General features: G+C 36.8%; 8 protein-coding genes, 1 long non-coding RNA gene and 1 pseudogene across 14 annotated transcripts; 7 read left to right on the top strand and 3 right to left on the bottom strand.

Annotated features, from left to right (window-relative positions):
• Positions 1-823: 823 nt before the first annotated feature.
• Positions 824-4,221, top strand: LOC137943677 (cytochrome b5-like). Its single transcript, XM_068789121.1, has 3 exons — positions 824-1,327; positions 3,359-3,425; positions 3,697-4,221. Exons 1-3 carry the CDS (start codon positions 1,241-1,243, stop codon positions 3,948-3,950), a joined length of 408 nt encoding a protein of 135 aa, XP_068645222.1. The 5' UTR covers positions 824-1,240; the 3' UTR covers positions 3,951-4,221.
• Positions 4,222-6,633: 2,412 nt separating this feature from the next.
• Positions 6,634-9,055, top strand: LOC137945098 (B3 domain-containing transcription factor ABI3-like). Its single transcript, XM_068790937.1, has 6 exons — positions 6,634-8,091; positions 8,185-8,277; positions 8,392-8,492; positions 8,614-8,660; positions 8,762-8,838; positions 8,930-9,055. The coding sequence occupies exons 1-6, from the start codon at positions 6,634-6,636 to the stop codon at positions 9,053-9,055; spliced, it is 1,902 nt and encodes a 633-aa protein (XP_068647038.1).
• Positions 9,056-10,551: 1,496 nt separating this feature from the next.
• Positions 10,552-16,266, top strand: LOC137945082 (uncharacterized). The gene is made up of 5 exons (XM_068790936.1): positions 10,552-10,744; positions 10,837-10,952; positions 11,560-11,657; positions 15,740-15,934; positions 16,041-16,266. The coding sequence occupies exons 1-4, from the start codon at positions 10,552-10,554 to the stop codon at positions 15,876-15,878; spliced, it is 546 nt and encodes a 181-aa protein (XP_068647037.1). The 3' UTR covers positions 15,879-15,934; positions 16,041-16,266.
• Positions 16,267-17,301: 1,035 nt separating this feature from the next.
• LOC137945066 (cytochrome b561 and DOMON domain-containing protein At3g25290-like) lies at positions 17,302-18,027 on the top strand. The gene has a single exon (XM_068790934.1). It carries the CDS (start codon positions 17,302-17,304, stop codon positions 18,025-18,027), a length of 726 nt encoding a protein of 241 aa, XP_068647035.1.
• Positions 18,028-21,938: 3,911 nt separating this feature from the next.
• Positions 21,939-24,054, top strand: LOC137943669 (cytochrome b561 and DOMON domain-containing protein At3g25290-like). The gene is made up of 2 exons (XM_068789114.1): positions 21,939-22,567; positions 23,197-24,054. Exons 1-2 carry the CDS (start codon positions 21,947-21,949, stop codon positions 23,743-23,745), a joined length of 1,170 nt encoding a protein of 389 aa, XP_068645215.1. The 5' UTR covers positions 21,939-21,946; the 3' UTR covers positions 23,746-24,054.
• Positions 24,055-25,547: 1,493 nt separating this feature from the next.
• On the bottom strand, positions 25,548-30,433 carry LOC137956993 (uncharacterized). The gene is made up of 6 exons (XM_068804688.1): positions 30,100-30,433; positions 28,300-28,495; positions 27,793-27,865; positions 27,419-27,468; positions 26,150-26,263; positions 25,548-25,804 (listed from the first exon to the last, which is right to left on the bottom strand). The coding sequence occupies exons 1-6, from the start codon at positions 30,368-30,370 to the stop codon at positions 25,678-25,680; spliced, it is 831 nt and encodes a 276-aa protein (XP_068660789.1). The 5' UTR covers positions 30,371-30,433; the 3' UTR covers positions 25,548-25,677.
• Positions 30,434-31,576: 1,143 nt separating this feature from the next.
• LOC137956986 (uncharacterized protein At4g29660) lies at positions 31,577-37,142 on the bottom strand. Its single transcript, XM_068804676.1, has 3 exons — positions 36,659-37,142; positions 32,922-33,111; positions 31,577-32,089 (listed from the first exon to the last, which is right to left on the bottom strand). Exons 2-3 carry the CDS (start codon positions 33,102-33,104, stop codon positions 31,979-31,981), a joined length of 294 nt encoding a protein of 97 aa, XP_068660777.1. The 5' UTR covers positions 33,105-33,111; positions 36,659-37,142; the 3' UTR covers positions 31,577-31,978.
• Positions 37,143-37,827: 685 nt separating this feature from the next.
• LOC137943656 (cyclin-T1-3-like) lies at positions 37,828-51,477 on the bottom strand. Of its 4 annotated transcripts, XM_068789105.1 has the most exons (9): positions 51,392-51,477; positions 51,143-51,236; positions 50,926-50,993; positions 47,051-47,382; positions 42,082-42,163; positions 40,106-40,240; positions 39,660-39,835; positions 39,404-39,555; positions 37,828-39,306 (listed from the first exon to the last, which is right to left on the bottom strand). In XM_068789105.1, exons 4-9 carry the CDS (start codon positions 47,287-47,289, stop codon positions 38,312-38,314), a joined length of 1,779 nt encoding a protein of 592 aa, XP_068645206.1. In that variant the 5' UTR covers positions 47,290-47,382; positions 50,926-50,993; positions 51,143-51,236; positions 51,392-51,477; the 3' UTR covers positions 37,828-38,311. The 4 variants fall into 4 exon arrangements, with proteins under 4 accessions (XP_068645206.1, XP_068645198.1, XP_068645201.1 ...); XM_068789097.1 differs by lacking the exon at positions 50,926-50,993; XM_068789100.1 differs by lacking the exons at positions 50,926-50,993; positions 51,392-51,477 and having other exon boundaries at positions 51,143-51,343.
• A 14,844-nt stretch (positions 51,478-66,321) lies between these two features.
• Positions 66,322-68,065, top strand: LOC137959251 (uncharacterized). Of its 3 annotated transcripts, XR_011114062.1 has the most exons (5): positions 66,322-66,376; positions 66,461-66,797; positions 67,224-67,630; positions 67,719-67,757; positions 67,849-68,065. It is a non-coding gene; the product is annotated as an uncharacterized lncRNA (long non-coding RNA). The 3 variants fall into 3 exon arrangements; XR_011114061.1 differs by having other exon boundaries at positions 66,461-67,487; XR_011114059.1 differs by having other exon boundaries at positions 66,461-67,630.
• A 24,705-nt stretch (positions 68,066-92,770) lies between these two features.
• LOC137945054 (preprotein translocase subunit SCY1, chloroplastic-like) lies at positions 92,771-93,183 on the top strand (annotated as a pseudogene).
• Positions 93,184-121,896: the final 28,713 nt, after the last annotated feature.

Below are 121,896 nucleotides of genomic sequence, written 5' to 3'. Positions count from 1 at the left end.
TGGCTAAGTGTTTAACACAATGGAATCTATACGTGTTAACTTAAATATCTGTAAGTGTTTCAAACCCGATGACAAGAAAACCACAATGAGTAGGTTACTAAAGATAAAGGACTAAACCTCAACTACCTTTCATTTTAGTCTCACAAAGGATCCTCTTAATGTTGTTTAATGATTTTAAATTTGGCTTATTCACAAGTAATGCAATCTAATGCTAGTTTTCTTTTTTTACTACAAAAATGATTGGTTATGTACAATATGGTAGAAGGTACATGAAGGTACCTTTTTCACATGACATGGGAAAGAACCATAAGGATATTCTATGACATTCAAAATGTCACTATGATTAGGTTTGATTTCATAAACTCCTGCTTCTATAACCTTCTGGTTGTTGATTTGCTTGTTCAAATATGTAAATCTTGATTATGTTTCATCGTTCCTCTTGGTCTCTGTTGTGAAATCTTGGCTGTGTGAAAGCAATTAAAAAAAATCAACAATCACGTGAAAAAATTAGAGAACAGAGAGAATTAAATCAAGGCCAGCCTCATTCATCTGTCCGGCTGCCCCTGCCATTTCTTTACTCCCATTAATAGCTCAAATAAAGTCATGGCAGCGTTCAACCAATAAAAAAAGTCATGGCAGCCGTCTCAATGAACCACTCAGAAAATGACATAAATTCAACCTATTTGTGCTGCGCTTGGAAAATTCCGTCAGTCTTGCAGCATACGGCACAAGTCTCTGCCGTGCGCCGCCGTTAAGGTAAATAAATTCAGATTTATCATATGGGAGAAAAAGCAGCGTGTGACAGGAGTCAAGGAGTGTGGTCTGCTGTTGCTCGTGGGATCGGTGTTTTGAATCCAATTGAATCGAATGAAACCATGGAAATTTTAGCAAAAGAGTACAGAAGAAACCCTAGGAAGAGGAGGGGCAGTTTCCATTCACCAACCAAAGCAGGCAATCGAAGCCGCCAACAACCCAATACCCCACTACACATAAATCAGCCCTTGGTCTTCACCTAAATACAGAATTTCGTATGATTTTCTATTTTGCTTCATAAGGGAGCTCATTATTTTAACCCTCACGGTCTCTCCCCATTCTGGGTCTCCGGTTGCTATTGCTCTCCCCCACTATCTATTTCCATCTCTTGATTCGATAGCTTGCTACTTTCGTAGCCTCTCGGCATCGACGGTAGATCTGTCAACTTATCTTCGAGTTTTACTCGTTGAGAGGAAGAAAATACGAGATGGGAGCCGACGGTAAGGTGTTCACCTTGGCAGATGTCTCCACTCATAACACAGAAAAGGACTGTTGGCTCATCATCGGTGGAAAGGTATTACAGACCACAGATCCATTCTCTTATTATTCTCATGCTTCTTCCTTTTTTAAAATTTCTTTGTTGATTTTTCTTTCTGTGCTTGCTCGGTGTCACCAAGCGAGATTCGTTGAGGTTCTGCTTTGGAATGTGTATCGATTCGTGTTTATATAGAATTCTGATGCTCATGTTTTGATAAATCCGCGGATCTGGGTTTTGCTTTCGTTGACCTTAAACTATATTGCGTGCGTAATGAACAAAACCGGTCTGATGATTTATCTTGCTTATGGTGTTTAGGGGGTCATAGCAGAAGGGATTTTACTTATTTCTGGTTGGATTCATGTTATATGTCTGGAAGATGCATGCTATTTCGAGGAAAAGACTTAGAGTTTTATACCGATCGACGTTTTGATTAACAAGTGAAAAGTGGAGCACCAGTTGTTCTGTTTATGTTTCAGTTAATTGTACACGAGGAGTCTGGTTGTCTGGTTCACGGTTTTTTCACTCTTTCCAGTACATTTCAGCTTTCACCGACGTTGGCTGATTTTGAGGGAAGGTAAGTTTTGTACCGGAGAGAGCTTGGAAAGGCTGTATCATAGATGTTCACAAAATAGGTTTGCCTCAAAAGACGCATATCAGTTTCATAGAAGTGTTATAACTCCATTTTTACAATTGGAAGCAAGGGGGATGAAGTGTTCTTACCATCTGTCTGCCCTGGTGATTTTGTTCCTATTGGGATTTGGGTTCTAAATTATGGCTCTTCCAATTGCTATGCCTTATCTGTGTTGGTAAGATGAGTTGATATCTGACAATGGTTTCTCTCTCCATGATTGGTAGGGGGCAGAAATCTGAACTCATGGAAGATCATTGAATAGATGCAACGCACTCTCTATTTTTATTTCTTTGATCTGATGAATACCTGAGTTTATTAGGCACGACTTTGCTTTTTTATTGTCTGTATAATTATGGGTGGGAAGATCAAATGAGCTGAACCAGCTTGATTTCATGTTCCATTTATTTCATGACCAGTTGGATGGTAACTGTTTGGAGTGTCAAAACCAGATGCACCTGAAGTTTTCTCTTTTAAGGGAATTAGGTTAAAAAAAATAAAAAGTATATCTTGCTACATGTCATACTTAATCGATATAATGCCATTCGGAACTTTTTAAATGGATAATATCCTATTTCAAGATTCGTAAACTTACTATTTTGTATGTAGTGCATGAACATATACTCTACTTGCAGTGTCATTTGGTTAGGCTAAATAACGATGGTTTGAGTGGGATTGGATGAACTGCACATGATTCTGGTTCCATATTCACAATGGTTTTTAATACATTCAATGTAAGGGGTAAAATGAATCCATTACGGCTGATCTGAATACTCAGATTTTAATGGTAGTTGGATCTGCCGTCTTTATTTACATATTGAGTACAACAAAGGCACAATTAACATACTCCAGAACCTTGAGGTTGAATATAATGTTGCCTATGTCCTAAACAGGAAAAGTATAGTTTTCAAATAAATGGATGTAATGTTCGAGAGAAAGCTGTGGACACTGTGTAGGTGACGGATGAGATGTTCTTTTGTGATACCTGAATCAAAGACACCTGGCTCTTTCTCAAAAAATTTCCCATGTTTTGCTTATCAACTTGATGATTGTAGACATGAAGTAGCCTAATACTGCTCATTGTGATTTAGAAGAGAAAGGATAATATGGAGTGTGGAATTGATTTTTTAAAAGATTCTTGCATGACTTGGTAAGATTTCACTGCTGGGGTTCAATTTTTTGGTCCATTACATTTATATCATCTGAGGTATTTGACAGTCACATTTTGTGGGTTTTGTAAGGTACAAGTATGCAGTTGTCAAGAGAAAAGGAATTGCTTATTGTCATGTATTCCTAGAACAAAAACAACAGCATATTTGTACATTAATGTGTATTTAATTGTCTATTAGATGGAAAATATTTCCTTTAAAACTTCAAGTTTTATATCTTACACTGGTCTCATTATTGTATCCTTCACTGCTATTTCTACGTTTTAACAGGTATATGATGTAACAAAATTCTTAGAGGACCATCCTGGAGGAGATGAGGTTCTATTGTCGGCTACAGGTAATGTACAGTTTACTGAAATGCTATATGAATGCAGGATGTAACCCTGCCCTTAAACATTAAAATTTGTCCTCTTTTCATTTTCAATTTTTTTTTTTTTTTTTGCACTCTTTTGGTTCTGCAAAAACCAGAGAAAGCTTGGGGAGAAGCTATTTTCACCAACAGAAATGAAGAGTGTCCCTGACTTTTTTTATTCTCACATTAAAGATCCTGGGCAATCCAATTTCCTTTATGTGGGTTCTTAGTCACTATTTGCTTAATGGTTTGGCAGGTAAGGATGCTACCGACGACTTTGAAGATGTTGGGCACAGTACAAGCGCAAGAGCCATGATGGATGAGTATTATGTGGGAGAGATTGATGCTTCAACCATACCCACCAAAGCCAAGTATACTCCTCCCAAGCAGCCTCACTATAACCAGGATAAAACCTCAGAGTTCATCATCAAGCTTCTCCAATTCTTAATTCCCTTGGCAATCTTGGGGTTAGCTGTTGGCATCCGCTTCTACACCAAATCAGCAGCTTAAAGAACACCCTTCCAGGGCAGGAGAGTTGAATGCACAGGGCCATCTTCAAAGGAAAAAAAATGCATTCACAATTAAGTGGTTAATTGAGAAAGAGAAGTGTTTAGCAATCTATGTTGTTTGGACTTGGCAACTCATGTCTGTCTGGTGACTCTAGGCTTTTTTGTTTTCGATTGTTGTTGCAATTTACAACTTTTATGGTCATATTTTCATAAATGATCTAGACTTGTGGCTCCTGTCATTCTGAAGCTCTGGGAGGGGTTCGGGTCGCTTATGTTGTCGTTTCTATTATGTCCCATACTCTGGCCTCTTCTTTTATCTTTCATGTGTTTGTCCAGAACGAGCGACTGAGCAGGCACCCGTGGGAATATGAAATGCCATTAGAAAGTGAACAAATGACAAACCTTTAGTTATTGTTTTAGTCTGTAGTGGTCCTTTTCATTTTCATGGGCCATATAGCTGGTCCCCTCCCTGTTATATCATCAGGACAAAAGAGACTATTTTGCCATTTAGGAGGAGTTACTGTTTGTTTGGTGATTGGAACCTATTAGATCCAAAGATAATCCATGACCTGACCTCTATTTTCATATTAATGAACCTTTTAAAACTTCAAATTTTTTTTTTCATCTTGTCTCAGACTCTTTTCACTAGGATGGTGGTACAAGGGTCCGGTGGTCCTGTCTTTCTGAAAACTCCCATGTCTTAAATTGAAAGAAAATGATGGGTACTTGCCATTATCAACTACCATGTGTACTTTTAATAAAACGATGCAATTGGATTCCTTTTCTTTGTTTGCCTTTTGTTTGTGTTTTGAAAAACTAAATCTAGCACTTGTGTGATGGAGGCAAACAATATTCCTTGAAGTTTCTTTCCATCCATCATGGTAGAGACAGAGAACGTAAATGTTGTTACGGTCCTGAGTTAATATTTGACTTTTTTTATTACATATCAGGTTGGTCTTTTGGATAGTATTGGCTATATATTACTTAACATTTGGTATCAGAACTACTACTTACTTATGTTATGAGTTCGAATCCCAAGGTATTAGTTAAGTACTTAATATTTGGTATTAAAACTATTACTTACATTGCAAGTTTGAATCCAAAAGGAGCGATTTAACGGTATCATTAGAGTGGGCCACCGTAGACGTTGGCTTATAAAGGAGGAGTTTGTTTGAATGTCAGCTCGTAAATGTTTGGCTTTCCGTTACCTACATTGCTAGTCTTTTGGATAGTATTTGTTAAGTAATTAACATTAAGATTAGTTAATTTATGACGCAAGGAAACGACTACGACTTGTAGATCCAGACCAACCACACAGGTTCTCCTAAAAAAACCTAGCCAATCTTCGGTTCTGAAAAATCAGAAACAATTGAAATTGATACAATTTCCATTCCCATCGACCACAGATCCAGAGAGAACGCTCGAGACTATCTAAAAAAAATGAAATAGACAAATAGTAGAAACATGCATTTCACCTGCGTTACTGTCGTGCACCAAAGGACAAATTCAGTAACACCGACCACAAGAAATCACCGAATCAGGCCTTACACGACAAACTCGGTTTTCTCCCAGCTCTCTCTTCTGCGATAGCGGATAGAGTCGAGTGACACAGACAAAGAGACGACGCGAAAACTTCTCTGAAACTCTTCCAGCTACGGTCGTGACAAATTTAACCGAGTGCAGAGATCGATAATGGCGAGCGATATAAACTGAAAAGCACGGATCGTTAGAAGCAGTCGAAGTCAATGACTGGAGGCATCGACGAGATCCACGAAACGGACGGGAAGGGTCTCAGCAATAACGAAGACCCGCGCGACTTTTTTTTTTTGCATCGGATGGTAATTTAATGAAAACCTGGGTATAGTTCCGGAAACGAATGGCGACAAAAAAAATTCCGCAAGAGGACAGGCGGCGAAAGCGAAGTTGGCCGAAAATAGGGTAGCGTGACGTAAGCTGGCGTTGACACGTAGCGTTGCCGCCGATTCAGTAGCAAATGGAGACAAACCGTGCAGAGGCGATGGAGTGAGAAACAGAGCGGCTTCAGAGGCGCAGCGGCGGGCTCCATACGAGCCTCTTTCTCCAACGCCATTTTTTTATTCAATTGAACTAGTTCTGTGTCCGACTGAGAAGTAAATGAGAAGCTTAAAGAGTCATCAACCATGAGAAGATTGGCCCAGTCTGGCGTCTAGGATGCTTCTCATGAAAAGGGGTAGTGAGAGTAATGGAGTGACTGAGCAGTTGTTGGCTGTTTCTCTAACTTAGTTCAGCTTTTACGGTTTTGAACTTATCAAAAACAGATAGAGCGAGAAAAAGAGGATCCAAACGAACGTGAAGGAAATGCGATCTTGACGCTTTCTTACTGCAGTTTTCAACCCGATACCAGCGCTTGGCGGTGGCGGTAGCGGTTTTCGTCTCTGTTACCCCCTTTCTTCAACATCGTCGTCTCGCCGCCGGCGATGAGTTTCACAGATTAAAACCCTAATTTGGGATTTTCGTTTTTGTTCTCTGTTATTTTACTAGTTGCTGTGATAGTATTCTAGTAGTAATCACATGCAGGCTTGGTCACGCTGAGAGAAGTCGCTTTCTTTGTAGATACTGCTGTTTTTTTGTTGTAGAAGATACACAAACCCTAGTACTACTGTTCCCCTTTTTTTTTTTTATTAGTTTTGTAAAGATTTTCGGGAATGAAAGACATGCAAGTGCATGAAGTTGGAGATCTTCGTGAAGGAGGAAAGAGGGAGGGAGAGATGGAAGAAGTGAGCAAAGAGAGGAGCAGAGATTCTAACGATCCTTTGGAGGTGGATATCGCGGACGAAGACTCCATTTTTTATAGCGATTTCGCTTCTCTTCCGGATTTTACATGCATCTCATCGTCTTCCTCGTCATCATCGTCGTCTGCTTTGCCCACTCGCTCCACTTCCTCGTCTTCTGCCTCTTCTGCGTGGGCTGTTCATAAGGCCGAGCACGAAGAGGCGGGGGACATGATGGAAGAGTATAACGGAGATGGGTCGCTGGCCCCGCCTCCTCCTGCAAATGGCATGGACGTGTTGGAAGAGATAGCTGACATGGGTATTCTCGATGATACTGATATCTGGGATCCCGCAGCGTTGTTTACGGAAGAAGAAGAAAATAACTATGGAGATGGCCTGCAAGTGGAAGAAGGAAACCCTAATCGTTACCATCAGGACCAGGTTCTGGTTCCAGAAGAGGAAAGGGAAGCCCAGAGGCAGGAGAATCCATCCGAGGATCTTGCCCTGGTTTTCTTAGAGTGGTTGAAGACGAACAAGGAGTCGATATCGCCGGAGGACTTGAGAAGCATCAGGCTTAAGAGGTCGACGATAGAGTGCGCCGCTCGGAGGCTTGGCGGTGGGAAGGAGGGTATGAAGCAACTGCTTATACTGATCCTTGCATGGGTGCAGAGACATCATCTTCAGAAACGAAGAAACCGGGAAGAGGAGATGAATGGCTTCCAGAACCAAAACCAGAGCCAGCCTCAGACGTTTCCAGTGCAGGTTCCGGTTTCAATCTCAAATGGGAACCCTCCAGTGGATTCCTGCTTTTCTCCCTCCTGGATTCACCCTACGCCGTACCTCATCGATCCCGCAAGGGCCCCAGCTGCTACAGGTTACCCTTCCATGATGGGTTACATGGGAGCTGCAACACCTGCAGGGAATTTCCCTCCCTCATCCGAGTACCACATGATCGATCCTAACATCGGCTGGTCGACGCAGTTCTCTCAGTACGGTACTGCTTACGGTACCGATCCTCCTTCTCCTCCGCAGACTTGTGTCGGTTTTGCGAACAATTACGCCTCTGGCCAGATGTTTCCTAGCGAGCCGCCTTCGAAAATGGCGACTTCGGCGACAAAAGAAGCGAGGAAGAAGAGGATGGCGCGGCAGAGACGGTTATTCACCCATCACCACCGCCACCGACATCAAAATCATCACGCCTCAAGGTTAGCCGGGGACACCACTTGCACCAGTACAGGGCAAGCAGGGCAAAGCAACTGGGTTTTGTATCCTCCATCGTCAGCTCCGATGGCTTTCGCCGCCCAGTCCATGATTTCGCCGGACGGAACTGCAGTTCGGCATGCGGACGGAACCGCCATGCAACAACGGCAAATCGCTTCCGACAGGCGTCAGGTCTCAATCAATTACAAGTCTTTTTTGGGTCCATGAAATTAATTTAATAATGGGGATTAGATAACTGATTGAAAGAATTTTAATGACACGCAGGGATGGAAATCTGAGAAGAACCTGAGGTTCCTCCTGCAGAAGGTTTTGAAACAAAGCGACGTGGGTAACCTCGGGAGAATCGTGCTGCCAAAAGTAGGAACCGCTTCTCTCTTTTTGTTACGTGGATGGCGTTACAATGTTTGCGAATAATTAAGTTTTTCTATCATCGTTTTCCTCTAATTTTTCGTTTCTCTAAAAAAATTTCAGAAAGAAGCAGAGATGCATCTGCCGGAGCTGGACGCGAGGGACGGCATTGCCATTCAGATGGAGGACATTGGCACATCTCGAGTCTGGAACATGCGGTACAGGTAAACTATTTAATCACAAAATTTTCATTCCCCTTCTTTAATTCTCTGATATTATTATGCAAAACGAGGTCCGTTTTCTCTCCACTTTCTAAATCTTTTTGTTTTTCTGTAAATCTTTTAGGTACTGGCCAAACAACAAAAGCAGAATGTATCTACTGGAGAACACAGGTAGGTTTAGGGTTTCAGTCTTTCAGAGCATAGTGATATATATCGCAATTACAGTTTGATCTATTATCTTCATTTGTTGATTTTTTTTGATAATATGGCAGGTGATTTCGTTCGATCGAATGGACTCCAAGAAGGGGATTTCATCGTCATATATTCAGACGCTAAATGCAGCAAATATGTAAGTTCTTCGGCTATCGTCATCTCCAATAACGATCAGTTCTCCAGTTTCAGACCTTCTTTGTCATATATATACATAACAAATTCTACAGATGATCAGAGGAGTTAAGGTGAGAAAACCAGAACTAAAACAAGAGACTAAAGGCGCAGTAAAGGCGGCGAAAACCCCGAACTCGACCTCAGAGGGCATTTCTCCGACGTCTCAGCAAACCGGTTGATGGAAACCGTTCGCCGGGATCAATTCCCCAGCAGAAAGAAGAAAAAAGTTAATGTGTATAAATGCTGCTCCACCGTCGCTTCGGATGGTAGTGCATGGCAATTGGCAGATGGCAGCATTTCTCTACAGTGAAACGAAACTTCTGTAGAATTCCGATGTTTCAGGATTTCTAACTTTGTAACTTGATTATGTGGAAGTAGGTTGGAATTGCTGTGAATTTACATTCTCGACTGCTGTGAGTGCATGTGTTTGTAGCTTGAATGTATCGAATGTAGAGTTATTCTGCTACGTGCTTTCCTATGTGTGATGGAGATTATGCATTTACAGAAGAAGAACGTTAATGGTTCTTTGGTACGTGGTAAGAGACACGATTTTAAGATTGGGGGTTTGGTGCTCAATGTAAGCAATAGAAAAGGGAAGGTTGTAGTGCATACGGAATGCAGGGAGAGTCGTTTTTTTTTTGTTTGGATACACGCCGTTGAAGAGAAGATTCTTATATACATAATTCTCACAGTTAGAAGTCTCATAAAGTTATAATTAATATGGTGGATTCTTACAAGAGTTTTACAAGTGGTCTCACAAGAGTATCAGTTTAAATGTGTTTTATTTATGTTAGTCTTCTATTTATGTTGAATTATTTAATGGGAATTTTACCAAAATACCGATTTAAAAAAACTTATTTAAAAAAACTTATTTATGAAAATACCGACGATTCCAACTTATTTGCAAAACTACCGAACTTTGACCGGTCCACTGTACATGTGGACATTCAAAGGCGATACGTAAGCTTTAACTGCTTATGTACAGTGGACCGGTCAAAGTTCGGTAATTTTGCAAATAAGTTGGAATCGTCGGATTCAAAGGCGATACGTAAGCTTTAACTGCTTATGTACAGTGGACCGGTCAAAGTTCGGTAGTTTTGCAAATAAGTTGGAATCGTCGGTATTTTCATAAATAAGTTTTTTTATATCGGTATTTTGGTAAAATTTTTTTATTTAATTATGCTATGATTTATCTTTAAGTATTAGATTTTGGATATAACTGGGACTAATGTATTTTAATTGTAATTGGTCTTTATTACAATAGGCGCTCATGCAATTAAGTTTTTCTCTTTTTCATAAATTTAACATGGTATCAGAGCAGGTTTTGTAAGTTGACTTGGTCAATCCACAAAAATTATGATCATTTTTTTATCTATCATCTCTAATAGTTTAGGTTCATATTTTTTTTCTCTTATTAGTCTCAATACCCATTGATTTCTTGTATTTTATACTTCCATACTGTTTTTCATTATGTAAATTATGTATTAACCGAAATATATTCTAGTTACTTCCCATACTGGGCCTGAATGGGCATTCTTGAAGTTTGCCGGACGTTAGGCCGCATTCGAAGGTGTGGGCCATCGACAAAAGCCTAAAACACGTAATGCGTCACGAGCCGATGCTCGCTGAAGAAATAAAAGCCAAGAGGACGCAAAAAAACCGAAAGTGCTCAGAGATGGAGTCGTCTTCCTGGTTCCTACGGGCCTTCCGGAAGAAATCGAAGTCCACCGGGACCGGAACCGGAACCGGAACCGGAACCAGCGATAAAAATGCGCAGCTCCTTCAGTTCGGAATTACAGAGCAGCTGCAGGATTTTGTTAAGGGCTTCACTTTGGATACGTTCAAGAATTTCCCTCTGCTCCCTTCAGGTAACGACATTATTAATTTTCAGACATTGCTTGTATTCTAGAGAGGTGTTTTCTTTTCAGTGGCTTATTTTGATAAGTATAAAGCTCTGTAGATGACCGACCAACATCTATATCCGATAGTTCTGCTACTACGTCATCTGTTAACGTTCGGAACGATCTCAGTGGATGGCAGGAACAGCATGCCACACTCGTACTGTCAACCGTAAAGGTAGTTTCTTGCTTCCCCCTTTATCTGCTGGACAAAACATAAATTATTGAATTCTTGAGACTTTACCGACTTGAACAAAATTAATGTGAGGAAAATATACAGTTCCCTCTGATGCATCTGTTTCTCAACTTTGTTGATGGTCACAAACTCGACGAAGTTCAACATTGTTTCCAAATGTTGAAGCACTGAAGAGAGCGCATATGATTGATTAGCGCACTATTTGGAAATTTGCAAGACTATAGAATGAATATACAAAAGGATTCAGGATCTATACTTACCAAGCTTTCTGTACTTTGACACCTTTCATGTCTCTATATATTAATGTATCTTATAAATATGTTATAAGGATGCCACTTTGTGACTCTATCTGTTACCTATGAAACGCGACTGGAGGAATTTTTTTAACAATGATTATTTATTGCAGGCACGCATGATATCTGGCTTGCAACTTAGATTCCATGGTTTTGCCAAATATTGTGTTGCCTATTATAAAACTTAACCATGATTGTGAAAGATTTCTAAAGTTCTCTCTTCCCTAGCAGTTTGTGCAATTTCTTTTTTTCCTTCTAATTTTTTAGTCTAAATTCATCATTATATGGCTCTCCAGGAAATATCTCAATTAAGATATGCTTTGTGTCCACGTCATTTGAAGGATGAGCAATTCTGGGGAATATATTTTGCACTTGTGAAGAGCTATTTGGTTCCGTAAGTGGTTATCCTTTCATGTTTAGAGGTCATCAACTAAAGGAAGGAATCAAATGATCTAACCAAATCATTTTTCTCTGGCCATAAACTTCTTTTTTCAGTTAATGCTGTTGCATTTTTTGGTGAACTTCAAACTGCTTTAACTGCCTGTTCGGTCTGTTTTATCTAATGCTGGTGTTATTGTTGAAATTTTTTTAAAATTGTGAACATTAATTTTAAGGTACTTGAATTAAGATATAGAACTTTGATTAGAGAGAAGGATTTATGGATTCTTGGCATGTACACTCTTTGTTACTCATTTATTCTTGTTTGTTTCTGTTATGTATGTGAAACTTAGGGCATAAGCCATGTTGCTTAGCAGAGAAAATAATGTTAAGGAGATACTAGATATGTATACTTCTCCCCATGTATTTCATCAATACCTTTTAATTGATTCAATTATGTGGTATGGATGATTGCTACAGATTGCAGTGTCATCACAGGTGAGGTGAAGAATGTGTTCTGGAATCCCATCAAGTCCACGCCTTTGCTCTACTCTAGCTGACCATTTTGTGACAATCTGCCTCTGTATGGTTACTTTGCCTCCTTTGATTGAGCCATAGTTCTTACATAAAATCTTGTTTGGTTCACTTGACTACCATGACTACCACAGCTAATCACCACCTCATTGATCATTTGTTCCAGTTCTCCTGACTCCTACTGTCAATCAGCACCTCATTGAACATTTGTTCTGGTTCCAACCATATATGAGAATCAATTGTCAAATTACTATTAGGAACACAGGATAAACCTCCTTTTCTTGTTCTATGAGGCGCAGAAGTGTAACTAGAACAATTTGACACAATTCATGAACAACGGCATTTCTTGTGTCCTCTCTGCAATATAGAAGCTAAGTCCACTAGTCACATTCTGCTTCAATGCATCTTCTCATGGAAGGTGTGGACATCTATTCTCAACATGATGGGGATTCAATTCTGTATGGCGGCCGATTTGCTCTCATTTAGTAAATTGCTACTTGGTATGTCCCTTCCTGGTCTCGGAAAGGTGATGCTCTCGGCCTGTGCTAGCTTCATACCGTGGGGTCTATGGAATGAGCGTAACCGTAGAAGATTTGAAGGTAAGATCGAATCAGCGGATTGACTGGTAGGGCATATTTCTTCTTGGCTCCTGACGAAGAAGTCCTTCTCCTCTTTTGTGGGGACTCCTATCCGTGAGAACTGGTTTAATTTGGCTAGGATGCACTTGAGTACAAATGTCTGGACTATGCACGAATGGACCCGTCCTGACCTTGGTTACCTTAAGTTGAACTTTGATGGTTCTTCTCTGGGTAATCTTGGACTCTCAGGATCCGGCGGGGTTATCTCAGACCACCTAGGTAGCCAACTTTACTCATATGCCGACCCTTTAGGAATCATAGACTCTACGTCGGCGGAGCTTCATGGTCTCCTCAATGGGCTCCGCATTTTTCGAGATAAGTGCACAGGTCCCCTTTACATTGAAGGGGACTCAAAGGTGGTCATTGGATGGTGCAAGCGTACATACCCTCCCCCGTCGTGTCATTGTGACATTTTTTGGTAGATTATTGAAATTTGCTCATTATTATCTTGTATTTGGTCTCACATTCCGAGATATGCAAATTCGGCAGCCGATGCGCAGCTAAAAATGGAGCTACCCTACACTCGCTGGTTATCAGGGAGATGCTCCCCCCTTTGTAATTTCTGTATTTTCTTGTTTATATATATACATCTTTTTCAAAAAATGAACAACGACATTTCAGGGTTTATTTATAGGGTATCTAGTTTTAGGTTTTTTATGTATTTATTTATTTGTAATTTTTAAGACTTTCATATTGGTTATATACTTAGAGAAGAAAAAGTAGCTTCTTCTGGCTTGGGTAATTTCTAGCAGATCAGTTTAGTTATTCTACCTACCTAATAGTTCTGGGATTTAACTTGATCCTTGTGGTAGTTCTAGCTAGCCAAACCTTGTGGATTGGTCTTGCCTGGTCTACTGGCTTGTGTGATAGTAAATGGTCTTCCTTTTGAAATTACTTCTGTGGGATCCATTATAATTTCTACTAGAAGGTTATTGGGATTTCAAGGAAATAATAAAAGCGAATCACAAACTCCACACATGCAGATGGCTAATCAGAATGTAGGAGCACATGATTGGCCATTTTATTCTTTCCATCTATCTTCCTACTTTGTGTCTTGCCGCTCGGTATGCTTCTCTTGCCTGGAATTAGCAATTCTTACTGTAAAATGACAAAAGCCAAGAGTTAAACAAAATCCTGGCAACAATCAGAGACTGGCTATAAGAATGTGATGGCCAGGCAAAGATTCTTCAATTCAAAAGCTATCAAGTGACCTGCCCCTTATGTCTTTTTTAAATAGATCCGAATACTCAAAGCTGCCTAATATTCTTGAAAATTGACAAAAATGACCCATGATTTGTTGAGGATTTAAAATATTTCATTGCTATTAAAAAAAATTGTAATGATTCTTTCAGTAATATTCAAATAAGCAGGTACCAGAGGCAAACCCAGAGTTCATTTCCATTGAAAGGATACAAGCATCTTTTCAATTCTTTTAGTTTTCAATGTATAGATGGTTTCATAGTCAGGATGTTATTGTTTGTAGATGGACACTTTAGGAAATGTTGGTGGAGATTGACGTGCCATGATCTTAGACTAGCTGTTGAAGTAACCCAAGGATAATCCTTGAACTGGGCTTTGGACTGCAATTGAGTACTTACCTGGTGAAGGTTGATAAAGTTATGTGATAAGGATTATTTCACTGAATTTGTTGTTTGTTGGACCTCTCTAAAATCTGCTATATAGTGCAATCAACACGAGTAAAACATTCTTAATAGCAAAGGGAGTAAGGAAAAAATATATAATGCTTAGAAGCAACTTGAAATAAAACCAAAATCATTTTAGATATTTTTCAAAATGAGACTAACAAAAGTTTTCTTGTTGAAAAAGATTTTTTTTGGAAATTTAATTTAAAAAAGATAATGAAGGAATACAGAGGGAAGCGATATTCTCAATTCATACACTCCAGGGGGATAGATTCACAAAAAACAAGTGGGGGATGAGATACTCCCTGCTTTGCAAGATCGTCAAAGATGTTGTTTTGCAGCATGGGGAATTTGCTGCCAAGTAATGGACCAAGTCCTGCTTAAGACCGAGTTTTCATAAAAAAAGTGTCTGATTCTCCAGGGAGGCTTGCATTGCTTTGCCACTTGGCCAATGATGAGAACAGAGTCAGGGAATGCGGCATCAACCTGAGGCCAGTGAGGAGAGTTGAACTCTCAGCTTCAATTGAATCAGTTAAATCTGCAAAGATAGGGTGACTGTCACTGTTAATAAGGATTCCTCAAACTCCAGCAAGGCCTGGGTTTCCTTCTGAATTCCCTTCAAAGTTGAGTTTGAGTCAACAAGATGGAGGGGGGTTTGAAAGGGTGCACTGAGGGTGGTCTGGTCCTTGTGGTTTGCAACCAGAAGCCAGTTTCTTCTAACGAAGGAGCTCAGAATTGGGGGCAGAGACCAAAGACATAGCTCCATTGGATAACAGAATGCAGGGAAGCTTCAATAACCCCCCCTTCCCAAGTGTCTCTTCAACCTGTTCAGAAAGCTCTCATAGGGAGTTCATAATTGGCTGCTCTCTCTTGATTAATTCATCAAACATAAGAACTTTTTCAGGAGCAGCAATCCAGGTGAAATGTAGTACTTTTGCTTGCAGCTCGTTTTGAAAAAGAAAATTATCACAAAAAAAACCCAAACAAATAAAAATACTGTTTGTTTGTTTTTTTTTTTTTTCCGTTTGCATAGTGCATGCAGTTACAGAAAAAACAGTATATGTGACAATAGCAGTAATGTTAATCAACGATTAGTTGGATATAGTGGTCATGGAGTACCAAACATATTTCTGTTGTGTGTGCAACACCATGTACATGGTAGGGCCAAGGCCATGTAGGTCATTTAAGCTTTAGTAAAGTTTATCTGCTATCTTTTCTTGGTGTCCTAGCTTGTCTTTATCATTTCAATGATTCTCTATTACCATGTGCTGGTTGTATATTAGGTATGAGATTCGGGCCATACAAGAAGCAAAACTTAAGATGCTCAAGATGGAGGAGGGTAGACAAGTAGCTGCTGAAGGCGAAAATGCTTATGAGGTGGAAATGATTGAACCAAAGGGCAGACACCATAGATCTCCTTAGAATAACTGTTACATAAGCCAGGTATATTCTCCCCAGAGCGATGGGGAGAGCTAGAAGTGCGTATTTTTTCATCTTCTTTAACTGGACCTTGTCTTGTCATTTCACTTCATGTTTAGGATCTGATTTTGATAACACTTTCCCTGATTCTCTCTTATCTAGTAGACTGGATGGCAACTGGTGGATCTGACTCAAAACTATTATGGCAAGAACTTGACGGAGCATGGGTTTTTATCTCAGATGCATAGACTTCACAGAAGTCTTCCTTCATCCTTCTATCTAGAAGAAAGCTTGAAGTCATTATTATGATCAGATGTATCAGGGTAGATGATGGATAGATGGATGGTTATTAATCATGAATAAGGATGAATAGCTGATCTTGATTTATTAATTAAAAAATAAATATATAGTATTATTAGATTAAAAGATACAAAAATCTAAAAAGACACTCCGTCCGGTTCGGGTGGGTGGGTGTGAAAAGGGTGATTTCCGTGCTTTTCCAAGTAAAATCGGCAAGGAAAGGAAACAAACAGACACGACCGCTGTCCAAGACATTGACCCGAACCGGTCTCCACGCCGCGTCTTCGGATTCACACACACTCGCAACGCTAGCATTACGTCAGCCCTACGCAAAACAAGTTGGCCTGGGCCTTGCTGCGTTAAACCACGATTATTGGTTTTACGGCACGTTGTTATCTTCGTTGGAGACAAAAAATGGTCCGCGTGTCGTCCAATCTAGTGGACAAAGCAATCTTGTGGTCTGTGGCCTCCCTCGTAAAACGCGACAAGCTCAGATAGGGCCCACTAGATTGTCTTTGAAATTTTATAAAAAATCAACAAGGAGAGAAAATTCAGGCATATTCGAAAATGAATTCTTAATTAAAAAAATAAAAAAAATTGAACCGGTGAAGTTTAATAATTAATCGAAAGGCCGATGCTCCTGCTAGGAAAAACATGTCCACCACTAACATTAATTAGCCTTCATTAAAGCATTACTTTAATGAACCCGGTCTTTCCATTGAAGTGTTTAAATTACCGAGTCACTGAACCCATACATCACACTTCGAGCTTGTGACCATGAGACAGCTACCTTCCGTCCCTTTCCTAGGGATGGCTCGAGGTCAAGTCTATTTATTTAACCGTAAAACGCGAATAGGAACAACGTGTCTACACGATCGGGCCCGCAGCGGTGATCGTATCCGTCAAAAGTTTCCGATAGGAAAGCGGGAGTGAACGTTGACATTTGCACCCAAGGATTAGGCCCAAATCCAAAGAAGAAACATTCCAAATTATGGAATATTTTGTGAGCGATCGGAACTCTTTAAAAACCCACACCCATTCTCCTGTGAAGAAATCAAACTCTCCTCCTCTTCTCTGGCATAATCGTCTCGTCAAGTCATATCTGAAATTTCTTTCTCTCGCAATAATGGAGTCGTCCCCGTTTTTTTCTTCAGCCATTTTCATCTGCATATTCTCTCTGCTTCTGCTTTCTGTGCCTACCGACTCCGCTAACTGCAGTTCCCAGACGGTCCCCGGTAACAAGGTTTTCAAACTCTGCTCGGATCTCCCCACGCTGAGCTCTTTCCTCCACTGGACCTACGACGCCTCCAACTCGTCGCTCTCCATAGCCTTCGTCGCCCCGCCGGCGAAGCCGGAAGGCTGGGTCGCCTGGGGAATCAACCCCATCTCGCTCGGCATGATTGGCACCCAGGCACTCATCGCTCACCGCTCCTCCAACGGCTCCCTCGTCGTCCAACCGTTCAACATCAGCAGCTATAACGTTCAAACCTCGAAGATCTCCTACCGGGTTTCCGGCCTTTCCGCGGTGTCTGCTAACGGCAACTTGGTCATCTTCGCGACGTGGGAGCTTCCCAAGGGGACGGCCACCATCAACCAGGTTTGGCAAGTCGGATCCGCCGTCAACGGCAGCATCCCGGAGAAGCACGCCATGACTTCGGCCAATCTCAAAGCCGTGGGGAAACTGAACCTGCTAAGCACTCCTAGCGGACCGTCCGCCGAGGCCCCGGGGCCGTCCTCTTCTTCTCCCAATTCCAGCCCGCCGTCCCCCTCCGCCGCCAGCCCCGCGTCCTCGTTGTCGTTGCTGGGCTTCGTGGCCACCATCGGATTAACCCTCTTCAATCTCTTCCACTAGTGTAAGTCGTGAAATTCTTCCATCGGAGATCGGAGATCGGAGAAATTTGAATATCTTTATATATATTTTCTTCTTCCGCGTGTTGGATTAAATTTGTGACAATAACTATTGGAGGTTTGTAGTTGATTAATTATTGGGATCTGAAATTAGGTCAATGGAAATTATGATTCGCAGAAGAGGGAAAATGGGAGTCTGATTACCACGTGGAAAGGCGATTCCCAGATCCGAACGTTTCTACGTTTCCGGAAATTTCGAAAAATGAGTGAGCGCGGAGAAGCTGTATAGTAGGGCCGTTTTATCTGGATCACGTAAAAGACGGTATCTGCTTTTCTCAAAAAGTCCTTGCCCAAGTCTCTAAATGCCCTTCGTATCCCGACGCCATGGTGTGAGTCCGTGGCCGTCTTTCCGGTTACCGTCTCCATGGAATTGGACCAAAAGTTAGCCGGTGGCTATGCAGGGTTCAACGGAGGTGGTCCACTAGTGGCCGGCTAACTAACCACGTACAGAAAGTAGAAACATAAATAAATGTTTGCTTGCGTACACTCGTAGGTCCACACTTGAGAGTGTCAAAAGGTGCATTGGGTGTGTCACCTCTTTATTTGAAACTTTTTTAAAATTCAGACATTGTGTTTGACCCGTTATTTGAACCGATTAGGAGCCCACGGCTGAGGTTCATTGAAATCGGTGCAGATAAGCCTGCATTTAAGAGCCTCTTCTTCCACACAACCGTTTGTTCACAAATAGTTCGAGTTCGGCTCTTTTAACTAAAATGATGGGGGGAGGGGTAGCTCCTCTACTATCGTAAGAACTCTCTCTAGTAGTAGTTTGAGGTCAGGGGTGGCGTTGAACTGAGACTGTTCACAAATAGTTCGAGTTGGGCTCGTACAATCTCGATCTTGAATCAAATTCGAGATCTGAAGTTTGTTCGCTTAGTGACACACGAGAAGAGTTCGACCGAGCCTCGGTACGGTTCACAAGCTCGCATGCCAACTTGGTAACTTAAATGTTTTAGGGCCTTCAGGTAGTCTTCATAAATCAAGTTAGAGGTTCGAGTTTGGGATAGACTTTCCAAATTTCAGAGACTTCAGGACGGAAAAATCGCCCTTGCCCTCTTGCCCTATTTGATAATTAACCAAAACCTTTTATGAAAAAATCGCTTGAATTGTTAACCTCTAACCATGTAGGCCTAAGGTGTAAGAGGTCATGCATGTCGAATCTCATCATATTGGCCATTTGAACAAGAATTGCCATGTGGATCGAGCCTTTGGCTCAATGGCTATGTGGGGAGTTTCTAGTGAGATTTTTAGTTCCAAAGTCACCAAAATTTGAGGTGTGTGTTTGTCATTAAAATTCAAAAAAATAAAATAAAATAGAAAGACCTTGGAGAGACTAAAATAAAAGTTGTACACAATGAATGTTGTTATCAAGCAAGACACATAATAATTTGAGACAAATTATCATCTTTAAGAGAACACCAACTTATTAAATGCCATCGTATTTTAGGGTTGGAATCAACTGTTCTAGCTCTTCCTATGGGGCAAGAGCACCAAAATAGCAGACATGAATGTCTTCCCTCTAACCTCCTCATTCGTCACATTCAAATGGTAGATAACGACAAGTCAACTACTAGTTTTTATACATGGATCATCTCTCCCACCAGGATTTAGGAACATTCAATTGGTCACCGTTATGTTGGAGCATGCTACCCCAACCATGAAATTAATGCCTAATAATAGGACATGAAATGACCCCTTTACACAAAGAGGTTCAAACAAGGCTTCGAAGTTACTATTTGAGTAAAGATTTTTAGTTCATACCCTTTACTCTAATTGCTCTTGTCCATTCCCGTTTTTGTTGTTGACAATTGCTCTTGTTTACTTTAAACATAAAAGACGATCAATCGTTTAACCCTTTTGGGTCTATTTATATATAATATTATTATTTGTTAATGGAATAAATACTATTAATGAAACCTTTTTTTTTTTTTTTTAGGTCTATGAACTTCAACTCTTTTATGATAACTTGCAGTTCAATGAAACTAAAGTTCATCATAATATTTTTTTTTAAATTTAAAATAGAGATTAAAACTCGAACTCAACTCAAACTCGATTCCAAATTTTAGGAGTCTAACACTCGTTTCCAACTCAGATCCAATACGAGTTCGAAGAGGTAAATGTTGCTCCACCTGCTTCGGCAAAGAATGCAGATGGCCAAAAAGGATCTTTTATTTATTTTAAATTTTAAATTTTTGAATGGAGAAAGAAGGAGATGAGGGATTACTGAAGCCATTCCTCCTCCGATCTCGCTGCTGCGGTCGTCTTGTTTCGATGTCTTTCCCCCAGAAAATACTGGAGAGACTGTCAGTGAATTTGACTGTCGTGATAACTAACTGTCGATGACAAAGCAGTTCTTAATAGTTAATATTAATGGGTGAAGGCTGACATCTGTTAATCATCATCGTGGCGTCCGCAGCATGACGAAAGAATCCTCCTGGAGTGAAGGAGAGACCAGCCAGGCACTTGTCCTGCTATCTTCGATAGTGAAAACGCCGAAATGGACGCTTCAACGGCCACTGCAACTCCACCCTCCAATTTCTAACTTTACAAAAAAAAAAACAAAACAAAACAAAATCCACCATTCAATTGCTAACCGACACCTTCACTCGGCCTCAGCCGTGATAAAGAAAGCAGCGTTAAGATTTTGAAAAACGCGAATCGCCATCGACAGCATCAAACTGGTTATGATTTATTTAAATAAGAGAAGAGAACAAAACACCTCTCGAATCTTTCGTTTGATTCCCCGACAATTCAGTTTTTGAAAGAATTATTCAGGCGAATATGGGTCTTCCCGCCTCAATCAAATGCACGGGTTCCGCCATTGCTATCTGCTTTCATCGTCTTTTTCGCGAGATGGGTCCAGAACTGTCAATGGTATCTCTACGAGATCGCAACTACATCGCTTGAATTTTGCTATGAACTCGTCAAACATTAGGGGAAACTTATTTTTAACTAATTAATTCAAAATCTCTATACTCATTAATCTTTATAAGCCCACGTCCACGATGACCAACTCTAGTTATACTGGCCGGACCGGGACTAACACATGCAGCCTACCAATAATTGTAATTTGGCCTTTAGGTACACTGGCCGGACTGGAATTAACATACACAGTCTACTAGTAATTTTAATTTGGCCTCTAGATCGCCCCTTTTGCTAGGTTTACTCACGTCGGGATTCGAACTCACGATATGAGAGCCCGCTCTGATATTAAATATTAAATACCTAGTTAATACTACCCAAAAAACCGATCTGTTATGAACGGAAAACATAAGTAATTAACTCATGACCATAAGACTATTTTTAACCATAAGAAGTTGGGTCCAAGGCTTATCCCGAAATAACTTAAAAAATTTCAAGATTTTTTTACTCACTAATCCATGTAAAACTATTCTATGTGAGAGACGTCTGTCCTTGAAATTTATCGAGGAGGAGGAGATTGTTTAAAAGGAAGTGAGTTCAATGGAATTTATCGAGGAGGAGGAGATTGTTTAAAAGGAAGTGAGTTCAATGGCTAAAATGCAGCTGTACGAAGAGTTAATGTAGATTTAAGTATCATAAATTCTTCTTCTTATCATTTAAGTATCATAAATGTTGTGATTAAATTAGAAGTAAAATCGATAAATGATTGGAAAGAAGAACAAAGAGGGGTAAAAGGGAGATATAAAAATGAGATGGCAGAGGGGGGCCCACTCGTGATCTGTAAATTGAGATCCGAGTTGGCAGTAGGGAGTAGGGACAGCTGATGATTTCTCGGGAAAGAAGAAGAGTGTAGTGTAATTACGATTGACTGCAACTTTCTTCTTTATATTCATTCTGTGTTCGCCTCTGCAGTGATCCATTTTTACTGATTTTCCTCTTCCATGGCTTCCTCGTCTCGCCTCTGCCTTCTCTTTCTCCTGCTTCTTCTCCTCTGTTCTTCCCCTCTTCTGGTCACCTCCGCCTGCACCTCCCAGACCTTCTCCCGGAACAGGGTTTACAGCCTCTGCAGCGACCTCCCCACTCTCAGCTCTTCTCTCCACTGGACTTTCGACGCCGCCAGGTCCTTCCTCTCCCTCGCCTTCGTCGCTCCTCCCGCCCACCCCAAGGGATGGATAGCTTGGGCCGTCAACCCCTCCGGTCCCTCCATGATCGGTTCCCAGGCATTGATTGCCTTCAAGCAGCCCAACGGCTCCATGGCCGTCAAGACCTTCAACGTCAGCAGCTACGGCCCGATTACTCCCTCCCCCATTGACTATCGCGTGTCCGACATGCAGGCTGAATTCGTTGGGGGTATGATGATGATTTTCGCCACTCTGGCGCTGCCTAAGGGGACGATTCATATTAATCAGGTGTGGCAGGTCGGGAGCGCCGTCGACGGTTCCGTCCCGCAGAAACATGATCTTTCGCCTGCTAATTTGGCTGCTAAGGGGACTCTGGATTTGATGAAGGGGCAGACCATAGGAGGGACGACTGCTGGTGACTCCAGGCTGAAAAAAAAGAATGTGAGTACTTTTTTTCTGTTTCAAGTTCTGCCGTTCTTGGACTTCAGTTTTTGTGGTGAAGGCGAAGACTGTTCTTTTCTTTAATTTGGTGTCTGTTTTTTGTCTGAATTTTTTCTTTTTATTTAATATAAGGATTCCTGATGTTAATTTTTGACCTGAGTGAAGCGTGAAATTTGGTCTAGGAGCTTCATTCTCTCTGCTCTGTTTTCTTTTATCTATGGCCAGTTCCAGCTTCTGTTTTGCATGTTATAGAGTTTTTTTGCCTATTATGGAAACTGTAAACATCTGAAAATCGACGTCGAAGGATAAATAAGTTTTCTTTTTTTTAATTGTTTTAGAAGACTGATCCACCCTTCTCTTCAACTCTTTAAATTCCTCTCTCAAAAGAATTTATGAGCATGATCCTTTTCTTTCCTCTGCTTTTTCTTTTCTTTTTGTTGGTTGGTAGGGGATGACAGGTGGTAACAGAAAGTCGGTTAAAATTGAGAAGAATTTCGTTTCAATGCGCATGAATTTTAGTTTATCCAAAACTTCAAATCCAGCAAATTTTGTAGCCCTGCATTATTCTTCTCCACTGTCCTGATGAACACTGGGAATGTAATCTCAACCTTTCTCTTCTTCTTCCTTAGATTCACGGGATCCTAAATACCGTCAGTTGGGGAATTTTAATGCCGATTGGAGCAATCATAGCTAGGCATTTAAGAACATTCAAGTTTGCCGACCCTGCATGGTTCTACCTCCATGTCTCCTGCCAGTTTTCCGGTTATGTCGTCGGAGTTGCCGGATGGGCTACCGGTCTCAAACTCGGCCACGAATCAAAGGGAGTGCGGTACGATACCCATCGCAACCTCGGCATTGCTCTCTTCTGCTTCTCAACCTTGCAGGTTTTTGCTCTGCTTCTGAGGCCCAAAAAGGATCACAAATGGAGGGTATACTGGAACATCTACCATCATTCGGTCGGCTACTCGGTCATCGTGATGAGCATCATCAACGTTTTCAAGGGTCTGGCCATACTGGAACCAGGCAACAAATGGAGAATTGCTTACATAATCGTGCTTGTCGTCTTAGGCGCCATTGCTGCGATACTAGAAGTTCTTACATGGGTAGTGCTTCTGAAGAGGAGGAAGTCTGATACCACTACCAAGCTCCACAATGGTTCGAATGGCGCCCGTGTCTGATACAGGATGGATTTTGGCTCTGTTTCCATTCGTTTTCTCTCTCTCCTATTTGTTCTGACAATTGGGTTTTCCTCCATTTTTATGTATAAAGTCAGAATACCTATTCTGTTCTTCTGTTTTTCCTCCTTCCTCTTCTTTACTGCTTACAGTTGTTCAGCTTTAACTTAACCTGGTTCGGCGTTTTAAATCTGTACTGTTTATAGTTTTCATTTATGGTCTGTGACCTTGTAGAGAGCTGTTACAGTTGGAACAGATTTACATTTTCTTCAGTTTCCAATTCTTACATGTTCGTAGACAATTTACATTTAAGTTTGGTTCCTGTTCATCCTGAGAGGATTAAGTTGCAGGTAGAGAAACCTTTATGCAGGACAAATCTATGTGAGACTGTTGTTAACATTTTGAATGAGACTGTTGTTAACATTTTGAACCATAAAATTTTGAGGAAAATTTTCCCCTCTTTCATCAATGTAAACGGAAACGTGAACGGTTGCTTACCACCTGATCAAATCCCGAAAAAACGAAGATAATCGTGTCTATTCAGAGGCTGCCTTCAGCTAAAGTGGAAAAGATGGTAGACATGGGTGCTTTAGTAACAAAGTGACATCTTGCAAAAAGGATATCGTTTCTGTTCTGAAAGAGGATTCCCCACAATCCACTATCTTTCTCTAGTGGAAACCAGTCTTATTCAATTTGAGTCGATAAAGCGAAATCGCCTCCATCGGAACAACGCAAGCTCTAAAGCAGATTTCTTCCCCCCATTCGAACTTTAAAAAGGGAAAACCTCCTTTTTCCCTGCATCGAGAAGGAACCGCTAATAAAGTAAATTTGCGAGAGTATTCAAGTAATGGTTTTTTTTTTTTTTAAATTTCTAAACTTCCCATCATGGCATTACTCAATACCCATCATTCTTCTGCTTTATCTTTCTGCATCGTTGAGCTTCAAAAAAAATCTGGTTCTAGTTAAAGCCCAGAAAGCAGATCGATGCTTGTTTCGTCACCGAGCAGAGGAATCTTAAAATCTGATATGATGAAGCTAGAGCCAACGAGAAACTCAAGAAATATCTTGTTTTCTTTATGGAAAAGAACAATTTATTCTCTTGATTTAGAGAATACCTCGACATGGATTTCACGAAGGCCGAGTTGGCTCCAAATGGGAGCAGCAATTCCATGATTTAGAGGCACCAAAGGTTAGGGACCATTTTTGGGGAAACTGCCTGGTCGTTTCTTCAACCTGCCCAAAAGATAAAGTTTCTTTCATGTAGCCTCTAAAATCAAAAAGTGCAGAAACGAGAAATCAATTCAGCGAACAAAAGCCACTTTCAGTCGCCATAAGATTCCATCTCCAAGCTTGAAGGAGCTTTCAGAGCATCTCTTTTGCAAAAAAAAGCTACAGTTTAAAGCACGATGCCCTTCTGTAGAGCTGGAATTGCTGCAGGTATTGTTTTTGAACTCATGGCTTCATGATGGCTTAATGCTTGAGGGGGGGCTCCGAAAGCAATCATTTATGCCGGCATGCTCTGCTCGGTTCATTGCAATCTCTCTGAGCCATTGATTTGGCCTGGTTCATGAGGAGAGAGAATTGCAATTATTTTTATTGAATTGTAAATGAATGGCATATAATACAAATATATTGATTTAATTTAGTTTAGTTTTTATCAAATTAGAGCATGCCTTTATTATCCGAATTTTTTATCAAAACGTTCCTAAAGTTTGGTTTATTCCTAAATTATCTCTCTTTTAGTTCTTAAGTTACAACAAACAAAAATAAAATTGCACATCATGCTTGTGTAGAAGAAAAAATGGGGTCTCAGAAAAGGATCCTTATATATATGTATTGGATAACAAAATTTCCATCCAAGGATACAGATGATGAAAGCAATGAGCAATCCTTTTGATTCAACATGTGCACTGAAGGAAAAACAAAAGCTCATAATTACTCATCAACTGGCTCTGCGTTCTTAGCATCACTGGTTGAAATTTGTCCATACAGGCAAATCCTTAGATCACCCTTGAGAAATCTCAGATGAAAGTGAGTTTTGTACAAGTCCCAAAATTCGCCACTGCAACCATTTAAGGAAAAAGAAAAAAAATTTAGAGACCAGTGCAGTAATCAGAAACACAGGCTTTGGATTTTGTATTCCAAAACTGGAAACCTATTATTAAGTGTTGTGCAACTGCATGGTTTGGAAGTCTGAACTGAACAGGGTTAGAGGTTGGTGTATACGAATTCTAGATGCAGGTAAAGTAACCAGACAAGTTTCAATAAAATTTTAAGGTAACGTAGCCAACCGGAGTAAAATAAGCAATCCTACAGGGAAGCTGGGCAATCAAGAAATCACCAAGTTCTGGCTACACGATATCTTTCACCATTTTCAATTCAACTTTTAAAAGTGAGCAAATCTTACCTGACTTGAGGAAGAGTAAACAAGGAATAGCCCTTAGCATCTGTGTGCATATCAAGTACAAGCACGGCTAAGCGTGAAAGCCCCAATACGTCCATGTCAATTAACTTCTTGATCCTGCCAAATGAGTTGAAGCCAAAACAGAGGTTTCAGACGATAAATTTACAAACTGGAAAGCTATCTAGGATGCAAAACTTATTAAGGATGACTAAACCCGATAACTCTAAACAACAATTGGAATGAAGACCATATGAGGGATAATCAACATTGCTCCAGAAAATTTCAACAGTAAGACATAATTGAGTGTAAACATCACTCACATTAGGGGGTAAGGAAGAATAGGGGATTGACGAATTTACACCGTTAGATTGAATTAGATTGCAATACAATATTGTTGTCTGTTAAATATCAAGTAGGGGTAATTTGGTCTTTTTACATTCTTTGTATAAGTCTGAAATGGTGTCAGCAAGGGTTTACACCTTTAGATTGCAATACAATATTGTTGTCTGTTAAATATCAAGTAGGGGTAATTTGGTCTTTTTACATTTTTTTGTATAAGTCTGAAATGGTGTCGGCAAGGGTAGTTAGGTGTGAGAAAAATATAGATCAGATTTCATTTTATTTGGACATGTGGTTAGTGAGTTATAGAGATTTATGTCTCAAGGGGTATTTATGTAACTAGATATCAATTAATTTAAATGAATAAAAGGGAAGAGGAGGTCCACCTCAACCCTATCAAGTGTCATTCAGACACACTCTTCTCCTCTATTCTTCTCTCGCTTTTCTCTTTCTCTCTCCTTTCTTTTCTTAGTTTACACCTTACTACAACAAAATATAAACATTCATTTTTTTTTTCTTTCCTCTTTTCTTGTGAAAATACAAACATTCATCTGATACATACTGGCATGACCAATACACTCCCACACATAACCATCAAATCAGGAGCCTTATGATGCATCCATCAATGTGAAAGGATAATTGTGCCAAGTTAAAATTGCAATCTATCTAGTTAGATATTGGTAACTCTTTAACATGAGTAAGATGGATTTGTTGTCAATATAGCTCAATTATTTCCAGGTATGTCCAATGGGAAATGAAAAGACTACTTTGTTCTCCCTCCATAGTTGCAATTTCTTGATATTATATTAAGACATACAAGAACATGAAGGGTCATGCAAATAACATAGGGCAGTAAACACAAGAGAAGAAGAACACATTATTAACACACAAACTAGCTGAGGGTCTATAATACAAACAATGAGATCAACTAACCTGTTTGGGGTTCCACAAGCAAGATTCACACGGTCCTTTAACGACAATACCTACCTCACATAGAAATATAGTAATCAGCCAGAATTCCATATTATGGAAAGAAAAACAAGTTTGCCAACAGTTCTGGCAACCATTTTGCTATTAAACAAGTAAATGCGAAAAAGACAGTCTTGCAGTCCCTTCCTCCTCCCTGCCACTTCCAAAAGATAGAATTGACATTTTTTTATTACCATAGATAGGCACAACTTACATCAGCACTGCTTTAAAATAAAGTGAACTCTTTTTTTTTATAATACTAAGAAAAATCAATTATGTCTTCCAATTATAAAGTCAAATAAGAAATGGAGAAAATAAGTACATGATATGAAAAATACCTGATCCTCGACTTTCAAATGTTTTGCAAATAGTTTTGCTGCCCGACATTCACGTGTTAATGGTTTTAAACCTCTGATAAAACAATTATGAAATGCAAATAATCAGTTTTGACTGGAAGAAGCAACATAAAGAACAGTCATTGCATCTAAGAAGAAAATTTCTTTAAATTGCCACATTGATCTCCCTCCCTCCCTCCCTCCTCTCCCAACATCAAATAGCACAAGTGAAGGTCATTAAATGAGGGTTCAGCCCAAAGTGGATAAGATCTTTCACAACATAAAAACCACTCCAATCTAATTCTAGCCTCTAAAGATCCCCTCCCAAAGTTCTTTTATATTGTAAGCTCTGCATCACTAGCAGTCATACTATTCGGAACCAATGAGAAAATGATTTTATTACAGAGAAGAAAAAATCATGAAGTAAAAGATGATTGATACTATAAACCCAAGTATCAAAATGAAAAATTCTGCACATCTACGGAAAAATAATGAAGATCAAACAAGCACCTGAGAAGCTCCAAAGCCCTAAGGGCAGATGAACAAATAATAAGAACAGCAGGATTTCCATTCTCAATCTGTCCCTCTACTGGCAGTCCTTCACAAAGCACTTCTTTCCATGAAGTTCCAAAAATGGGTTTCAAGTGCTTGCTTAAATTTGCAGCATCCTGATTTAGGCTTTGGGAATTCTCTACCATGCATGTATCTGCAAAACAGAAGGACTTAGTCATTGGTGATAGGACAATATGAATTGGAAAAGAATTGCTAAGCTCCCTCTTTTCTGGTATATTCTCTTTTGGGTACTTACACAGAGAAGTTTCTTTAGAATGGCAGCCTTAATTTCTAACTTATCATAAAAAAAGTCAATGGAAGCTGTTGGGCTATTTGGCTCTTCTGTATGATCATACAATCTGAGCTGCTGAAGCCAACCATTTGCAAGATTACAAAAAATTTGCAGTCTTCTGACAATGAAAATAGATTTAAAGAGAACATAACATCTTGTTACGAATAAAAAAAAAAGGACCGCTGAAAAGAATAAAATAGGTGCAAGACTTCACAAACCCACTAAAATTCCAGGGCCAAATTTAATGAATTTGGAATCCTTTGAAAATGCAAAGGTTCTGAATGGTTTTTGTCATCATAAAATGAGGTTTCTGGTATGAGGTTTTGTGTCCAAGTCTCACTAAGGGCATATAGTGGTATGCATTTGTCATCAACCTTTAAAAGAAAATAGAAATTTAAATTAGCAGAATAAACCGAGAGTTATAAAAGATACCCATGTTTTAATGTTCGTAAAAATGAGAACTATGTGTTTATCTGGTTGAAATCTATATCTCTCTTTTAAATTCTACAAGATTTTCGGATTTGAGACTGCTTTAGAAAAGCTCCATATTTGATCATAGCAAAAAAATCATGTGAGAAAAACGAACGGTTTTTTCTCTATGTTGAATCAAATAAAGAGAAACTTGAAGACCCAGATATAGAATTTAGGAAAGATGAATAATATTGCCGTGATTATTATTGATAAGGTATAAACTATTTATAGAATTATACAGAGAGATTATAGGTGATTAAGAATCTACAATTTGAGTCAATCTCTAATTTAATCACTAATTATCTTTATCTCTATCATTATCTTTATATCTATCACTATATTTATCTCTATCTCTATCACCAGAGACCACTTTCGTTGATGCAAAATTAGCCACAAGGGACCATGTTTTTAACAAGACTTGCAACCGTCCCGTCATCACTAGAAAACCTTTCAACTAGCAAAGAGAAAATAGAAGAGCAATCGAACTCTAAATTCACTGGCAATATTTCGGGTTGTCCAGATTGCAGCCAAAAGAAAACTCTTTAATGGTCTTTCGGGCGTACTTTTCTTTTCTGAAGCTGACTTGAAAATTACTAAAATAGGAAAACAAAATCTTTCTTTTTTATAAATATTTTTTATGATACTGCAAAGTTTAGCGGAATAAGCACATTCTCAGTTTACGCGTCTTCTCCATTCCCTCACCGAATAAGCTTTTACGGAAAAAAAAAAAACAGAAATAGCAGACGTGACTATGAAACAGTGCACCGTATATGAATCAGAGAAGTGAAGAAGAGCACGTGTTTCAACTTAGGAGTGTCTTGGTGTTTCCAAAGAAAACTAAGGAATATTTTCGAGAGATATCAGGAAGTGCAAATAGAAGTCTCCTCAACCGGAAAACAGAAAAGAAACTGAATAAGAGAAGCAACTCCCAGTTCAAGAGTAAACGTAAATACTCAGTTAGCTAACAAAAGAAAGAGTAATAAAGAGTAATCTACCTTTGAGTTCTTCCAACTCGAGAGACGAGAGCTTAACTCCATTCGCTGACTCAAATCGATCAATAAAAAAACTAAGCTGCTGAGAAGCCGTTGCACTTGTGAAACTACCGACGTCAATGTTTGATTTTCCGATATTTTGTTTATTATCCTTCTTCGTCTTTGCTCTGTTCTTTCCGAGTGGGATTCGATTAGGGTTTTTGAATTTAGACCTCTTGCCTTCTGGTCGGAGCGGGCGATTCTGTTTCAGACTTCTCGGCTTTCCGGTCGCCATGGTTGGACACCTCTTACCAGATGTGAATTGAATAGCCCTAACTTCTTTAGTCACTCTTTGCGAGTCGGCCGTCGCAAGCTGTCAGATTGTTTAGGATTAATTTTTTTTTATCGGAATATAATATATGAGATTTTAGAATCAATAATAATTAGAATAATACAAAGTATAATATTAATATAACTAATTATATGTATATTAATTGATAAATAATAATTAATATAGTTTTATCATATTACTAAATATTTTATAATAGAACTATAAATTTATTAAGATTAAACTTACAAATAATAGTTAAAATAAAATTATGTTAAATTAAAATTAAAATTATTATATCAATTATTTTATTATTTAAAATTTTAGGTTTTCTATTTTGTCCAAAGTATTATTTCAGTTCTCAAGAACTGGAATTAGGAAATCTATCATTATAGAAAAATTCTTGAATCATTAATTAAAGTTAAAATTTCTAAAAAACTTGCGAAACCCTAAACCCTAAACTTGCAAAATTACACGAGCTAAAAGCCCAAAAATAAAAACATATTCGATTGATAGAAACCTACCATTTCGATCATCTTAACGACATCCTGTTATCACTTTTCCTCTTTCAATGCAACTAAAATGACATTTTTTGTGTGTTGGGTTGGCTGCATATCAAATCGAGGCGATGGCCAGGGAAAAAAGTCACAGAAGGTAGATGTTACACTGGGATGAAATGAGGGCTCAAAATTTGACATGAACACCTCGACCACAAGCTGCAAATGGGTGAGCTTCATTTCATCTTGCCAGTCTCTGAAAGCACAAGACATTCCAAGGATCCTGGTTCTCATTAAAATGTCATCTTTTATCCTAATGTTACAAAAATCAAACTCAGAAGGCTTGTGATTCAAAGTAATTCTTAATAAACATATGAACCCCAAATTGTCTTTCTGAGTCGACTCATCAATCATCTCCACAATGGAAACAAGTACCATGTGAAGTAAAAAAAAGGAAAGTATGACTCTTACCAACCAATAGAGCCAGTGAGCCAATAATGAACCATATCAGTATGTCTGATCCCAATAACAGCAAAACAATAGAAGTATGGTTCAACTCCCAGTAGGGTCATCGATAACAAGTCTTACCTCTGGGCAGGCTCATTAGATAATACGGTTAACAGCTGGGCTCATCATAATACAGTACAGTGATCCATAAAGAAGTAAAGTCACTCAATAGGCCTGGCAAAGAGTAAATTATTTTGAAAATAATCTTTCAATTACACTGTTTAGACAGAATTTTGACAAACTGTGACGGAGATACAGATGGTAGTCTCTCCAATTCCATTTCCAGCATCCCTGAGTGAAGCCTCAGTCCCATGGCCTACGCATGCTTATATGTAAGATACCAATAGAATTATATAATCACCTATATAAGACACAGTAGGGCATAAATAAATGGAGAACTCCAGGTGATTGCTCCTCCTCATGCAGCCTACATTTGCATGGAGGATCAATGACACGCAAAGCTTTATTCACTCCAACCAGTCTAAAGCATGAGTATAGTGATCATCAGGTCAGTTGAACTCTTCACGCCTCAAACAGAAACAGGATGATCCGTTTAATTTGGTTTATATTCTCACTGGTTGGGTGGCAGGAGACCTCCCTTGAAGATCTTCCAAGGGCCAAAATAAAACTTTGGCCTCATTAGTGGCACAGCTTCTCCAGGGTGTTCTTCCCAGTACTTCTCCTGGTCAATATCACCAGCCAAAATGTCATTGCACATCAAGTTACATCTCAAACACTGATAACAGCCAAATATAGTTTGTATCTGATAAACCAATTCAATCATTAGTTCTTCTAAAAGGAAGTCCCACTGACATGAAAATTCTAGCTGTGTGAGTACAGCATGCATACTCACAGACGTGTCAATGTAGAGCAGAAGAGAGAGAAGTGAAGATAGAAGAAGAAAAATGTAACTATACTATGATGCTGTCATGCCACCAAGTAGCAGCAACAATAACAAACAGCTCCACACATCTGGAATGTGCATTTCCAACCATCTGCCAAGGCTATCAAGCAAAAATACCTACTCCACTTTTTTTTTGTTTGGACAATACAAGAAAAAGACATATATATACATGTAAATGAAAATTGGATTCAAATTATATGTAAGATGTGGCCACATTTGCATAATTCCAAGAGCAAAATGGATGTAGTATATGTCCAAAATGGGGACATCCACAATGACAAGCATAGCAGTTCAATGGGTGGTACACAGTTAATTACTAGAAAAATAATGTCCTGCACTATCTTTCTAATCAACCTGCAGATTAACTCTTTAGACCAAAGCTACAGAGAAGCACTCTAGACCAAGAACCAAATAGACCAATATACTTATGACAGGCATGCTTCAAGTCAAGAATAATACAAAAACAGCATCATCAACAATGTTATATTCTTCAAACAACAACATCACTTTCAATAGGAAAATGCATTAAACAAAATGAAGCTGCAAAAAACAAAGAGTTTACCCTAAAACTATCAGGGAGATAACAACTAACTCAATAAAAGGGATTCACCTTATAAAGTTGCTCTGAAAGAGCCGCTCCTATAACACCTGTATAAAATGCGGCTACATATACTGAGACAATGGGCGTGAAAGACTTTGGACGTCGATAAGGCTCAATCATATCCCAGAGAAATGTTTTCTCCCACTGTGTATGAAATCGATTTGCATACATTGCCCATAATTTGCTCGTCATCTCTGACCTACACAACACACACAAAAACAAAGATCCTTTAAAAGATAATCTAACATCATATGGCCACACACGGGACGTTGGGGGGTATTAGATCATGCACTGACAAGATGTCCCATCTCTAGCACATAAAATGGAGACTACTTGATTGGTTAATCAGGCTTGAGCATGTGAGCCCAATCGACTTCGTATGTCACTTTTGATCTTAAGAATTGGCCTAATATATAATAATTTTGGAGTAGGAAAGATAACATAAATTGATTAATTAAAGCGCACTTCAGAGAATTCATATTGTTAAAATACCAGTCCAAGGGTATTTTGGTCATTTCTCATATACTTTTTATCTTAGCATAGTTTTGTTAGATAGATAATGTCATTAAGCTCTTATATTTCAGATTTCATTCAAATCAGAGTTGTATTTTATGCATGTTATAGGAGTTTTTATAACTTAGGGCATTTTTATCCATTCTTTTAATTACAACTTAAGTGATTAATAAAAGGGGGGAGCTCATGCTTTCCAGGCACGAACTCCATCACAGCCTTGGCTGCTGCTTCTTCCTCTCCACTCTCAAACTTCTCCTCCTCTTTCTCTCTCAAATCTTCTTCTTTACACATATTTTTTACAGAGTTAAGAGAGCCCCCCCCCCTACCTATCAATCCATCTATCTATCCTCTACAGAGGTTTCCAGAAGATGAGGTCATTCTCTCAATCATAAAGATTCAGAAGAAACAATGGAACTGTCTTTATCATACATACTCTTTTAGGATAAACCAAGCTACAACTATCAGTCCTTACAAGAAAACTAAGGTGAACACGAAAAGGAGATTTATCAATATTCCAAGCCCCTAGACAACTAAATAACTCACAGCTGCAGTTAATTTCCGGACCTCCAATAAATCTACTTTAATTCCAGCAAGTACAAGAAAACCCTTAACAACAAGGAATTCACAAACAGGAATACAGACTGGGAATGTACCCAAATAGGCTGCCACAAGAAAATTAAAATAAAGCATGTCACAGCAGACAAGGGGCAGGAATACATGCCAAAATCCTAGCACAAACTAGATCTAAAGCTAATGAAGCATTTTTTTCTTGACCAGCAAAAACATAAAAGCAGATTAAGGAAATCTTAGCAAAGACAAGAAATATAAAAATTACTGATCAATTTTTTTTGAATATGAACATCTACAAACATGAAAGAGACATGCAGCAACAAGAAATAAGTGAAAAACAAAAATGTCAAAAAAACAATCCCAGAAAAAGTCCTGCAATCATAATATGAGATGTTCATTTTTCACGTTCTCCACTCTGGAATATTAGACAACCATCAGCAAATTAGCAATTGACCAATTTATACTATTGTCAGTAAAAGCTGTTAAGAGAACACTCATAAGATTAATAAAAGTACTTGATATGAAGCTGCTGAAATATGAAAGATTTCATTCAAAACAAAAAAAAGAAAATTTCTGTTTATTTTTTTAGCAAAGTTATTTTTCAGATCAAGCTGAATTAGTGCCAGTGTTCTGAAGTTGAAATACACATCAATGAAATCCATAACAATAGAACAGAGACAGTCAAGTCTCCATGCAAAAGCTATCCATGCATCAGTTATTGACACAGTGGGCCACTTCTAGTATAAGAACGTTGAAAGCTTTATGATTCTTATGACAATGAATAACACTATCAAGAGGGCATAAGTACCATTAATAACTATAACAGCACTTAATTGGCAGTCAATGGACTTCTGAAAGAATGGCAGACTACCATCTCACGAGAAACAGTCTCTTACATTTGCTCATTATTTAAATATAGAAAAGAAAGAAAAGAAAAAATCTTGACAATCTTTTCACATATTGGAATAATTGGATCATCTCGTCCTCTTTTTTTTTGACAGACTCTTCTTTAATGATTAATCAAAAGAAAGAGGAACTCTACCAAGCCTACAACTCTGGATAATGGAACGGTGACTTCTAGCACAGAAATTCATTCAATAGTATCTATTTTACAATAGTCTTATTTGCAAAAGGTTTGACCCCTTTTTTTGAAAGCAGGTTTTGACATTTGAATGACAAATTAAATGTGGTAGGTGCATATGCTACCTTTTCTTTTTGAATGGTGAAAAGCTTCATTAAAAACAGAAAACATTGCAACAGCTAATAGAGGGCAGTACCATTGACAATTTTTTATGCAACTATTGAAAATTTCAAGAGAGGGCAGTATAGGTTGTATTTTCAATTCTTCCATATGAAACTAACTTTATATGCACGAAACTATGAATTATTAACATGTGCAAAACATAAAAGCCATCAACATTTGATGGAGAGATCTTAGAGGAATATTTTAAAACATCTAACAGGAGACCACTTCAGATAGGATTAGGCTGTTTCTCTTCTTCACCACCATGAGCGAAAATGTAAACATTAAAAAGGGTTTCACAAGAAATTCTTGAAGAAGTCAAATAATTTTCTTGAAACTAGTGTTTGCTCATAAAAGTAAAGCTACACCAAATCCATTAGAGACATAAGTCAAGTCACCCGTAAATGCTACTAAGATTTTTTCGAGTAAAGTAAACAATATACAATTATAAATTAAAAAGCATTTATATGAGCAAATACGAATTCAATAAACCATGTTTACAATCCACAAGACTCCACTCAGTGGTATTTAGAAGTTTTCTTTCCCTAAAGCTAACCACACAAATCAATTGGACTATCATTAGCGTCAACGATATAAGAACATCTCTTGCAATTAATCACTAAAAGCAAAACCCGCAAATTCAAACTTCAGAAAAAAACCATTTTATAAAGTTAGCACAAAAGCATATCATTATGCATCCAACATAAAAAGGAGATAGAAATACAACATATATCATCATAGATTTTATCTGGTATAACTATATCTTCTCCAAAGAAAACTAAAAAAACACAAAGAATGAGAATCAATTCTAGTGGTCTGGGTTCCAAGGATGGTTTTATTTCTCGAAGGGGAGAGAGAGAGTAGAGATTATTTACGTATCTATCCGAAATCAATGGGAGAGACGACAAGGAGATTGTTGGAGGAGACAAGGAATCTGCGACGATGGGGCCATAAAGAAACACGTTTCCCGCTTCCCTTGCTAGTCCCTAGTCGCTTGTAAATCACTACATTCTCTGGCATATGTTTCCAAGAAAATACAAGGGCACTACAGGGCCTGGATCCAGGTAATCATGTACGGACTCAAACCATAAACCCTAAACCCTAGACCCTAGACCCCCTAAACCCTAATTCCAGAACTTAAACAAAAAACCCAAAAAGCCCCAAACCCTAAACCCTATCACCCAATAAACCTAAACTGAAAAAAAATTTGAAAAAAACCTAAACCCTAACAATACCATAAATCCTTAACCCTAAACACTTAACCCTTAAATACAGAGCACCAAACCCTAAAAACACTAAACTCTATCCCTAATAAAAAATTTAGTCCCTAAACCGTAACCCCAAATTAGGCACTGAAACTAAAATTAAATCAAATACAACACTCATTTAATCGGAAAAAAAAATTAAGGTTTAGTCATACCTTCTGAAATTTGGGGAAAAACCGAAGCCGGAGGGTGAAATCGATGCCGAGTCGAAGTAGAAATTAAGAAATCGAAGCCCAAATGTCAAAATCGAAAACCGAAATAGGGGAAATCGAACGAAATCGGAAGGTATTTTGGGGGAAAAGAGAATAGCGAGAGGGAGAAGGGAGTGAGAGGCCGAAAGGGAGAAGAGAGGGAGAAGAGAGAGAGAGAGAGAGAAGAGAGGAAGAAGCGAACGGGAGGTTTAGAGGGAGAGCGAGTCCGAGACGGAGAGAAGGACGCCGAAAGGACGTTCGCAGCGAGAGATGGAGGCCGTAGAGAGGGAGACCGGAAAGAGACGGTGGAGACGAGAGAGGAGCAGAGAGCTCGGGGGGCGCAGGGAGACGAGAGGGGGAAAAAAACATAAAATCGTCGAGCGTTCGAACTCCGGCGATCACTTCATCCGGATGAAGGGTGGGCGGAAACCAAATTCCGTCACTTACGCCTTGGGGACGATTAATTTATTAGGAAAATTTTATGGCCAAAGACTTATGTCAGGATGTTGATCAAAGAAATGCGCTCAAAACTTTTTATTACAATTGATTATTTAATTTTATACAAAAACTTTAGTTAATGCTAAAAATAATTTAAACATATATATATTTTTTAAAAATGTACATAATTTAGACCCTTTATTGCCCCTTGTTGGAAATTTATATCCCAAGGAAAACTAGAAAAGACATTTGCGGATAAAAATTACTTTTTTTCGGAAAAATAAATAAAAAGTTAATAATCAATCTTAGCGTATTTATCCGATAAATTTTCAGTAAAATAAAATATCAAATACAAAATTTAAAAACTTTTTTTACCTAATAACAAATAGGTCACAAAACGAATTAGGATGAGGCATCAAACAGATCGGAGCCCGATGTTTTGCAGATAGACATACATTTCCCGGAAAAGTGGGGCACTAATGAATCTAAGAAACTCATTTCTAACAGGAAAGGTTTTTCTTATTTTTCCTGAAAGGGAACTAATAGGGTTGTTATCTTAAGAGGTTTTTTTGTTTTTTAGAAATGATTAAATTGTGCCTTGAACTCTTGAATGCATCTAAATGAATTACAAAACAGAGAAAAACTCTTGAGGAACCGAATAAATAAGGGAATCAAAATGGATAATATAGCTCGTACACATTCCAATTGATTCACCCAGCTATATTAATACGCCCAATAATTAACTCAAACAACTGATTTAGCTCACCAACTCTCTCATTAGGGAATACTGCGTATAAATTCCAACTCTCTCTAATTAGAGAAAAGTAGGGGAGAGCGACTTCTCTATAGTATACAAGACGTGGACACCAACACTTCTCTATCTCCAGAGATCTCTTATCCAACCCCAAAAACAGAACATCTCCGATGAGCATCCAACAACAGGACCAAAGCTTCTTCTCATTGCAGAAAAATATATATATATATATTTCATGCAAAGCCAGAAAAATTGAGACAACAAGGTAAAGAATGTGCTGGATCACGCTAGTGGAAAAATGTTCTTGCTGCACTTCGACTTTTTTCCCTTTAGTTTTTTTCCTTCGTAAATTAATTTTTTGAATGACACTTTTTACACCACTCTCTAAACTAACAGGAGCAGAGTACGGTCAGACGACACAGGCTTCAAACATGGTGAGCCTCCTGTCTGTAACTTCTATGATGGTCCCTTTCTACTCCATAATAATCATGTCTGCCTTCTTTATCAGGAGGACTAATCTCTGCTGCTTTTCTCTTGCGACTGATGGATCTAGGAGAATGGTGTCCCCGAGATACATCAAATGAAGACAACTCCCCCTCCTCGGTGTTATTCTCTGTATCCACTGGTTCACACTGCTGATTATCCGCATAGTCAAAGGACTCGGATCTCCCCTTACTAATTCCGGTCTCACCGAAGTCGGTGCCAAATTTCACCTGGTTGCTAGTCTCTGATCTGTATGACAACGATGGCATCATAGACAAGGAGCTCTTCTGCTCTGTCCTCCCACGCTTAATTTTCTCATCTTCAGCCACAGCCAATTCAACCCCATTTTCCAGTTCCCTCTCAATGAGATCATAGTCATCCATCACATCTGGCTTCCGAGCCATAACCCCACCACGTGATTTCTTCCGCTTCTCAAGTGCTGCCTTCACCTTTTCCTTGTTAATCTTTCGTATGGCATCTGAAGGTCCCCCATTACACCCTTTTGTGCCCCCACCTTCATTTTGAACAGCTTTACTACTGCTGGGCTTCTCCCTGGCTTCAGCAATTTCACCTGTCTCAATCCTCTCCCCATCTTCCAGTGGTTGCTGCTTTCGCAGCTCAGCCTTATTTGCACCATCAGCCTCCTTGTGACTCCATCCCCTGGTGCTCACGTCTGTATTTACAAAAATGTCAATGTTGTTTTGGCTACTAGCCTGAGAACCACGTTCATTGTCAACTCGTGTCGCCAAAGCTCCACCATGTCTGAGAGTTCCTTGTGGATACCCGTTCACAGTTGAAGCTGGCTCGGGAGTCTTAGCTGAAGCACAGTTGTTATAATTAGCCCCATCACCACTCCCATCAACTTCACTCCCATGAGAATGTGATGGTGGGGTCGCACGGTTTTGCTCATACAGTTCCAACATCTGATTGCTAACCTCTGTAATGTTTGGAATTTAATAAACGTCAGTATGCAGCATAGACTTCCTTCCAACCATGTTTGCCAATAAGTATAGGCAAAACGGAATCTAACATACCTTCCAATTGTCGTGGGTTTACATCAAATTCTTGCCACCAGACCTTCTCACCATCAGATGGAAGCTTCACTTTGAGAAATTTGGCAGCAAGGAATATGGCCCCTGCTGCAATATGGTGAGGTTTGAATTGCAGGCAGAGTGATGTTCGTAGCCTACATTACACACTTACAACTTGATAAAGCAAACAAAGAAAGAAAGGCAGAAAAAAGGAATAGTGTAGCACCAAAAATAGCTGGAGAAGCACGTTGTCACATACCCATCATTGACAAAATTCCATGCAACTTGTGCAAGGGCATTCTGAGCAACCTTAAATTTCTTTATTGCTTCAACAAGCGGTTTGTATGGATGGTGCACATTAAGATCAAATCCAAGAGTTGCCAGTACAAGTCTTTCACCCAGCAAAATAAGCTCCTTTTGTTGTTCATACACTTCCTGCAAATGGGGATGCCGAATAAGAGCCTCAGCAGCTCAAGGAAGATTTTAATTGAAATGACCTTGACACTAATCTGAATAAAAGAGAATAAATAGCACAAAATTTCAGGAAAAGTAACAAAATTCTTGAAAAAAATTGAAACTAAAGCAGCATTGATCATAGAAAATCCACTCCTACAAATTGAGCTCCTTAAAAGACAAGAAAAGTGAATTCAGGTTAAGGTAAATACAAGTAAACTTGAGAAATAAAGGAAAAGTAAAAACAAATACCTTCTGTTTTATTCTCTGCAAGGCAGCAGGATCCTTTTTGTGGATGATCTCATATGAAACAAGAATAACATCCTTAAGAGGGTGAGGTGTTTCTTCAACTTTACCAGCAAGGAACATGCACACCGTCGCAATGGTCTGCAGTGTAAATGTTGACATAAAATTATTGACAAGGATCTGGCAAGAAAAAAAAAAAAACACAATTTTTCCATAGAAGAAAACAATCTGACTTAGCTAACCCAACTGAATTTATATAGCAGCTTTTATTTTTTTGAATGTTATAACAGCAGTTACTTGGAAAAATAAATAGCATAATTGATTTAAAAGAATTTTTTAACATGCACCAACTCTTTAATCTGGGCATCTATAAGATGTTTATTATCATCATGTTGAACCCCACTAAAATGGAAAGTCCCAGCAAAAATACCAAATCATTACATACATCAACCAACTCTTCTGCTGGTCTCTCTAATAAAGTGGCCAAGTCAACAACTATTTTTATACCAAAAGGTGGATTAATTTTGTTAGAAAGAAAAAATGAACACACAGAAAATCTCCCCTGAAAGGAGGCAAAGCATAAAAACAGAAAAAGGAAAAAGAACAAAGAAAATACACAGGAACAACAAAAGAGACTCTCAAACATACGACTAATCCAGGAGGAGATTGTTCACAACAAGGCATTCACCAAGAACCCTTCTCTAGAAAGAGGAATCCAGAACCAAGTTCACTCATGAGTTACACATACCCAAGATATAGATGCAAGGGAAAAGTATCCATAATTTCCATTAGGCATGGATCAAAGAACTGAGGAGTCATCTCCCTTAAGCAAACCATAATATGAAGTCTCCCTTCATGATTAGAGGATCCAATAACTAGTCCTTCCTCGACAATCAAAAGACTTAAATTCTTTTCCAATTAAGAATTTGAGGAATCTTACCTGTCTATACACACACTGTGTTTAGATTGTTATGAGGAATAATGAAGTTCAACCCCAAATAAGTTTTGGCATGAGTTGAAAGCAAAGGCACAAGAAGTTTCAATTTTCCAACTTCACCACAAAGTTTCTTAGTTTGGACAGTTTCTAAAGAAATGGCTATAATTATCTCATTATCCAGTCAGGCGAAACTTTTTCTGTTAGTAAACTTACTTAATTTAGCATCAATAATGTGCAAGGGCATAGAACTTTGGCCAACCCACGTGGCCTTAGCAGTGTCAATTAACGTCCAATTTAACTTTCCTGTTTTACGAGCTTTAAACTGGACAAGTTCAAATTAAGGTTGGACTTGTTTCTTTTGCAATGTAGTTCTATACAAACTCAATTAAACCATGGAGAAGACAGATATTTCCTTAGTTTGAGTTGAGAAAAAAAGTTTTCAAGAATTTCTTCTCATCCTTGAAGAAGCTTTCCATTGTCAGCTTGTCAAGTATTCACGGTTCCAATTTTTCAACACTTAGTCCAACTAAAACCAAATTGATGCTGCTGGCTTTTTTTCTTTTGATATAAGGATCCATTAGGGTTGAATCATCCTCTTGATCCATCCCACCTTTATCTTTTCTCTCACACAAAGCATGCCCTTGCTAAGATATTTTCTTATTTAGTTTTATTTCAACAGCAATCAAGCAATATGACTTGACTGTTTTCTTTCCTTTTCACCTTGCAAACCCTTGTTTGCATTACAGCACTAGCAAGACCAGGGTTTCCTCTTGAGTTCCCAACAAATTTTAGCTTGACAAGACCAAGAGGAGGTAGAATCCAAGCAGTAGGATGCTATGATCAAAGAGGATAGCAACTAGAAATGTTTTACAGTTCCCACTGGTGAAAGCATCCCTATAAGCATCAAAATCGTCCATAAGGTTCATCAAGAAAACAAGTGTGCTGTCATAGTAAATCCTAAAGAGCAAGATTTGCATACCATAATAAATAAATAAACGGCTTGTTCAAATTTGACCGAACATAGAAGTTAAAGGGAAACACTCACCCTTCTATCATTCTTGGCAAGAGATTGATAAAGAAAAAACCGATGACAAAATACAATAGCTGTAGCAATTGTTACCTGGGGCCTGCAATTAAAACCAAAGGTCATCATGTTGATGCATAAAGAAGAAATAAAAGAATAGGAAGCATTTTAGGAACAATCACACATAAAAGAGAAACAAAGAAATAAAAAACATAATAAAATATAATAAAAATATTTAGAAATGGAAAAATATAAAAATATAAATAGCAATTTTAATGCAGATCATTTTTTTTTCTCACAAACAGTGCAAAGGTAGACAAGACCATTTTACAATTACTTGGAACGGGACAGTTTTTTATTTTTGTGATCAGTAGACTAGTACATTGTTCGCTCCCTTCACTGTGCAACTTTTTACCCCTGTTTACTGATTATTGGGTGCAATATATGTGCCATTTGGAATCAACTTTCTGCAATATGAATTAAAGACCAATGGCTTGAGCTGATCAACGCAACAGCTCCTTCTATTGACGTCTTCATATTTTATTTTCCTCCATTCTTCTTCTCTTTTCTTCTCCTTCCTCCTTCAGATGTGAAGCCTCCAGGTACACAATGAAAATATCACACATTTTACATTCAAAGGACTATAATAATAATAACAATAATTTCTTTAGAGGACTAAATAATTGCCAAAAAAAAAAAAGAAGTGAGCTCAAGACGAAGCTATAAAACACTAAACACCACATAAAAACATATATGCACCAAGGTAGCAGCAAAAATCATATTACTTCCCATCCATGTGAAGTATGAAGCTTAAATGTGAAACCTACAAGAAGCAAGAAAGACACCACCTGAAACTGACAACAGTCATAGAATGTAAAGGTCAACCACTAACCAATCCTTATGGAAATTGTCAAACCTTTTTTATTGTTTTTGGTCTCACATCCCGAGATCAGCTAATTCCGTGGCCGATGTTCTGGCCAAGCAGGGAGCCTCCTTGTAATCCCTTGTTGTTAGGGGTTAGCTCCCCTATGTTTGTTTCTCTTTGTTCGCTCTCTTAATAAAATCGCCTTTCGTAAAAAAAAAAAAAAAAAAAAAAAAAAAAACACTAACCAATCCATGCACTACTACAACCCTAAACTAATTCATGCATCCTACAACTAAAAAAGGTAATTAAACTAGACCAAAAATCACTGTTTAATATACAATATGAACACTGATTTCTGATCAACAGAATACATGGTATAAATATTTAAGAGAGAGAGAGAGAGAGAGAGAGAGAGAAACGAAGGGGGAAAAAGGATACTTGTCTGGCTGCTGAGCCTCTAAAACTATGATGTACTTCAAGACAAGTAAGGTTAGTGCATTATGCCAGCTCATTGTTTGCAACTCACGTTCAATAAAACTTGCATTTGAAAAACACGGTTGTGAAAATGAAAAAATTGAGAAAAATCAGACCAAGACAAGGATCTTGATTGCAGCCTCATGGTTCCTCAAAAAATAAAAATATAATAAAATAAAGTAACAAAATAATAAAATATAATAAAATCTTTATTGCAACCAGATAATTGAAGGAAGAAAAAGTAACCTCACTTTTGCCGAAAAGATACAACAAGATGGATAAGGTCATCAACCAATACAAGCATCTCTAAATCAAAGAAAATACAGCTGTCATATCTAGATTTGGACTAGAACTCAGAAAATTTTATAACCTTAGAAAAGAAAACAGAACTATGACATCAAATGACCTCTTCAAGGCCAAAATACAACTCAAGTTCTAGTTTTGAAGTAAATAAGCAAAAAATGTAGAACGTCATGCCAATGGTGTGTATATATAACCACACTACAAAAGTGTTTAAACTTACAATTTTTAAAAAACTTCTATTGCTTGGAAAAGAGCCATGAAAGGGCTTCATGAGACAAGAGGGCAGGTGTCCCCAACAATAAGAGATTGATGAGAGGTACTACCCTCAACAACAGAATCCAATACATGACTGGCAGATCTAGGAATTTTCTAGTCAAGAGACTTCAAATTTCTGACAAAGATCAAAGATCTCATTGAAAAATATGAGCAGTCTCCAGAGAAGTGGAGTTCTGACACATCCAACTTATCCCATTTTCAGATTGCTGATCCCCGTTTCATAACAATAGGAGAGCTGAAATCTGACCGAAGATTTTTAAACATTGAAGAAGAGCATGAAAGACAACTCTAATTTGGATTGTGTTATTCAAAATAAAGACCTATAACAGTTAACAAAAGAACTGTTGTAATATTGTGACGTAGCTCAAGAAAAAGGGAATTTGATGTACTTTTCCTTTTATATTAGTCAAATAACTGTAGGGGCACAACCAGGCAGGTTAAACAGGGAACCAGCCCTGCTACGTGTGGGACAAGGACAGTTGGATATAAAGATCTACACAGGAACAAGTTTTCCCAACCCCAACCTGCAGCCACTTATTCCATAAAGCCCTTTAACTTTTTATAAGAACATATGAAATTTTATTAAAAAAATAAAATAAAAAATAAATCTTTTGCATGAGGGTAGTTTAGAAAACAAGAATTTTAGCCAGAAAATTGAATTTCCTTAAGCTTTTAATGAAAAACACTGAACTAACAAAAATAGAGAAATTATACGTTATTTAAAAGGGTGTCTTGGGAAAGAAAAAATATGAGTCATCATATGGATGGCCAGAGAATGGAAGAATGGGGCAAGGTCAATGTGGAAGGGTTCGGGGATACAGTGGGCATAGGTTTGGAAATCAACTCGTATATTTGATCTCCAATCAACTACCTTTCATACCTTTGGGTTTTGAGTCTTGCCAACAGGTTAAGAATTTTCACAAATCCAGGAATACGATAAGGTTTTTACCTAACTAGTAAAATCCCAACCTTGCAGATTGTTAGGAACCCTGCAACCCCAATTGGAGCTTCAATTCCGAGAAGTCAAACTTTGAAAAAACCCACAGGATTTTTGAACCCTATCATTGGATTTTGGTGCAGCTCTACTCTATAGGTCAACCTTTTGTCCCCTCTCGGCAGCAAAGTGGTGGGAAAAAGGAAGTGGAGAAGGACAGCTGCGACTACTTCCATAACAAAGAGTGAGGCCCTCCCCACCAGCCACTCCCTTTTCCAATTGCTTTTCTAGTGTTTTATGTAAATTCATATCTAACTCGAAACAGTTTTTTTTATTTTTTTGGGACTTAACTGATTGTAACACACCATAAGAATCCATGCAACTTACAAAACTCCATAAAATCCATATGAATCTACAAAAATAGAATTTCAGTAACACCCGAGTGCAAAATGAGAAAGGTCTAAAGTTTATAAAAGAACAGGAGTTCAACATGTCCAATGGTATCATTCCCTCTCCTAATACCCAACTACTGAACATCTCTATCAACTCTATATATCCCCAAACCTTTAGACCACATGTAAACCATCCCCCCCTCTTCTTCCCCCCTCTAGTTCTCTTGGAGCTCACACGACCAAATTTATTATTGATTCAAGGAGTTGTGACAATATTATCTCTCAAAGTGTGGTAACCAAGCTGAATTTGAAAACAGAAATTCGTCCTCGACCTAACAAGATTACACGGTTGAATACATTTAATGAGGTATCAGTATCAAAAAGCAGTATGATAGAAATGTAATACATAATGGTAAGAGAAACACTTATTCCTTCCTTGCCAACGGGGAGAAACTCAATTTATTGCCAACTACGGGGCCAAAGGATCATGAAAAGTCTATAAACTTATTTTTGCCTCTCAGACAGGCTTTGAGAAGGAAATCAATGAAGGAAAGAAAAGTTCTAGAATTGCAAAACAATGGACAGCAAGTTCAAATCGAGTTACGAATCAATTATACATTCAAAATTACACATGTATCACCATATTATAGCGAGCATGAAACCAAAACCAAGAACTCAAGGTCAAGTTTTTTTGAAGAGAGGGTGAATGATATATAGTACACAGCTCGATTGTGGAAGAAGAACGTCATCCAACAATTGAAGATATATAAAAGAAGGAAGAAGAAGAAAAGAGGAAGACTAAAATACATGTTTGTATTTTTGGAAAGTTACTATTTTACAAAAATTGCTCTATTTTGGTGAATTCTATACAGGGAAAGTCAACATGTTTCCACTTTAAGTAGCTTCCCAATTCATCCAGTCCCAATTAGGAGAGTTCTCTTTAAGAAAGTCTTTGGTTAGGAACTCTTCTTTACTAATAGTAAATTTAGGAAGGTTCCAAAGTTAGTAAGTCCATGTTGGAAGTTTCTATCTCATATAGTTGCTAGATTTTTTTTCCAGCAAGTGTTTTCAATTTAGTAAGTCACAATTCAATTGTAATTAGGAAGTTTAGTCCTAGGAAAAAATTATTTTGGTGATGTAATTTATTTTGGAAAGTCCATGGTTGGATTAGTTTATAAATAGGAAAATTTTCCTGCAACTTCATATCAGTTTTGAAGATTAATACAACTTTTTTCTTTTTGGTTGTTGGAGAACCACTGTTCTTTCTTTCTTTTGTTGAGAATAATTTCTTAGTGAATTTGTCTCTTATGCTAGTTACTGCTAGATATAAAACAGCACCTAAAAATTCAAGCTCTTCACATATAACAAGATAACTAGGAATTTCCTAGAGATGAAAAGGTACTGGTTGGGTCTTGTATCCCAGCTTTATCCATCAACTATATTTTAGTAGAGGTGGTGTTAGTAGTTAGTCGCATTTTAGCATTTTATCTCTTGTATCCTCTCTCTCTGCTGATTGCTTTCTACCAAAAATGTTCATCATATTCGTTTTCTCTTCTCAACAAATAAGTAGCTTTTTTTTTTAATAAAGAATTTTTTTTTGGGGAGCGTGACGCCCAGGCAGGTGTAACAAATAACTAACTTTTAAAAATAACATCTTGACTGAATTAATCAGGTAACTTCCACAGCCATAAACATTTCTAACTACCCTTCAAATAAATACAGAAAAGAGATCAGCATGGAACTTACACTTTAAGTCGCATGCCTAAGTCTTGCAAGAAAGTGCAATACGATTTGCGAAAATAAGTCTCCTTCTTCAAATCAATGCCATCTCTTCTAGATGGAGAATTTTCTTCAATATACTTCCTGGAAAAGTACCAACTAGAACCAGGTTGGTCATGGATCTCCACCTTGTCATGGAAAACACCAATTGCCCCACAGTCCATCATCCCATGATGTGAAGTGTCCCCAGATAACATTCCAGCCATGTAAATATTTTAGTCTGAACTAAAACAAATTATCCAAAGGGGCCTCGCTAAAACACTGCTTTCTCATCCAAAGAGCCATCAATGCAAGAATTCCTGTCCATTAGACAGAACGAGTAAGAATATAATACAACTTTTTTTTTTTTTTTGAGAAGAGGTGTGAATGTATTACTAAAGCAAAAAAAAAAAAAAAAAGTAAAGAATATAATACAACTTAATATACTAGAACAAGAATTAGCACTTAAAAAAAATATGTTATCAATATAACTATCCATACATCAAGCAGAGGAAAAAATCAGTTTGATACATTTGTTTACAAGCATAGAATGCCATTTCAAAGTATCAACTAGCCTATTGACCAGTTTGTACAGAGATCAGCAAAACCAATATGACCAGATGATATGGTATATCAGTCTATAAGAATTTCAAAAAGTGTTTCAAAAATAAAAAATAAAACTCCAATTGTTGAAGATAGTATCCACAATATGAGTTCATAGTCAGATCATAAATCAAGTAACTAGTAAAAGGTAAGTGGTCAATAGATTGCAATTTGGTGATAGTAAGAAAGTGGAAGACCAAGAGGAGGTCATCAAGAATTGCCTAAAAAAAGTCTTTATCTGCTCTCTGGAAGGAGCTTCCAGCCCCCAATAACCACATTCATATCATTAAGTCCAAACATTCTCTCACCTCACAATCCCCAATTCCGCTAGGAAATTACTAAAAAAACTAAAAACAAGCACATAACAAACTGTTTTTTATCAAATGGTACTGCAGTTAAATCCAGAATGGTCTGAGGTAACAAGTTCCAGAAAGAGACCAAATCAAGGGGAGAACAAAAGAACGTTAAGTGTATATGAGGAGAGCACCTAGTGGTTTGAAGACAGTAACCTGCAACAACAAAAAGATAATGCCAAAGCACTAAAATAGGATTAAAGTAGGTAAGTAGAGGTAATTTACTTCTTGGATTTGCTAGGATTAAAGGAGGAAAATAGGGATTATTTACTTCTCGAAGTTTGTGCTTGAGAAAGAGAGTGACTCATTTCCCAACAGAAAATGAACCTGGATGACCACTTTCAAACAGACATTCTAGATGTTCCCAAAAATTTCCATGTACTAGTGGAAGAGGATTTAGATAAGTGGAAGCTGTAGGACACAAGTGGCAAACTTTGGAATGGATTTGGAAGAAAATCAAGGACCAAGAAGAGGATAGGAGACGGCCAAAATTACAGCATCCAAGAGTGAGGAGAAGCATGGTGCACAGGGTAACGATCTTTGGTAAAAACTCAAGAGTGCCTCTAAGGTACAGAGAAGCGGTAGTAGAGTGGTTAGACATCAACTGTGATGAGTAGCAGGTAGAAAAAAGCACAGTACTCGAGCAAGGTGTTTCATCAAACTCTTCCAAACGGGAGACTTTGAAAAAAGAATAAACTTTTTAATAGTTGGAAAATTAAATTTTAATGCTGGAGACACTATGTGACTGCCACCAAACAAGAAAAGAAAACAAGGGAATAGATGCAAACAGCACAAATGTTGACAAGGCAATTCAAGGATTACGTGTTGGAGCTTATGGCAAAACAAGATGATAAGTTTATAAGACATATGGGCGACTTTCTCAGAAAAAAAAAAAAAAAAGACGGGCGGGCGAGCTATAAGACAAATTTGTGTTTTTTGAAAGGCCAGAAGACGGATATACTAGAAATAAATGAGGAACAAGAGGTCTGTTAGTGCACAAGGCACCGCCAGATTGCAATGGTAGAATTCAAGCAGATGAAATAGCTGGAACCTAGAAACAGCCATGCTGTGCACTGACATAGTTCAGAAAGCCAAGAGTTTCAGGAGAAGAGCAAGGATATGTCTCCTATGACACCTTACCAGAAGCAGACTTTAAAGGAAATGGAGGCCTGATGAACTAGACTACACTACAATTGTGATATACAGTTTGCACTGGATCACCAATTCAAGACAACGAAAGTTTACACCATGCAGGATGTAGCTCCATGTGTGATGGATACCAGAGTCAACCAAAGCAACAAGATGGGGGCCATGAATAATGAGATTATTTAGTACACCCATTCCACGCCATGAATCTAGTCCTTATTTCTTCATTTTTGTGAATCCTTGAAGAAGTGGTAGATAGATGGGGCTTCATATCATTTGATTTTGGATAATATGATAGTTTGTTAGCATTACTCTGGATTATTTCTGTTTATGTTTATGTCAGCAGGAAGGGACAGTTGTAAGAACCTTGAGGCAAGCTTTATGACTAGAAGTGGTGGATGATAGCATCCATTCATACAATAGAGTCTAATTCATAAATCAACTCCTAGTAGTAAATGAGTAAGGTGGCCAAGTGAATAAAATTGTGCATTAATAAGGAAGCAGGAGACAAAGAGGAGGTCATCCAGACATATAGATATGCCAGCAGTTATGTATAACATTTCAATTTTTTCAAGATATGCATCTGATTCCTACTGAGCATAGTACATACAAAAGTGCACCAACATAAAGCAAACGCATCCTGGGAAAATTTTATGTTCATGTCTAATATTTGTTCTGTTAACCAGAAACAGAGAGGCGGTTATAGACAGGACAAAAAAACAGAAAAGAGAGGCTGCGAGATAAGTATTCCGAGTTCAAATTCACTACCTATAAACCCACAGAACATGCTCAATTTACATTGTCCAACTATATGATTAGGAAGTCACACGACTAATGTGAGAGTTGCCAAGAATGACCCAAGCTATTCATGCCTGTACCAGCCCAACGTAAGATACCAAAAAGTATGGTATTTTCTCATTTAACAAACAAACCATGAGTGAAGAATGCATGGTGACAATCTAACTATTGAAAAGTGTTGGTGGGTAAAAAATTCTCAATTCTAAAGTTGTAAGTGCCCCATATGGCAAACGAGTGGTGTAAAGTGCAAACTGCTATACGCAGGCAAACAATCTCACATTAATTTGGGCTCATAGGAGTACTATCTTAATTAGTGAAAAAGACACATTCTAACTTTAGCTACTCATTTTAGAAGGAAACAGCCCAACTTTAATATCATATCAGAGGCAACACAAGCCCGTAATTTGTGTTCCATATGACCACCATGTCTGTTCATATGGGTCAAGTGTATACACCTTCCCACATCTAGAGTCAAGTTATCTGTTTAGGCCAGGACCCCCCCCCCCCCCCCCCCCCCACCAAACCCTAAACCCAGCAGCCAGTTTTTAATAAAAAATAAAAAGAAAATTCAAATTACAAAAAAAAAAAAAAAAAAAAAACTGCACGACCTACCATCAGCATAGTCAAGCATTATTTGAAGTAGCAAAGCAGTGTTTGTCTTGGACTACAAACCTAACAAATATGTTAACCTTTCAAAGAGAAAACACACAACTTCTAGACAAACTAGATCCAGCTCAACCAATATTGACACCGAAATTAAGTCTGCAGTACACGTGAGCATTACTAATAGAAGTGACAGATAAAATTATACATATATAGAGAGAATCAAAACCTTACATAAACCCCTGCCGACAACAACCCAGCAACTTCGGAAAACCTTTAAAATTTTCCAGCACAAATTCCACAGAATTCACGGACTATTCAAACAGAAACCCAGAAAGTTCTCACCCCAAGAGATCATACCTATTGTTATTGCCCAAGCCGAAGATTACAAGACTCACAAAGAAAACACGGTAATTTGTCAAGCTGTGCTGATACCAGTGTGAAGAATAATAGAAAAAAAAAACAAACAAACAAATAATGAGAGCATAAAAAAACCAAAGAACAATTTCTGTTCAACAACAAAGGATAGATAGAGGAAGGCAGAAGAGACAATGAAGAAAATTGAAATATCAGTAACCTGATTTATTCCGAAGACGCCACTTCTGGAAGTTCGTAACCCTAGAGATCACACCTCGGTTTCCTGCCCAAGCTGAACCTAGCAAAACTCGAACCTGAGCCAAACAAACATTGTACCTTGTGAAACTCTATGAAGTTCGTCTTCGAACAAGTTTAGGAACAACAAAGAGAAAAAAGAATAATAGGAACTTCGAGAAACGAAAAAAAAAAACACAAAGAGAAAAGCGGAAATAAAGGAAATTGAACTTACCTGATTTAATCCGTAGGCGCCACTCCTTGATCGCTGTTTCAAGATAGGGACGAGAACGGCTGCGTCTGGCCGAGCTTTGCTTAGAGAAGAAGAGACAGAAAGAAAGCGCGTGGTGTATTTTGAGGGTAATGTAATGTGTTGTAAAACCCTCGGGTTGCACGGGTCTGCCAATCTTTTTTAGGGTCGAGCACTCGGACGCTCGCGTGACCACGTCCCCTCGGGCAAATGTCGCCATTAATCGGAGTTAGAAAATTTTAAGGATAAATCCTAACTTTGTCGAAGAGAGGAACAGAAACACATACATATACACCACCAGCTTGTATAATTACAAAGTTATGCTACGTTTTATTAAATAATTATCCAAAATTACCTTAAATATCCCTACTTGGAAAAAAGTTATCATAAAACAAATATCGGTTCCTAGAGGGTTTGTTGATGCCAATGGGCTGAAATAACCGATTAATTGGTGGACTCTTTTGAAGCAGTTTATGGAAAATAAGGTGGAGCAATCCAATGGAACTTTGAGTATGTTGACAATATGAACCCTATAGTGAATAACTTCCAATTCACCCACTTAAACACCACATGTGGAAGTTGTGCATCAATAGTTTATGTTTCATTAATTCATCTACTTGATACAAGAGAAATTACATGAAAATATACATAAAAATAATTAAAAGTTTTACCATAATGTCGTCCCTTTTTTTGGAAATCTTTCTTCCTAAACTATGTGAACTCATTTTTTTATTTTGCTCCTACAAAAGAAATATCGTGTACGCAAGGGAGACTGTCGTATCCACTTGAGTACTATTTTTGTGTATTTATTTGAGTTTCTATGATAGTTTCATTTTTTTCCAATAAACTACCATTTTCATTTGTCTGATGGGGTTGAACTAAAAAAAAAGTCAGTGGTAGGGGTGGCATCAAGTTGAGCCGAGTTTAAACCTACATATGTTCGAGTTGGGCTTGATTTAAATACTTCGAACTCAAACTCAAGTTGAACCCAGCCTTGAGTCTAAAATTGGAATTGACCTCAACTGAATAAATTTAATCGAGTTCAAGCTTGAGCTCGAGCCGAGTTTGAATTAGGACAAAAGGCATAAAATTTTGCCCGAACGAAGTCCTAAGTTAGATATTTTTCAAACACGCTAAGCACTAGATAGGCCTACAAAATCGAAGGTATGACCCAGACATGGAGAACCTCACCTGTGCATGACGTTTCAAATGCATAACACAAACTAATCTGTCAAATAACATGCAAAAATGTAACACAAACACAAAACTCAAAGGTTATATTCTCAGTCCAGAAAAAAGGTAGTTCAAAATGTGTATAAACTATCCAAAATTCAACTAGAGAGGAAAAAAAAAAGTAAGCAAATAACCTTGAGTGAGGAGGAGCACACGACCCTTCCAAGGCCAAACAAACAAAAATTGTACCCAGAACTGAAACTATTGTGTGTCAAATTAAATTTGAACCCATCACCTAAAAACAAGAAGCAAAAAATTCATTAAATAAAACTTAAAATTGGAGGCCAAATCTTTACAACGGTATCATTGGAATCCCAAACACTATATAAAATAAATGCATATGGAGAGTAAGTTCTAAACCCCAATTGGAATGTCAAAAGTTGATTTTATAGCTTGACAAAATGCAGCCTCAACCAGATATTGAATAAATATAGTAGGCCAACACATTTTGTTTGCCAATCGGAATAACAATCAGGTATTTGTCAAGCCTCCAACATGCAATAGGTGCCTATGAAAATCTGCTCACTGCCTCTACGGTACTCCATGACTCAGATTTTTCAGGCCCTGTCATAATAATCCATGATTTCTCTGCATGCTAACATCAATTTTCAAATGAGACTCTTTAAGGGGGGGGTGGTATTCATGTTCAACTCCAACATGAAGATCATGTCAGTCATCTACATGATCTTCATCTTCGCACTTGCCTAAGGAGGGGTTAATCAACAAAATGAAAATTTGATCTTGATCTTGATCTTCATCTCATGCATCTACTTGATCTTCATCTTCGAAATGGGTGTAAGTGTGGACAAGTTCATCTTTATCTTCGTCTTCGAAATTTAATAACAGTATTTTAATTACTACTATTAAATCACAAATACAATAGAGCAAATAAAAAATAAATATGATTAATGAATAAAAAATTATTATATTAATAACATAAGATAAACTTTTTACATGGTATTAATTAATAATATATTTTCACAAAATTAAAATTAATTAATTAATCAAATTCATACTTTAATTATATTTTATTTACCAGATACTTAAATATGAAGTTTAATATAGTAATAAAATTGAAATGTGACAAATAAAATTTCGATTTTCCATTTCTTTACCAGCATGTCCTCTTCTTTTTTGAAAATAGCTTTTCATGCTTTTAATTTTTGGTTTTGTGACAGAGCAGAACTAGAATACATGCTCCAAAGAGGATTGAAATTTGAGATTGAAGCCTTATCTGTATCGTCCATTTCTTTTTTGTCAGATGTGTACAATCCATCCAAATTCATGATGAAGCTTACATATGAGTTACATCTTTCGTAGATTTATCTCTCCCCCCCCCCCCCCCCTTCCTCTCTCTCTCTCTCTCTCTCTCTCTCTCCATACCTTCTTTCCCCCTATTGATACATAGGTTCAAAAGTAAAGAATTCTGCCTCTGGCTTTTTAGGTAGCTCCAGTCTTGGATTTAGTAGCAATTCAAGAAAAATAGAAATTGTTATTGCCTTCATAAATGTACATATAAAAGCTTTATGGATAAGGAAAAATATATTGTGGGACATCACACCAAAAAAAATTTCCGAGATTGTCTAAACTATGGTTCTACAACTCATTCACTCGATAAGTTCACTTGGTTTTTCAAGAGGTCGGCGCTATAGTGGAGGTGGGGAACTAGTCTTGAGCATGACTTGAGAGAGACTCAGTTTGAATTGGTGTGCTCGAACAATCAAACTCTAGCTAAATGGCAAATGTACAAGGATATCAATAGAGATTGGAGAGTGCTTTTCATCTGTAAGAAGTTGGTCAATGAAAACACAGGTAAATCAACTAGAACTTAGCTTCCTGGTGGAGCGGATTGTGCCAGAAGTAAATCAGATGCTGTTAAAGTTTCAGATTGGTCAACATCTAGCCCATCAAACTCCAATACAGGTGAAATATCTTCTGGACTAATCTTTCCCATATCTTTGAGCTTAAATACAATGAACTCGGCCGCACTGGGGAAATCATAGAAGACATACTGTGATCAGAATTTAGGAAGTGAAATGGTTTTAAACAGTGGAGATGAAGGACCGCTTCATCCCCACATCCAGATGAAATGTCATCTGCACTCCACTAACGTCTTCAAGTGTTGAAGGGCGTCATGCGGTTGAAGATCATCTCGGACTGCAAGTTGATTGACCCCCCCTAAGAGTTCGAACACTGAGAAGAGGATAGTCTCCACTTAAACTATTTTCATCCACCCGTTGTTCTGCTCTCAGGTATGCTCACCTCTCTAAAAGTATTTATTTTTTGTTGTAATTTTTAATACTTATTCTCATTATGAAACAATTAGTGGCATTTGAAAGTTGAAAGCACACATCAAGAGAGAAAATTTAATCAAAATATCACTCAGGATCGTAACCCAACTGGGTCCTTTGGCCTTCCACTATACACAACACATACCAAGCAAGATCTTGCCCGTTCAACATGTTTAAGCATTTAATAACATCTGAAACTGATAAAAAAGAGCATTTGATTTCATCTGTCTCTGACAAAATTATCATTAAAAGTTAAACAAGAACTCATTAGTAACATACTAAAAAGCAAACATGACAAGAAATAACCACAAAAGAGATAACACAGGCCGATTTTTAACAAGCATTGGAAACAAAAACAGAAGATACAAGAAAAAAAAAACACAAAGTCGAACCTTGAGAAGCTCAAAATCATAATAAAAAACTGGACAAACTGATCTTTTAGGTCAAATTTCTTCTGTCAGCAACACCAGAAATCGGTTATAGTTAGTTGAGAGATGAAGATGTTGAGGGATAGGGTAGAACGAGGTTTGTGAGGAAGAAAATCGACATCATTCTCGGTAGCTTGTGTCACCGATTTTGCTGTCGAAAGTTTTAGAAGAAATTTTATTAAACTTTTTCGTTTTGATTTCGAAAACTTCGAAATCAAAATGAAAGTCAAAACGAAGCTCCCCCTCTTGTCCTTGTCGAGTCTCGGAAGGAGAAAGTCGAAAGGGTTTTATTTAGTAATCGAGTGGGCTCGTGAGCTCACGAACAGAACCTCGGCTCACACGAGTTCGGTTCAGTTACTTAAATGAGCACGAACAGCTACTGTTCGGTGCCACCCCTTCCTATTTTTCAGTTTTCAATTATTGGTTTTCAAAAATAAGAAAGACCTCCTCTCTGAAGGAACCAAATTTTTCTGGCGGCATATACCGATTTCCAACTCAGGGAATTCTCTTCTTCTCGATGTCGTTCAATTCCTTTCTGGGGCTGGTTTTGTCTTGCATTTTTCGGGCGAAGCGTTTCCATAAAGATGAAGTTCCTACATAATAAAGTAGAATCGTGGTTCCGTGATCAGGGTGTAAAATTATGCCTCAATTAAAATAGCCATGGCAGAGCGACAGGGAACAGAGGAAGAAACTTCAAGAAAAGTACGAGAGATAGAAGAAACAACTTCAGGATCTCTGCTACAGTATTAAGGCTGACTTTGTTTCTGACTTCCAAGAAGTGAGCCATTATGTCTCATAATTGCTCTTTAGCTTTAACTCTTTGGGAGAAACTATGAACACATTTGGAATTGAATCATCCATATCTGGTATTCATGTGGCATTAAAGAAGCAGTGTTTGAGCATGCCCTTCTCAAGTTCTGGGAGAAGGATTTTGGAAGATTATTTTTGTTACAGTATTATAGAGTCTATGGAGAAAATACAGAATATATTTAAGTCAACAAAATCTCAAGTGGATCATTATGGAAAAGACAAATCCATTAGTCCTTTTCTGGTCAAGGCAAAACATTGAACTTGGAGCCTGGTGAAGCCAATAAATGAACTTGGGAGCCTTTGCATTTAAAAATACCTATACTAAGCTGTTTCAGGCATTGAGGGTATCTTTTAGCTCTAGAAATCCAAGCCTCAGTCCCTGATTTACCTCCTTCATTTGTCTGCTTTAAACTACAATATGATGGCTCCAAGGCAACATGAGGGGGGGAGTTGTGGAGATACATGTTTGGCTCTCTTGGAATTCTCAAAAAATGAAGTTGAGCGTTTAGTCATCCTTCAAGGAATCAATTTCTTTAGGGAAATCTCCTCAAGGCCACTATTTTTTGTTGTTTATGTTATTTTATTAAACAGGGCCACTTCCATTTTTGTGGTCATAAGTTGGTTGGAAGGGAAAGTTCCTCACAAAGTTGTGTTCTGTGAAGAGCCCTTTGATTTTTATTCTACTCTTATTTAACTTGGAGCTGGCTGTCCAATATCACTTCACTTGTGTGAAATAAAAAGGAGAGAAATTTCTCTAGTTCCAGTTTGAGTTTCTTCACATTTAGGTGAACTCAAATATCTCTATATCACTTATGAGCATGACGACATGTGGTGATTTTTTGCCTACTATCTTATCATTCTTTTGATTTCAACATGGAGGAAAAACATACTTTGAATTTATAAGTGAAATAAAATTTTGAAAGAAATATGGTAAGTTAATTTGTAGTCCTAATTTTCGAATTTAATGATTCAGATTTTGGTCCTTCCAATTATCAATCCATTGTTGGGTGAGAGGCTGGTACTCTGTATTGCCTTGATTGCCTCCATTGCTTATGTAAGTATTGGTAACTGACCAAAAACTTGATTACATTAGGCTGAGTCAATACGTTATATTCTAAGGCTTTACATTTTGGAGAAGGAGTTTTCTTACATATGTTTTGCCTGCAGGGGGTATTCTATGGCTTAGCATGGGCACCCTGGGTATGTATCTCTTCCTTTCATCCTAGTTGCTTCCTTCCAATTTTTAGGAACCAAATGAGTACTGTAAAATTAGGGTCCTGTAATGGAGGTTTATAACAATGAACGAAAGAGGAGCAGAACCATGCTCCAATCAGGCTCTAAGAACATATTTCCAAATGTCTATATGACATTCTTGCATTCTATATGTTATCAAATAAGTTCTGTGTATGGTGTACCATTTTGAATGAAGCCATAAAATGTTGAAATCCTTTTATTTATCTGTCCATTCATCCTAGTTGTTTCCTTCCAATTTTTAGGAACCAAATGAGTAGACTGTAAATTATGGAGGGTCCAGTAATGGAGGTTCATAAAAATGAAGGAAAAGGCAACAGAACCATGATCTAATGCAGGCTTCAATAACATATTTCCAAATGTCTGTATGATGTAGATGTGGCCCTTACATTCCTAGTATTATCAAAATAAGTTCTTGACATAGTGTACGATCATGAATGAAGCAATCTAATGTTGAAAGCCTGTTTATTTACACCAACAAAAAAAAGATTCTAAAACCACACTTTGTATAATCAGCGTCTGGATTTCAGTTCTGAAAAAATGATGTGAGTGAGCAGTTGAAGCGGCAGGGTGCTTCAATTCCACTTGTTCGACCTGGCAAGAGCACAGCTGTCTTCATCGAAACCGTAAGTACATTAAGAACCACTTTCTTTAAGACCTAGTTTTTGCTCTGTACTTTGTTGACGTTGCAACAAAGTTTGGAATGCAGGTTCTCAGTCGGATATCGGTTCTGGGTTCGGCCTTTCTGGCAAACCACTGCATTTCGTGGGTTTGCTGGCACATCCGTGCTTATTCTTGTTGGATGTGCCACTGATACTGCAAGAAAAGTTCAAGCAGAGATCATATCCCACAAGTACAAGAACATTGAAATTTGGGGGCTGATGAAAACATGTTTTTCTGTATCCTAAAGAAAGGAAATTTGGAATTTCCTGAAAATTCCTATTGGGATTGATACATCCGCTGTCTTTTTTCCCCTTTAGAAAGAATTAAAACCAGTAATAGAAATAATGAATTTTCTATGATTCAGAACTCGTATAATTTGGAACTTACATAGAACAACAGACCTGAAAGAAAATTACAGTGACTCAGAAAGAAAATTACGCACGCACTGGCTTCTTGAATCTCGTCGTCCTTCTCGTTGAAAAGTTACAGAGGGATTCGTTGAAGGATGAGACCGAGCTGGTTGTTGGGGCCATGACGGTACGCCCAGATGACAATATGGTCTCCTTCCCATAGCTCGTTGACGTCAACGAGCACCTGCCAGCCATGAAGGAGAGTCCATTGCTGCAGACTCGGCCACCGCTTCAACTTCAGCTCCCTTCGCCACCCTAAGGGATCCATCACGGAGACGTAAATGCCCGAACCACCGTGGGGTTCGATCTCACCTCTCTCCCAACACTTCAGGTGAGGCTTCAGCTTTTGGACAACGGAGCGAGGGATGAAGAACCTCTGATGATGGGGACGTATGTCCGTCTTGGTGATCCTCTTCTGGCCCAGCCATACGGGCTCAGTGAAATCGCTGTACAGCTTAGCAAGTGATTCCAGCAACTCCGGTTCCGCTTTCCTCTTCGGCTGCCGCTCTTCCTCTTCTAGCTTCAGCCTCTTCTTCTCAAGAAACGCCAGTAAGTCAGCTTCTTCGTCTGTAACGACCTTGCGGCAACGCTTTCTTTTCCCACTCTCTGCCATCTCAGTCTCACTGCAGTCTCTGGAAGAAGGTAAAACCGAAGAGAATGGGGCGGATGTTATAGGTTTACAACGCGGCAAATTACTTGTAGTTGCATCCTGATTCTGATTCAAATCCAATCAGGAAAGACAGTTGCCTAAATTGGCAACCGTCACTCGTATTCTGCTGATGCCAGTTAGTAATCATAAATGGTGAATCTATTTTGATTTAGTTTGTTGTTAGTAATCATAAATGCTCAATCTATTTTGATTCAGTTAGTTAGGACTGATTCAGTTAGTTAGGACTGATCCTGGTTTCTTCGGAACCGAGAAAAGACAGTTGGAAAGTGTGGAATTCGTCAGTTTCAGACACAGTTACCATACTTTTCTCCTGGTTTCTTCGGAACCGAGAAAAATATTTTGTAACTTTTTAAAGTATAAATCTAATTGTAAAATTGTAAATTAAATAATTAATGAACATTAATTAATAAATGTTATTAATTATTTTAATCAATATAATCCTATTAAGGTAAATAGTCAGTAATTAAAAAGATGTTAAAGGTCTGTTATTCAAATACAGAATCTCAAAATCTTTCGATCACATTCTCAAAATCACTATCTAATTTTTTTAAAATAATAACACAAATAACCAACTTAATTTCACAATACCTAAATTTGACCGATCAACTAAACATGTGTACAAGGTGTCATGTAAGATCGCTTACGTGGCACCATATTATCACACCACATCATCACCCAAAGAGTCTTACTCCATGTCACCCAACACGTCATTGGTAAGCCATGTCATCTGCAATGTCAGTAAATGCCACGTAATCTATCCAGGTTAGTTTGCCTTTTAAAAATATTAATTTAGGTTATTTTGTAATTAATTTTTTTAAAATATTAATTTCTGGTTTAAAAAAATCGTACACATTTCATTTAATTACCTTCACTTTACTATAAGAAAAAAATATAAAATTTGATAAGTAATTATTTTTAAAAAATTAATATAATTAATAGTTTCTTCTACTTAATACCTTACAAGAGAGACAACATATTAGGAGAAAAGCAAGATGAAGAAAGAGGTTTTGGACTTGTGTCCTAACCTTCCCCCTCAAGCTCAATTTATAGGTAAATAAGATTATAATATGACAATAATACCCTTGAAACTTAAACTAATTACATCAATATCATCTTTATGAGATGACTCTTTAGTTACCATCATGCCATCACTCGTGTGCCTATGGGCCTTCTCCTTGGTTTGTGGGCTTGAACCCATCTTCCACCTCTCTTGGATCTGTGAATCTTCCTTGGTCTTATGGGTTTGAGCCAATCTTCTAACACACTTGGTCGCGTGGGCTTGGGCCCATATTCCAACACATGGGAAATCAATCAGGACCGGGAACTGATGTTGTGTGTTATTCCTCAATGCTGGATTCTGGCCTTTGTTTTATCATGTGACTAAATCTGGATGTGGAAATTGTTCATGCTGAATTATATTGTATTGACCTTGTAAAGCGATATTTAAACTTGAAGGTGATATTAATAGAAAATTCACAAACAAGTCACCAAGAATCAAAACAGGTACTTTTAGAAAGCAGAGTAAAAGAGGTGAGTTAGGTGATAACAGGTGTGTCTGATGATATTGCAGGGTTTAGGGATGACTATGTAGGCCTTGAGGTGATAGGTGTATATATAACTAGCAGCCTTTAGCTATATACTAGTTGTAATGTTTTCATTCTATTGAGAATACTCTATGGCCTAATAGTATGGCACCAAGCAACTGGAGATCTGGATTCAAATCCCAATAAAGTCATATTACTTTTATTGTGTATTAAACTCTTTACTTTTCTTGGTTAGTGATTTGTTGATATTGCTTTGAGCTTTTAACCATAGATTTTTTTTCTTTAATTATTGTTCCTTGTATTTCCAATAGTGCTTGGGAATTTTCATCGTGGCTATTCTTGCTCATATAACTATTATGTTTACTTGTTGAACATGTATTTGTCAATATCAAAACTGCATGTGCCAGTGAGATTGTGAGAAGGCACATGCTTTATTTGAAATTCTAGCTTAAGGTAGGGTTATTTAAACATCAAATATAAAAAAAATGACTTCTAAAGCATAATCGTAAACGTGGTTGAGATTTCCAACAATAAAACCTATAGGTGGCATTCTTTATGGATCCAAAATCAGATTGTGTGGTTGAATGTTTAGAATTGTTGCAATGAGAAATCACCTCCAAGGTTCAATATCTATATGTCTTAAAATGCAATACAATTTGAACCCAATCCTTCCTCCTGCGTTTTGTTCATCTATTGGACGGTCCATGAATTTTGTAATGGAAGAGTTAAGAGTCGTTGAAGACTTTGTGGCCTAATGGATAAGGCACCACTTTAACTTGAGAATCTGGGTTCGATTCCCAATAAAATCATTTAGTTTCTTTGCTCTTATGTGGAAACGGCCTCTTGGGGGGGGTGTTAGTCCACAATGAAGTGGAATGAATTCCCCCCGCATTACCTAGGTCATCAAAAATAAGGCGTTAGTGTAAAAAGACTTGAATTGAAGTGAGATTACACCATTTCGTCTGCCCAGACAAAAATGGAGGAAAGTTGATTCCTACCGTTTTTGCGAATCATCCACTTTCCTCGTGCGACGCTATAACATATTGATATCTTCCAACACTCCCCTTAGTTGGGAAGGTATCTTCCAACACTCCCGTTTATACCCTTCACCTTAGTAAGAGTAAAGAAGAGATAAAAACATAAACTAATTACATCAATGACACTATAACATATTGATATCTTCCAACACTCCCCTTCAAGTTGGGAGGCAATGGTAGTGATCCTAGCTTGAAACAAATAACATAATATAGTAAAAATTTCCTCCATCATGGTGTCCCAAGGATAAGTACGAAATCGGGTACAGACTCTCAAAGGGTAGAAATGGGTGATAAAACATAAGTTGACACCAACCTCAAATGATTTCAAACAAATATAGTGATAATAATCACTAAAGTGGGTAATGCCCCTCATTTACAAGACGATGATAAAAAACCCAAAGGTACCAATAAAAAGTCTTAATAGAGTTAAAAGGGTTGGCCAAAGGGGGTAAACAAGAGTCAAATAAAAGATGGTAGGAGAAACACTGCTAAAGGGAAATGGGTAATGAGGAAGATAAGTTGCAGAAGTCGGGTCATCATGTGCTTTATTTTCCTAAGGAATTTAAATTCTTCATCAGATGAACCAATGCTGACAATAGTCAGCAAATAATGAACCTAAGGCAAGCAACTGAGTAATCCTTCAATAATAATGTCTCAACCGATGAGACACAATAGCAGCTGCGGTAATGAGCCAATGTCCAAATAACACAAACCAAATAATGAAAGTTTTTAAGAATAATAAAGACACACGACATAATCCACAGTGAGTCCATCCTTGAATAAGGAAGATATGCACCGAATAATAAGTTAGAACTGAGTAATAAGCTGCCAATAAGTTGAACCATGTGTTGTTAATCTTCTAAAAAAGAATAACTGCACCGAGTGTTGCTGGTTCCGAAGGCAGCCGCAAGGTCATCTAAAAAATAGAGAAGAGTGAATTAAACAATAGTGGATGTTGATTAATTCAGACACCAAACCCAGAGCTAGCCATATTAAACCAACAAATTAGCTGTCGATGACATAAGTGTCCCATTTTTTAATATAGTCCATGCTTAGAGATGTAATTATAGAGTGAAACCGATTCCAAAAGGCAAGATAAAAAATTGAAGGCAAAGCTTGAGGATAGACCATTTATAGCTTGAAAGGATTTGATAGGCTAAGCGAGGTTGCTCACTTCATAAGGGGATAAGTACACTGAGTGTTTCTCCATTGTGATGTTAATATGTTGCAAGGATTTCTAATAACTAGAGAAGAAACAAACGTTTTGAATATGAACCTGGATCAAAATCTTCTTACATAGATACTTTGTAATTTTCAGCATTAAATAACTACTTTTTTTGGAACTTGCCATAATTCACAATATGAACATTTCTTCTCTTTGACAAATACATCAAGGAAAGTTACATAAAATAAGATGATCTTCTAAAGATTCTTTCCTGATATTGTTAGTTAACAAATAAAAACTTTCTAAGGGTAGATCATGGGATACTTTTCTGATATTGTTGATAATTAACAAAAACTAAAAAAATGAAGCAACAAATTCGGATTAAATTTGGATCTTCACATGCAACTGGATACCAATATGATCTTTGATTCTTCCAATGCGAATATCTCCTTAAATATAGATCAGATTGACATAAAAAAATTCTCTTTATAAAACTAGACTTAAATACCTTTCATCTAAAAATAACTCCGCTTCAAAAAATATATTTCTTTTGAGATAAATAATGTGATAAATTTTAGTCTCTGTAATCTGGCCGAACTAAGTACTCTTTCTTCTTTAGCCAGCATGACTATTGACTCTTCCGAGATCGATATATCCATATAATCAGATTAAGAATTGGTTGAATAGGTAAGAAAATAGCCTTATAGATATTTCTTTAGATATATAATTCTCCATATAAAGTTTCGCTCTTGATGGCATAAAATGACTAAAAATTTGAAGCATTCTGCTGCCGTATGAATCTTTTCTTCTGCTTGACCTTTGCTGCTTCAAATGGTGATTTCTCTTTCTATAAAAATCTGATTTCAATAATTCTTTTCAAGTTGGAAACTAGACTCAAATATAATTCCAAAGATATATAATTATATGTATAAAATGTACATAAAGAGAGTTACAAATCCAATGAAATACATGAATTGGGAAAGAAAACTAAAGGAAAAATGAGAAACTCCTTTTTTTTTCTTTTTCTTCCTCCCTTTCTTTTCCATCTCCTTCTCCTTTTCCATGTCAAGTCATTGCATGCTTTGATACCATGTTGAAACTTAGAATTCCATGATGTATAATAAAAGTAGAAGAGGATTATGGGGTGAGAAGAAGAAGAAGAGTAGTGGAGAGAAGGTTTAGGAGGAGGAGAGGAGACGAATTTGGAGCAAAGAGGAGGAAGAATAGGGTAATGGACTTATTCCAAACCCTCCCCTTTAAGACCTATTTGTATACCAATATTATTATTATACTCTTCATCCTAGTAAGAGTAAAGAAGCGACAAAAACATAAACTAATTACATTAATGACACTCCAGCATATTCATATCTTCCAATAATAGCTAACTTTTTTTTTCTAGCTAAACTTGTCTTACAAGTCATTTGTGTCAAAATCCTTGCAAATAATTGCTCTTAGGAGGTTGAACAATAGAAATACAAGAAAAAATATGTTAAGTAAAAATTTATGGTTGAAGGCTCAAACCAATATCTCTAAATAGTTGGCTAAGAAAATAAAAAATGTTTAGTACACAATAAGAGTAATATGACTTTGCTGGGATTTGAACTCAGATGTCTAGTTGCCTTGTGCCATACCGTTAGGCCACAAAGTCTTCTCAATAAAATGGAAACAATACAACTCAAAGTAGCTAGTTATATATACACTTAACACCTCAAGGCACTTGTAAAGAAAATAGTCGTCTATAGGCTCTGTAATAGCATCAAACATTTGTGAAAAAAATAAGTACTGCAAAATATTACATTGATATGAAAATCCATCAATCATGTTTATTACCCTAACAAAAACATAGACATAGCAAGAATATCAACAAAGGCAAAAAAGCATAAAGCAATTTTAGAAGTATTCATAAATATATGATGAAAAAGTTTGCTTTCTCAAACTTATGCAATATGCTCCCATATCTCAGGGGCTTGCACTGGCCTCAAACCTGCACATAAAATTGAACTCTACTAAATGAAGGCACTAGACAAAAAGAGAGAGATAAAGGGGGACAGAGATAGACTGCATTAGGGTAGTCCTATGATCTGAAGTCAAGTGCAAAGAAAGATTTCAGACTCAATCTCAATCTCAATATAAAATCTTAGATAAACTAAAATTTTAAATTGAGTTAAAAAATAGAGAAAATCTCACCCAATGTCTCTAATCCAACCGATGGCGCCTCAAACAGAAATGTCCCCAGTTTCACAGATACAAGACTCACATGAGGGAAGTAGCATAAAAGCCTATTTTGAGGCTTCGTAAATATATCTTGCCATGGATATCCATTACTTTATATTTTTTATGCTCATGCTTATTTTTTGAATGTTCTTCTTGTTCATACCTTGCAATATAATGGTAACCAGATAGCTACAGCATCACCGGTGGAGACGGGGAGAAGCTTTAGTGAAAGAGGAAAAATGGAATGAAAGAAGAAAGAAAGGACCAGGCGCCACTGGGAATGAGTGGTGACAACTTCTTTTGGAGGCAAGTTAGAAGTCCTTGCTCCTCCTGATAGGATTATACAGATCAAATTATATCTAGGGAGCAAAATTAAATACACAGATTTAACGTGGTTCACCCAAATCGGGCTACGTCCACAGCTGCTGATGATAATTCTTTAATAGGGAATACCGTTCAATGTTTACAATTTCCTATCCATACAATCCATACATTAATTTACCACTGCAGATAAATAAATACAGATCTGTAAATGAAGGAACAATGTAACCTGTATGAAGACCTGAGACTCGCCGACGCCCAAATAGCACCGGTCAGAAACAACACGAAACAAACAACACACGGTCAGTAATAAAACAAACCAGTCAACGCCTCTACGGAGGCGTTCCTTCTTCTTCTCCTTCGCTCTCTTCCTCTACACTGAGGATACAACGCCCTTCTTCCTTCTCTGGTCTCTCTCACTCTACACTAAGGATAGAGACGCCCAACGAGAGGAATCACGCAACGCCGGAGCAGCACAACGACGGCAAGCAGAGAGTATTTCTGCAGCAACGTCTCGGCAAGAAAGGAAGTGATTTCTCACTGTATCGGTCGTACAAACTCGAAGCACAAAGCTTTCTCACTCTCTCTGAAAAATAAACCTTTAAAGAGCTTCAACGAAAAATCCCAACGTTTCTGTTTCTCTCTGTTTGTCTGGTTTTCACGCACTGTCGAAAATCACACAGCGATTTCAAAATCGTCGGGAGGGAAGAAGAAATAAAAGCTAAGTTAAGAGTTTAATGAGGTTGAGTGTTCTACACTCCAACCTCATAAAGAAACAAAAGAATTCCCTATATGTCCCTTGACTTTTCAAACATGGGATTCCCTAACACCTCCCTACTTCCCAAAATTAGGGAATGAGTGGGAAACCCATTGACAAAATTTCCCAAAAGCACATTTGAAGCTTCGTTGCCGATCATGATTACAGTGCTCTAGGTCAGTGATCTCCGTATCTCAACCTCGTATGGTAGTGGCTATCATATATTTATTGTTACTTCGCTTCTATCGTAAATGAGACAGGTTTCTACCTTGAATCTGGTTGTGCTTCTACATTCCAAGGGGAATAGACGACTGGTACTCGAATGTTTAATGGTGGCCGGTTGATTGCTCCGATCAGAACGTGATTCACGGTGCCCATCGAGATCATTATCTCTAAGACTTTGATTTTCGGCTGTCAATTTGGGATATCTGCTCTCTTGATGCAAGGTGATTTGGTCCACTTCGTCAGAACTCCCTGGTCTGTGAGACAACTGTTTCCAACTACAATTTTCAGTCCAAGTCGCCATTCACAACCACTATGCACATTGCTGATCAGCATCCATTCACCGCCATGCAGAGTGGCATTTGAAGGACTTGGGTAAGGTGAAAAACTCGAAGCTTATTTAGTTGTATCAGGTGTTTGTGTTTTTGCCTCAAAGACACGGATAGGGAATGTCAATGTGGCTTGAACAGCTTCCTCTGGCTTCTGAACGAAACACAAGGCAAAACGCTTAGTTTTTTTCAGCTGCAGTCTCCGGTTCAGAAACCACTGCAAGTAAAGGAAAAAAGAAATTGGAATGATTTAGTAGTTGAAGAGTGCAGGGACGTCATGATTACAAGAGATTGACATCATCATCATCATGATCAGCACATGTCTCCGGTTACCTGTGGGACGATCCAAACCTGCAAACTTCTTCCTGGATTTTAACTTCTTTCCATTAACCTTTTCCTTCACATTCTCTCTCCTACATGGATGGAAAAAAAATTAATTTGGGAGTCTTTTTTTTTTGTCGAAAATTTGAAGAAACGTTACTTGATAGGCCAAAAGTAGCAACAGGGAAAACTGCAAACAGACACGACGATTGACGCCTATAAATCTTCGCCTCCTACTCCATGTCTCCCCTATCGGAAGCAGAACAGGAGCAGCCTCTCGGATATACGCAACAACCATGTCGAGATCTTCAGACGAGAGCTCCTCTTTCGACACGCCAAGATCGGTGGTGAAAAGGGTCTTGGCGAAGCCGCAATGTGAAGGGGAAGGAGCGGTGGTTAGGAGGAGCATTGGAAGGTGGGTCTTTTGGTGTTTTGGTTTTATTCTTTTGTTATTTTCTGATAGTTGATCGTTGATTTGTAATGGGTCTTCTGGTTTTCGTGTTTGCTGGATGGAATTGCGATCTTTGGACCCTTTTCTTTTATTGGATGAGTTCTCAGGTGCGTGCGGCCTCTGTGTTCTTTTTGTTTTAAGGTTCAGTGCTGAGCGTGGTTTGTAATGTTTGTTCTTGTTTCGATGACATTGCAGTGTCACCGCCTGCTGGTTTTACCGATCATCCACACAGAGGTCAGGCAACCATTTCGTGGCTTTGTTTATCGTAATTCTTCTCGGCTTCTCTGTTTTCCGTTAACTCCTACCGGGTCTGCTCTGTTTTCAGGTTTTGAAATTGTTACGTACATGGTGGATGGAGCTTTTGATTACAAAATGTTTAATTAAATAGTTGTCCTAATTGTGACCTTGTTTGTAGTGGCTCCGTTCCATGCCTCATTTCAAAGTGGCTATATTTCATTATATTCCATCCATATCCCAATTCCATTCATTTAATATCTCTTTGGTGTCATTGACATCGGAGATGCCATTCAATTGAGGAAGATTGTATTATTGACATAGACATAAGAGATGTAATTTCTAGTCTATCTGCTTCTATATATGGAAAGTTAAGAAATCATCATATAATAATCAAGAAATTGCAATAGAAAAGAAAAAAGAAAGGAGGTTTGGCATGATTTTTAAATCTTTTCTACTAGGTAATCCATCTTCCTTGTGCATGAAGATAATCAATTCGGTCGTTACGGTCGGACTCCTTTATGGGTTTCTGATCAATTTTTCCATAGGGCCCTCTTATCTTCTCCTTCTGAAAATAAAGTTTATTGAAGAAGGTATCAGCAATAACTGGTTTTATTATAGGGCAACTTATGATGTTCATGTCAATCTATTATACACCCCTCCATCTAGCACTGGGTAGATCTCATATAATAACCGTCCTAGTTGTACCGTACCTTTTGTTTCATTTCTTCTGTAAGAATCACGAACACTTTTTCAATTTAATCAATTAGATGTTTAATAATAAATCCTAACTTGTGGGAGAGAGGAACAGAAAGACATACACCAACTTGTATAATTACAAAGTTATGTTACGTTTTATTAAATAGTTGTCCTATTTACCATAATGCCATGCGAGACATGTGGGTAGCTTTTGATATGTTACACTCTACTTCATCTTAATCATTGATTATAACTTATGATCTTAATAACTGATCTAAATTTTAACAAAAACTTTAATTTTGATAATTGACTAACTTTTTAACAAAGGCCTTATGCTTTTATTGTCTAGAGCTTTAACCTAGACCGTCAATCAACTGGCAATTAGGTTTCCTTCAATCTTGATCGTTGATCAATATCGACGATTTGAACCATTGATTGAGGTTCTAATTTTGATGATTAAATTTTGTATGCACCTTTCAACTATAGCTTTATTGATTAAATGCTATTTGATTTCAAGTTAAAATATAGATACTCTAGGGTTGACCAAAATTACTTAGATATCCCTACTTGGAAAAAAGTTAGCTTAAAACAAATATAAAACAAATATCGGTTCTTAGAGGGTTTGTTGATGCCAATGGGCTGAAATAACAGATTAATTGGTGAACTCATTTGAAGCAGTTTATGGAAAATAAGGTGGAGCAATCAAAATGGAACTATGTTGACAATATGGACCCTATAGTGAATAACTTCCAATTCACCCACTTAAATACCACATGTGGAAGTTGTGCATCAATAGTTTATGTTTCATTGATTCATCTACTTGATATAAGAGAAATTACATGAAAATATACATAAAAATAATTAAAACTTTTACCACAATGTCGTCCCTTTTTTTGGAAATCTTTCTTCCTAAACTATGTGAACTCATTTTTTTATTTTGCTCCTACAAAAGAAATATTGTGTATGCAAGGGAGACTACCGTATCCACTTGAGTACTATTTTTGTTATTTATTTGAATTTCTATGATAGTTTCATTTTTTTCCAATAAACTACCATTTTCATTTGTCTGATGGGGTTGAACTAAAAAAAAAACAGTGGTAGGGGTGGCATCAAGTCGAGCCGAATTTGAACCTGCATATGTTCGAGTTAAGCTTGATTTAAATACTTTGAACTCAAACTCGAGTCGAGCCCAGCCTTGTGTCTAAAATTGGAATCGACCTCGAACCCAATAAATTTAATCAAGTTCAAGCTTGAGCTCGAATCGCGTTCGAACTCCAACCTCCATTTAAAACTTTGCATAAAATATATATCAAATACATTATACATAAAATCATGCATAAATTTTGCTTAAAATAGGGCATGACCTTTGTACATAAACCTACATTAAATTATCTATAAACTTCAAAAAATTATTCATAAACACAGCATAATAGTATGCATAAACTTTATTCAATTGAACACAAAGATTTAAATAAAATATCAATATCAAATTTACTATCACCCAAACAAAAACTATAAATCTAATATACATTTATAAACTCCAACTTTTTCTTTTAATGCTAGAAAACAATATGCTAAATCCCCGTTTGCATGAGCAAAATATCCACCTATGACAAAAACAAAAGAATAAATTTTATTATTGTCTGATAAAAAAAATACTCGTCTAAACTTATTATGCCAATGTGACTTATTTAAAAACATGACTTATAAACAAAATATAACTTTTATACACATTTTCTCCTTATTAAAATATGTTGTTAATTGTGCAGGTTTCTCACTAGTATATGGTCTAGGTAGAGCCTGGGTAGGGATAAAGGCTCAGAGAGTCCTCGCCCGTTCCTCAATGGACTTATGGCTATGATTGAATTGATAGTTTGACAATTACTTTAACTTTTATATACTTTATAATGAACTAGGACAAAAGGCATAAAATTTTGCCCGAACAAAGTCTTAAGTTAGATATTTTTCAAACACGCTAAGCACTAGATAGGCCTACAAAACCGAAGGTATGACCCAGACATGGAGAACCTCGCCTGTGCATGACTTTTCTATAGCATAACACAAAATAATCTGTCAAATAACATGCAAAAATGTAACACAAACACCAAACTCAAAGGTTATATTCTCGGTCCAGAATAAAGGTAGTTCAAAATTTATATAAACTATCCAAAATTCAACTAGAGAGGAAAAAAAAAAGTATGTAAATAACCTTGAGTGAGGAGGAGCACACGAACCTTCCAAGGCCAAACAAACAAAAATTGTACCCAGAACTAGAACTATTGTGTGTCAAATTAAATTTGAACCCATCACCTAAAAACAAGAAGCAAAAAATTCATTAAATAAAATATAAAATTGGAGGCCAAATCTTTACAACAGTATCATGGGAATCCCAAACACTATATAAAATAAATGCATATGGAGAGTAAGTTCTAAACCCTATTTGGAATGTCAAAAGTTGATTTTATAGCTTGACAAAATGCAGCCTCAACCAGATATTGAACAAATATAGTAGGCCAACACATTCTGTTTGCCAATCGGAATAACAATCAGGTATTTTCCAAGCATCCAACAGGCAATAGGTGCCTATGAAAATCTGTTCACTGCTTCTACGGTACTCCATGACTCAGGTTTTTCAGGCTCTGTTATAATAATCCATGATTTCTCCGCATGCTAACATCAATTTTCAAATGAGACTCTTTAAGGGGAGGTTAGTCAACAAAACGGATTTTTGAAGTTCATGTTCATCTCCAACATGAAGATCATGTCAGTCATCTACATGATCTTCATCTTCACACTTGCCTAAGGGGGGGCTAGTCAACAAAACGAAAAATTTGATCTTCATCTTCATCTCATGCATCTACATGATCTTCATCTTCGAAATGGGTGTTAGTGTGGAAGTGTTTATCTTCTAAATCTTCGAAATAGGGTGTTAGTGAGGACAAGTTCATCTTCATCTTCATCTTCGAAATTTAAAACCATTGATTTTAATTACTACTATTAAATCACCAATACAATAGAGTAAATAAAAACTAAATATGATTAATGAATAAAAAATTATTATATTAATAACATAAGATAAATTTTTTACATGGTATTAATTAATAATATATTTTCACAAAATTAAAAGTAATTAATTAATCAAATTCATACTTTAATTATATTTTATTTACCAGAGACTTAAATATGAAGTTTAATATAGTAATAAAATTGAAATGTGACAAATAAAATTTCGATTTTCCATTTCTTTACCAACATGTCCTCTTCTTTTTTGAAAATAGCTTTTCATGCTTTTAATTTTTGGTTTTGTGACAGAGTGGAACTAGAATACATGCTCCAAAGAGGATTGAAATTTGAGATTGAAGCCTTATCTGCATCGTCTATTTCTTTTCTATCAGATGTGTACAATCCGTCCAAAATTCAAGATGAAGCTTACATATGAGTTACATCTCTCTCTCTCTCTCTCTCTCTCTCTCTCTCTCTCTCCCTTTCTCTCTCTCTCTCTCTCTCTCTCCATACCTTCTTTCCCCCAATTGATACATGTTAAGGTTCAAAAGTAAAGAATTATGCCTCTGGCTTTTTAGGCAGCTCCAGTCTTGGATTTAGTAGCAATTCAAGAAAAATAGAAATTATTATTGCCTTCATAAACGTACATATAAAAGCTTTATGGATAAGGAAAAATATATTGTGGGACATCACACCAAACAAAATTTCCGAGATTGTCTCAACTATGGTTCTACAACTCATTCACTGGGTAAGTTAACTTGGTTTATGAAGAGGTTGGCGCTGTTGTGGAGGTGGGGAACCGGTCTTGAGCATGACTTGAGAGAGACTCAGTTTGAATTGGTGTGACTCGAACAATCAAACTCTGGCTAAATGGCAAATGTACAAGGATGTCAATAGTGCTTGGAGAGTGCTTTTCATCTGTAAGAAGTTGGTCAATGAAAACACATGTAAATCAACTAGAACTTAGCTTCCTGGTGGAGCGGATTGTGCCAGAAGTAAATCAGATGTTGTTAAAGTTCCAGATTGGTCAACATCTAGCCCATCAAACTCCAATACAGGTGAAATATCTTCTTGACTAATCTTTCTCATATCTTTGAGCTTAAATACAATGAACTCGGCCGCACTGGGGAAATCATAAAAGACATACTGTGATCAGAATTTAGGAAGTGAAACGGTTTTAAACCGTGGAGATGAAGGACCGATTCATCCCCTACATCCAGATGAAATGTCATCTGTGCTCCACTAACGTCTTCAAGTATTGAAGGGCGTCATGCGGTTGAAGATCATCTCGGACTGCAAGTTGACTAACCCCCCCTAAGAGTTCGAACATTGAGAAGAGGATCGTCTCCACTTATACTCTTTTCCTTCACCCGTTGTTCTGCTCTCAGGTATGCTCACCTCTCTAAAAGTATTTATTTTCTGCTGTAATTTTTAATACTTATTCTCATTATGAAACAATTAGTGGCATTTGAAAGTTGCAAGCACACATCAAGAGAGAAAATTTAATCAAAACATCACTCAGGATCGTAACCCAACTGGGTCCTCTGGCCTTCCATTATACACAACACATACCAAGCCGGATCTTGCCTGTTCAACATGTTTAATCATTTGATAACATCTGAAACTGATAAAAAGAGCATTTGATTTCATCCGTCTCTGACAAAATTATCATAAAAATTTAAACAAGAACTCATTCGTAACATACTAAAAAGCAAACATGACAAGAAATAACCACAGAAGAGATAACACAGGCCGATTTTTAACAAGCGTTGGAAACAAAAACAGAAGATAGAAGAAAAAAAAACACAAAGTCGAACCTTGAGGAGCTCAAAATCATAATAAAAAAATGGACAAACTGATCTTTTAGGTCAAGTTTCTTCTGTCAGCAACGCCAAAAATCAGTTATAGTTAGTTGAGAGATGAAGATGCTGAGGGATAGGGTAGAATGAGGTTTGTGAGGAAGAAAATCGACATCATTCTCGGTGGCTTGTGTCACCCATTTTGCTGTCGAAAGTTTTAGAAAAAAGTTTATGAAAAATTTTCGTTTTGATTTCAAAAACTTCGAAATCAAAATGAAAGTCAAAACGAAGCTCCCCCTCTTGTCGAGTCTCGGAAGGAGAAAATCGAAAGGGTTTTATTTAGTAATCGAGTGGGCTCGTGAGCTCACGAATAGAACCTCGGCTCACACGAGTTCGGTTTAGTTACTTAAATGAGCACGAACAACTACTATTCGATGCCACCCCTACCTGTTTTTCAGTTTTCAGTTATTGGTTTTCACAAATAAGAAAGACCTCCTCCCTGAAGGAACTGAATTTGTCTGGTGGCATATACCGATTTCCAACTCATGGAATTCTCTTCTTCTCGATGTCGTTCAATTCCTTTCAGAGGCTGGTTTTGTCTTGCATTTTTCGGGCTAAGCGTTTTCCATAAAGATGAAGTTCCTACATAATAAAGTAGAATCGCGGTTCCGTGATCAGGGTGTAAAATTCTGCCTCAGTTAAAATGGCCATGGAAGAAAGGAACAAAGGAACAAAGGAAGAAACTTCAAGAAAAGTACGAGTGATGGAAGAAACAACTTCAGGATCTCTGCTACGCTGTTAAGGCTGACTTTGTTTCTAACTTCCAAGAAGTGCGCCATTATGTCTCATAATTGCTCTTTAGCTTTAACTCTTTGGGAGAAACTATGAACACATTAGGAATTGACTCATCCATATCTGGTATTCATGTGGCATTAAAGAAGCAGTGTTTGAGCATGCCCTTCTCAAGTTCTGGGAGAAGGATTTTGGAAGATTATTTTTGTTACAGTATTATAGAGTCTATGGAGAAAATACAGAATATATTTAAGTCAATCAAAATAAGTTCTTAACATGTACGATCACGAATGAAGCAATCTAATGTTGAAAGCCTGTTTATTTACACCAACCAAAAAAAGGATTCTCAAACCACACTTTGTATAATCAGCGTCTGGATTTCAGTTCTGAAAAAATGATGTGAGTGAGCAGTTGAAGCGGCAGGGTGCTTCAATTCCACTTGTTCGACCTGGCAAGAGCACAGCTGTCTTCATCGAAACCTTACGTACATTAAGAACCACTTTCTTTAAGAACTAGTTTTTGCTCTGTACTTTGTTGACGCTGCAACAAAGTTTGGAATGCAGGTTCTCAGTCGGATATCGGTTCTGGGTTCGGCCTTTCTGGCAAACCACTGCATTTCGTGGGTTTGCTGGCACATCCGTTGCTTATTCTTGTTGGATGTGCCACTGATACTGCAAGAAAAGTTCAAGCAGAGATCATATCCCACAAGTACAAGAACATTGAAATTTGGGGGCTGATGAAAACATGTCCGATTGCGGAGCAGTGTAAAGGTTTATTTATTTTAGATGAATACTGTTTTTCTGTATCCTAAAGGAAATTTGGAATTTCCAGAAAATTCCTATTGGGATTGATACATCCGCTGTCTTTTTTCCCCTTTAGAAAGAATTACAACCAGTAATAGAAATAATGAATTTTCTATGATTCAGAACTCGTATAATTTGGTATTTACATCGAACAACAGAAATTATAGTGACTCAGAAAGAAAATTATGCACGCACTGGCTTCTTGAATCTCGTCGTCCTTCTCGTTGAAAAGTTACAGAGGCATTCGTTGAAGGATGAGGCCGAGCTGGTTGTTGGGGCCATGACGGTACGCCCAGATGACAATATGGTCTCCTTCCCGTAGCTCGTTGACGTCAACGAGCACCTGCCAGCCATGAAGGAGAGTCCATTGCTGCAGACTCGGCCACCGCTTCAACTTCAGCTCCCTTCGCCACCCTAAGGGATCCATCACGGAGACGTAAATGCCCGAACCATCGTGGGGTTCGATCTCACCTCTCTCCCAACACTTCAGGTGAGGCTTCAGCTTTTGGACAACGGAGCGAGGGATGAAGAACCTCTGATGATGGGGACGTATGTCCGTCTTGGTGATCCTCTTCTGGCCCAGCCATACGGGCTCAGTGAAATCGCTGTACAGCTTAGCAAGTGATTCCAGCAACTCCGGTTCGGCTCTCCTCTTCGGCTGCCGCTCTTCCTCTTCTAGCTTCAGCCTCTTCTTCTCAAGAAACGCCAGTAAGTCAGCTTCTTCGTCTGTAACGACCTTGCGGCAACGCTTTCTTTTCCCAATCTCTGCCATCTCAGTCTCACTGCAGTCTCTGGAAGAAGGTAAAACCGAAGAGAATGGGGCGGATGTTATAGGTTTACAACGCGGCAAATTACTTGTAGTTGCATCCTGATTCTGATTCAAATCCAATCAGGAAGGACAGTTGCCGAAATGGCAACCGTCACTCGTATTCTGCTGATGCCAGTTAGTAATCATAAATGCTGAATCTATTTTGATTTAGTTTGTTGTTAGTAATCATAAATGCTCAATCTATTTGGATTCAGTTAGTTAGGACTGATTCAGTTAGTTAGGACCTCTCCTGGTTTCTTCGGAACCGAGAAAAGGCAGTTGGAAAGTGTGGAATTTCGTCAGTTTCAGACAGAGACTTTTCTCCTGGTTTCTTCGGAACCGAGAAAAATATTTTGTAACTTTTTAAAGTATAAATCTAATTGTAAAATTGTAACTTAAATAATTAATGAACAATAAATAATAAATGTTATTAATTATTTTAATCCTATTAAGGTAAACAGTCAGTAATTAAAAAGATGTTAAAGGTCTGTTATTCAATTACAAAATCTCAAAATCTTTAGATCACATTCGCAAAATCTTTCGATCACATTCTCGAAAAAAAAACCGTTGCAAGAAGTATACTATCTAATTTTTTTAAAATAATAACACAAATAACCAACTTAATTTCACAAAGACCTAAATTTGACCGATCAACTACACATGTGTACAGGGTGACATGTAAGATCGCTTATGTGGCACCATATTATCACACCACATCATCACCCAAAGAGTCTTACTCCATGTCACCCAAGACGTCATTGGTAAGCCATGTCATCTGCAATGTCAGTAAATGCCACGTAATCCATCCACGTTAGTTTGCCTTTTAAAATTATTAATTTATGTTATTTTGTAATTAATTTTTAAAAAATATTAATTTCTGGTTTTAAAAAATCATACACATTTCATTTAGTTACCTTCACTTTACTATAAGAAAAAAATATAAAATTTGATAAGTAATTATTTTTAAAAAATTAATATAATTAATAGTTTCTTTTACTTAATACCTTACAAGAGAGACAACATATTAGGAGAAAAGCAGGATGAAGAAAGAGGTTTTGGACTTGTGTCCTAACCTTCCCCCTCAAGCTCAATTTATAGGTAAATAAGATTATAATATGACAATAATACCCTTGAAACTTAAACTAATTACATCAATATCATCTTTATGAGATGACTCTTTAGTTACCATCATGCCATCACTCGTGTGCCTGTGGGCCTCCTCCTTGGTTTGTGGGCTTGAACCCATCTTCCACCTCTATTGGATCTGTGAGTCTTCCTTGGTCTTATGGGTTTGAGCCAATCTTCTAACACACTTGGTTGCGTGGGCTTGGGCCCATATTCCAACACATGGGAAATCAATCAGGACCGGGAACTGATGTTGTGTGTTATTCCTCAATGCTGGATTCTGGCCTTTGTTTTATCATGTGACTAAATCTGGATGTGGAAATTGTTCATGCTGAATTATATTGTATTGACCCTTTAAAGTGACATTTAAACTTGAAGGTGATATTAATCAGGAAAGTACTGAACTTTGATATTTGTGCTATGAAAAAATATTAATAGAAAATTCACAAACAAGTCACCAAAAATCAAAACAGGTACTTTTAGAAAGCAGAGTAAAAGAGGTGAGTTAGGTGATAACAGGTGTGTCTGATGATATTGCAGGGTTTAGGGATGACTATGTAGGCCTTGAGGTGATAGGTGTATATATAACTAGCAGCCTTTAGCTATATACTAGTTGTAATGTTTTCATTCTATTGAGAATACTCTATGGCTTAACAGTATGGCACCAAGCAACTGGAGATCTGGATTCAAATCCCAATAAAGTCATATTACTTTTATTGTGTATTAAACTCTTTACTTTTCTTGGTTAGTGATTTGTTAATATTGCTTTGAGCTTTTAACCATAGATTTTTTTTCTTTAATTATTGTTCCTTGTATTTCCAGTAGTGCTTGGGAATTTTCATCGTGGCTATTCTTGCTCATATAACTATTATGTTTACTTGTTGAACATGTATTTGTCAATATCAAAACTGCATGTGCCAGTGAGATTGTGAGAAGGCACATGCTTTATTTGAAATTCTAGCTTAAGGTAGGGTTATTTAAACATCAAATATAAAAAAACATGACTTCTAAAGCATAATCGTAGACGTGGTTGAGATTTCCAACAATAAAACCTATAGGTGGCATTCTTTATGGACCCAAAATCAGACTGTGTGGTTGAATGTTTAGAATTGTTGCAATGAGAAATCACCTCCAAGGTACAATATCTATATGTCTTAAAATGCAATACAATTTGAACCCAATCCTTCCTCTTGCGTTTTGTTCATCTATTGGACGGTCCATGAATTTTGTAATGGAAGAGTTAAGAGTCTTCTTTGCTCTTATGTGGAAATGGCCTCTTGGGGGGGGAGGGGGGGGGGGGGGGGGGGGGGGGGGGGGGAGGGTGTGGGGGGTTAGTCCACTTTGAAGTGGAATGAATTCCCCCCGCATTACCTAGGTCATAAAAAATAAGGCGTTAGTGTAAAAAGACTTGAATTGAAGTGAGATTACACCATTTCGTCTGCTCAGGCAAAAACGGAGGAAAGTTGATTCCTACCTTTTTTGCGAATCATCCACTTTCTTTGTGCGACACGCGTTGCTTCTTCCCCCCTCCCGAAAGGAAAAAATTATCCTCATTCGCTATTCTCCACTCCCTCTCCTTCGGCCTTCGTCTCCCGACAAATTTTTTCGCCCCATTTCTTCCTCTCATCTTTGCTCTCTCTGCTTTCTCTCGTTTTCACTCTCTGCTTTCTCCGTTCGCCCCAACTTCATTCATCCCATCTCTCTCGCTGTGCATTACCTAGGGTTTCTTCCATCGACATCAGCGATTCGAAGGATTTTAGGGTTCTTACCGAGTCTATGATGCTTCGGAGAACGGATTGGGATAGGAACCTTGTTGGCGCAGAGCAACGGAGGGACATTTGTTGCCGTGAGGTCGATCTTCACGCAGTAACAGAATTTCACGGCAGTTTCGAAGGTCTCGGAGCCGCCTAGGAAATCCAAAATCAAAGGTCTCTTTCGCGGCAAGGCTCTTCGATGACGACGACGACAATGACGATTTATTATTTTTATTTTGTTTCACTTTTAAAATTTTATTCTAATAACACGTAATTAGTATATTAATTTATAATAAACTTTAATCATGAATTAGTTTAATTATAATAAACTTTAAGCCACTGGATTTATATTTTGTGTTAATATATTACTAATTAATAATACGTAAATAACCATAGATTACTTGCAGGCCCTAACGGTATGGATTCAAATCCCAATAAAGTCATATTACTTTTATTGTGTATTAAACTCTTTACTGTTCTTGTTTAGTCATTTGTTGATATTGCTTTGACCTTTTAACCATAGATTTTTTTTCTTTAATTATTGTTCCTTGTATTTCTAGTAGTGCTTGGGAATTTTCATCGTGGCTATTCTTGCTCATAACTATTATGTTTACTTGTTGAACATGTATTTGTTAATATCAAAACTGCATGTGCCATTGAGATTGTGAGAAGGCACATGCTTTATCTGAAATTCTAGCGTAAGGTAGGGTTAGTTAAACATCAAATATAAAAAAACATGATTTCTAAAGCATAATCGCAGACGTGGTTGAGATTTCCAACCTTGATTTGAAATAAAATTTGTAGGTGGCATTCTTTATGGACCCAAAATCATATTGCTTGGTTGAATTTTTAGAAATTGTGGCAATAACAAATCACCTCCAAGGTACAATATCTCTATGTCTTAAAATACAATACCATTTGAACCCAATCCTTCCTCCAGTGTTTTATTTATCTATTGGACGGTCCATGAATTTTGTAATGGAAGAGTTAAGAGTCATTGAAGACTTTGTGGCCTAACTTGAGAATCTAGGTTCGATTCCCAACAAAATCATTTAGTTTCTTTACTCTTATGTGGAAAAGGCCTCTTGGTGTTTATTTGTATGTTCAGAGTTTCTTATAAAGTATATTATTGCATGAGAAAATGTCTTCAAATTTTAAAAAAATAACAGGCATATCCATGATTAATAGATAACCAATAAAGACGATGGTGACTGTAAATCAAGTGATATTAGAACTATGTCTGAATTTACAACATGAGTGAAAGTTTTGTAAGTTCACCTGTGTGTTGTGTATTAGTTTTTACTACTCTTGAATTTTTTTCCTTTTTTTTTTCTTATGCAAAGCGTTAGGCGGGAGCCAAATACTCATGTGCAGCCTCGTTTGGACCATTGTCATTTGGTTATGAATGTTGAACCTACTAGTTCTATCTAGGAGGATTACCATCCTGCGAGATGTGATGAAACATCTTCTTTAACTTATGGAATGGAGAAATCCTTTTTTTGCATGTACTAGTAAGGCACCCAGGAGCTCGTCAAGAAATGAGGATGAAATTTATTTGGCCATTGGTCCAAATTCTCACCAAGTTGTAAAAAACATAAATCAACCAGATAGATATTGAAACTTAGGATTTCATGATGTATAATCAAAGTAGACGAGGATTAAGGGGTGAGAAGAAGAAGAAGTGACAAATTTGGAGAAAAGAGGAGGAAGAATAAGGTAATGGACTTATTCCAAACCCTCCCCTTTATGCTCTATTTATAAATGACAAAATATTAATATTATAATTATACCCTTCACCTTAGTAAGAGTAAAGAAGAGATAAAAACATAAACTAATTACATCAATGACACTATAACATATTGATATCTTCCAACACTCCCCTTCAAGTTGGAAGGCAATGGTTGTGATCCTAGCTTGAAACAAATAACATAATATAGTAAAAATTTCCTCCATCATGGTGTCCCAAGGATAAGTACGAAATCGGGTACAGACTCTCAAAGGGTAGAAATGGGTGATAAAACATAAGTTGACACCAACCTCAAATGATTTCAAACAAATATAGTGATAATAATCACTAAAGTGGGTGATGCCCCTCATTCACAAGACGACGATAAAAAACCCAAGGGTACCAATAAAAAGTCTTAATAGAGTTAAAAACACCCATATATATATATATAAAGGACAACCATAACAAAAAGGGTTGGCCAAAGGGGGTAAACAAGAGTCAAATAAAAGATGGTAGAAGAAACACTGAAAAAAGGAAATGGGTAATGAGGAAGATAAGTTGTAGAAGTCGGGTCATCATGTGCTTTATTTTCCTAAGGAATTTAAATTCTTCATCAGATGAATCAATGCTGACAATAGTCAGCAAATAATGAACCTAAGGCAAGCAGCCGAGTAATCCTTCAATAATAATGTCTCAACCAATGAGACACAATAGCAGTTGTGGTAATGAGCCAATGTCCAAATAACACAAACCAAATAAAGAAAGTTTTTAAGAATAATAAAGACACACGAAATAATCCACAGTGAGTCCATCCTTGAATAAGGAAGATATGCACCGAATAATAAGTTAGAACTGAGTAATAAGCTGCCAATAAGTTGAACCATGTGTTGTTAATCTTCTAAAAAAGAATAACTGCACCGAGTGTTGCTGGTTCCGAAAGCAGCCGCAAGGTCATCTAAAAAATAGAGAAGAGTGAATTAAACAATAGTGGATGTTGATTAATTCAGACACCAAACCCAGAGCTAGCCATATTAAACCAACTAATTAGCTATCGATGACATAAGTGTCCCATTTTTGAATATAGTCCATGCTTAGAGATGTAATTATAGAATGAAACCGATTCCAAAAGGCAAGATAAAAAATTGAAGGCAAAGCTTGAGGATAGACCATTTATAGCTTGAAAGGATTTGATAGGCTAAGCGAGGTTGCTTACTTCATAAGGGGATAAGTACACTGAGTGTTTCTCCATTGTGATGTTAATATGTTGCAAGGATTTCTAATAACTAGAGAAGAAACAAACGTTTTGAATCTGAACCTAGATCAAAATCTCCTTACATAGTCACTTCTGTAATTTTCAGCATTAAATAACTACTTTTTTTTTAAAATTGCCATAATTCATAATATGAACACTTCTTCTCTTTGACAAATACATCAAGGAAAGTTACAGAAAATAAGATGATCTTCTAAAGATTCTTTCTTGATATTGTTAGTTAACAAATAAAAACTTTCCAGATATTGTTGATCATTAAAAAAAACTAAAAAAATGAAGCAAAAAATTCGGCTGAAATTCGGATCTTCACATGCAACTGGATACCAGCATGACCTTTGATTCTTCCAATGCGAATATCTCCTTAAATATAGATCAGGTTGACATAAAAAATTCTCCTTATAAAACTAGACTTAAATACCATTCATCTAAGAATAACTCCTCTTCAAAAAATATATTTCTTTTGAGATAAATAATCTGATAGATTTCAGTCTCTGTAATCTGGCCGAACTAAGTACTCTTTCTTCTGTATCCAACATGACTATTGACTCTTCCGAGATCGATATATCCATATAAAAAACTCAGATTGAGAATTGGTTGAATAGGTAAGAAAATAGCCTTATAGATATTTCTTTAGATATATAATTCTCTATAAAAAGTTTCGTTCTTGATGGCATAAAATGACTAAAAAATTGAAGCATTTTACTGCCGCTTGAATCTTTTCTTTTGCTTGACCTTTGCTGCTTCAAATGGTGATTTCTCTTTCTATAAAAATCTGATTTCAACGATTCTTTTCGAGTTGGAAACTAGACTCAAATAAAATTCCAAAGATATATAATTATATATATAAAATGTACATTAAGAGAGTTAAAAATCCAATGAAATACATGAATTGGGAAAGAAAACTAAAGGAAAAATGAGAAACTCCTTTTTTTTCTTTCTTTTTCTTCCTCCCTTTCTTTTCCATCTTCTTCTCCTTTTCCATGTCAAGTCATTGCATGCTTTGATACCATGTTGAAACTTAGAATTCCATGGTGTATAATAAAAGTAGAAGGGGATTAAAGGGTGAGAAGAAGAAGAAGAGTAGTGGAGAGAAGGTTTAGGAGAAGGAGAAGAGTGACGAATTTGGAGAATCCATCAATCATGTTCATTACCCTAACAAAAACATAGACCTAGCAAGAATATCAACAAAGGCAAAAAAGCATAAAGCAATTTTAGAAGTATTCATAAATATATGATGAAAAAGCTTGCTTTCTCAAACTTATGCAATACGCTCCCATATCTCAGGGGTTTCCACTGGCCTCAAACCTGCACATAAAATTGAATTCTACTAAATGAAGGCACTAGAAAAAAAGAGAGAGAGAGAAAGGGGGACAGAGATAGACCATTAGGAGGGAAAATTTCAACAATTATCCTTAGTCATTTACACTGCATTAGGGTAGTCCTATGATCTGAAGTCAAGTGCAAAGAAAGATTTCAGACTCAATCTCAATATAAAATCTTAGATAAACTAAAATTTTAAAATGAGTTAAAAAATAGAGAAAATCTCACCCAATGCCTCTAATCCAACCTATGGTGCCTCAAAAAGAAATGTCCCCAGTTTCACAGATACAAGACTCACATGAGGGCAGTAGCATAAAAGCCTATTTTGAGGCTTCGTAAATATATCTTGCCATGGATATCCATTACTTTATATTTTTAATGCTCATGCTTATTGTTTGGTTGTTCGTCTTGTTCATACCTTTCAATATAATGGTAACCAGATAGCTACATCATCACCGGAGACGACGATGGAGATGGGGAGAAGCTTTAGTGAAAGAGGAAAAATGGAATGAAAGAAGAAAGAAAGGACCAGGCGCAACTGGGAATGAGTGGTGACAACTTCTTTTGGAGGCAAGTTGGAAGTCCTTGCTCCTCCCTATTTCGTGGGTAGCTAGTGAGGCCTGCCTAGCCTTTTGAGAAATAAGAGTTATATTTGTGACAGGGGAAGGGACCTACCCTCTCTTTCTCGATGAACCAAAGGGTACAACTAGTGATGAAAGAGAAGGGGAGGGTGGTGTGTCCTCTCCTCTATTACCCACAAAAAAAAAAAAAAAACAAAAAAAAAACAAAAACATGGTAAGGAGCAGAAATTCTACAAAACTGCAACAACCCCTCGTTAAATGGAAACAATACAACTCAATGTAGCTAGTTATATATACACCTAACACCTCAAGGCACTTGCAAAGAAAATACTCATCACATTTGTGAAAAAAATAAGTACTGCAAAATATAGCATTGTTATGAAAATCCATCAATCATGTTTATTACCCTAACAAAAACATAGACCTAGCAAGAATATCAACAAAGGCAAAAAATCATAAAGTAATTTTAGAAGTATTCATAAATATATGATGAAAAAGCTTGCTTTCTCAAGCTTATGCAATATGCTCCCATATCTCAGGGGCTTCCACTGGCCTCAAACCTGCACATAAAATTGAACTCTACTAAATGAAGGCACTAGACAAAAAGAGAGAGAGAGAAAGGGGAACTGAGATAGACCATTGGGAGGGGAAATCTCAACAATTATCCGTAGTCGTTTACACTGCATTAGGGTAGTCCTATGATATGAAGTCAAGTGCAAAGAAAGATTTCAGACTCAATCTCAATATAAAGTCTTAGATAAACTAAACTTTTAAAATGAGTTAAAAAAAAACTTTCAAAACAGATAATCCACACAGAGGTCAGGCAACCATTTCGTGGCTTTGTTTATCGTAATTCTTCTCAGCTTCTCTGTTTTCTATTAACTCTTACCGGGTTGTGTATGTCTGCTCTATTTTTAGGTTTTGAAACTGTTACGTACATGCTGGATGGAGCTTTTGATTACAAAATCTTTAATTAAATAGTTGTCCTAATTGTGACCTTCTTTGTAGTGGTTTAAATCCTAACTTGTGGGAGAGAAAGAACAGAAAGACATCAGCTTATATAATTACAAAGTTATACTACGTTTAATTAAATAATTTTTCTATTTACCATAATGCCATCCGAGACATGTGGGTCGCTTTTGATATGTTACACTCTACTTCATCTTAATCACTGATTATAACTTTTGATCTTAATAACTGATCTAAATTTTAACAAAAACTTTAATTTTGATAATTGACTAACTTTTTGACAAAAGCTTTATGCTTTTATTGTCGAGAGTTATAACTTAGACCGTCGATCAACTGGCAATTAGGTTTCCTTCAATCTTGATATTGATCAATGTCGACGATTTGAACCATTGATTGAGGCTCTAATTTTGATGAATAATTTTTGTATGTACCTTTCAACTATAGCTTTATTGATAAAATGCAATATGATTTCAAGTTAAAATATAGATACTCTAGGGTTGACCAAAATTACTTAGATATCCCTACTTGGAAAAAAGTTAGCATAAAACAAATATCGATTCCTAGAGGGTTTGTTGATGCGAATGGGCTGAAATAACCGATTAATTGGTGAACTCATTTGAAGCAGTTTATGGAAAATAAGGTGGAGCAATCCAAATGGAACTTTGAGTATGTTGACAATATGGACCCTATAGTGAATAACTTCCAATTCACCCACTTAAACACCAAATGTGGAAGTTGTGCATCAATAGTTTATGTTTCATTGATTCATCTACTTGATATAAGAGAAATTACATGAAAATATACATAAAAATAAATAAAAAATTTACCATAATGTCGTACCTTTATTTGAAAATCTTTATTCTTAAACTATGTGAACTCATTTTTTTATTTTGCTCTTACAAAAGAAATATCGTGTACGCAAGGGAGACTACCGTATCCACTTGAGTAATTTTTTTGTTATTTATTTGAATTTCTATGATAGTTTCATTTTTTTCCCAATAAACTACCATATTCATTTGTCTGATGGGATTGAACTAAAAAAAAAGCAGTGGTAGGGGTGGCATCAAGTCGAGCCGAGTTTGAACCTGCATATGTTCGAGTTGGGCTTGATTTAAATACTTCGAATTCAAACTCGAGTCGAGCCCATCCTTTAGTCTAAAATTGGAATCAATCTTGAGCCCAATAAATTTAATCGAGTTCAAGCTTGAGCTCGAGCCTAGTTCGAACTCCAACCTCCATTTAAAATTTTGCATAAAATATATATCAAATGCATTGTACATGAAATCATGCATAAATTTTACTTAAAATAAGGCATGACCTCTACATAAAATTGGGCATGACCTTTGTACATAAACCTACTTTAAATTATCTATAAACTTCATAAAATTATTCATAAACATTGCATAATAGTATGCATAAACTTTATTCAATTGAACACAAAGATTTAAATAAAATATTAATATCAAATTTACCATCACCCAAACAAAAACTATAAATCTAATATACATTTATAAACTCCAAATTTTTATTTTCATGCTAGAAAACATTATGCTAAGTCCCCGTTTGCATGAGCAAAATATCCACCTACGACAAAAACAAAAGAATAAATTTTATTATTGTCTGATAAAAAAAAATACCCATCTAAACTTATTATGCCAATGTGACTTATTTAAAAACATGACTTATAAACAAAATGTGACTTTTATACACTTCTTCCCCTTATTAAAATATGTTGTTAATTGTGCAGGTTTTTCACTACTATATGGTCTAGGTAGAGCCCGGGTAGGGATAAAGGCTCAGAGAGTCCTCGCCCTTTCCTCAATGGACTTATGGCTATGATTGAATTGATAGTTTGACTATTAGTTTAAATTTTATATTCTTTATCATGAACAAGGACATAAGGTATAAAATTTTGCCCGAACCAAGTCTTAATTTTGATATTTTTCAAACACCTTAAGCACTAGATAGGCCTACAAAACCGAAGGTATGACCCAGACATGGAGAACCTCACCTGGGCATGATGTTTCTATAGCATAACACAAACTAGTATGTCAAATAACATGCAAAAAATGTAACACAAGCACCAAAATCAAAGGTTATATTCTCAGTCCAGAAAAAAGGTAGTTCAAAATGTATATAAACTATCCAAAATTCAACTAGAGAGGAAAAAAAAAGTATGCAAATAACCTTGAGTGAGGAGGAGGACACGGCCCTTCCAAGGCCAAACAAACAAAAATTGTACCCAGAACTGGAACTATTGTGTGTCAAATTAAATTTGAACCCATCACCTAAAAACAAGAAAGCAAAAAATTCATTAAATAAAATATAAAATTCGAGGCCAAATCTTTACAACAGTATCATTGGAATCCCAAACACTATATAAAATAAATGCATATGGAGAGTAAGTTCTAAATCCCATTTGGAATGTCAAAAGTTGATTTTATAGCTTGACAAAATGCAGCCTCAACCAGATATTGAACAAATATAGTAGGCCAACACATTCTGTTTGCCAATCAGAATAACAATCAGGTACTTGCCAAGCATCCAGCACGCGCCTATGAAAATTTGCTCACTGCCTCTACGGTACTCCATGACTCAGATTTTTCAGGCCCTGACATAATAATCCATGATTTCTCAGCATGCCAACATCAATTTTCAAATGAGATTCTTTAAGGGGTGGTTAATCAACAAAACAGATTTTTGAAGTTCATATTCATCTCCAACATGAAGATCATGTCAGTCATCTACATGATCTTCATCTTCGCACTTGGGGGGTGGCTTAGTCAACTAGACTCATGACATGAACTTCAACCGCATTACTCAGTTCATGTCCTGAGGTTGTTAGTGGAGAGCCGGACTTCAAGTCATGTACATGACTAACATGACTCAGGAGATCATGTCCAAAGCGTAAACGACGGAAAATGTTTTCCGCCCAATTTTGGCATTCATGTATATGAAACGAGCGCGCCCCTCTCATTTCGTTCCCACACCCCCTCTCTCGGCTTCGGCATCCATCTCTGTGCTTCCTCTCTCAGTTTCGGCATCCATCTCTCTCCTCCCTCTCTCGGCTTCGGTATCTCTCTCCGGTCTCCCTCTCTACGACCTCTCCCTCTCGACCTCCGTCGCAGTGTACGGGAGGTTGAGAGGCTCTACGACGGAGGTTGAGAGGGAGAGGAGAGGGAGGCCTTCCTCCCTCGACGACGACTTCTCTTCCCCCCTCTCCTCCCCCTCTTGACATCCAACGCAGAGCATGGGAGGCCGGGCATCTGTTGCAGAGCCTCTCGGCCTCCCGACTTCTCCCTCTCGGCGTACCGTCGGAGCCCCGCCTTTGTCGGCGTTGCCTTTTGGCTCGTCACCGAGAAAGACGAAGTGCAAGATGATGGTTTAATTTTTCCTAAGTTAGGAAAAATTATACTATCGTCATAAAAATCACTAATTTATAATATTTTTTATAAAATAATTATTTTTATTTATTTAATATATTTATTTTATAATTACTATATTAAAATAGTGATTTAATAGTCATAATTAAAATATTATTAAAATAAATATTTGATAAATTATTTTGGTTTAATTATCCCATTGCTATAATTAATTAAACCAATAGTTTTAAATTTTGTGACAATATATTATTAATTAGTAATACATAAAATATATTTAGTTATTGATAAATATATCAATTTATTTATTATATAAAATTTTTTATTATTGTATTTAATTAGTGGTTTTTAATATTAAAACATATCTTATGTTATTAAAAAATTATTTATAACGTTATTTATTGATTACTTGTAATTAATCATGTGTGTATTTCATTGACTCACGTAATTACCATATTAATGCACAATAAAATATCTAATTCAATTAATAAATATATTAATATATTTAATTATACATTAAATAACTTATTCATGTAGTAATAATGGTTGTTTTATCTAATTTGGGGTCTAAGGATTATGTTGTAATTAAGTGTACTGTAAAGGTTTTGGCATTCTCTTATTTCTTATGTTTTTCTCATGTCGGGGCACTAACACTGGAAACTGTTTTCCAGTGCACATGAAGTCATTAACACTAACACCCTCAGGACAAGAACTGAGTAATGCGGTTGAAGTTCATGTCTTGAGTCAAGAGGATCATCTCCACTTATACTCTTTTCCTCCACCGTTGTTCTACTCTCAGGTGTGCTCACCTCTCTAAAAGTATTTATTTTCTGCTGTAATTTTTAATACTTCTTCTCATTATGAAACAATTAGTGGCATTGAAAACACACATCAAGAGAGAAAATTTAATCAAAATATCATTCAGGATCGTAACCCAACTGGGTCCTCTGGCCTTCCACTATACACAACACATACCAAGCAGGATTTTGCTAGTTCAACAGGTTTAAGCATTTGATAACATCTGAAACTGATAAAAAGGGAATATTATTGACAAATTTTTAAACCAACATTTCAACCGTCTTTGACAAAATAATCATAAAAAGTTAAACAAAAATTCATTAGTAACATATTGAAAAGCAAACATGACAAGAAATAACCACAGAAGAGCTAACACAGGCCATCACTTACCGATTGTTAACAAGCATTGGAAACTGAAACTGAAGATACAAAAAAAAAAAAAAAAACACAAAAATCGAATCTTGAGGAGCTCAAAATCATAATAAAAAACTAGACAAACTAGTCTTTTAGGTCAAATTTCTTCTGTCAGCAACACCAGAAATCGGTTATAGTTAGTTGAGAGATGAAGATGCTGAGGGATAGGGTAGAATGAGGTTTGTGAGGAAGAAAATCGACATCGTTCTCCGTAGCTTGCATCACGGATTTTGCTGTCGAAAGTTTTAGAAGAGAGTTTATGAAACTTTTTCGTTTTGATTTCAAAAAAAATCAAAACGAAGCTCCCCCTCTTGTCCTTGTCGAGTCCCGGAAGGGTTTTATTTAGTAATCGAGTTGGCTCGTGAGCTCACGAACAGAACCATGGCTCACACGGGTTCGATTCAGTTACTTAATTGAGCACGAACAGCTACTATTCGATGCCACCCCTACCATTTTTTCAGTTTTCAGTAATTGGTTTTCACAAATAAGAAAGACCTCCTCCCTAAAGGAACCGAATTTGTCTGGCGGCATATACTGATTTCCAACTGATGGAATTCTCTTCTTCTCGATGTCGTTCAATTCCTTTCTGAGGCTGGTTTTGTCTTGCTTTTTTCTGGCAAAGCGTTTCCAAAAAGATGAAGTTCCTACATAATAAAGTAGAATCGTGGTTCCATGATCAGGGTGTAAAATTATGCCTCAGTTAAAATGGCCATGGCAGAGCGACATGGAACAGAGGAAGAAACTCCAAGAAAAGTACGAGAGATGGAAGAAACAACTTCAGGATCTCTGCTACGCTGTTAAGGCTGACTCTGTTTCTGACTTGTAGGATATACTTTGCTCCATGGTCCTTTCCGAGTGTGTTTACAAGGTAAGTGTTTTACCATGTTATTCAATCAAGGAATTCTAGAATCACTATCAGTTAGTGTTTGTGTCACGAGTCGAGCTAGTATCAACTGTCAGTCTCAAGTTTCATTAAGGAGGGATTTGTCAGGGATTAGCTTCGAGACCATGTACATGAGCATGCTATTGAAAAAATAATAGAAAAACAAATCTATGTATTTGAGCACTTTTCAGGATGAACTAACTCCTTGCATTCAAGAAGCAGTTCCTTTGTGCAAGTGTTTGCAGATGATGTAGTCTGAACATTGACCCTTATCCTCCAGAATTGAATGGTGCACCAATAAGTCTCATAATTGCTCTTTAGCTTTAACTCTTTGGGAGAAACTATGAACACATTAGGAATTGAATCATCCATATCTGGTATTCATGTGGCATTAAAGAAGCAGTGTTTGAGCATGCCCTTCTCAAGTTCTGGGAGAAGGATTTTGGAAGATTATTTTTGTTACAGTATTATAGAGTCTATGGAGAAAATATAGAATATATTTAAGTCAATAAAATCTCAAGTGGATCATTATGGAAAAGACAAATCCATTAGTCCTTTTCTGGTCAAGGCAAAACAATGAACTTGGAGCCTGGTGAAGCAAACAAATGAACTTGGGAGCCTTTGCATTTAAAAATACCTATACTAAGCTGTTTCAGGCATTGAGGGTATCTTTTAGCTCTAGAAATCCAAGCCTCAGTCCCTGATTTACCTCCTTCATTTGTCTGCTTTAAACTACAATTTGATGGTTCCAAGGCAACATGAGGGGGGGAGTTGTGGAGATACATGTTTGGCTCTCTTGGAATTCTCAAAAAATGAAGTTGGGCGTTTAGTCATCCTTCAAGGAATCAATTTCTTTAGGGAAATCTCCTCAAGGTCACTATTTTTTGTTGTTTATGTTATTTTATTAAACAGGGCCACTTCCATTTTTGTGGTCATAAGTTGGTTGGAAGGGAAAGTTCCTCACAAAGTTGTGTTCTGTGAAGAGCCCTTCGATTTTTATTCTACTCTTATTTAACTTGGAGCTGACTGTCCAATATCACTTCTCACTTGTGTGAAATAAAAAGGAGAGAACCAAAGAAGAAATAGAAACCAGAAAATAATAGTTTGAATAAGAAGAGAAGCAAGGGAGGTTCTGGTACAAGAGGATAGGATAAAAGAATATGGTTAGTTGATTGTTCTATCTTATATGCAACTTAAGTGTTGGAGAGCAACTTACACAAATACTCTCCCTTATAAACGAAGCATGTGAAATTAAGTAAACTGAGAGGAATACTGTTATTTTATGACATTTGAGACCCCTTTGAGCTTTGGCATATGCATCTATATTTTTTGCCTTTAAAACTCAGCTGTCATGTTCAGCATTTCTGAGCCAAGTTGCTTATTGTCGAGTACAAGAACTTGCTGAGGAGAGGCTCTCACTGGAGTTGGCAAGACAACAAGTAGCAAAGGCTTCAAAAGGAGGGCGAGACTCTGAGGGCAAGGGATAATCAAAGCTTTGCAGTACATATGAGTAAATTACATAAGAGGAGCTTAAAACACATACTTTCAGCATTAATCTACTTTCAGAATTTTATTTAAGTTGTTGACATTGGATTGATCTTATAGGATACTTCAGGAACACAACTGTGGCCTTTGGAGACGAATCCCCTGTTTGCACCGAATTGCAATTTCAAGCAAACACCTATCTTCAATAGGTGAACAACTCTTTTTACCTTCATAAGCAGGTATTTGATGAGAAGTGTTAACTTGAATTATTTGGTTATGTTGCAGTCAATTCCAGTTAAATAAGAAGACCATGATACATGCCTAACATGTAAATCATAAAAATACGAGGAATATTACTTTCTGAAATGGTTGTATGCAGTCTTACACCCTGAATGTCACGTGGCCACGCACTGGAATGTTTGTATGCAGTCTTACACCCAGTTTGAGTTTCTTCAATACCCAGATTTTACTCTACTGCTCCTAGTATTTTCCATCTTCACATTTATGTGAACTCAAATATCTCTATATCACTTATGAGCATGACGACATGTGGTGATTTTTTGCCTACTATCTTATCATTCTTTTGATTTCAACATGGAGGAAAAACATACTTTGAATTTGTACGTGAACTAAAATTTTAAAAGAAATATGGTAAGTTAATTTGTAGTCCTAATGATACCTGACCAAAAACTTGATTACATTAGGCTGAGTCAATACGTTATATTCTACGGCTTTACCTTTTGGAGAAGGAGTTTTCTTACATATGTTTTGCCTGCAGGGGGTATTCTATGGCTTAGCATGGGCACCCTGGGTATGTATCTCTTCCTTTCATCCTAGTTGCTTCCTTCCAATTTTTAGGAACCAAATGAGTACTGTAAAATTAGGGTCCTGTAATGGAGGTTTATAACAATGAACGAAAGAGGAGCAGAACCATGCTCCAATCAGGCTCTAAGAACATATTTCCAAATGTCTATATGACATTCTTGCATTCTATATGTTATCAAATAAGTTCTGGGTATGGTGTACCATTTTGAATGAAGCCATAAAATGTTGAAATCCTTTTATTTATCTGTCCATTCATCCTAGTTGTTTCCTTCCAATTTTTAGGAACCAAATGAGTAGACTGTAAATTATGGAGGGTCCAGTAATGGAGGTTCATAAAAATGAAGGAAAAGGCAACAGAACCATGATCTAATGCAGGCTTCAATAACATATTTCCAAATGTCTGTATGATGTAGATGTGGCCCTTACATTTCTAGTATTATCAAAATAAGTTCTTGACATAGTGTACGATCATGAATGAAGCAATCTAATGTTGAAAGCCTGTTTATTTACACCAACAAAAAAAAAAGGATTCTCAAACCACACTTTGTATAATCAGCGTCTGGATTTCAGTTCTGAAAAAATGATGTGAGTGAGCAGTTGAAGCGGCAGGGTGCTTCAATTCCACTTGTTCGACCTGGCAAGAGCACAGCTGTCTTCATCGAAACCGAAGTACATTAAGAACCACTTTCTTTAAGAACTAGTTTTTGCTCTGTACTTTGTTGACGTTGCAACAAAGTTTGGAATGCAGGTTCTCAGTCGGATATCGGTTCTGGGTTCGGCCTTTCTGGCAAACCACGCATCTGACTGCATTTCGTGGGTTTGCTGGCACATCCGTTGCTTATTCTTGTTGGATGTGCTACTGATACTGCAAGAAAGTTCAAGCAGAGATAATATCCCACAAGTACAAGAACATTGAAATTTGGGGGCTGATGAAAACATGTCTGATTGCGGAGCAGTATCTATTTTTGCAAAGGTTTATTTATTTTCGATGAATACTGTTTTTCTGTATCCTAAAGAAAGGAAATTTGGAATTTCCAGAAAATTCCTATTGGGATTGATACATCCGCTGTCTTTTTTCCCCTTTAGAAAGAATTACAACCAAATAATGAATTTTCTATGATTCAGAACTCGTATAATTTTGTACTTACATCGAACAACAGAAATTACAGTGACTCAGAAAGAAAATTATGCACGCACTGGCTTCTTGAATCTCGTCGTCCTTCTCGTTGAAAAGTTACAGAGGCATTCGTTGAAGGATGAGGCCGAGCTGGTTATTGGGGCCATGACGGTACGCCCAGATGACAATATGGTCTCCTTCCCGTAGCTCGTTGACGTCAACGAGCACCTGCCAGCCATGAAGGAGAGTCCATTGCTGCAGACTCGGCCACCGCTTCAACTTCAGCTCCCTTCGCCACCCTAAGGGATCCATCACGGAGACGTAAATGCCCGAACCATCGTGGGGTTCGATCTCACCTCTCTCCCAACACTTCAGGTGAGGCTTCAGCTTTTGGACAACGGAGCGAGGGATGAAGAACCTCTGATGATGGTGATGTATGTCCGTCTTGGTGATCCTCTTCTGGCCCAGCCATACGGGCTCAGTGAAATCGCTGTACAGCTTAGCAAGTGATTCCAGCAACTCCGGTTCGGCTTTCCTCTTCGGCTGCCGCTCTTCCTCTTCTAGCTTCAGCCTCTTCTTCTCAAGAAACGCCAGTAAGTCAGCTTCTTCGTCTGTAACGACCTTGCGGCAACGCTTTCTTTTCCCACTCTCTGCCATCTCAGTCTCACTGCAGTCTCTGGAAGAAGGTAAAACCGACGAGAATGAGGCGGATTTTATAGGTTTACAACGCGGCAAATTACTTGTAGTTGCATCCTGATTCTGATTCAAATCCAATCAGGAAAGAGTTGCCTAAATTGGCAACTGTCACTCGGATTCTACTGATGCCAGTTAGTAATCATAAATGCTGAATCTATTTTGATTTAGTTTGTTGTTAGTAATCATAGATGCTCAATCTATTTGGATTCAGTTAGTTAGGACTGATTCAGTTAGTTAGGACCTCTCCTGGTTTCTTCGGAACCGAGAAAAGACAGTTGGAAAGTGTGGAATTCGTCAGTTTCAGACACAGACTTTTCTCCTGGTTTCTTCGGAATCGAGAAAAATATTTTGTAACTTTTTAAAGTATAAATCTAATTGTAAAATTGTAACTTAAATAATTAATGAACATTAATTAATAAATGTTATTAATTATTTTAATCAATATAATCCTATTAACGTAAACAGTCAGTAATTAAAAAGATGTTAAAGGTCTGTTATTCAATTACAAAATCTCAAAATCTTTCGATCACATTCTCAAAATCGCTATCTAATTTTTTTAAAATAATAACACAAATAACCAACTTAATTTCACAAATACCTAAATTTGACCGATCAACTACACATGAGTACAAGGTGACATGTACGATCGCTTGCGTGGTGAAACACGTCATTGGTGCCTTACTCCACATCATCACCCATAGTGCCTTACTCCATGTCACCCAACACGTCATTGGTAAGCCAAGTCATCTGCAATGTCAGTAAATGCCATGTAATCCATCCACATTAGTTTGCTTTTTAAAATTATAAATTTAGGTTATTTTGTAAATAATTTTTTTAAAATATTAATTTCTGGTTTTAAAAAATCTTACACATTTCATTTCATTACCTTCACTTTAATATAAGAAAAAATAATAAAATTTTATAAGTAATTATTTTAAAACTGCATGTGCCAGATAGATTGTGAGAAGGCACATGCTTTATCTGAAATTCTAGCTTAAGGTAGGGTTAGTAAAACATCAAATATAAAAAAAAACATGATTTCTAAACCATAATCGTAGACGTGGTTGAGATGTCCAAGCTTTATATGAAATAAACTTTGTAGGTGGCATTCTTTATGGACCCAAATTCATATTGCGTGGTTGAATGTTTAGAAATTGTTGCAATGACAAATAACCTCCAAGGTACAATATCTATATGTCTTAAAATGCAATACCATTTGAACCCAATCCTTCCTCTTGCGTTTTATTTATCTATTGGACGGTCCATGAATTTTGTAATGGAAGAGTTAAGAGTCGTTGAAGACTTTGTGGCCTAATGGACAAGGCACCACTTTAACTTGAGAATCTATGTTCGATTCCCAACAAAATCATTTAGTTTCTTTGCTCTTATGTGGAAAAGGCCTCTTGGTGTTTATTTGTATGTTCAGAGTTTCTTACAAAATATATTATTGCATGAGAAAATGTCTTCAAATTTTAAATAAATAACAGGCATATCCATGATTAATAGATAACCAATAAAGATGATGGTGACTGTAAATCAAGTGATATTAGAACTATGTCTGAATTTACAACATGAGTGAAAGTTTAGTAAGTTCACATGTGTGTTGTGTATTATTTTTTACTGCTCTTGAATTTTTTTCCTTTTTTTTTTTCTTATGCAAAGCGTTAGGCGGGAGCCAAACACTCATGTGCAGTCTCATTTGGACCATTGTCATTTGGCTATGAATGTTGAACCTACTGGTTCTATCCAGGAGGATTACCATCCTGCGAGATGTGATGAAACATCTTCTTTTACTTATGGAATGGAGAAATCCTTTTTTTGCATGCACTAGTAAGGCACCCAGGAGGTTGTCAAGGAATGAGGATGAGATTTATTTGGCCATTGCTCCAAATTCTCACCAAGTAGTAAAAAACATAAATCAACCAGATAGATATTGAAACTTAGGATTTCATGATGTATAATCAAAGTAGACGAGGAGTAAGGGGTGAGAAGAAGAAGAAGTGACAAATTTGGAGAAAAGAGGAGGAAGAATAAGGTAATGGACTTATTCCAAACCCTCCCCTTTAAGCTCTATTTATAAATGATAAAATATTAATATTATAATTATACCCTTCACCTTATTAAGAGTAAAGAAGAGGCAAAAACGTAAACTAATTACATCAATGACACTCTAACATATTGATATCTTCCAACACTCCCCTTCAAGTTGGGAGGCAATGGTAGTGATCCCAGCTTAAAACAAATAACATAATATAGTAAAAATTTCCTCCATCATGGTGTCCCAAGGATACGTACGAAATCGGGCACAGACTTTCAAAGGGTAGAAATGGGTGATAAAACATAAGTTGACACCAACCTCAAATGATTTCAAACAAATATAATGATAATAATCACTAAAGTGGGTAATGCCCCTCATTCACAAGACGACGATAGAAAACCCAAGGGTACCAATAAAAAGTCTTAATAGAGTTAAAAACACCCATATATATATAAATGACCAACCATAACATGCACCAAAAAGGGTTGGCCAAAGGTGGTAAACAAGAGTCAAATAAAAGATGGTAGGAGAAACACTGCCAAAGGGAAATGGGTAATGAGGAAGATAAGTTGCAGAAGTCGGGTCATCATGTGCTTTATTTTCCTAAGGAATTTAAATTCTTCATCAGATGAACCAATGCTGACAATAGTTAGCAAATAATGAACTAAGGCAAGCAACCGAGTAGTCCTTCAATAATAATGTCTCAATCAATGAGACACAATAGCAGCTGCGGTAATGAGCCAATGTCCAAATAACACATACCAAATAATGAAAGTTTTTAAGAATAATAAAGACACATAATAAATACACATGAAATAATCCACAGTGAGTCCATCCTTGAATAAGGAAGATGTGCACCGAATAATAAGTTAGAACTGAGTAATAAGCTGCCAATAAGTTGAACCAAGTGTTGTTAATCTTCTCAAAAAAAATAACTGCTCTGAGTGTTGCTGGTTCCGAAAGCAGCCGCAAGGTCATCTAAAAAATAGAGAAGAGTGAATAAAACAGTAGTGGATGTTGCTTCCACGCTTACTGCATCGTTGATTAATTCAGACACCTAACCGAGAGGTAGCCATATTAAACCAATTAATTAGCAGTCAATGACATAAGTGTCCCATTTCTGAATCTAGTTCATGCTTAGAGATATAATTATAGAATGAAACCGATTCCAAAAGGCAATATAAAAAATTGAAGGCAAAGCTTGAGGCTAGACCATTTATAGCTTGAAAGGATTTGATAGGTTAAGCGAGGTTGCTCACTTCATAAGGGGATAAGTACACCGAGTATTTCTCCAATGTGATGTTAATATGTTGCAAGGATTTCTCATATCTAGAGAAGAAATAAACGTTTTGAATCTGAACCAAGATCAAAATATCCTTACATAGACACTTCTGTAATTTTCAACATTAAATAACTACTTTTTTTTTAAAATGCCATAATTCATATTATGAACACTTCTTCTCTTTGACTACTACATCAAGGAAAGTTACAGAAAATAAGATAATTTTCTAAAGATTCTTTCTCTTTGACAAATACATCAAGGAAAGTTATAGAAAATACATCTAGGAAAGTTAAAGAAAATAAGATGATCTTCTAAAGATTCTTTCCTAATATTGTTAGTTAACAAATAAAAACTTTCTAAGGGTAGATCATGAGATACTTTCCTGATATGGTTGATCATTAACAAAAACTACAAAAATGAAGCAACAAATTCGGCTTAAATTCGGATCTTTGCCTGCAATTGGATACCAACATGACCTTTGATTATTCCAATGCGAATATCTCCTTAAATATAGATCAGATTGACATAAAAAACTCTCTTTATAAAACTAGACTTAAATACCTTTCATTTAAGAATAACTCCTCTTCAAAAAATATATTTCTTTTGAGATAAATAATCTGATAGATTTCAGTCTCTGTAATCTGGCCGAACTAAGTACTTTTAGCCAGCATGACTATTGACTCTTCCGAGATCGATATATCCATATAAAAAACTCAGATTGAGAATTGGCTGAATAGGTAAGAAAATAGCCTTATAGATATTTGTTTATATATACAATTTTTCATATAAATTTTCGTTCTTGATGGCAAAAAATGACAAAAACATTGAAGCATTCTACTGCCGCATGAATCTTTTCTTTTGCTTGACCTTTGCTGCTTCAAATGGTGATTTCTCTTTCTATAAAAATCTGATTTCAATGATTCTTTTCAAGTTGCAAACTAGACTCAAATAAAATTTCAAAGATATATAATTATATATATATAATGTAAATTAAGAGAGTTACAAATCCAATGAAATACATGAATTGGGAAAGAAAACTAAAGGAAAAATGAGAAACTCCTTTTTTTTTCTTCTTTTTCTTCCTCCCTTTCTTTTCCTTTTCCTTTTCCTTTTCCATGTCAAGTCATTGCAAGCTTTGATACCATGTTGAAACTAAGAATTCCATGATGTATAATAAAAGTAGAAGAGGATTAAGGGGTGAGAAGAAGAAGAAGAGTAGAAGGAGTAGAAGAGTGACGAATTTGGATAAAAGAGGAGGAAGAATAGGGTAATGGACTTATTCCAGACCCTCCCCTTTAAGACCTATTTGTATACCAATATTACAATTATACCCTTCATCCTAGTAAGAGTAAAGAAGCGACAAAAACATAAACTAATTACATAAATGACACTCCAACATATTCATATCTTCCAATAATAGCTAACTTTTTTTTTCTAGCTAAATTTGTCTTACAAGTCATTTTAGTCAAAATCCTTGCAAATAATTGCTCTTAGGAGGTTGAACAAGAGAAATACAAGAAAAAATATGTTAAGTAAAAAATCTATGGTTGAAAGCTCAAACCAATATCACTAAATAGTTGGCTAAGAAAATAAAAAATATTTAGTACACAATAAGAGTAATATGACTTTTCTGGGATTTGAACTCAGATGTCTAGCTGCCTTGTGCCATACCGTTAGGCCACAAAGTCTTCTCAATAAAATAGAAACAATAAAACTCAATGTAGCTAGTTATATATACACTTAACACCTGGAGGCACTTGTAAATAAAATAGTCGTCTATAGGCTCTGTAATAGCATCAGAAATTTGTGAGAAAAAGAAGTATCGCAAAATATTACATTGATATGAAAATCCATCAATCATGTTTATTACCCTAACAAAAACATATACCTAGCAAGAATATCAACAAAGGCAAAAAAGCATAAAGCAATTTTAGAAGTATTCATAAATATATGATGAAAAAGCTTGCTTTCTCAAACTTATGCAATACGCTCCCATATCTTAGGGGCTTCCACTGGCCTCAAACCTGCACATAAAATTGAACTCTACTAAATGAAGGCACTAGACAAAAAGAGAGAGAGATAAAGGGGGACAGAGATAGACCATTTGGAGGGGAAATCTCAACAATTATCCTTAGTTGTTTACACTGCATTGGGGTAGTCCTATGATCTAAAGTCAAGTGCAAAGAAAGATTTCAGACTCAATCTCAATATAAAATCTTAAAATGAGTTAAAAAATAGAGAAAATCTCACCCAATGCCTCTAATCCAACCTATCGCGCCTCAAACAGAAATGTCCCCAGTTTCACAGATACAAGACTCACATGAGAGCAGTAGCATAAAAGCCTATTTTGAGGCTTCGTAAGTATATCTTGCCATGGATATCCGTTACTTTATATTTTTAATGCTCATGCTTATTTTTTTGGTTGTTCTTCTTGTTCATACCTTGCAATATAATGGTAACCAGATAGCTATAGCATCACCGGAGACGATGATGGAGATGGGGAGAAGCTTTAGTGAAAGAGGAAAAATGGAATGAAAGAAGAAAGAAAGGACCAGGCGCCACTGGGAGGGAGTGGTGACAGCTTCTTTTGGAGGCAAGTTAGAAGTCCTTGCTCCTCCCTACTTCGTGGGTAGCTAGTGAGGCCTGCCTAGCCTTTTGAGAAATAAGAGTTATATTTGTGACAGGGGAAGGGACCTACCCTCTCTTTCTCGATGAACCAAAGGGTACAACTAGTGATGAAAGTGAGGGGGAGGGTGGTGTGTCCTCTCCTCTATTACCCAAAAAAAAAAAAAAAAAAAAGATGGTAAGGAGCAGAAAATTCTACAAAACTGCAACAACCCCTCGGAAAATGGAAACAATACAACTCAATGTAGCTAGTCATATATACACCTAACACCTCAAGGCACTTGCAAAGAAAATACTCATCACATTTGTGAAAAAAATAAGTACTGCAAAATATAGCATTGTTATGAAAATCCATCAATCATGTTTATTACCCTAACAAAAACATACACCTAGCAAGAATATCAACAAAGGGAAAAAAACATAAAGCAATTTTAGAAGTATTCATAAATATATGATGAAAAAGCTTGCTTTCTCAAGCTTATGCAATACGCTCCCATATCTCAGGGGCTTCCACTGGCCTCAAACCTGCACATAAAATTGAACTCTACTAAATGAAGGCAGTAGACAAAGAGAGAGAGAGAGAGAGAGAGAGAGAAAGGAGAATTGAGATAGACCATTAGGAGGGGAAATCTCAACAATTATCCTTAGTCGTTTACACTGCATTGGGGTAGTCCTATGATCTGAAGTCAAGTGCAAAGAAAGATTTTAGACTCAATCTCAATATAAAGTCTTAGATAAACTAAAATTTTAAAATGAGTTAAAAAAAACTTTCAAAATAGATAATCCACACAGAGGTCAGGCAACCATTTCGTGGATTTGTTTATCGTAATTCTTCTCGGCTTCTCTGTTTTCTTTTAACTCTTTCCGGGTTGTGTACGTCTGCTCTGTTTTTCAGGTTTTGAAACTGTTACGTACATGCTGGATGGAGCTTTTGATTACAAAATCTTTAATTAAATAGTTGTCCTAATTGTGACCTTCTTTGTAGTGGTTTAAATCCTAACTTGTGGGAGAGAAAGAACAGAAAGACATCAGCTTATATAATTACAAAGTTATACTACGTTTAATTAAATAATTTTTCTATTTACCATAATGCCATCCGAGACATGTGGGTCGCTTTTGATATGTTACACTCTACTTCATCTTAATCACTGATTATAACTTATGATCTTAATAACTGATCTAAATTTTAACAAAACTTTAATTTTGATAATTGACTAACTTTTTGACAAAAGCTTTATGCTTTTATTGTCGAGAGTTATAACTTAGACCGTTGATCAACTGGCAATTAGGTTTCCTTCAATCTTGATATTGATCAATGTCGACAATTTGAACCATTGATTGAGGCTCTAATTTTGATCAATAATTTTTGTATGTACCTTTCAACTATAGCTTTATTGATAAAATGCTATGTGATTTCAAGTTAAAATATAGATACTCTAGGGTTGACCAAAATTACTTAGATATCCCTACTTGGAAAAAAGTTAGCATAAAACAAATATAAAACAAATATCGATTCCTAGAGGGTTTGTTGATGCCAATAGGCTGAAATAACCGATTAATTGGAGAACTCATTTGAAGCAATTTATGGAAAATAAGGTGGAGCAATCCAAATGGAACTTTGAGTATGTTGACAATATGGACCCTATAGTGAATAACTTCCAATTCACCCACTTAAACACCAAATGTGGAAGTTGTGCATCAATAGTTTATGTTTCATTGATTCATCTACTTGATATAAGAGAAATTACATGAAAATATACATAAAAATAATTAAAAAAATTTCCATAATGTTGTACCTTTGTTTGGAAATCTTTATTCCTAAACTATGTGAACTCATTTTTTATTTTGCTCTTACAAAAGAAATATCGTGTACGCAAGGGAGACTACCGTATCCACTTGAGTACTTTTTTTGTTATTTATTTGAATTTCTATGATAGTTTCATTTTTTTCCAATAAACTACCATTTTCATTTGTCTGATGGGATTGAACTAAAAAAAAAGCAGTGGTAGGGGTGGCATCAAGTCGAGCCGAGTTTGAACCTGCATATGTTCGAGTTGGGCTTGATTTAAATACTTCGAATTCAAACTCGAGTCGAGCCCATCCTTGAGTCTAAAATTGGAATCGATCTTGAGCCCAATAAATTTAATCGAGTTCAAGCTTGAGCTCGAGCCGAGTTCGAACTCCAACCTCCATTTAAAACTTTGCATAAAATATATGTCAAATGCATTGTACATAAAATCATGCATAAATTTTACTTAAAATAAGGCATGACCTCTACATAAAATTGGGCATGACCTCTATACATAAACCTACTTTAAATTATCTATAAACTTCATAAAATTATTCATAAACATTGCATAATAGTATGCATAAACTTTATTCAATTGAACACAAAGATTTAAATAAAATATCAATATCAAATTTACCATCACCCAAACAAAAACTATAAATCTAATATACATTTATAAACTCCAACTTTTTAGCTTCATGCTAGAAAACATTATGCTAAGTCCCCGTTTGCATGAGCAAAATATCCACCTACGACAAAAACAAAAGAATAAATTTTATTATTGTCTGATAAAAAAAAATACTCGTCTAAACTTATTATGCCAATGTGACATATTTAAAAACATGACTTATAAACAAAATGTAACTTTTATACACTTCTTCCCCTTATTAAAATATGTTGTTAATTGTGCAGGTTTTTCACTACTATATGGTCTAGGTAGAGCCTGGGTAGGGATAAAAGCTCAGAGAGTCCTCGCCCTTTCCTCAATGGACTTATAGCTATGATTGAATTGATAGTTTGACTATTAGTTTAACTTTATATTCTTTATCATGAACAAGGACATAAGGTATAAAATTTTGCCCGAACCAAGTCTTAATTTTGATATTTTTCAAACACGTTAAGCACTAGATAGGCCTACAAAACCGAAGGTATGACCCAGACATGGAGAACCTCACCTGGGCATGACGTTTCTATAGCATAACACAAACTAGTATGTCAAATAACATGCAAAAATGTAACACAAGCACCAAAATCAAAGGTTATATTCTCGGTCCAGAAAAAAGGTAGTTGAAAATGTATATAAACTATCCAAAATTCAACTAGAGAGGAAAAAAAAAGTATGCAAATAACCTTGAGTGAGGAGGAGGACACGGCCCTTCCAAGACCAAACAAACAAAAATTGTACCCAGAACTGGAACTATTGTGTGTCAAATTAAATTTGAACCCATCACCTAAAAACAAGAAAGCAAAAAATTCATTAAATAAAATATAAAATTCGAGGCCAAATCTTTACAACAGTATCATTGGAATCCCAAACACTATATAAAATAAATGCATATGGAGAGTAAGTTCTTAACCCCATTTGGAATGTCAAAAGTTGATTTTATAGCTTGACAAAATGCAGCCTCAACCAGATATTGAACAAATATAGTAGGCCAACACATTCTGTTTGCCAATCAGAATAACAATCAGGTACTTGCCAAGCATCCAGTAGGCGCCTATGAAAATTTGCTCACTGCCTCTATGGTACTCCATGACTCAGATTTTTCAGGCCCTGTCATAATAATCCATGATTTCTCAGCATGCCAACATCAATTTTCAAATGAGATTCTTTAAGGGGTGGTTAGTCAACAAAACAGATTTTTGAAGTTCATATTCATCTCCAACATGAAGATCATGTCAGTCATCTACATGATCTTCATCTTCGCACTTGGGGGTGGCTTAGTCAACTTGAATCATGACAAGAACTTCAACCGCATTACTTAGTTCATGTCCTGAGGTTGTTAGTAGAGAGCCGGACTTCAAGTCATATACATGACTAACATGACTCAGGAGATCATGTCCAAAGCGTAAACGAGCGCGCCCCTCTCATTTCGTTCCCACACCCCCTCTCTCGGCTTCGGCATCCATCTCTCTGCTTCCTCTCTCAGTTTCGGCATCCATCTCTCTCCTCCCTCTCTTGGCTTTGGTATCTCTCTCCGGTCTCCCTCTCTACGACCTCTCCCTCTCGACCTCTGTCGCAGTGTACGGGAGGTCGAGAGGCTATGCGACGGAGGTTGAGAGGGAGAGGAGAGGGAGGCCTTCCTCCCTCGACGACGACTTCTCTTCCCCCCTCTCCTCCCCCTCTCGACATCCGACGCAGAGCTTGGGAGGCCGAGCATCTGTTGCAGAGCCTCTCGGCCTCCCGACTTCTCCCTCTCGGCTTACCGTCAGAGCGCCGCCTTTGTCGGCGTTGCCCGTTGGCTCGTCACCGAGGAAGACGACGTGCAAGATGATGGTTTAATTTTTCCTAAGTTAGGAAAAATTATACTATCGTCATAAAAATCACTAATTTATAATTTTTATTTATAAAATAATTATTTTTATTTATTTATTATATTTATTTTATAATTACTATATTAAAATAGTGATTTAATAGTCATAATTAAAATATTATTAAAATAAATATTTGATAAATTATTTTGGTTTAATTATCCCTTTGCTATAATTAATTAAACCAATAGTTTTAAATTTTGTGACAATATATTATTAATTAGTAATACATAAAATATATTATGTTATTGATAAATATATAAATTTATTTATTATATAAAATTTTTTATTATTGTATTTAATTAGTGGTTTTTAAAATATTAAAACATATCTTATGTTATTAAAAAATGATTTATAACGTTATTTATTTATTACTTGTAATTAATCATGTGCGTATTTCATTGACTCACGTAATTACCATATTAATGCACAATAAAATATCTATTTCAATTAATAAATATATTAATATATTTAATTATACATTAAATAACTTATTCGTGTAGTAATAATGATTGTTTTATCTAATTTGGGGTCTAAGGATTATGTTGTAATTAAGTGTACTGTAAAGGTTTTGGCATTCTCTTATTTCTTATTTTTTCTCATGTCGGGGCACTAACACTGGAAACTGTTTTCCAGTGCACATGAAGTCGTTAACACTAACACCCTCAGGACAAGAACTGAGTAATGCGATTGAAGTTCATGTCTTGAGTCAAGAGGATCATCTCCACTTATACTCTTTTCCTCCACCGTTGTTCTGCTCTCAGGTTTGCTCACCTCTCTAAAAGTATTTATTTTCTGCTGTAATTTTTAATACTTCTTCTCATTATGAAACAATTAGTGGCATTGAAAACACACATCAAGAGAGAAAATTTAATCAAAATATCATTCAGGATCGTAACCCAACTGGGTCCTCTGGCCTTCCACTATACACAACACATACCAATCAGGATTTTGCTAGTTCAACATGTTTAAGCATTTGATAACATCTGAAACTGATAAAAAAAGAATATTATTGACAAATTTTTAAACCAACATTTCAACCGTCTCTGACAAAATAATCATAAAAAGTTAAACAAAAATTCATTAGTAACATATTGAAAAGCAAACATGACAAGAAATAACCACAGAAGAGCTAACACAGGCCATCACTTACCGATTGTTAACAAGCATTGGAAACTGAAACTGAAGATACAAAAAAAAAAAAAACACAAAAATCGAATCTTGAGGAGCTCAAAATCATAATAAAAAACTGGACAAACTAGTCTTTTAGGTCAAATTTCTTCTGTCAGCAACACCAGAAATCGGTTATAGTTAGTTGAGAGATGAAGATGTTGAGGGATAGGGTAGAATGAGGTTTGTGAGGAAGAAAATCGACATCATTCTCCGTAGCTTGCATCATCGATTTTGTTGTCGAAAGTTTTAGAAGAGAGTTTATGAAACTTTTTCGTTTTGATTTCGAAAAAAATCAAAACGAAGCTCCCCCTCTTGTCCTTGTCAAGTCCCGGAAAGGTTTTATTTAGTAATCGAGTTGGCTCGTGAGCTCACGAACAGAACCACGGCTCACACGGGTTCGGTTCAGTTACTTAAATGAGCACGAACAGCTACTGTTCGATGCCACCCCTACCTGTCTTTCAGTTTTCAGTTATTGGTTTTCACAAATAAGAAAGACCTCCTCCCTGAAGGAACCGAATTTGTCTGGCGTCATATACCAATTTCCAACTGATGGAATTCTCTTCTTCTCGATGTCGTTCAATTCCTTTCTGAGGCTGCTTTTGTCTTGCTTTTTTCGGGCAAAGCGTTTCCATAAGGATGAAGTTCCTACATAATATAGTAGAATCGTGGTTCCATGATCAGGGTGTAAAATTCTGCCTCAGTTAAAATGGCCATGGCAAAGCGACAGGGAACAGAGGAAGAAACTCCAAGAAAAGTACGAGAGATGGAAGAAACAACTTCAGGATCTCTGCTACGCTGTTAAGGCTGACTCTGTTTCTTACTAGCAGGATATACTTTGCTCCATGGTCCTTTCCAAGTGTGTTTACAAGGTAAGTGTTTTACCATGTTAGTCAATCACGGAAGTCTAGAATCACCATCAGTTAGTGTTTGTGTCACGAGTCGAGCTAGTATCAACTGTCAGTCTCAACTTTCATTAAGGAGGGATTTGTCAAGGATTAGCTTCGAGACCATGTACATGAGCATGCTATTGAAAAAATAATAGAAAAACAAATCTATGTATTTGAGCACTTTTCAGGATGAACTAACTCCTCGCATTCAAGAAGCAGTTCCTTTGTGCAAGTGTTTGCAGATGATGTAGTCTGAACATTGACCCTTATCCTCCAGAATTGAATGGTGCACCAATAAGTCTCATAATTGCTCTTTAGCTTTACTTCTTTGGGAGCAACTATGAACACATCAGGAATTGAACCGTCCATATCTGATATTCATATGGCATTAAAGAAGTAGTGTTTGAGCATGCCCTTCGCAAGTTCTGGGAGAAGGATTTTGGAAGATTATTTCTGTTATAGTATTATAGAGTCCATGGAGAAAATATAGAATATATTTAAGTCGATAAAATCTCAAGTGGATCATTATGGAAAAGACAGATCCATTAGTCCTTTTTTGGTCAAGCCAAAAAAATGAACTTGGAGCCTGGTGAAGCCAACAAATGAACCTGGGAGCCTTTGCATTTACAAATACCTATACTAAGCCGTTTCAGGCATTGATGGTATCTTTTAGCTCTAGAAATCCAAGCCTCAGTCCCTGATTTCCCTCCTTCATTTGTTTGCTTTAAACTACAATTTGATGGCTCCAAGGCAACATGAGGGCGGAAGTTGTGGAGATACATGTTTGGCTCTCTTGGAATTCTCAAAAATGAAGTTGATCTTTTAGTCATCCTTCAAGGAATCAATTTCTTTAGGGAAATCTCCTCAAGGTCACTATTTTTTGTTGTTTATGTTATTTTATTAAACAGGGCCACTTCCATTTTTGTGGTCATAAGTTGGTTGGAAGGGAAAGTTCCTCAAAAAGTTGTGTTATGTGAAGAGCCCTTTGATTTTTATTCTACTCTTATTTAACTTGGAGCTGGCTGTCCAATATCACGTCACTTGTGTGAAATAAAAAGGAGAGAACCAAAGAAGAAATAGAGACCAGAAAATAAGAGTTTGAATAAGAAGAAAAGCAAGGGAGGTTCTGGTACAAAAGGATAGGATAAAAGAATATGGTTAGTTGATTGTTCTATCTTATATGCAACTTAAGTGTTGGAGAGCAACTTACACAAATACTCCCTTTCCTCAATGGACTTTTGGCTATGATTGAATTGATAGTTTGACAATTACTTTAACTTTTATATACTTTATAATGAACTAGGACAAAAGGCATAAAATTTTGCCTGAACAAAGTCTTAAGTTAGATATTTTTCAAACACGCTAAGCACTAGATAGGCCTACAAAACCGAAGGTATGACCCAGACATGGAGAACCTCGCCTGTGCATGACGTTTCTATAGCATAACACAAAATAACCTGTCAAATAACATGCAAAAATGTAACACAAACACCAAACTCAAATGTTATATTCTCGGTCCAGAATAAAGGTAGTTCAAAATGAATATAAACTATCCAAAATTCAACTAGAGAGGAAAAAAAAAAAGGTATGCAAATAACCTTGAGTGAGGAGGAGCACACGACCCTTCCAAGGCCAAACAAACAAAAATTGTACCCAGAACTAGAACTATTGTGTGTCAAATTAAATTTGAACCCATGACCTAAAAACAAGAAGCAAAAAATTCATTAAATAAAATATAAAATTGGAGGCCGAATCTTTACAACAGTATCATTGGAATCCATAACACTATATAAAATAAATGCATATGGAGAGTAAGTTCTAAACCCCATTTGGAATGTCAAAAGTTGATTTTATAGCTTGACAAAATGCAGCCTCAACCAGATATTGAACAAATATAGTAGGCCAACACATTCTATTTGCCAATCGGAATAACAATCAGGTATTTGCCAAGCATCCAACAAGCAATAGGTGCCTATGAAAATCTGCTCACTGCTTCTACGGTACTCCATGACTCAAATTTTTTAGGCCCTTTTATAATAATCCATGATTTCTTCGCATGCTAACATCAATTTTCAAATGAGACTCTTTAAGGGGGGGTTAGTCAACAAAACGGATTTTTGAAGTTCATGTTCATCTCCAACATGAAGATCATGTCAGTCATCTACATGGTCTTCATCTTCGCACTTGCCTAAGGGGGGGCTAGTCAACAAAACGAAAATTTGATCTTCATCTTTATCTCATGCATCTACATGATCTTCATCTTCATCTAATGCATCTACATGATCTTCATCTTCGAAATGTGTGTTAGTGTGGACAAGTTCATCTTCTAAATCTTCGAAATAGGGTGTTAGTGTGGACAAGTTCATCTTCATCTTCATCTTCGAAATTTAAAACTATTGATTTTAATTACTACTATTAAATCACAAATACAATAGAGTAAATAAAAACTAAATATGATTAATGAATAAAAAATTATTATATTAATAACATAAGATAAATTTTTTACATGGTATTAATTAATAATTTATTTTCACAAAATTAAAAGTAATTAATTAATCAAATTCATACTTTAATTATATTTTATTTACCAGAGACTTAAATATGAAGTTTAATATAGTAATAAAATTGAAATGCGACAAATAAAATTTTGATTTTCTATTTCTTTACCAGCATGTCCTCTTCTTTTTTGAAAATAGCTTTTTGTGCTTTTAATTTTTGGTTTGGTGCCAGAGTGGAACTAGAATACATGCTCCAAAGAGGATTGAAATTTGAGATTGAAGCCTTATCTATATCGTCCATTTCTTTTCTGTCATATGTGTACAATCCGTCCAAAATTCAAGATGAAGCTTACATATGAGTTACATCTCTCTCTCTCTCTCTCTCTCTCCGTACCTTCTTTTCCCTTATTGATACATGTTAAAGGTTCAAAAGTAAAGAATTCTGCCTCTGGCTTTTTAGGCAGCTCCAGTCTTGGATTTAGTAGCAATTCAAGAAAAATAGAAATTGTTATTGCCTTCATAAACGTACATATAAAAGCTTTATGGATAAGGAAAAATACATTGTGGGACATCACACCAAACAAAATTTTCGAGATTGTCTCAACTATGGTTCTATAACTCACTCACTGGGTAAGTTAACTTGGTTTTTGAAGAGGTCGCCGCTGTTGTGGAGGTGGGGAACCGGTCTTGAGCATGACTTGAGAGAGACTCAGTTTGAATTGGTGTGACTCGAACAATTAAACTCTAGCTAAATTGCAAATGTACAAGGATATCAATAGTGATTGGAGAGTGATTTTCATCTGTAAGAAGTAGGTCAATGAAAACACAGGTAAATCAACTAGAATGTAGCTTCCTGGTGGAGCGGATTGTGCCAGAAGTAAATCAGAAGCTGTAAAAGTTCCAGATTGGTCAACATCTAGCCCATCAAACTCCAATACAGGTGAAATATCTTCTTGACTAATCTTTCCCATATCTTGAGCTTAAATACAATGAACTCGGCCGCACTAGGGAAATCATAGAAGACATACTGTGATCAGAATTTAGGAAGTGAAATGGTTTTAAACCGTGGAGATGAAGGACCGCTTCATCCCCTACATCCAGATGAAATGTCATCTGCACTCCACTAACGTCTTCAAGTGTTGAAGGGCGTCATGCGGTTGAAGATCATCTTGGACTGCAAGTTGACTAACCCCCCCTAACAGTTCGAACACTAAGAAGAGGATCGTCTCCACTTATATTCTTTTCCTCCACCAGTTGTTCTGCTCTCAGGTATGCTCACCTCTCTAGAAGTATTTATTTTCTGCTTTAATTTTTAATACTTATTCTCATTATGAAACAATTAGTGGCATTTGAAAGTTGAAAGCACACATCAAGAGAGAAAATTTAATCAAAATATCACTCAGGATCGTAACCCAACTGGGTCCTCTGGCCTTCCATTATACACAACACATACCAAGCAGGATCTTGCCCGTTCAACATGTTTAAGCATTTAATAACATCTGAAACTGATAAAAAGAGCATTTGATTTCATCCGTCTCTGACAAAATTATCATTAAAAGTTAAACAAGAACTCATTAGTAACATACTAAAAAGCAAACATGACAAGAAATAACCACAGAAGAGATAACACAGGCCGATTTTTAACAAGCATTGGAAACAAAAACAGAAGATACAAGAAAAAAAAAACACAAAGTCGAACCTTGAGGAGCTCAAAATCATAATAAAAAACTGGACAAACTGATCTTTTAGGTCAAATTTCTTCTGTCAGCAACACCAGAAATCGGTTATAGTTAGTTGAGAGATGAAGATGCTGAGGGATAGGGTAGAATGAGGTTTGTGAGGAAGAAAATCGACATCATTCTTGTCAAAGTCGGTAGCTTGTGTCACCGATTTTGCTGTCGAAAGTTTTAGAAGAAAGTTTATGAAACTTTTTCGTTTTGATTTCAAAAACTTCGAAATCAAAATGAAAGTCAAAACGAAGCTCCCCCTCTTGTCCTTGTTGAGTCTCAGAAGGATAAAGTCGAAATGGTTTTATTTAGTAATCGAGTGGGCTCGTGAGCTCACGAACAGAACCTTGGCTCACACGAGTTTGGTTCAGTTACTTAAATGAGCACGAACAGCTACTGTTCGATGCCACCCCTACCTATTTTTCAATTTTCAGTTATTGGTTTTCACAAATAAGAAAGACCTCCTCCCTGAAGGAACCGAATTTGTCTGGCGGCATATACCGATTTCCAACTCATGGAATTCTCTTCTTCTCAATGTCGTTCAATTCCTTTCTGAGGCTGGTTTTGTCTTGCATTTTTCGGGTGAAGCGTTTCCATAAAGATGAAGTTCCTACATAATAAAGTAGAATCGTGGTTCCGTGATCAGGGTGTAAAATTCTGCCTCAGTTAAAATGGCCATGGCAGAGCGACAGGGAACAGAGGAAGAAACTTCAAGAAAAGTACGAGAGATGGAAGAAACAACTTCAGGATCTCTGCTACGCTGTTAAGGCTGACTTTGTTTCTGACTTCCAAGAAGTGCGCCATTAAGTCTCATAATTGCTCTTTAGCTTGAACTCTTTGGGAGAAACTATGAACACATTAGGAATTGAATCATCCATATCTGGTATTCATGTGGCATTAAAGAAGCAGTGTTTGAGCATGCCCTTCTCAAGTTCTGGGAGAAGGATTTTGGAAGATTATTTTTGTTACAGTATTATAGAGTCTATGGAGAAAATACAAAATATATTTAAGTCAATAAAATCTCAAGTGGATCATTATGGAAAAGACAAATCCATTAGTCCTTTTCTGGTCAAGCCAAAACAATGAACTTGGAGCCTGGTCAAGCCAACAAATGAACTTGGCAGCCTTTGAATTTAAAAATACCTATACTAAGTTGTTTCAGGCATTGAGGGTATCTTTTAGCTCTAGAAATCCAAGCCTCAGTCCTTGATTTACCTCCTTCATTTGTCTGCTTTAAACTACAATTTGATGGCTCCAAGGCAACATGAGGGGGGGAGTTGTGGAGATATATGTTTGGTTTTCTTGGAATTCTCAAAAAATGAAGTTGAGCGTTTAGTCATCCTTCAAGGAATCAATTTCTTTAGGGAAATCTCCTCAAGGCCACAATTTTTTGTTGTTTATGTTACTTTATTAAACAGGGCCACTTCCATTTTTGTGGTCATAAGTTGGTTGGAAGGGAAAGTTCCTCACAAAGTTGTGTTCTATGAAGAGCCCTTCGATTTTTATTCTACTCTTATTTAACTTGGAGCTGACTGTCCAATATCACTTCACTTGTGTGAAATAAAAAGGAGAGAACCAAAGAAGAAATAGAAACCAGAAAATAAGAGTTTGAATAAGAAGAGAAGCAAGGGAGGTTCTCGTACAAGAGGATAGGATACAAGAATATGGTTAGATGATTGCTCTATCTTATATGCAACTTAAGTGTTGGAGAGCAACTGACACAAATACTCTCCCTTATAAATGAAGCATGTGAAATTAAATAAACTGAGAGGAATACTGTTATTCTATGACATTTGAGACCCCTTTGAGCTTTGGCATATGCATCTATATTTTTTGCCTTTAAAACTCAGCTCTCATGTTCGGCATTTCTGAGCCAAGTTGCTTATTGTTGAGTACAGGAACTCGCTGAGGAGAGGCTCTCACTGGAGTTGGCAAGACAACAAATAGCAAAGGCTTCAAAAGCAGGACGAGACGCTGAGGGCAAGGGATAATCAAAGCTTTGCAGTACATATGAGTAAATTATATTTAAGTTGTTGACATTGGATTGATCTTATAGGATACTTCAGGAACACATCTGTGGCCTTTGGAGACAAATCCCCTGTTTGCACCGAATTGCAATTTCAAGCAAACACCTATCTTCAATAGGTGAACAACTCTTTTTACCTTCATAAGCAGGTATTTGATGAGGAGTGTTAACTTGAATTATTTGGTTATGTTGCAGTCAATTCCAGTTAAATAAGAAGACTATGATACATGCCTAACATGTAAATCATAAAAATACGAGGAATATTACTTTCTGAAATGGTTGTATGCAGTCTTACACCCAGAATGTCACGTGGGTATTCTATGGCTTAGCATGGGAACCCTGGGTATGTATCTCTTCCTTTCATCCTAGTTGCTTCCTTCCAATTTTTAGGAGCCAAATGAGTAGACTGTAAATTAAGGAGGGTCCAGTAATGGAGGTTTATAAAAATGAATCAAAAGGCAACAGAACCATGATCTAATGCAGGCTTCAAGAACATATTTCCAAATGTGGCCCTTACATTCCTAGTATTATCAAAATAAGTTCTTGACATATTTCCAAATGTGGCCCTTACGATCATGAATGAAGCAATCTAATGTTGAAAGCCTGTTTATTTACACCAACAAAAAAAAGGATTCTCAAACCACACTTTGTATAATCAGCGTCTGGATTTCAGTTCTGAAAAAATGATGCGAGTGAGCAGTTGAAACGGCAGGGTGCTTCCATTCCACTTGTTCGACCTGGCAAGAGCACAGCTGTCTTCATCGAAACCGTTGACGTTGCAACAAAGTTTGGAATGCAGGTTCTCAGTCGGATATCGGTTCTGGGTTCGGCCATTCTGGCAAACCACTGCATTTCGTGGGTTTGCTGGCACATCCGTGCTTATTCTTGTTGGATGTGCCACTGATACTGCAAGAAAAGTTCAAGCAGAGATCATATCCCACAAGTACAAGAACATTGAAATTTGGGGGCTGATGAAAACATGTTTTTCTGTATCCTAAAGAAAGGAAATTTGGAATTTCCTGAAAATTCCTATTGGGATTGATACATCCGCTGTCTTTTTTCCCCTTTAGAAAGAATTAAAACCAGTAATAGAAATAATGAATTTTCTATGATTCAGAACTCGTATAATTTGGAACTTACATAGAACAACAGACCTGAAAGAAAATTACAGTGACTCAGAAAGAAAATTACGCACGCACTGGCTTCTTGAATCTCGTCGTCCTTCTCGTTGAAAAGTTACAGAGGGATTCGTTGAAGGATGAGACCGAGCTGGTTGTTGGGGCCATGACGGTACGCCCAGATGACAATATGGTCTCCTTCCCGTAGCTCGTTGACGTCAACGAGCACCTGCCAGCCATGAAGGAGAGTCCATTGCTGCAGACTCGGCCACCGCTTCAACTTCAGCTCCCTTCGCCACCCTAAGGGATCCATCACGGAGACGTAAATGCCCGAACCACCGTGGGGTTCGATCTCACCTCTCTCCCAACACTTCAGGTGAGGCTTCAGCTTTTGGACAACGGAGCGAGGGATGAAGAACCTCTGATGATGGCGATGTATGTCCGTCTTGGTGATCCTCTTCTGGCCCAGCCATACGGGCTCAGTGAAATCGCTGTACAGCTTAGCAAGTGATTCCAGCAACTCCGGTTCCGCTTTCCTCTTCGGCTGCCGCTCTTCCTCTTCTAGCTTCAGCCTCTTCTTCTCAAGAAACGCCAGTAAGTCAGCTTCTTCGTCTGTAACGACCTTGCGGCAACGCTTTCTTTTCCCACTCTCTGCCATCTCAGTCTCACTGCAGTCTCTGGAAGAAGGTAAAACCGAAGAGAATGGGGCGGATTTTAAACGGTTTACAACGCGGCAAATTACTTGTAGTTGCATCCTGATTCTGATTCAAATCCAATCAGGAAAGACAGTTGCCTAAATTGGCAACTGTCACTCGGATTCTACTGATGCCAGTTAGTAATCATAAATGTTGAATCTATTTTGATTTAGTTTGTTGTTAGTTCGGACTGATTCCTGGTTTCTTCGGAACCGAGAAAAAACAGTTGGAAAATGTGGAATTCGTCAGTTTCAGACAGAGTTACCATATTATCACACCACATCATCACCCAAAGAGTCTTACTCCATGTCACCCAACACGTCATTGGTAAGCCATGTCATTTGCAATGTCAGTAAATGCTACGTAATCTATCCACGTTAGTTTGCCTTTTAAAAATATTAATTTAGGTTATTTTGTAATTAATTTTTTTAAAATATTAATTTCTGGTTTTAAAAAATCTTACACATTTCATTTCATTACCTTCACTTTAATATAAGAAAAAATATAAAATTTGATAAGTAATTATTTTAAAACTGCATGTGCCAGTGAGATTGTGAGAAGGCACATGCTTTATCTGAAATTCTAGCTTAAGGTAGGGTTAGTTAAACATCAAATATAAAAAAAACATGATTTCTAAAGCATAATCGTAGACATGGTTGAGATTTCCAACCTTGATTTGAAATAAAATTTGTAGGTGGTATTCTTGATGGACCCAAAATCATATTGCGTGGTTGAATGTTTAGAAATTGTTGCAATGACAAATCTCCTCCAAGGTATAATATCTATATGTCTTAAAATGCAATACCATTTGAACCCAATCCTTCCTCCTGCGTTTTATTTATCTATTGGACGGTCCATGAATTTTGTAATTGAAGAGTTAAGAGTCGTTGAAGACTTTGTGGCCTAACGGACAAGGCACCACTTTAACTTGAGAATCTAGGTTCGATTCCCAACAAAATCATTTAGTTTCTTTGCTCTTATGTGGAAAAGGCCTCTTGGTGTTTATTTGTATGTTCAGAGTTTCTTACAAAATATATTATTGCATGAGAAAATGTCCTCAAATTTTAAATAAATAACAGGCATATCCATGATTAATAGATAACCAATAAAGATGATGGTGACCGTAAATCAAATGATATTAGAACTATGTTTGAATTTACAACATGAAAGTTTAGTAAGTTCACCTGTGTGTTGTGTATTATTTTTTACTACTCTAGAATTTTTTTTCCTTTTTTTTTTCTTATGCAAAGCGTTAGGCGGGAGCCAAACACTCATGTGCAGCCTCGTTTGGACCATTGTCATTTGGTCATGAATGTTGAACCTACTGGTTCTATCCAGGAGGATTACCATCCTGCGAGATGTGATGAAACATCTTCTTTAACTTCTGGAATGGAGAAATCCTTTTTTTGCATGCACTAGTAAGGCACCCATGAGCTTGTCAAGGAATGAGGGTGAGATTTATTTGGCCATTGGTCCAAATTCTCACCAAGTTGTAAAAAAACATAAATCAACCAGATAGATATTGAAACTTAGGATTTCATGATGTATAATCAAAGTAGACGAGGATTAAGGGTGAGAAGAAGAAGAAGTGACAAATTTGGAGAAAAAAGGAAGAAGAATTAGGTAATGGACTTATTCCAAACCCTCCCCTTTAAGCTCTATTTATAAATGACAAAATATTAATATTATAATTATACCCTTCACCTTAGTAAGAGTAAAAAAGAGGCAAAAACGTAAACTAATTACATCAATGACACTCTAACATATTGATATCTTCCAACACTCCCCTTCAAGTTGGGAGGCAATGGTAGTGATCCCAGCTTAAAACAAATAACATAATATAGTAAAAATTTCCTCCATCATGGTGTCCCAAGGATACGTACGAAATCGGGCACAGACTCTCAAAGGGTAGAAATGGGTGATAAAACATAAGTTGACACCAACCTCAAATGATTCCAAACAAATATAGTGATAATAATCACTAAAGTGGGTAATGCCCCTCATTCACAAGACGACGATAAAAAACCCAAGGGTACCAATAAAAAGTCTTAATAGAGTTAAAAACACCCATATATATATATATAAAGGACCAACCATAACATGCACCAAAAAGGGTTGGCCAAAGGGGGTAAACAAGAGTCAAATAAAATATGGTAGGAGAAACACTGCCAAAGGGAAATGGGTAATGAGGAAGATAAGTTGCAGAAGTCGGGTCATCATGTGCTTTACTTTCGTAAGGAATTTAAATTCTTCATCAGATGAACCAATGCTGACAATAGTCAGCAAATAATGAACCTAAGGCAAGCAACCGAGTAGTCCTTCAATAATAATGTCTCAACCAATGAGACACAATAGCAGCTGCGGTAATGAGCCAATGTCCAAATAACACATACCAAATAATGAAAGTTTTTAAGAATAATAAAGACACATAATAAATACACATGAAATAATCCACAGTGAGTCCATCCTTGAATAAGGAAGATGTGCACCGAATAATAAGTTAGAACTGAGTAATAAGCTGCCAATAAGTTGAACCAAGTGTTGTTAATCTTCTCAAAAAAAATAACTGCTCTGAGTGTTGCTGGTTCCGAAAGCAGCAGGAAGGTCATCTAAAAAATAGAGAAGAGTGAATAAAACAATAGTGGATGTTGCTTCCACGCTTACTGCTTCGGTGATTAATTCAGACACCTAACCGAGAGGTAGCCATATTAAACCAATTAATTAGCAGTCAATGACATAAGTGTCCCATTTCTGAATCTAGTTCATGCTTAGAGATGTAATTATAGAATGAAACCGATTCCAAAAGGCAAGATAAAAGATTGAAGGCAAAGCTTGAGGCTAGACCATTTATAGCTTGAAAGGATTTGATAGGTTAAGCGAGGTTGCTCACTTCATAAGGGGATAAGTACACCGAGTATTTCTCCAATGTGATGTTAATATGTTGCAAGGATTTCTCATAACTAGAGAAGAAACAAGCGTTTTGAATCTGAACCTAGATCAAAATCTCCTTACATAGATACTTCTGTAATTTTCAGCATTAAATAACTACTTTTTTTGGAACTTGCCATAATTCATAATATGAACGCTTTTTCTCTTTGACAAATACATCAAGGAAAGTTACAGAAAATACATCTAGGAAAGTTAAAGAAAATAAGATGATCTTCTAAAGATTCTTTCCTAATATTGTTAGTTAACAAATAAAAACTTTCTAAGGGTAGATCATGAGATACTTTCCTGATATGGTTGATCATTAACAAAAACTACAAAAATGAAGCAACAAATTCGACTTAAATTCGGATCTTTGCCTGCAATTGGATACCAGCATGACCTTTGATTCTTCCAATGCGAATATCTCCTTAAATATAGATCAGATTGACATAAAAAACTCTCTTTATAAAACTAGACTTAAATACCTTTCATCTAAGAATAACTCCTCTTCAAAAAATATATTTCTTTTGAGATAAATAATCTGATAGATTTCAGTCTCTGTAATCTGGCCGAACTAAGTACTCTTTCTTTTTTAGCCAACATGACTATTAACTCTTCCGGGATCGATATATCCATATAAAAAACTCAGATTGAGAATTGGTTGAATAGGTAAGAAAATAGCCTTATAGATATTTCTTTATATATACAATTTTTCATATAAAGTTTCGTTCTTGATGGCAAAAAATGACTAAAACATTGAAGCATTCTACTGCCGCATGAATCTTTTCTTTTGCTTGACCTTTGCTGCTTCAAATGGTGATTTCTCTTTCTATAAAAATCTGATTTCAATGATTCTTTTCAAGTAGCAAACTAGACTCAAATAAAATTTCAAAGATATATAATTATATATATAAAATGTACATTAAGAGAGTTAAAAATCCAATGAAATACATGAATTGGGAAAGAAAACTAAAGGAAAAATGAGAAACTCCTTTTTTTTTTTTTCTTTTTCTTCCTCCCTTTCTTTTCCATCTCCTTCTCCTTTTCCATGTCAAGTCATTGCAAGCTTTGATACCATGTTGAAACTTAGAATTCCATGATGTATAATAAAAGTAGAAGAGGATTAAGGGGTGAGAAGAAGAAGAAGAAGAGTAGGAGGAGGAGAAGAGTGACGAATTTGGATAAAAGAGGAGGAAGAATAGGGTAATGGACTTATTCCATACCCTCCCCTTTAAGACCTATTTGTATACCAATATTACAATTATACCCTTCATCCCAGTAAGAGTAAAGAAGCGACAAAAACATAAACTAATTACATAAATGACACCCCAACATATTCGTATCTTCCAATAATAGCTAACTTTTTTTTTCTAGCTAAACTTGTCTTACAAGTCATTTGTGTCAAAATCTTTGCAAATAATTGCTCTTAGGAGGTTGAACAATAGAAATACAAGAAAAAATATGTTAAGTAAAAAATCTATGGTTGAAAGCTCAAACCAATATCACTAAATAGTTGGCTAAGAAAATAAAAAATATTTAGTACACAATAAGAGTAATATGACTTTTCTGGGATTTGAACTCAGATGTCTAGTTGCCTTGTGCCATACCGTTAGGCCACAAAGTCTTCTCAATAAAATGAAAACAATACAACTCAATGTAGCTAGTTATATAAACACTTAACACCTGATGGCACTTGTACATAAAATAGTCGTCTATAGGCTCTATAATAGCATCAGACATTTGTGAGAAAAAGAAGTACCGCAAAATATTACATTGATATGAAAATCCATCAATCATGTTTATTACCCTAACAAAAACATAGACCTAGCAAGAATATCAATAAAGGCAAAAAAGCATAAAGCAATTTTAGAAGTATTCATAAATATATGATGAAAAAGCTTGCTTTCTCAAACTTATGCAATACGCTCCCATATCTTAGGGGCTTCCACTGGCCTCAAACCTGCACATAAAATTGAACTCTACTAAATGAAGGCACTAGACAAAGAGAGAGAGAGATAAAGGGGGACAGATATAGACCATTAGGAGGGGAAATCTCAACAATTATCCTTAGTCATTTACACTGCATTAGGGTAGTCCTATGATTTGAAGTCAAGTGCAAAGAAAGATTTCAGACTCAATCTCAATATAAAATCTTAGATAAACTAAAATTTTAAAATGAGTTAAAAAATAGAGAAAATCTCACCCAATGCCTCTAATCCAACCTATGGCGCCTCAAACAGAAATGTCCCCAGTTTCACAGATACAAGACTCACATGAGGGCAGTAGCATAAAAGCCTATTTTGAGGCTTCGTAAATATATCTTGTCGTGGATATCCATTACTTTATATTTTGAATGCTCATGCTTATTTTTTGGTTGTTCTTCTTGTTCATACCTTGCAATATAATGGTAACCAGATAGCTACATCATCACCGGAGACGACGATGGAGATGGGGAGAAGCTTTAGTGAAAGAGGAAAAATGGAATGAAAGAAGAAAAAAAGGACCAGGCGCCACTGGGAATGAGTGGTGACAGCTTCTTTTGGAGGCAAGTTAGAAGTCCTTGCTCCTCCCTACTTCGTGCGTAGCTAGTGAGGCCTGCCTTGCCTTTTGAGAAATAAGAGTTATATTTGTGACAGGGGAAGGGACCTACCCTCTCTTTCTCGATGAACCAAAGGGTACAACTAGTGATGAATGAGAGGGGGAGGGTGGTGTGTCCTCTCCTCTATTACCCACAAAAAAGAAAAAACAAAAAGATGGTAAGGAGCAGAAAATTCTACAAAACTGCAACAACCCCTCGGAAAATGGAAACAATACAACTCAATGTAGCTAGTTATATTTACACCTAACACCTCAAGGTACTTGCAAAGAAAATACTCATCACATTTGTGAAAAAAATAAGTACTGCAAAATATAGCATTGATATGAAAATCCATCAATCATGTTTATTACCCTAACAAAAACATACACCTAGCAAGAATATCAACAAAGGCAAAAAAGCATAAAGCAATTTTAGAAGTATTCATATATATATGATGAAAAAGCTTGCTTTCTCAAGCTTATGCAATACGCTCCCATATCTCAGGGGCTTCCACTGGCCTCAAACCTGCACATAAAATTGAACTCTACTAAATGAAGGCACTAGACAAAAAGAGAGAGAGAGAAAGGGGAATTGAGATAGACCATTAGGAGGGGAAATCTCAACAATTATCCTTAGTCGTTTACACTGCATTGGGGTAGTCCTATGATCTGAAGTCAAGTGCCAAGAAAGATTTTAGACTCAATCTCAATATAAAGTCTTAGATAAACTAAAATTTTAAAATGAGTTAAAAAAAACTTTCAAAATAGATAATCCACACTGAGGTCAGGCAACCATTTCGTGGCTTTGTTTATCGTAATTCTTCTCGGCTTCTCTGTTTTCTGTTAACTCTTACCGGGTTGTGTACGTCTGCTCTGTTTTCAGGTTTTGAAACTGTTACGTACATGCTGGATGGAGCTTTTGATTACAAAATCTTTAATTAAATAGTTGTCCTAATTGTGACCTTCTTTGTAGTGGTTTAAATCCTAACTTGTGGGAGAGAAAGAACAGAAAGACATCAGCTTATATAATTACAAAGTTATACTACGTTTAATTAAATAATTTTTCTATTTACCATAATGCCATCCGAGACATGTGGGTCGCTTTTGATATGTTACATTCTACTTCATCTTAATCACTGATTATAACTTATGATCTTAATAACTGATCTAAATTTTAACAAAAACTTTAATTTTGATAATTGACTAACTTTTTGACAAAAGCTTTATGCTTTTATTGTTGAGAGTTATAACTTAGACCGTCGATCAACTGGCAATTAGGTTTCCTGCAATCTTGATATTGATCAATGTCGACGATTTGAACCATTGATTTCAAGTTAAAATATAGATACTCTAGGGTTGACCAAAATTACTTAGATATCCCTACTTGGAAAAAAGTTAGCTTAAAACAAATATAAAACAAATATCGGTTCCTAGAGGGTTTGTTGATGCCAATGGGCTGAAATAACCAATTAATTGGTGAACTCATTTGAAGCAGTTTATGGACAATATGGACCCTATAGTGAATAACTTCCAATTCACCCACTTAAACACCACATGTGGAAGTTGTGCATCAATAGTTTATGTTTCATTGATTCATCTACTTGATATAAGAGAAATTACATGAAAATATACATAAAAATAATTAAAAGTTTTACCACAATGTCGTCCCTTTTTTTGGAAATCTTTCTTCCTAAAATATGTGAACTCATTTTTTTATTTTGCTCCTACAAAAGAAATATTGTGTGTGCAAGGGAGACTACCGTATCCACTTGAGTACTATTTTTGTTATTTATTTGAATTTCTATGATAGTTTCATTTTTTTCCAATAAACTACCATTTTCATTTGTCTGATGGGGTTGAACTAAAAAAAAGCAGTGGTAGGGGTGGCATCAAGTCGAGCCGAATTTGAACCTACATATGTTCGAGTTAGGCTTGATTTAAATACTTCGAACTCAAACTCGAGTCGAGCCCAGCCTTGAGTCTAAAATTGGAATCGA

The sequence above is a fragment of the Aristolochia californica genome, unplaced genomic scaffold, assembly GCF_029961685.1.
Source record: "Aristolochia californica isolate CCGP_79_NKW_82.1479 unplaced genomic scaffold, dmAriCali1.0.hap1 SCAF_1, whole genome shotgun sequence".
NCBI classification, from domain to species: Eukaryota; Viridiplantae; Streptophyta; class Magnoliopsida; order Piperales; family Aristolochiaceae; genus Aristolochia; species Aristolochia californica.
This window is presented reverse-complemented; position numbering and strand designations above follow the sequence as displayed.

What these genes read in the sequence shown, in the direction of transcription:
- LOC137943677 (XM_068789121.1), top strand. Translation starts at nt 1,241, where the DNA reads ATGGGAGCCGACGGTAAGGTGTTCACCTTGGCAGATGTCTCCACTCAT. An exon ending in GGCTCATCATCGGTGGAAAG is followed by an intron (nt 1,328 to 3,358) that starts GTATTACAGACC and finishes ACGTTTTAACAG; the next exon opens with GTATATGATGTAACAAAATT. An exon ending in GGTTCTATTGTCGGCTACAG is followed by an intron (nt 3,426 to 3,696) that starts GTAATGTACAGT and finishes ATGGTTTGGCAG; the next exon opens with GTAAGGATGCTACCGACGAC.
- LOC137945098 (XM_068790937.1), top strand. Translation starts at nt 6,634, where the DNA reads ATGAAAGACATGCAAGTGCATGAAGTTGGAGATCTTCGTGAAGGAGGA. An exon ending in GGAGAATCGTGCTGCCAAAA is followed by an intron (nt 8,278 to 8,391) that starts GTAGGAACCGCT and finishes AAAAAATTTCAG; the next exon opens with AAAGAAGCAGAGATGCATCT. An exon ending in ACGCTAAATGCAGCAAATAT is followed by an intron (nt 8,839 to 8,929) that starts GTAAGTTCTTCG and finishes CAAATTCTACAG; the next exon opens with ATGATCAGAGGAGTTAAGGT.
- LOC137945082 (XM_068790936.1), top strand. Translation starts at nt 10,552, where the DNA reads ATGGAGTCGTCTTCCTGGTTCCTACGGGCCTTCCGGAAGAAATCGAAG. An exon ending in TCGTACTGTCAACCGTAAAG is followed by an intron (nt 10,953 to 11,559) that starts GTAGTTTCTTGC and finishes ATGGCTCTCCAG; the next exon opens with GAAATATCTCAATTAAGATA. An exon ending in GTGAAGAGCTATTTGGTTCC is followed by an intron (nt 11,658 to 15,739) that starts GTAAGTGGTTAT and finishes GTTGTATATTAG; the next exon opens with GTATGAGATTCGGGCCATAC.
- LOC137945066 (XM_068790934.1), top strand. Translation starts at nt 17,302, where the DNA reads ATGGAGTCGTCCCCGTTTTTTTCTTCAGCCATTTTCATCTGCATATTC.
- LOC137943669 (XM_068789114.1), top strand. Translation starts at nt 21,947, where the DNA reads ATGGCTTCCTCGTCTCGCCTCTGCCTTCTCTTTCTCCTGCTTCTTCTC. An exon ending in CCAGGCTGAAAAAAAAGAAT is followed by an intron (nt 22,568 to 23,196) that starts GTGAGTACTTTT and finishes CTTCTTCCTTAG; the next exon opens with ATTCACGGGATCCTAAATAC.
- LOC137956993 (XM_068804688.1), bottom strand. Translation starts at nt 30,370, where the DNA reads ATGGCGACCGGAAAGCCGAGAAGTCTGAAACAGAATCGCCCGCTCCGA. An exon ending in CGAGTTGGAAGAACTCAAAG is followed by an intron (nt 28,496 to 30,099) that starts GTAGATTACTCT and finishes TCTGTTTTGCAG; the next exon opens with ATACATGCATGGTAGAGAAT. An exon ending in ATTTGAAAGTCGAGGATCAG is followed by an intron (nt 27,469 to 27,792) that starts GTATTTTTCATA and finishes TATGTGAGGTAG; the next exon opens with GTATTGTCGTTAAAGGACCG.
- LOC137956986 (XM_068804676.1), bottom strand. Translation starts at nt 33,104, where the DNA reads ATGACGAGCAAATTATGGGCAATGTATGCAAATCGATTTCATACACAG. An exon ending in TTTCAGAGCAACTTTATAAG is followed by an intron (nt 32,090 to 32,921) that starts GTGAATCCCTTT and finishes GATATTGACCAG; the next exon opens with GAGAAGTACTGGGAAGAACA.
- LOC137943656 (XM_068789105.1), bottom strand. Translation starts at nt 47,289, where the DNA reads ATGGCTGGAATGTTATCTGGGGACACTTCACATCATGGGATGATGGAC. An exon ending in TTGCCAAGAATGATAGAAGG is followed by an intron (nt 40,241 to 42,081) that starts GTGAGTGTTTCC and finishes TTTACACTGCAG; the next exon opens with ACCATTGCGACGGTGTGCAT. An exon ending in AAACCCACGACAATTGGAAG is followed by an intron (nt 39,307 to 39,403) that starts GTATGTTAGATT and finishes CAAACATTACAG; the next exon opens with AGGTTAGCAATCAGATGTTG.